General features: G+C 35.0%; 1 protein-coding gene and 2 long non-coding RNA genes across 8 annotated transcripts; 2 read left to right on the top strand and 1 right to left on the bottom strand.

Moving 5' to 3' along the window:
* Positions 1–11,427: 11,427 nt before the first annotated feature.
* On the top strand, positions 11,428–32,370 carry LOC107079428 (uncharacterized). Its single transcript, XR_001480386.1, has 3 exons — positions 11,428–11,504; positions 17,903–17,970; positions 32,231–32,370. It is a non-coding gene; the product is annotated as an uncharacterized lncRNA (long non-coding RNA).
* ntrk2a (neurotrophic tyrosine kinase, receptor, type 2a) lies at positions 20,623–111,666 on the bottom strand. Of its 6 annotated transcripts, none has more exons than XM_069187333.1 (19): positions 111,606–111,666; positions 110,088–110,644; positions 108,300–108,374; positions 108,140–108,211; positions 107,539–107,607; positions 107,120–107,268; positions 98,291–98,427; positions 97,139–97,274; positions 96,323–96,622; positions 90,277–90,306; positions 80,856–80,905; positions 80,431–80,530; positions 73,649–73,747; positions 54,239–54,427; positions 44,214–44,344; positions 41,307–41,479; positions 40,462–40,708; positions 26,365–26,523; positions 20,623–25,489 (listed from the first exon to the last, which is right to left on the bottom strand). In XM_069187333.1, exons 2-19 carry the CDS (start codon positions 110,291–110,293, stop codon positions 25,304–25,306), a joined length of 2,508 nt encoding a protein of 835 aa, XP_069043434.1. In that variant the 5' UTR covers positions 110,294–110,644; positions 111,606–111,666; the 3' UTR covers positions 20,623–25,303. The 6 variants fall into 6 exon arrangements, with proteins under 6 accessions (XP_069043434.1, XP_015219070.1, XP_069043435.1 ...); XM_015363584.2 differs by lacking the exon at positions 111,606–111,666 and adding an exon at positions 111,263–111,355; XM_069187334.1 differs by lacking the exon at positions 111,606–111,666 and having other exon boundaries at positions 80,856–80,902; positions 110,088–110,775.
* On the top strand, positions 32,539–48,311 carry LOC138237734 (uncharacterized). The gene is made up of 3 exons (XR_011189098.1): positions 32,539–32,860; positions 40,546–40,645; positions 48,219–48,311. It is a non-coding gene; the product is annotated as an uncharacterized lncRNA (long non-coding RNA).
* Positions 111,667–121,896: the final 10,230 nt, after the last annotated feature.

Below are 121,896 nucleotides of genomic sequence, written 5' to 3'. Positions count from 1 at the left end.
TGAATCCAGCATTTGTGTGATAAAAAAACATGAGAAACAAATCTGCGAAGCTGATTTTCATTTGTACTTTTATTTACTGTTTTTATGCTTATCTTTAATATCTTGAATTAGAGTTAGAGGAAAGTAGGGGTTTTCATAAGGGTTATAAGGAAAAATGTGACTACACAAAGCGTCTTTAGGCACGAGTCAAAATCCCTAATCCCCCCATAAATTGTGAGCTCACTGTACAGATATTTTTTAATTTTCTGAAAAACATTTTCCATTGTCAAACACCTTTACATTAAGCAATGCATTATGTATTTTCCAAGGATATCTTTCAGTTGTTCTAGTTGTTGATCTTCTCTCCCACACTTTCCTATTCGTAGTCCAGCCTCACTGCCTCCACTTCAGTCAGTTGTACTCCACGTCACTTTGAATCGTACATAGATAATCTTTGCTGTATTTGGGGAATGTGCTGTACCTTAATCCTTCCTTCATCTACTAGTCATTTTCTATTCATTCAGTTATCTACTGTACTTTATCTGGATATAAAATCATGTGCTGGAAATATGTTCTAAAGCCTCTAAATGCTGTGATGGAAAAGATTTTTTTGTCACAAAATATGCAGAGTTTTACATGTATCAGAATATTTATGTGTCGATATTATCACATTGCATTGTGACAGCTAGCTTTAATGAGAACTTTAAACAGGTGTAGGCTAGCTTTAATAGACACGTTTACTCCATTCATGTTTGTATTTCTACTGTACAAATGATTCCACCACCCTCACTTTCTTAGCTGGCTACTAGCACGAACAGCACAATGATCACTAAGCCTATATGGAAAGCTAAACATTCGTAAAACTTTTTACTCTTTACTTCACAATGCAAGAAGCCTGCAGGGGCTTGCAATGACCAAATTTAAAAATGTCATATTCCCGTTGGTTGGATTAGTAAACTCCATTCTGTTGAAAAATGTAGTTTCTTTACTTAACCAACAGATGTCACCTCGCACTTTTATTGTACTGTATAAAGGAAATACACTTCCCTCTGAATAACATCTGCAGATATTCACCTGTTCTGAAAGACTCTTGGCTTGCTCTAAACAAAACCTGTAATGAGATGATCTAAAATTACGTGACTTCTTTTCATTATGTCATTTTCAGCTGAAGATTTTAAATGAGAAAAATAGCCATATAATGGGAGTAAAAGCTATGAAGTGAAGCTGTAAAACAATCAACTGTGTTCTGACAGATGGTAATGATAAGTTTCCATGCATCTACACATTAATTCTTGGAATAATAGTAAATATATTATTTTTTTGGACTTTAACATTACAGTTCAATTGTTGACTTAATTAAATATACATATACACCTTTCAAAATGTATTCAGAATCAAACTAATAACAAACACTTATCAGCAATACTATTTTGCAAATACTCTAGAATTATTTTAAATATTTAATTCTTCTAACTTTTTTAATTTGGGTGAAAGAAATTTGATTTGAGTATGAGTACTCTCATACTCTTCCTGTATCAAGTCCAAAATCCTTAACACTATTTTGTTTTATTTATATATTTAACTCTGCGTTCCTATAATATTTCAAATTAGAAATATGGTAAATAGCTGGGGACCCCAATGCAACAGAACCTTTGGAATTTCAGGATTGTTTTTAGCTGCTGATTTTAGTCATTTACGATTGGTTTGGGTTGACACGGGGGACATTCCTGTATATGGAACAAAATCCATCACAAACAATTAACATTTTAAGTTTATGTACAGTATTATCCTATTTTGGAATAAAAAAAACTCTGTTGGATCCTTACATTCCAGCTTCCAGATTTTACTATTTTCACTATACATAATGCTGTCTCCCCCTGCTTTTCCTTTTACACATTGTTCCCTGTATCACCTGAAAATTCTAAACTTAGTTTTTTCTGTCAATAAACTTTTCTCTCCTGCTTTAACAACAGTGCTTTTAAAGTTACGTTAAGCGCTATAGTTAGAAATCAGAATTATAATGGAATAGTGAAGTTATATTCACTAGGCATTTCCACATTCTTGAATCCTCCAAAATTTAAGATTCTAAATTTTAAAAAATACTCAGGATAATACAATATAAATCAAATGAGATGGGATTTCAAAAGGATTCTTGGAAGTCGCTGTATGACCTTGAATTCAAGCCAGTTGTAAAGTAAGTTTTTTAGAAGGTGGTGTAACGAACAGTTCTTTCCGGACCCTATGCGGACGACACAATCCGACGAAGTGGGGGAACACTGGGGAAACGTCATGCAGGAAAACGGGGCTGAAGACAGGGGGGCGTGTCCAAGGTGCGCTGGTGCACGGGGGAGGTGTGGCCGAGGCGAACAATCCCAAAGAGTAATCCATAGAGTATCCAAAACACGAAGGTAAGTCCAAAACCAGGAGATCCATCAGAACAAGAATTAAAACCACGAAGGCCGGGTCGGAACCGGCGGACGGGGAACAGGAACGGGAACGGAGGTTAAAACCTTAACGGGACCAGGCGCTTCCTGGTCCCGGACTCGCACGATATGGAAATCAGATGCAGAGCCCGGAAGAGCGTCAGCGCCTGGCTTTTAAGGTGGGCAGGGAATGGGAAACAGGTGCAGAGAATGAAGTCTTGAGTGATAGGGCTGGAGCACCCTTAAGGAGGGGGAACTAATATCGTGACAGGTGGGATGTTTCTTCCAGATATCAAAGCACAATATGGCATGTGTCTACTGTTTGTCTCTCTGTACCCTTCTGTTTAAAACTAAGTGAGCATACAGTACTGAGCTCGTGAGCAGACCACAAGTCTACTGAGGCTTGGTACGTTATGTTGTCAAAGGTGCATCTGAGTTACAGCAACAAAAGAGAGTACTATTATAAAAGGCATGGTTATCCTCAGACAGTTTAGCTTTAAATGAAACAAACAGCACTAAAATAAAATTTGCACTACATCTTGCACTACAAAACAGGCCCCTGCAGCACTTTGACTCACATCCTCACTAAAAATAATAATCCTGAAAATGTAGCTTTACTGAGGTCTGAAACAAAATTAGAAGCCTGTTAAGTAATTAAGTAAGGTTTAGCACACATCTGGCCACTTGTGGTTTTTATTCCTATGCCAAGATCAGCAGGAATAGGGTAGCCTGTATTTGTTATAACAAACATGTTGTTAGGAACATCCGCTGCAATACTTCTGTAGTACTGTGGTGAGGGGGACTTTACACACACTTAAAGTCTACGCAAATATTAAAGGGCCATGAAATCCATGAACGCTACAGGCAATAAAAATATAAAACCCTGACTTCTGGAATAAACGTAGGAATCTAGATAATTTAATGCTAAACCGAATCCTTGCGGAGGAAGAGGAAATTGCAAATCAATGAACAAGAGTACTTCTGCTCAATGGAGGTGGCAACTTGCCACAAACCATGGGGTTTTGTAACAAGACTCTGTCATTCAAAAAAGTCCTTCTTAAGTCATGAAAGGAAAGGAAGGCTGCCAATGCAAAACAGGAACAGGATATTTGAAATCTGCTTCTTAAATCCATTAACGTCCCCCCAAAAAACACATTATGAGACCACATACATGTGTATATTTTTGATTGTTTTACATTATTTTCACAGAATCATTTCTAGCATTTTTCTAGCAGCATTTCTGAGGTTGATGTAAATGGGTTTTTTTTAGTTTTTCTTGATTAGAGCTTTAGTAATTGGCAGTTAATCCTGTGTCAATATCCATTTTTACTTGAATGGCCTTACTCTTGTAAACCTCTATTTGCATTTGACATTATAATCCCCTAATGCTAATGGCAGTGAATGTCCCCCTTTTGGTATCAGCAGAGATTCCAGATTCTCTTTTGTGTGCAGTTGTTTTCCTCTGTTCTGTTATCCTTTCTGGAGAATACAGCTTCCCCATCTACTAGCATTTCTTTTTGTTGTTATTTTGGCATGCTCCTCTATTTTACGTCATACTCTTTTTCCACCATTTGTCCTGGTTTTAGGGCTCTTTTCTTTTTTATTTTGAAGTCTCATTCATTCATCACTGCTCTTATTCATTCCTTCTGTCTGGTGTGTTCTAAAGTCCCTTCGTTCCTCATTTGTCATACTGTTAAGTAGATTAAAACATTTTAGGTAGCTAGCAGGAAGTTTCTTTCCTAAAGTTTTATATCTGTAATTGAAAGAGATCTTTACAAACTCTGAACACATTTACAAACTCTACATTCCTCATAAGCAGCTGGAATGGTACCCAAACAAACATCTGAAATGTCCTGTGACACACCAGCAATAGCAATTTCACAGCTGAACAGGACATTTTTTTTAAACACAGGGTTGACCTCACACTTGTAGATTGTGAAAAAGAGAGCAATAGCTAACTTAATACACATTTATGTCTACGTGAATTGCCACGGCTGAATTTTAAAAACCTATAAAAGCATCTGAGAAGAAACTGGAACGTTAAAATCAGGTTGATTTTTTCAATCATTTCTTAAGTGGGAAGTGAAGAGCACAGATATTTTCAAAAAAGTAGTAGGAAGATATATTTTCTCTGTGATAGGAAGATACATTTTCCAAATTTAGATCCAGCCCAAATATTTGGTTTTCATGATGCATTGACCGATGACACTATTTTAGTCTGGTTTAGTCAATTTGAAGAGAATGGAAATGTGCGGGATCTGTGGAAAATTACACTGGCCTTCCATCATTAGGCACTCCTCTCAAATCTGAAGAAGTATACTGTACAGTGTTGCTGGAGAGTCCTTTAAGAGCTAACCATTTATTACACTGTAGTTACACCTCGACTACAGTACAGTGAGAAAAACAATATGGTGATCCATATCATCTAGAGCTGGGGCAAACCAAGAATCATGATAAGAATCATTTTCTTTTTTCCTGCAAGGATACTAGAGTGTATTATAGAATTTGACCAGATGCAGGGGAATGTGATTGAAAAAGAGGAGCACATACTGATCAAGATTTGAAATAGCATGAAGATTTTCAATATTAGATAAATTATTAAAATATTGTAGAGTTTAAAGTGTTCCCAGTGGTATGCAATACTATGAAGAGAATAGATCAAACATTCTTTATGGAAGGAGGTTCATGTCATGTGTAGCTCTGTTTATTTTCAGAAAACGTACACCAGTGACCTATTCACAAGGGGAAGGGATCTAGTACCAAACTACAGCAGCAACACAAACCATCTCTCTCAGAACTGGATGAATGGAAGAGCACTGGCGGTAACAAGTGCAGAAGATGCAATATCATTAACGACAGCAAAATTAATCAATACTGTTTCATAACAACAGTTCATAAAGCAGTAAATCAAAATTTTTGCCTAATCCATATCTTAGTCACCCAGGGGCAGGGCTGAACTCTTACTCCAGGTTCCAAGCAGTGATGTCCAAGCCAAGTTCCCTGCAACTCTTTGCTACTGAGATCATTAAAACTGTGTGTAAGAGTCATATACTGTAAATAAACAAATATTTTACACAACACATACTGTATGTACTGTACATAGATAAGGGTGATCTCAGCTACCAGTATACATCAGGGTTAGGCACCAGAAAGTTGAGACGTGTAGGAAAACAAATATAGAAGAACAATGAAAATATGGACAGCTCAGGATCATCGTAAGTGCATAACCTTTTCCCATGCAATTTAAAGCAGCTTTTCCCATATTAATTAATTAATGGAATAGAATCGGGTTAAGGACCAGAAGTCAAGCTGAGTGTGTTTCACTTGTGTCTAACTAAACAGTGCTGAGGGTCCTGTTATCAGTCAAGAGAGGCTCCTAAATAATGCAATTTATAGCAAAACACTTTTATCAATATCTGTAAGGAATAATGTAATTAGCTTGAGAAGTGTTGGCAACATAGAGTTCAGACAAAGGTGTATGCATTTAATGTACCTACAGTATAACTCATAAAAAAAATAGAAACAGCATTATCCGTTCAACTGAACTTTCAAATTGTAGTCTTGTCAAAACTAATAAGCCATGTGTTTCTTCAATGTTGAAATTTTTTCCCCACACAATGTTCATGCATTTAAAGTTAGCATTTAAACCTTGATAAAGAGGTTAGATCAGCGAAATGGTTGTAAGAGCACAACTTTATTGCTGAGAAATAACAAATCCTGAGCAACAGCTTTGCCAACAAAAATAATAATTTTTAATATTACATTTTGCTCTTCACAGGTTTTTTTTTTCATTTCTGTAACAAAATAATTCACCAACCATTAAAGTTGCTAGACTTTGGTGCTTTGAATAATGATGTACAGTAAGTGCATGGACTTTTTATACCGAGTTCCTCAATTCATTAACAATGTGAACGTGGAACAATGCTGTATATAGCAGAGTGACTCATAATTCGGATAGTCTGTATTACACATCTGTTGTCCTGTAGGTATAGTAGTGTATTTATTGCAGCTGGCTCAGAGCAGTGTTAAACTTTTTACAGCATAATCTCAACACTCATTTATTCCCAGTGTTCTGCTAGAGAAAAATCAACTTTGCAGATTAAGATAAAACAAGAGAGGATACCATGTTTGTTTAGTCATAGTGCTCACCTATGGTGTATTTCTAACATAACATACAATGTATTTCTAACATAAAGGTGATGGTTGGGATGGTGCTGTTGCTGATGTGGTCAGATCATTATGATTTTATACTGTACTTTAAGAAATTTGGTATGATTTCACTTTTGGGGTCTTTTAGCAGGAGATGTAGAGGAGTTACCACTAATAGAGGGGGAGGGGAGGCTGTGGGGCAAGAGAAATGTTTTTGTTCTGTATTTGATTCATTATGTTCACAAAACAGGTGTTCATTCACGTTTTATGTGGTATTCTTGTCTTGGGTTTGAAGCTTAAGTGAATGAACGCACTTTGTGGCAGCCATGTGGTTCTTATTTTCAGTTATGCAAATATCACCATCTTCATTCAGGTCCTTTCCAAGAATATAATTGTACCCTTATGAGGTAGAGGGTCCCCAATGAATTCTAAGGTCATCTTGCCGAGATCTGATGAACCACGTTTTGCTCATAATGGATGTAAAATGAGCTAATTTGGGTTCATTGTGCAGTTCATCCCTGAATAAATTGAAAGACCTTATGCATTGTAATTGGTTTTCCCAAGGCCTCACCATCAACTAGCATCTTCTGCAGAGTAGGCTGAATTCTCTTTATTGCATATTTTAGAACCAAGCCCTAACACTGACCCTTGTCTTTTTAATTTGTTAAATTAATGTTAAATTTCATACACACCTGTCTAAATATCTATTTTTGTTTCTTGAAGTTTTATTTGAATTATTTCAGGATAGTTCACTTTGCAACAGCTACAAAACAATATGGTAGTGTTTCTTACCTTTCATACAGTACACGGACAAGTAGATAATTTCCATATCCGGTTTAAGCACACAGGACAGCACAGGATAGAATACCAATCCACCACAGAGTCACCTCCCAGCAAATGCTAATTCCCATTCATACAGGGGGGGGACTGGAGAAGCTGGAGTAGAGTACATGTACACTCATATTCCAGTATAACGATGTTTGGCATACGAATTTTTGCTAATCCGAACATGAAGAATTTGTACCTTGTGTTACAGTTCCAGCATCCCACCACCAGAGGGCACTCCAAACTCTAGGTCCTAATTCATCTGTGCAGCAGAGGCGCAGATCAAGCAGACTGCAGTAGCCAATCCCTGCTTGCCTCCCCTCCCCGAACGTATTTAAACCCTGCTCTTTGTTCAAATTGTGCTGAGTATTGTTTTCAACTCTTTGAGCTCTCGAGCTATCCTTTGCTGAATTCTTCCTGGACTCCTTGCCTTTTGGATTTTTGCCTGTTTCCTGACCTAGGTTTTTGGATTGTGTTTCTAGTGCTTGATTCTAAATTTGTCTTCTGGCTTTGGACTTTCACTCACCTTTTGACCCTGGCCTTGGTTCTCCCTTATTTACTGTCTAGGATTGTGTGACCTTGAACCTTGCATAGGGTCCATTCCTTGTTTTCTGAGCTGTGACCAGCTTAACACCTGGTAATTTGTTATAAGAATTCAATTTTGCTAATCTGAATTTTGAAGTTCGAAAGTGACCGATTTTGGCCGAGAACCTGAATTCACCACCACCGAACAGATGTTTGTTTCTGCACGTATGCAAGGCATTGTGGTTAAGGACACCTTGAGGCAGCACTGCTTTGTTTACAATCACAGAGATAATTTTCAAAGTGTTTTATTGTGTTTGTTTTGTAGTTGCTGTTCATTATGGGGTCTTAAGGAAGAGAAAATGATTCTTTAGCGTAAACAGTATGCACCTTGTCTGGCCGATCGCTTGGATAGCGATCTATTACAAAAGAATGAGAAATGTAAATATAATTAATTTTACAACAATAGTTGGCTTATTTGAGTAGAACTGAATTGTTCACTAAGCTTGCTATAATGGTATGTATGGTATTGTATGCTTAGGGTGGTTTTTGATTGAACTTGTCTTAGGTTCGGAACAGGGTTGAATTTTTCCCACAATCGATCTCGATTCGATTTATATCCGGGGTATGAGTGTATTCAATGGCAGAACAGTAGTTTCTTGGAGTAATGTACTGTACATGTGCTCAAGGCACAACAGAAGTGTCTTGACCAGGGACTTGACCCCACAACCTACCAATTTCTTGTGAGATCAGAGACTTTGTCCACTATGTTATGCTGTGTCCTAAATGGTTAATAAAATGAAAGAAAATGTTTGGATACTAAATGGAGTATCTCAAACCAAGCAGATTGTAGTCAAAATATCAATACAGCCCATTCTTGCAGTTGCATCACTGGGTACTGTCTGTTAGAAGTATTGGAGAGCTCAAAAACTGGGAAAATGTGTACAAAACATTGGAAAATAATTTGGAAAGAAGAAATTAACTGTATAGAAAATTTGAGAAATAGAACTTTGGAAGCTGTAGAACCAGAAACAACTAAAGTCTTTAAAATGCCATTGTTTTTATAAAAGTAGAACCTCGGTAAATGACATGTAACCTCAGGTGATGATGCTTTCGCTATCAAACCCAACTCACATTCTTATGAAAACAATTTGAAGTGTTCATGAAATTTTAACAAAAAATAAAAATAATCATTGGTGTACTTGCTGTAACGAACAGTTCTTTCCGGACCCTATGCGGACAACACAATCCGACGAAGTGGGGAAACGTCATGCAGGAATACGGGGCTGAAGACAGGGGGGCGTGTCCAAGGTGCGCTGGTGCACGGGGGAGGCGTGGCCGAGGCGAACAATCCAAAAGAGTAGTCCTTAGAGAATATCCAAAAACACACGAGAAAGTCCAAAACCAGGAGATCCATCAGAACAAGAAATTAAAAACACGAAGGCCGGGTCGGAACCGGCAGACCAGGAACAGGAACAGGAACAGGAACAGGAACAGGAACAGGAACAGGAACAGGAACAGGAACAGGAACTAAAACCTTAACGGGACCAGGCGCTTCCAGGTACCGGACTCGCACTATATGGAAATCAGATGCAGAGCCCGGATGAGCGTCAGCGCCTGGCTTTTAAGGTGGGCTGGGAATAGGGAGCAGGTGCATAGAATAAAGTCTTACGTGAAAGGGCTGGAGCACCCTTAAGGAGGGGGGGCTGTAATCGTGACACCATTTAAAGAATTTATAGATTCAGAATTGTGTTATGCTTAACTAAAAGTCTGTGTTTACTTGCCATATACAGGGTAAGTGATATAGACTATGAAGACCAGATCAAAGCATTTTTCCCTGCAACTCGGGGGTGCTCTTTTTTTGCTCACACTGTACTGACCCCTTTTCAAAAAGCAGACAACAAAGACAATCTTCATTTTATTTGTTTTAGTTATTAGTTATTTAGTATAATTTATTGTTATTAGTTATTCAAATTTAGTACATTTAGTACATTTTGGTTTAATACACATTTTAACTGCTTAGTCTGACAGAACAGTTCCAGTTACACAGAAAGATCTGTAGAAGTTTATTCAACTTCTAATGGACAATAATCAATAATATTATAACAAAAAGGAGAGCAATGGCAGGGTGGGTCACACTACTGCTTCACAGCTTTTGAATCCTAGTTTTGATTTAGGATAGGTTTAGACATTTAATTAGTTTCAGATGAAATGCAGTATTTGGAATAAACCTGCTAGCTCTAGTCTGTCAGTATCCTCATCCACAGCCTATCCATTACTGTAAGACTTAACACCAAAGACAGAATTACCTCATTTTTTAGGTAGTCAAGCACGCATAGCTCACCGCCAACACAACTGTAAAATCCATCATGTGAACAGGAAGCCTCATCATGTCTTTTTGAATACCAACACTCCTTGCTGTACAGCACTCTGTATTTGAATTTCTGAATGGATATTTAATGTTTTCCATTTCATACAGTTTGTTAATGAAGCAGTAGAGTCACCCCTGAACTCCATCCTGTTATTACCCCTTACATCATGTTACACCTAATAGACCCTAAAAAGCATGCTTCACTTGGTCTGCATGTACCTTTGAACTCCAGATGTGCGTTATTGCTCATTCCGCGTGTCTGTTTTAACCATATTTCAATGCACATGAAAAATTCACATCTTTCACACTCAGCAAAACCAGAGCTGCCCACAACTCACGTACACTAAATGGTAGAAATATTAGAGCTGCTCAGACACTTCTTTCTGTTTTCACCATATCCTGCCTTCTTAAACCATAGGCTAATTTAAATTGTGCTTATCCATTATTCCCCCTTTTCACCCACCTCCCCCACCCATTTGTCTCTTCTTCTATTATGGTAAACTGCCTACTGTAAATACAGCATCGACAGCTTTATTGCCCAAGATGCAAATAGTACCAAGCAGTCAGCCTTCGTGGTTTGTGTTTTTCTTAAGCACTTGAAAGGAAGAATATTCAGATGCATTTTGATGACAAAACCCTTCATTTCATAAATTGGAAAAAGTATTATTTGTAGTTGCCTTGTTCCTTTTTGGTTGGTTATTGAAGTAATAATTGGTTTGACGTAATTGGACGGAAGACAGGTACAACTAGGAAATCAGACCCTAGAATCAGTAACTGACTCTGCAGCTATAGTACAGGGGAAACCTGAGCCAACACTCAACAACCTCAATGAATAATCTACATTGTTAATCTTATCTCCAATCTTAATACTGTAGATATTAGTATACATCATACAATATTACCTACTATTATTGTATTACTGCAATAGCTGTTTGATTAGGGGTATATATCTGGATATATCTGGATACTGTTTATTTTTTCAAATAACTGCTTGATAAACATGATTCTGTTGTCATTTATAAAATAAAGAAACATGATTTTTGGTTACATCCATTAACGCAGCACATTCTCCAAGCTGAATTGCATCAAATAAATGTTGACATGGTAACGGAATGGAAAAGGAATCATTCTAAAAGGTTTTCTAATAAGCAGGAGAAGCTAGCATTCACTTAGTAGTATCAATAGAAACTGGCATCTGCTATTAATTTGCTTTCTTAGGTTGAGAGAGAAGCAAGGTAATTGAACACTTCAGGGTTTTCTGGGAACAAGCTGGATAAAGTGGCTCTTTGAATGTTTTTTTAACATTCAGTCCTTTGTCCATGAAAACAAAGAAAGGTTCCTGTTTTGTTTACTCTGGAATTTGACGAGTTAGGAATGAAGTGCTGCAACTTTGTTAATTGTTTCGAATCAGAATGAGCCCAAAGCAGACATATTGTTTGAGCTTCCTTTTACCACTTAACTATGAGCATCCTCCTTGGAATTAAATGTGTAGACCTGATAAGCAGCTGAACATTTTCCACCCAATTCAATGAAATCTGCTACAGAGTATAAAATGCATGTAGAATATTAAGTTAATAAATTAACATATCTAAGGGACTGTATGATCTTGAGCAGGGCATGTTACTAGGGTAAAAAACAGAAAATGAATTCTCGTAATGACGACACTTGCCCTATTGATATAAAATAAAGAATCAGACTGCTACAGTATGTTCTCAGAGAGTTATAAAATCCATATTGAACCTTTCTATGCCTTGTGCACATCCATTATGAAATAGTGTTCATATTTGGGTACCATAGTGAACTTTACATTTGTTTTTTGTGTGCCTTGTTCACAGATAAAACTAAGCAATACATTCTAGAAAATGGAATATTATCACTGAACACACTAATGCATAGCATAGCTAATGCATATAATCCATGGGTTTCAATGGATTTGTTGCCTTATGTGTTGCTTTATTTTACTCTGTGTATGGTTACTATATCAACACTAATATTAGCTCTGTTTGAGATGGTGATAACCTTATAAAGACACTCGTTTGGATATTACATTATTTTATGAGAAAGAAACCAACAAAAACATTCTTTAAATCAAGGTCACTATTTACAGTACGTAAGTTACAAAAGAAGTTAATTATAGAAGAATTTGTAGAATACCACAGAAGTTGAGGCTTACTGTTCAAGTAGCTGAGCCAGTTACTGTACTCTTTGGTACTGCTGGGTGTGCCCTGTAATCCATCCTTCACTGACAGGTGGTAAGGCAATATGTCAGGTTAGTATGTATCAAGCTGAGGTTGGGTAGACTCGACTTGAAACAGTGAGAGTATGGCAAGTCAACGATAAAACAGGGAATTAAGTGATTTCCAGCTGGCTGTGGTGGCTGCAGTGTTGTAATGAAGAAACTCCACCAATGTTAACCTCCTATGGGCAACATGGGGCTTGTAGTATGAACAGGGGCACAGGAAAGGAAAACTTTCACAATCCCCCATCTCCTCCAAGTTAGTAATGAGAACTTCAGCTGATTCACAGCTGTGATTTCTAATGGGGGGATGTATAAAAAAAATGTCACAATCCAATACCATAAATTAAAAAAAAAGCACACAAGTGAATAAAAACATAAATCCACAACTAGCTGCTGGACAAAATCAGAAATCTATAACTTTCTATTGAACAAGTAAAGAATGTAGATTAGGATGGTACAGTGGGTAAACACCTACTGTGATTTCATCATATTAACCATTAAATATTAATAACCAATTTGCTTTATGAATGTTATAAATGGCCTCAGACTTCCCAAAATCAATACACATTTGAATGCAATGTCTGCTCTGTCTGATAGCTTGCTGGAGACATTACAGTTTGGCTGATTGATGCGTGGAATATCCTCTTATAATGTTTTTAATGCAAATGCATTTTGTATTCCTAAACATGTGACCCTTGTGGGAACCATATAACAGGAAAGTGAAGGTTTTTCATAAAATGGGGATGTGAACAGTTGCTTTACTGACAACGTAAGTTGTTTTACAATTGAAATTCACTTCACTTCAATTCACTGTCAATAAATTATGAAAATTTAAAATGGCGTTTTCTCAAATTTAAAACTTTGTGATCATTATATCAAATAATATAAATGAACATTCATAACTATCACTTCAGAAAATATATACAGGCATGTAATTGTTAATAAGGCATTTGGCCATTCATTTATTATAATCTGATTGAACCAAATGGCTGTAGGTCCCAGAACACTTTGCGAGTACAAAAGGTTGATTTTCCTATCTTTAGGTACACATAAGTTATACAGTATGTATAGGATTAATAGTTTTTGAAAGAACAGCCATATTTCACAAAGCATTTGACCCTAACAGCTTGGATCAGATATCAGGGTAAAAATTGATTTTTTTTTGAAACAATTAGATGGCTGAAATCTTTTGCGATTCCACCCACTCACATCATGATTTTATTGTCCATTTTGTACAATACATTGCACAGAGCAAACTTAATTGCTTTCACTAGAGAAACAGTGTGAAACTCGGTAGTTGCATGAAACTGAGTTTATGAAATGGTTGCAGTTAAGGGGGGGGCTACCTTGGTTTCTGATCAGTACATAAATACTTTTAACTTGTGAGTTCCAAGAAGCAGGATAATTTGTTTAAACTCTGATTTTATTCCTGAAAATTCAAAAGATTGTTTTGTCAATTTTGTCAATTTGAAATTGACAAAATTAATTTCTGTTACTGCTATTAGAGAGGAAAGGCAATCCACATTTTCCTGTGAAATGGACACTGCAAGAGCAGAGTCCCACACTACCAAAAGCAGATTATGTATACATCTTGAAAAGTGACACTTATCTTACTGACAACACTGCAAGCTCACAGGCACCAAGTAAATCATGGGAGTCACTGCTGTACGGCAGTCGCTTTAACAAACTCACCTTAACCTGCTAACATTTTACCCATAAAGTGTATCCATTACTCATACCAGTCAAACCTCCAGTTGAGTACCTTCACTTTTGAGCCACTTGAAAGTACCCAGGTGTGTTAACTTTTAGCTTATTGGTTAGATTTGAGATGAGAAAAACTCCAAAGCTGGCTATAAGCAATGTAATGAAACTACCAGTTCAGAATTGTGTTTTACTTGGCTTCCTTTCTTTAAATTGCAAATTAACGCTGTCCAACTCCCCTATCTCCGTAGTGACATTTTCAATTCATACATCCAAGTCACAGCATAGTGCTTGTATACTGTACATTATCGCTATGGAATCATCCATCTGTGTTCTGATAGACACAGATGAAATTAAAGATTATTGTGGCAGTCATGTATTAAAATGGTATAGTAATATAAACAGAATGCATATGCATTGGGCAGATATTGTTTTAAATTACTGTGAAGACAATACAACCTTTAACTGGTTCATTTTTAACAAATGTAATGCTTCTTGAAATTAGAAATTCCTATCTTTTGTATCTCCTATGTCTCTTGTTACAACAAAGGGTTCATCTGAGCAAAAAAAGTAGTTGGGAGCTCAATTAAGCATCTTTCATACTTCATTGATATGCCCAATGTTCCACCCAGCTTTAACATTGTGTATTGTGCCTGTGGTGTTCAAGAACCTCTTGTTACCATGAGGACCAAATTAAATTCAAAAGCCCACAATAGATGTCTAGATGTGTAACTAGGTCACCACAGTATAAGGTGTTGTGCTGATATACACTATTTTGTCCCCCGATAACCACAGCCCTTTCTGAAATGCTTCTAGCATATTCATTTTGTTCTGTTTACATTCAACACAGTTGGAATATTTATTTTACCTTTTAGTGTAGTCCATTTAACAATCAAATCTTGTTTCCATTCCTCTTTGTCAAAGCACTGTCAAATTAATCTGATTGATCAAGTGTTGGTCTACATTTGAGAGCAGAAGGCACATCCCTTGATGATTCTTTTTTTTTTAATTGGTTGTACATGTATGGATAAAATGAAGATAAGATAACTTTATTTAGCCACATACAATTTCTTGTAATAGGAATTTGTCATTTAACAAACCCCAGCTTCTCTCTCCATGAGACACAGGCAGGGAGAGAGAAGCTTGGGGTCAGAGCACAGGGTCAGACATTTATACAGCACCCCTGGAGCAGTTGGGTTAAGGGCCTCACTCAGGGGCCCAAGGGAGTAGGATTCTTTTGCTAGCCATGGGATTTGAACCACCAACCTTCCAGCCACAGGCACAGAGCCTTAGCCACAGTGCCACCGCTCCACCTGAAGGAGGTGTGGGGGTATGGATTTCTGACTAAACTAGTGTGAAAATAGAAATACTTGTCTTAGTGTTTTAAAAACATACAACAACAAATGACCTACTGTACAGTTCCTATTGGTGAACATTGCTAACTTAAAAAGTCAATTTGCATCATGAACACTATGCAGCTGTACAGACTCAGAAGTTTCTTTATATACACTTACAAACTTCTGTCCTTATTAGAATTATTTCTGGAGCTTAAGTACTACAATTCAAAACAGATTAACACTTCCTGGCACCACATTTAAAATGTTTATCTGCTATGAATTACCAATATTAAGCAGTCACAAGGTGCAAAGACATTGTTTTTCTTCTGCTTATATACTGTATGTCCACTCCTGTGTCTGTAGACCACTTGTGTCATCAGGAAAGGTTAAGGAACCATTACCGCTTCAATTACAGTACCATAATCAAAATTAAACTCAGAGTATTAAGACTAAGTTTTAAATGTTTTGTCGCAGTAGTGATTAACATCTCTTTTCTGTCTGTTTTTATCCTAAAATTTAAGTACTTCCAAAATTAAAAAAGCACTGTTTTGCTACTAGTTTTAGATATTGCCATCCACAATACAGTATTATATATAAAATTAATATGATAATTCAATCACAGTGTGTTACGTCCCAGTGTGTGGTCCGTGTGTGTTTTGTTGCTCTGTTCCACACTTCCTGACCTTGATTGTTCTCTCCCCCATTGGTCCATCATTACATCATTGCTTCTGTGTGATGTCATCATCAATCAGTTTCTCAGCCATTCAGAGTGCAGCTTATTTAGTATATTAGTTGGAAGTTTTCTGAATTAAGGGACCTTTTGTTTGACTTCAGTCCTGCTTGGCTTTGGTTTCGTTTCACTTTGCTTCGCTTCGCTTCGCTTCGCTTAGTTAGTGTGTATTTGTACAGCTTCGGCTTTGTTATTTTGTTGGTTTGTGTTTGTCTCTTTGTACTTTCGCATGTTTGTGTGTTTATCCTTGTTTAGCCATTACCTTGCCCAGACATATTGTATCAGCCTCTGTGTTCTTTTGCACCCTGTTACTTGTGTCTACTCTCATTTTCCCTTTGGTATTTGTAGTTCACTTGTGTATTTGTGTGAACTTTTGTGTACAGGGTTAGTTTAGGTTGTTGGGTACATTCCACACATGTAGTTGATTTTTTGCATTAGTAACACTAGTTTAGTATGGGTGAGTGCCATTTGTCTTGCATGATTTTGGGTAGCTAGGGTGTTTGAAGACGCCGAAGACCGTGTGTTTCGGGTTTTCTTTTGTAGTTAGGTTAGCTTTCCCTCACTTTCTTAGCAAGCTCCATTTTGTTTGTTATTTTCTTTTCTTGGCACCACTCTAGTTCCTTTTCACTTTGTGTTATTGTGTCTTATTAAGTACAAGTCACTTATTCACCTTAAAATAATCACTTTTGCCTTAACCCTTGTTGACACGCTTCCTAGTCCCTCACCAGAACCCACCTGCATCCAGAAATTATCATAAAAGTTACACCCCTGTAGCCATAGACACTTGAGGTTGTAACAGTGACATAAATAAAAAAAAAGAGTGGTGAAACTATCTAAGACAGATGTGAGAACAGTTAAGGCCTGATTAGTAATAAATTCGTTTTTAGTAACAAGAATCATATTAAAGACTTTGTGTAGTTCTCAATTCATAAATGATCAAATTTGCTTGTTGTGTCTTTGATAATAATAGTTTTTGTATGGCAGTCACATATTTTCCAATCAATGAAATAGATTTTAAAACTGTTTTTGCTACTGTAACCTTAGAAATAGTGTATAGTACTGAAACGCTGCTCCCTGGCCTTGCTTTAAAATTTTAATACTGTATAACAGCTTTGGATGCTATGCCATTACTGGTCAGGCTCATTAAGTGGTCTTCTAGTGTCCATAGTGCTGCAGAAACAGCCTATGTAACTCTTTACTCTAATGTACTGATTTTTATTGGCATTTTCAGTATATCCCATGTTTTAGGATATTTCCAGAATGCCTAACAAAAAATTAATTTAACTTCTTTTGGAACTCTGGTTGCACACACTGTACATGCCCTGTTTATGGAGGGATTGTGATTTTAAAGGCATTCAGACATAATCCTACAGATGAGGGCTTCATATCATTGGTTCCTCAGCCAAGTAAAGATACCAAATGTCTGAACCTTAGGGTTAGGGTTAGGAAAGGGGAACAAAACTCTTTCTCCCAGATTTTCTCTAAGACGGGACCATCTGGAACAAGGAGGGCTGCACAACCGAAACCCTCCCAGTTTATTTTCTGATGTTCAGGCCTTGTGGAAAGATAGTATCAAGATTTTTGATCCGCTCCATTTCCTTTTTCTTTCTTTCTGTCTTTGACCAGTTGGGGTTGCTCTCCAGTCCCATGGCCTCCAGCTCTTCCAAACCGTGCTGTAGGAAATGTGCTACCAGGTGAGTGCTCCTTTCCAGCTGGCTCCGGATGGGTTAGGGTTTGGATTCTTGTGCCAGTCGGGTTCGGATGGAGTTACCTGTTTCCCCCACATAGGTCAACCTGCAATTTTTGCACTGGATGCGTTACAGCGTTATTGGTGGCGCCTTTTGCAACTGGAAGATTTTGTTGTTTTGGTTTATTGTTTTCTGTTTGAAGTGTTTGGCTCTTGGTGTACGTGATCTGCTTTGAACCGGTTTTAGCTTGCTTTTGGACTAAATAATCCTGAAGGTTTTTCTGTTTTCTCTTTGTTCACCATGACTTGTTTTTTTTTATTGATTTTCTTTAATTCTTGCAATCATCCTTCGTACTTTAAATTTTTTGGATTGTGGATGATCGGTGCTCATTTCATTAGTTGTAATCCATAATGTCTGTAGAGGAGGCCTTTCTCTAGTCAAGGTTTCCAGTGTCTAAGAAAGCTAAAGTCATCTTCTGCACACCAAGTCCTCATTCAGGTATTGTGCTGTTTATCTAGCCACATCATAAATCATGGGAATAGCCACATTGTGCAAGCAAGAAGAGTCATACTGGCCATGTAGGAACAACACTCCTTATTTGCCTATTAGTATGTGGATACAGCAGATGTACCTCATTTTAACCAAAGTCTAAATCAGTAAACTGGTACTAGAATAACTCATCAAGTGTAGAACGATTACAGGATTTTGCCAAATAACCCCTCTGGGCTCAGACCCGGATACTGTATATTGAGCCTTTTCTATTTTATTGATTAGTTTGTCTAATGTCTAGTTTGTCTGGTATGATTACTTTTTGCCACATCTTTCCAGTATTACTTAAATTAAATTACTTTGCTTTGTTGCAGACTTCATTCAGATTTGAGTTTTCCACAGTGACATATACAGTAGATCCCATTAGTGAAGCCAGAAATATTGTTGACACATGGATGTTTTCTCTCAACTCAGCAACTTACAGTATTTCCGTAGCTCTTTCACAGTTGTCGTTGTCTTAATGGTGACATCCCTAAACAGTTTCCTCCTTGCCCAGTTGCTCAGTTTGAAGGCAAAGCCTTATCTAGGCAGTCTCTTGGTGCCCTTCAACTTCTTACTGATTGAGTTCACCATGCTCAAAGGGAATTTTAGTAGTTTTAGTGAATAATTTTATACACTTCTCCCGATCTGTGCCATTATACAACTTTATACAACTTTAAACAACTTTAACCCCGAGTTTGTTAAAAGCTCCTTGGCTTTCAAGGCTAAAAGTCTTGGTCAAACTGAACTGCCTAACAACAGGACCTCACAGAGACAGGTGTATTTATTCTGAAATCACGAGAAACATTATTATTACATACAGGTAGGGTCCTCTATTTTGTACTTCATTAATGTAATATTGTGCACCTAACTTAACGTAGATTTGCCATAGCAGAGTGTTTCTGTACTTATGCAGTACTGACTCTTCCATTTTAATTTCACATTACTTATTTCTTTTTGTTTTTGGCTTTGAATTTTTGTGGTAGATTGGGTCTATAACCTGTATTAATTGCTACTTCAAACCGTCATGACTACAAGCTTTAAAGTAATTAAATTATAAAAAAGTATGCAAGGGATTGAATACTTTGCAAAGTGCTTCCCCAAGTTTGTTTTAAGACGAAAATCAGTTTGCTTATCTGTGTGATGTACTGTATGCTTATATTTGTATGGCTGATAAATACATGTAATCAACCTGTACATGGCAGGTAACATTCCTGTTGTCCCATGATGAATATGTGCTAGCCCAGTGTATAGGAAGTTGTGCAGATAGTTCATTGAAGCAATGTTCATTTAGCTCAGTTGTTAAACTTGAATCTTTAATGATAAATCTACTTTAAATGCAAACTCATAAAAGCAACATAATCTGCATGAATTGTAATTGATTTCCAAGCATTTTAAAGGAACTGTGTGCCCTTTTTGATAGAAGCACAACTGACAGCTGATGTAAACATTTTTAATAATACAGTTAATTTTAGAAACTAAAAATGAGTGTAATTTGTGCCAGTGAAAGGCATTGGTTTAGTGGTGTTGATGATTCCGGGTTATTGTGCCCCTGAATCTGCTCATTCAGTCACTAGTCACCTAGGATACAAAATTTGACTTATAATCGTAAACACAGATGGCTAGAAGAGTGGTTATGGTTGAATGGATCATTTAAATACTTCCTTCCTAATGAAATATTTTCTGCACTTTGTTGAAATGAACATCTTGAATGATCCTGAACATCCATTGATTTAGATCTCCCAGACTTAAAATACCCTTAAAAATGTAATTTTTGTTTGCATTCTTTGAGGCTACCTTGGGCTTATCTCAACACCTGCATGTCACATTTTACACTTCATGGAATTTAAAATTCACTCCAGTTTCAGGCACTTGTGTGATCATTGCATTGCACAGTAAGGTCTGGTCACAGGCGTTAACAGTACCTTTCAAAAATGGCAGTACTATCATTAATTCGTTTTTAGCATTTGTATGCAGATTCTGTTCAGAATCAGGAGAAAAATATAAATAAAATATGCAGACAAGGCTGTTGCTGCTAAACCATAATAAATTGCTAAACCACAATACAGTTCTTTAAACAAAGATTTTCATAGCAATGCGTTTAAAAGAGTTTGCTTTAGACACACAATCTATCGTAAGACATAACACTTTTATTAAATACACTGTATTACAAGAGACTTTTTTCCATTTCATTTTGAGAAGCTGGTCACATGGTACACAAATAATAATAATATACTGATATTCAGGCATTGGGTACAAATCAGCCAAGATGCAATGGATAGCTGGAGCAATGAATGCCTGTAACACACTGCAAAAAATCTACTAAAACGGTAGCACAAAGACATCACATATGTAAAGTACAGCATTTGTAACCTTCTATGTATGTAAATAGTAATGCCTTTTAGAATTGTTCTCATAAATAAAAAAAAAAGAATTAAAGAACACAATATACAGATACATTCAAAAGAAGAGATTGTTCTTTATGCCAAATCACAGTTTTTCATTTCAAAGAAAAGATTAAACAGAACCAGAGCTGGGGGCAAAACCCTTGCACTTCCAGCCTGTGATGCTTCTTCCAGTACGTAGTCTGTCGGATGAGACAATGCCTTGTGTTATGTCAGCAGGTTTCTTGTCACTGTTTTTAAATGCTACTTTAAAAATCTCATGGACACCTGGCAGATGAGCAAAACTGTACACACTGTAGGAACAAACAATATATTACAGAGTTTCAGTGTTCGTTAACATCAAGAGAATACAATACTGCTCCGCTCTCCAAATAAGGATAAAAAGAAAGGCCTGCCATTTTGTAGCGCACAGGAACTTTCGAATCTGGTAAATGCAATTTAAAAAGCTTGTTTTCTTCAATATAGTGCAAACTTACTTCTCTATAAATACTGAACTTGCCAAAGCATACAAGTGTTAGACATTTTATATAGTACTATTACGATTGTGCTGCATCAGATACAAGGGGATACATTTGTCTTTAATACACAACAAGGGCTTTTTTTAATCAGGCTGATGGTAAATGCAAAGACAGAACATTCAATAGATTGTATGAAATCATTTACAAACAACTGTTACCACTGATATTACTTTGGCCTAATAAGCATTGTGCTGGTTAAAGTTACCTCAAGATGCTCAGTAATAGCCTTATATATTGCCACTGGACCATGAGAATTTTTATCAGTTTTATTCATCTGCTGTCACACATTTTGCATTGCCTTTGACCTGTAACAGTGTGCTACGGACAGAATTTACTTTTAAGGCTTTAAGACCTGACACTTAACCCTCATCTCAGCCCTGGTCAACCAAAGTGCTAAATACTGATTAAAAAATATAATACATTACTCTGTCAGAATATTAGTGTCTTTAGCAATCTTATTTAATAATAATAATAAGAAGAAGAAGAAGAAGAAGAATATAAAAATCTCAAAGATGTAACAGTGTCCTCAAATGTTACCAGCTATTTGTCAATCTTTGCAATGTGTCCACCTGGTAAACATTTTATACATTTGAATACATTATATAATGATAAACCCTTGCTTTACCTGTGCTATAAAACAGGAGAAAAAAAATAAAATGTAAAAAAATCAGTAGTTTTCATGTAACAGGTATTCTTTTGGATACAGCATCTACTAAAAGATTAGATAGGAAAAATGAGCAAATTGAAATGCAAATTATTCATAAAATTGCAGATATGTATTTACATTTAGATTTAGCAGCAACTACTATACTGTATGTCGCTCTGCAATCACCAGCTGGGCTTGTCAAGTGTGTCACGAACAGCACTGCCCTCATCTATTCTGCGCTGAAGTAAGGATGTCTTACTATTCAGTGGCTGCCAGGGGTGTTGCAAGTACAGCACATTTTTACAAAAACAAAACAAAAAATGTATATATACAATTTAATTGCATATCTACAGACACACAATACATGATATAGTCTTACTACAAGGTCATTATGCCAGTAGAAACTCTACATTCTTGTCAATGCTTTTTGTCACCTTGAAGTGGAAGGGGATAGGAAGTGCAAACAAAGTGAAAGCTGAATATAAACTTTTCCTTGAAAATTGTCTAACAGCCCACTCTTAACTCATATGTAGCTGTGTGGTTCTTCCACGGTTCTTCTCTGTTTTATACCAATCTCAAAACCAGAGGAGGCACTTAGCCACACTGATGGAATTAATTTTCTTATTATCAAACAATGGTGTTATCCAGCATTCAGAAACAGTATAATTATATACAAGTACATCTGATTGAAGACATAATGAATACTCAAAAAATAATTGGCTGTTGATTGAACTAATTGAATTTTTGCTCTCTCTGTGTAGAGCTTTACCACGAGAGACAAGCAGGCCTCTCAGAAAAGTGTAAAGTTTCTGCTCGTTCAAAAAAGGGAAAATTTGCCCAAAAGACCTAATTCTAGAAAATACCTGGCTCCTAACATTATTGTTGCTGAAAGTTTCCTTATATTAGAAATTCTGGTGAAGTATAGGCATATTAAGAATGATAAGTATTTAGTATCTATTTTGTTAACTGGCAAATCTCCCCTTCCTGCATCATAATGTCTTACAAACATCCCATTCCCTTCAGCAAGTAATCGGTTTTAGTTTAAAAATAAAACATTTAATAATACCATAAATAACTGTCACGCTACATTAGTTATTGTACAGTGCAGGTCAAACAAAATAATGTCCAATTGTTAGCTTAGTTCAATGGACAGAACCCTGCTGATACCAGCTACCTAGCATTAAAAGATAAAAAATATAGCTAACTTTGAAGAAGCATGAAATCCACATACAATAAGCATATGGCACTACTGCACTGCATGGTAGTTGTGCAATGCTTGATGGATTTTCTATTCTGCTACTCAAAGCAACTCTACCTCCAGTATATTCTTTCTTTACCAATACTTTCAAAACGCTAAAGAGACATGTGCTTTTATTCAGTAAAAGTTGCACGGTATTTAAAATACTGAAATGCCTCATATTCATTGGCATCCACCCCTGGAATGAGTTTAATTATTGATTAATTATTTATAAATATATATAAAAGATAATTAATTATCTTTTGCTTGTTCACGCAATGAACTACAGTTTAAGAAAAATATAAAATGCTTCAGTGAAATAAATTAAGGGTGCTTACAAAGGAACTGTTGACACTATTAAAATAATGCATTACAATCTGGAAATCCAATGAAAAATGATTAAATAATACAGTGCAATAAGCAACAATTTTAAGCCATTCAAAAAGGAGAACAGAATGATGATCCTTCCCAGCATCATTTATTTTTCAAAGTCACATTGTTTTTCTGACATAGCTTATTTCCAAATTACTATCACAAACAGATTTCAGTGTTGGTTTTGAAATTTAAAAGTGTCTGAATGCTAGAGATTGATGTGGTAAAGAGCTAAACTTCACAACTACTACTATGCATTTTTTGCAGCAGTGGATTCATGCTCTGCATGTCAGGAAAATTACTGAAGGATTCTGAGAAAAGAAAACCATAGCAACTGAGGTGTGGTGTTAAAATCAGATTTCTATATGACATAGATCAAATGTTAATTATGAAAGTGATTTCTACATCCATAGGGAACAAAATATTTTTGCTCATAGAATTTAAAATATGAAATATCCAAATAGCAAATCAGAATTCACTATCTTCCTATCACATTTAAACAACATAAAGCCATTTATCCGCCATTATTATGACCTCCATTAGCTTTTCTTAATTAAATGTTAAACTATTATGGATAGCTTTGTCTTTAAATAGTAAGTTACCCAAGCAGTGACAAGAAAAAAGAATATTAGACTATAAAGACCATGCAAAATTTAATTTTGCACCATTAAATAAAGGGCAATAACTTTAAAAGATGCATTGCAACAAGCAGATTTTTGGATATTTTGTCAGGGCATTTACAAGTGCTGTATTATAGAATTCCCCTGCTTCCAGTGGCTGACCCAGAATTAAATTCTGTGCAGTAGTCCAAGCCTGTAGTTCAAAATGATTGTCAGGAAATTGTGGTCATTATTACAGACAAATGTAGTTCAGCCTCTAGTTCTGCTATTGTATACGTTTTTATTTGTTCTATGCTTTTTTGTAATATCACTGTTGTTTTCCCAAAAAGGAGAAGCTTTTTAAATGATACAATTATGCAAATACTCCCGAAGTCGTAAGACCCAAGTAGACGTTGCATATTTCCTGGGGATGTTCATCTACCAGAAAGCAACAGCAAACCTACAAAGTCCTAGACAGGGAATAAAGTAAAATTTTCCTTAAGATAACAAAATTGTTTCCTGCTTTCAACTTTGTACATAGTACTGTACCACAAAATGTCCTTTCATGAGTCAAAAAAGAAAAAGCCAAAGTTTAGATGAATCCCTATAATTGTTGGTATTTACAGCAGATTTTTATTGTCAGTTTTCCCTTTATTCATCCCAGTCGAAGGCAAGAATACGAGAAGGCAATTTTCATTACAGAGGGCGAATATGAGTGTCTTCAGAGGAAAAAAAAACACTCACAATCAGATATAAGGCCTTTTGTCTATGTAGAGTTATGATGAGGCAGAAGCAGGATCGATAAGAGAAAGTTAACACTGGTCAATAATGCGCCTGCACATGGGAGAATTTATGGAGGTTGCCCTTTGAAAAAGCTTCTCCTCGCCTTCTTCATTAACACCATCGGAGATAAGAGCTGGATTTCAGCTGCACTCACAACTATATCCCACACACACATGCCTGCATACACACATACATTTACATACACACCCAAAGTACTCCATACACACAGAGGGAGAGGCAGTGATGAGAGTCTAGCCCAGGATATCCAGGTATACAGGTGAGGCCTTTGCCAGGTTTAGAAGGAGGCTGTGGATCTCTTTGATGTTCAGCCTCATATGGGGCTCACGCTGCCAGCAGCCCAGCATAAGGTCATATACTTCTTTTGGGCAGGTTCGAGGACGCTGCAGGACACGGCCCTGAGTGATGCATTCAATCACCTGTATTTGAAGGGGAAAAAGTATAAGTATTTCCTCCCTGAATAACATAAAGCCAAAGGTATGCTCATCTTTACAAGTGATGCACTGTGATGCACAGAGCCTTTATTACAAGCAGGTCAACCTGAGCTGGTTATAACTCAAACAAACATAACAGACTTGCTTACACCTCTTTTGACAATCAAATCTGTCGGCACAACATTCTTTTTTTTTTCCATTCAATGCAATGGAATCTCATGGCAACAATGACTCATAGTTAAAGAAAAAATTAAATGACAATGAAAAACAAAATAACACAATATTGGAGGTATTATGTTTTCTATTTCCCTACTCAAAATCTGTCTTAAAGAATTATTTTAAGACACTGATATTTAATATTTAATAAGTAATTATTATCCAAAATTAAGGTAAATACAAAACATATAAAAGGCATCTTTGGTTGTTTTCACCTTATTTATTTTCCAGTATTTTAGGAGCCATAGGGATAAAGACATTTTTCTAAAATGCATTAGTGTTTAAGATGTGTTTTCCAAATACATTACCTGTACGATTTAGTGCAAGTGTCATAATTGTAGTGTCACAACTGCAGGTAGCTTTAGTATATGGCATTTTAATATTTGTGAAATTTGAAGAAACTCTATCCAAATTTTCTATCCCATCTTAAAGGAATGTGTGGAAATAATTATTCATCCAGGACATAGCCTCAAAAATGAACAACCTCTACCTAACATTTCTTAAAAACATACTCCAACTGTTTAGGACATCACATGACACAACCTATTTATTTGTGAGACCGGCAATGCAAGTTCATCAACTTGTTGTACTATTGTAATTGAGCAACACTATAACTTGTGGAAGTCTGTTACTTATGCACTAACCTCATTGTTAGAGAGTTGGTACCATGGTTGCTTGCCATATGTGAAAATCTCCCATAATACAACGCCAAGGCTCCACACATCACTCTCTGTAGTGAACTTCCTGTACATGATACTCTCAGGTGGCATCCAGCGGATAGGCAGCATTGTGTGACCTCCGACCTTTAAAAATAAACAAAAAGATTAAAGCATTTTGTCGTGTTTAATTGTTAAGGTACATCCCTTTAGAAACAACATTTTAATAACATTAGTAAATGATGATTGGATGAAGGAAAATTCTGACTGTGTCAATATTAAAAACTGGAATTTTTCCCTGTGTTTGGAAACTTGGGTATAAAGGGTAAACTACAAGGTTATTATCAGAGACTCATGGCAAATAATAGCACTGGCCTTTGACTATAAATGAGAGTGAGAGATACAAGGTAACTGCTTAAAAAATGACAGTAGATAATGACATCATCCCTAAGATCACAGTGATTAAAATCTCCTGGAACAGAGTGGAAGCTACTGTACTTATGAAACAAAAGCTTCAACTTCAACTGCTTTCTCCATAAAAAAAGCTAAGAACATGAAAATCAAGGAAAGAACTGAAATTAAATGCTATATTGTTAACAAAGCACATTAAATGGAAACAAGACATAAAAACTCAGTATAAATTAATGTTTACATGCATGATGATCCTGCTTGTTTCTTACTCATCCAAGCACTCCATCAAGATTTTATTTATGAAAGATGCTAGTGAATTGCATTTTATAATGTGGTATACAGCTATTTTGGTGAGTGTAATTTTGTGAATTACAATAAATTACAATAAAAGACAGGTAAAGAAAAAGCTCATTATATACTGATGAAAGAAGATTTATAATGTAACTCCATTTAGGAAGGTTAACCTTGGTTAATTTTCTTGATAATAAATCCTTTCCTAATAAACAACAAAATATATTAACATACTTCTATTATCTTTCAATTGACATAGTAGCCAGAACTACTGTCATGTTATAATTACTTCACATCAATCCATTAGAAAGCCACTAATTCTAGACTAGAGCTCACCTGGACTACACTTTGGACAGCACACATTCTTCAGCACGCATACACAAAAGCTTAGAGGAACTATAAAGAGAGACCAATTAACCTGTCTTTGGGAAGTAGGCAGAAACCAGAGTAAACAGAATTTTGTCTTATTCCAGAATCAGATTCAAGAGGTATGAGACATCAGCCCTAACCACCACGCCTCCCTGCTTTACAACAATCTGTGATAATTGCACAACGTGACACTATAGCCTTTATACCTTCACCACTGGAAAACCTAGCTGTTTGGCAGTTTATTTAAACCAAAATCCATCTGCCATTTGTAATTACTATGGTTTACACTAAGCAAATTGGTAATTTATCAAATGTACAGTACCTACGTCACATGGATGCTATCCTTGTCCCAATACTATAACTTTTGTTTTCTAAAATAGAATTAATTCATCATACTTCATCCCAAAACAGCTGCCACTTACTGAAGACTGAAAGCCAAAGAGAAAATGAGCACATTTTTTATAATTAGCTTTAAATATTGATGTTTCCATTTCAGGGTTTTTTGTTTGTTTTTTTTAACACACAGTTCATGAATAAAAGGTCAAGTGCATTTAAAAGATGATTAATTGTTACAAGATTCTGGTCTCATAAAATATTAAGACAGAGCTATTAGGCTTGCTTGTAATGCTCATGATTGTCAGGTATAAGCTGTTTCGTTGATTAAAAAATACCACATGCCCTTACTTCTCATGGGGATGTCTTATACCACAAATATTAATGTACTCTACCCACAATCTCACTTATCCTTACCCATAAAAAGTGAGAATTTCGTGGTATGACCTCTTGACTGTGACAAGCTACAAATGTTATCTCGATACTATTCATCATTGTAACAATCTTTGGGTTGACATCTGCATTGTGTAATAGCCCCTGTTGTGTACAGCTCATGCAGATGGAAGCTACCATATTTGTGTCTGTCTACCTACTTGCTACAGAAAAAGAATCCCTGTTCTATATTGTACTCTACTGCCCTCTGTTTCTATAGAAACAGTGGGTCTGTGAGGGGATAACAGAATTTGCATTTAAATGGCAGTTTAAAAATATGCTGTATTAGTTTTTGACACTGCATGTCTTAGAATCACAACATTTGATTATAGTTGATAAAAAAACAGACATTTTGGCAGGGGGGCATGTAGCGGTAGGCTCCCCCTTCGATCAATCCGGGGAATATTTCTAATGCTGAACTGATGCACCTGCTTTCTCCACTACCAGAAACCTTATTCGTGATAAGGTTAGCAACAAACTGCAGCCCTTCTCCGCTGTTGATTAAAGCACGCATGTGTTGTAATGGGTCTACTGGTCATTCCCTTCATCTTACAACTCAGCAACAAAATGCTAATTTTTCTGCAGCAGTATAACGGCAAGGCAGTAGAAAAAGTATTATATAATTTGCAAGAAACTCCAGTTACCCACGCAAACCAGTCTGTTTCACAGAGATTGCAGAACGAAAAAGCAGAATTTGCCCCAGTGAATCAGCTTCAGAAAGTGCTAATGAAACACTACCCACAAAATCTTTTCCAAAATACATTTTTTTTCTCTGCTTTGATTTTGAACTGAAATGTCATTTATTTACTTAATAAATAAGCTGGAGTAACCATGGGGATTCTTTTGTAACGTGTATTATTAAAGTCAAATAAATTACCTTCTATGATCAAGTCAAGAAAATGTGATAAGTAATATTAATTTCATGGAAGATGGAATCTGAAAAAAATATTATAAGGAATACCACAGTAAAATAACACATAATAAGAGCGCAGTAGGTTTTGACAAAATGGTGGTTCTTGTTGGAAACCACATTTGCCAGAATGACCTGAGAAAACTTGGTGAAAAAAATGATTGATCAGGTGACATTTAAAACCAGGAAGCTTTCAGTGGTTGGTCTACATGTAATATCTGGGGAAAACATCAATTCCTCCAGGTTGTGCTGCATCATAGGGAGGAAGGAAGGCAGCATTTGATGGACTGTGGAATTCGGGGTTGACGTTTTTTTTTTTAAATTAGTTTCAGAGAGAGTTTTTTGTTTCAAAGCAGGTAAGCATCTTATGGACTGGTTGTTTATAGAGAGGGCACTGAAGATACAGTATTTAGATAGAGCTCAAACAGGGGCTTAGAGATGTTTTTATGGTTTGTTTTGGAGTTTCCACACTCTGTAAAATGAAGACTAGTTTTTATATGGCTGTGTGTGCGTCTGTTTTCCCCGAGATCCTCCTTTTCCCAAGATCCTGCTACAGCACCCTATCCCTGGGTATGCCATAATATCTATTAAATTTGCTTGCCCTAAAAGTATTTCTGTGAAAGTAATTCCTCAAATTGTGTTATAGGACAATTATAAGATTAATCCCATGTTGGAAACAGCAACAAAAAGTAGAAAAAAATGAAAAAATTGAAAAGAGACCAATAACATTTACAACCCAGGTCATGAAATGCATTCTCTCTCTCTCTGGTTGCCACTGGTGCTAATAAACACAAAGCAGAGTAACAGCACAAGAACCAGGCCTCCTGGGATAGTAGGACACTCTCCAATGACCATCACAAGATAAGAATGAAGATAAGGACAATAGGATCCCATCTTATCTGAATGCACTTCCACAGCAGCCTGTTGCTCCCAGTATATCAGGAATAAAGTCAATTATCAAGTCAACAAATCCCATTATGGTTTAATCTTGATCAGAGTGACCGTAATGTCCTCAGTTCTGTAAAAATAAAATGGCCTGCACTTTGCAACAGTTTTTGTACATTGTTATTTAGTAGTTGGTTTGTAAATAACCAAAAATGGAATGCCAATGAAGGAATGACAATAATAATTACATTACTTGTCAATTAAGGTGTTTAATATGATGGTCTGCACTTTGGATCAAGAGCATTGAAGCTTGTTTATTTAAAAACGAAAGTATGCCAGTTTTTGTTAACACATTTTTGAAAGCTTAGTAAAAATTCATAGTTCTAAAGTCTATTCAATATACATTTTTACAATAACAATCTTTCACTGTGCAAGAAAATCAGTGGATCACTTCATCATCATCATCATCATCATGTTCTCTGCATTTATATTAAAGCAAACATTAATTACAACTATAAATGGTGCCTACTTTTTATGTTTAGCTCTTTGGTCGGCAACTGAGAATTATATTTTAATGTTACTGCATAACAGGCTTATGGTACTTAAATCATGTTTATATCCCTATTTGCTTTTCTTTTAGTAAAGATAGTCTCCCACAGTTGCCTAATGCCCATTATGTGCATTACATCACCTGCAATACAAAATTATGCACCAATTTAGAATAATGGCCTGAAACTGTGGCATGTCCATTTTACCCATTGCTATTGATTTTTCTGTTAATAATTTATTGTAACCCACATTCTAATATGCTGTATTAAATAGGATATTAGATCAAGGTAGAATCCACCTCATTTCAAACATAGCTACAAACAGATTTGAAACAGCTTGATTTTCTCTCTATATTTAACCTTACTTAAATGCAGTTGCTTATTGAATTTGTATTGTTGCTGGTGATGAGGATGCTGGATGCTGGTGTTAACACACTCTGATTTATCCATTAAACAAAAATTAGCTCATTTTAACACAGAAGCAAATCTAGTTAAATTGTTTTTTTATATATAGATTTATTAAGCATTATGGTGTTCCTGGGAAGTGGAAAAAATACCTCAGATTGCTGTATCATTCCTTTTGTTGCAAAAAGCCATGAAACACAGACTACTCTTGCGGAACACACTGCTACACAGCCATGGCACTGCATACTAATCGGAGCTCTTTAATGACTTTTTTTCTCTGAATCGTCTGATACATCCCTGCTCCTATAGCAGCCGAGGTTTGCTGCCATGGAAACCGGGCCTCCAAATGCGCAAAACCCCCATATCAACATTTACAGTGTATTCCACTGGTGAATTTCGTAGAGAAGGGAGGGTCGCAGGCTGGCAGGCTGCGTTTGGAGATAAAATATCCAATAACATTGCAATAGGAAATGAATTTGCTTTTAATTAAAATTAATAGCGTTAGAAAGGGACTGCCTTCTGCAAGTGTGCGGAAAGCAGGTTTAACCCATTAAGCAATGCGTCCTGCATTCCTAATTCCTAATCATTTAATTCCAATATTAACAATTTAGTTTAGAAGTTAGACACTGAACTAAAGATCCACATTTTCTCTTCAAAATTGTTGCAAATTTGACAATTTCTATTACATTTATGCAATTGAATAGTAAACATTCTGATTGTTCGATCAGTGTTTAGAAATAATATGTTCTACATAACTACCCTATTTTGTTATTCGCATGCATTAAAGTTTTAAATAAGAAATTCAAATAACAAAATTATTTTTTTTTCTTAAAGTTCGTAGCATTACTACTTTGATCAAATAAACGGTAATTAAACACACAAGTCATAAAAGTCTGCACTGCAAATTTATCTTTATATAAATAATCATGTTTAGGATAAAGCTTATGAATGAAATTGATGCCATTTTTCAAATTGGTGATTTTATCACACATCAAGCCTGAGGTACAGTATCAGTGCATTACAGCAGTTATTGTATGTTGTTTAGATCTTCCCACAAAGTTAGAAAGGTCATGAATTCAACCCCAAAAAAGTGGTGCTTAAGGGTTAAATCTTAACAAGTATTAGCCAGCTCAGAAAATGCATGTTATTCAGAGTAGAGTGTGCCAAACAGTAGGCGTTTGTGAAAGATTGAAGGGGAAAAATGAAAAAAATAATCTAGCAAAAAAAGCATAACCAAAACTGAAGTACCACATTTTTATTTCTCCTTTAGAATGACGTTAAACTGAAGAAGGCTGAGAATCTACACGAGCTATTTCCTGAAAGATGCCAAGGTATCAGTTTCCACAATGTGGAAGGGCAGCTTGTTCCAGACTCCCAAGACCATTTATGCAAAAAGTGTCTCTGTTTTCAGTTTTAAGTAAACTTCCCCATTGTTTCCATTTTAATCCCCTAGTTCGTATTTCACCATTGACTCTCAAGAAATTCACTGGTGTGACTTTGTCAGTGGCTTTGAGCATAGTGAGTATGTGTCTTGTGTTTAATTGGAGCAATATATTTCTTGTAAGCTGATTATCAAAACCGTACACCATACTAAATGAAATCTTTCTAGTACAGTGTGCAGTTTGAACATGTAAGAGCACAATCAGCCCAGACAAGATGGCAGCCTTTTCTGGAGACCACATTCCCCAGAAACCTCTGGGGGAATAAGATGTTGCTTTCAGTCATGTGACCTGTTACTGGAAGACAACTGGTCAGATGACAGTCTGAAGAAGCAGGAAGCGGAGTCTTTGTGCATCAATCCTGAGGACAGAGGGCAGATCCATTGCTAAGCAAGCTGCACCAGAAGGGGCAAGGGAAGGAAATCACAAACTGACTGAGCAAGTAGAACAGTAAAACAGCTGTGAGTTTTGTGAAACTGAATTTGTGAGTTTTTGAGAGAGTATTTTTTGGAAGTCCCAGAGAAAAACACAGGATAAAGTCTTGGTGAGAGACTTTGTTTTTTTGAAGCGTCATAGAGAGAGACTGTAGTGCTGTGAGTTTTGTTTTCATGCCAGTAAGAAGTTTACAGTAGCTGACCAGTCTGTAAGAAAAGGACTGTGTGAAGAAGCTCAAAAAGGAGCTTTGGCTTTGTTTTGGTATTTTGTTTTGACTGAAGCATTTTGATTTCCCTAACTTTTTTTTTACCTTATGCCTGTGTGTTGGTGTGTCTCTTGACCTGGATCCTCCCATTATGACACATCCAGCATGGTGTCACTCATACTGTTACATCTCTTAACTTCAGGTCTAAGATGTTAGTATAATTGAAGTCAATCTCACACAAGTCAGTCTCACACAGCTGTATCTAACCGTCTTCATCATTATAAAATGAGCTACATGTACCAAACTCAGCATTTAATGAACTGCCATTTGTATTCATCTGAAGCATCCCTCATCTGCCCTATCTCCACCTTGCAGCTATCCCTTGGTTCATTCACTCTGAATGCAGTTTTGAACCTAATCGTCCTATACCCAGGAGGTTACCTATTAACCAAGCAGGTTAAGCCAAAGTTTTCTCACCATATATTCCAAGCATTCCCAAAGCCTTCAATTCTTGGATGATGCTCTAGTCTCTAGTGCTCTAGTCTCTAGTGAAATCAATTTAAAAATCATTAGACTTAATTTTTCTAAATACATAAATGCTCGATCAATAAGTTTCTTTTGTTGCTCAGTACACAAATTAGGAAGGTCCTAATATTGATCCCTGTGGTACTTCTATTTTCAGCATCACTCCTTACCTGCACTCTCTTCTTCCTATATATTTACCAGCTTTATACCCAAATACATGCTTTACCTTGAAAGCCTCCCACCAGCAATTTAAGAACGTATCTTTTATTAGAACTTTTATCAAAGTCTTTTGAAAATCTAAATGTTTGTATCCTTTACTGCTTGTTCAAAAAACGAAACAAATTAGTTAAGCCCTAACCACAATTATGAGACTTTGTGATCTTTAATTTGCCTGCTTTAATTTGATCATTTCTGTCACAGAGGCACCTCACAATATCTTGTTTTCGGCAGCCTCCTCAATATTCTTTCCTCTTTTCTAGCAGAGCACTCTTACTCTGTAGTGTTCTGCTAAACTATCCTTCCTCTCTTCCCCCTTTAACATTTCTTACACTATCTGTCTGGATAAGGAAGCGAGAATATTCATAATAACTAAATCTAAAGGAGATCTTCCTTGTCCATTACTATATAAACGATAAACAGTATATGGGAATACATACAGTACATGGATATACTGTATACAGCCGCATACATGGGGAAATTGTGCCTGCAATCTACAAAAAAGAAGACAAGAGCTGTCTCAAGTGAAATCCTAATGTTTTCTGTGTAAGTCAGTCCAAGTCAGTCAAAGTAGGACACTCTATGAATATTTTGTAAATCAAATGGCAATAACAATTGTGATGTAAACATGTTTATGATCTTATTAATATTTTTCAATAAGATCTCATTTATCTTTCTCTGTGTTCTTTTATTCAAAATTAGATTGCCAAAAGGAATGCCACTCATTGTGGGAATGCCACCGCACTATATTCAGATGCTAAAAATAAGAGAAAGAAGCACAGTTGAGCATCTACCGCCCACACACCTCCCACCCAGTAACAGTGTGGCTGGAATCTTGTCCTTACTCATTGTAACTTGATTATACATTGCTCTCACCCTGCCCTCCTTTAGCAATGGTTGCCTAACAGGAATATATGAAGTAAACTACAGTTCAAAGGTTTATATCCTTAGTTAAAATGTTTTATGTAACACCTAAAGGTGGGTGAGACATACTGGATATTGCATGTAGGTTGTACAAGTCTTTTTTTCATCTGTGAACCTTGTTGTCTAAATCTAAGACTCATTCATTTGAATTGTAAATTCTAGGCTGTAGCGGCAATAAAATATTTACCGATAGCATTCTTTCCCAGTCACATATTCTAATTTTGATAATATTCCTACAAATAAAGAACATACAAACTTAAGCAACAATATAAATTAGAGGAGGTTATCGGCACCATTGTAGCTGTTTGTTTGTTAGGATCTTATTAATCCACAGATTTGGGCTTTTTCTTGAAGGAGGCCAAAATATTGGCTTTAACCAAATGTCTAGAAAACCTGTTCCATACCCCCACAACCCTTTAAGTAAAGAAGTGCCTCCTATTGTCAGTTTCAAATTTAATTCCATTCCAAGGTATTGCATTCAGATGAAGTGAATATGATTTGAAATATTTTGTTTATACACTATGTATTTTTAAAGAAAAAAAAATACTTGGGGAAAAAAGGTTTTGAAAGCCATTTGTACAGAGTGCCAACAGGATTTCATCTGGGAACAGTTGGAATGTCACAGTGTAACAATAATCCACAAACCTCTGAAAAACAAATTATGTAAAAGAAAGGTGTAGTTGTGGTCTCCCAGTATATCTGCATTTAACATTCACATACACTAAAGATTTAGCCAGCTCAAGCTATGTGCAGAATATCCCTTAAGGGCAAAAGGAATAGTACACCTTGTGTATTACAAAGGTTCAATTGAAGGGTGAAGAATGTTGTTTCTGGCATAGCAATAACATGCCACTCTCGAGTAAGAGCACCTGCTTTATGCTATTGGTATCCATTCCATGTACTGCAATGATTTGTACAGCATGTTTAAGAGCACTTAAATTAGCTTTGCTTATCACTTGAAAGGATCTATAATACTGGTCTGTATCATATTACTGCATTCAAATACTCCCAATGGCTAAACACAAAAGTCTGTCACTAATCCCAATAACTAGACTCTACAATGCATTCAATAAATATAAAGTATATACAATTTTTGTACATTCAGTGTTACATTTTGTACAATTGTGGATTTTACAGTTGCAGTAAAAGCTTTCCTATAGTTTGGTTTTACTAAATATAAGTCAATACAAAATTATCCTGTAATTATCCGGGAAAAATTCTGGTTCTATCTGGCTTGCATCCTCTGTCTCTGCCAAGAGAGAGCGCTCAGTTACTGTAAACATCCGGCATAGCGCAGACACAGTATCTCAGCTTGGGCTAGTTTTATCTCGGTATATTTACATCATGACCTGACCAGCAGGACAAGGAGAAAAATGTAAGCATGTTGCACTTTCAGTCAGAAGTTGTAGGCAGCATGGAGACTCGAGGAGGGTGAGAATGAGGATAACGTGATAAAGGAATTCAACATTGGCTCGTTGACAATCAGCAACATCATTCTGTAAGCTTTAGCGGTATTGATTATGTGATAACATACTTAAATCTTGCCTAACTGGCATATTTGCCTAACCAGCACTCCTCAGTCCCTAAGGATGTTGGATACTAAAGTTCTTACGATAATTTGATGAACAACATAAACAGTGCTGCTTGGACAAAGCTCAACGTAGAATAAAATATTTTGTCATTCAGAGACTCAGATTATGCTTTCTTATGCTAAAGTCATCAAACTGGACACCTGTGAAGAGAAATTGTCTTCCCTAGTGCTTAACTCAACATCTCACATGGCACATAAAGTGATATTTTATACATACAGCACATTAGCTGGGGGTTAACCATTACTATTGAATTCCATAAGAATTATACAGTACATCTTAGTCATATAGTGTTCTGTTTTAGTGTGCTATGGTGTACAAAATGAGTTTACATGCATTCTAAAGCCTGTATTTGAGATCCCTTATTTATAAAAAGGGCCCATTTCCCATTGTTGTAACTAGAGAATATTGAAGTTAGTCACTTGGACAACTAAACAGCACACAGGCTTTCTGCACCTGCCAAAACATTAGAGACAAATGTTTATCTAGTATCAGAAGGACATCAACAATACAACCCTGAAAAAAAAAAACATTTTTCTTAGGATCAGTTCCAGATTAATATTCCCTCATATGTAATTTTACGTGGTTTAGATAAGATAATCATGGAATGATTTTCAAATCCCTTTTTATGGTAATATAAATATAAATCTGATAGTGTAATTTACTATTTATCAATCTTGCGTGATATTTGACACATGGTAACAAATCTACTACATACTGTATGAAACTTCTATTTGAAAAAATCTATCATAAATCTGTGACAGTATAAGTTTTAAATACTAATGTCCGCAATATACAAATGGAAAGAAACAAAAGGAACTTAATACAACCCGGGAGTGCTTATTGTAAATACCATTCTCACTAGGGTTATATTGTTTGCATAAGCATAAGCATTTCAGAAAAAGCAACAACAAAATAATAAAAACACAGGTGATGTAAAAAAATGGCCTTGACTTGCTAATGTTGATAAGGAGTTTGCTGAAAAGAAAGGCAGTGTTTATACTTACTAAGATTACACGGAAATACCAAAATCAATTAAGCAAAGCTTCACTGAAAGGTAAATGTGACAGAAAAGCTGGCTAATCAACACAGATCATCTTTTTTACATTGTCATCAAGCATTATGATAAAGCTTGAAGCACAATGGAGGAGGCTGATGTGTGTACAGAGATGCTTTAAGTTTCGAAGTCAGTACATGTTATGTACATATAATGTCTGATAAAAAACAATACATTAAAACTACTTTTCTTTTGAGTCTTTCTGTATCCTTAGGGGTAATAAATCAGATGGCTTGCCAATTAGATGACAGAAAACCAAATCAAGAAAAAAAAAATCTGTTCCACTTCAAACAGCTGGATTTAGTTGTGGCTGTATCTTTTACACCTTCAGTTCCTACTCTAAAATGTTTTCCTCTTCAGACACCTTGATAAACTGTGGTAAGCAACATTGCAAAATGTCTCACAACAAAAACAAAAGGCACATTTTTATCACAACCTTTTATTGACAGGGATAGTGAAAATTGGCTATGACTTGTTGGACAAAGGGGAAAACATCAACCAACCACTAGGCCCATGGTCTTCTGGGATTTGTAGTTTCACTTCTGCACCCCATCTCCTCTAAGGAACTACAAATTACTAATAGCAGGTTATGAGTAGTACACACTTTTCAACATCCTGAACCTACAATACACCCCTTCTACTATCCTACCCCACATCTTCACACATACTGTATACAGGTACTATAAATGGGTAAAACCTTGAATATACTTAAACATAAAAAACTACACAAATCACTAAAATTACTCAACAATGCTTTATCAAATTAAAACATTTTTGTTTATGTAAGAAACCAAGGCTCCTACTCTTTATACTTTTAACACTTAAGATAAACATCTTCAGACAAAATAAGATATAAAAAAAACAATAAGCACCATCAACTGATCTACTGACATTCACAAGTTCTAAGGAACCCAGTCCTTCCTCTTTACTGTAACTAGTCTAAAACTGGTGATTCACAGGAGTGTTGTTTCAAGGGGGGAAAAAAGTGGGACATATGTACTTTTGTACAAAAGCTTTTGAGGAAAAATCAGTGGCACATTATATAAAGCAGCAGAAATATAAAAAGGAACACCTGTACTGAATTCTCCACTTAAGGTTTTGCAAAGTTTATTTGCGTAATGTGTCAATAGTGCTTTGGCCAAATGCAAATGAAAGGGGCACAGGAAAAACACTACAGAGAAAACGTAATTGATATGCAGCAATTAAATGAAATTCAAACAAAAGAGTTTTAATTTAAAGAAGAGAAAAGGTTAAAAGCTCCAGCAAAAGAAAAAACACCCAAACAGATATTTTAAAGCATTTGTTCTCGTTCAAACTTAAGAAATGAAAAAAAAAGCATTTACCTGATTTCTATAAACTGTTAATCAACCTGCATTCAGTATATTTTCACAGATACAGTAAATAAACAAGAAACAAATGTGTTTATCTTTTTATTAAATCTGAATTAGGATGGAAAGATAAACCCGCTTAAAAGGAAGTGTTGTATTGATTGGATCTTTGCAGAATGTCAGCAGAGCAGTTTGGAGTGAGAAACAACTAATTACCTGTCAGTCATTTGCTTCTAGATAGAGGTAGGCGGCAGTGCTGTGAAAAACCATTATAATTTAATCGCGTCTTTGGGTAGATACAGGTGTGCTTGGAAAGATATTACCATTTCATTATGTTTTAGCATTCACACCACAACAACACAAGGTGACCAACTAGTTGTATTTATGGCTCTTTGTAATCTGTATCGTACTTTACAAATGCATTCCAGTTCTTTCTCTCTCTGTCTCATCCATCCATGCATTATCTAACCACTTTATCGATTACAGGGTCACGGGGGACACTGAGCCTGTATAGGAAAGCGAGGAACAAGGCAACATACATCCTGGTCGAGACACCAGTCCGTCGCAATGCCCTGAATAAAACTGAACTTTTTAAAATAAAATCCAAAGAAATGAAAAAAATATATAAATTCTCCACACACACTCACACCATGGCCACTGATATTTTTTGGGACTGTGGGAGGAAACAGGTAGGCCCTGAGAAAACCCATATGAACATATTGAGAACATACAAAGTCAGCACAGATAGCACCCCATCTGGAATTGAACCCAGAGTCCAGCACTGCAAGGCAGGAATGCTAATCACTGCACCACTGTGTCACCTGCTCTCTCTCATTTGATCTTTATTTTATAAAAACAAAAAAAAATATCATCACGTGCGACTTTCTCAACATACTGTATCTCTACAGATTATTTGAAAGACACAGTATCACATAATATACTGTAGCAGTGTACTGTAGTTTTTCTAATTTCTGAGTCAAATGCGGTAAAATAAACACTTTGCTGAACACACCTTCCAGGTGTGTTACTGTATCACAAAAACTTACCCAAACAAAAAAGCCCTACGTTAATGGTACATAACACAGAAATACAAATTACAACAAAGTTAGTACCATAATTATTGAGCAAAATTTTTGCTTCTGATAAACTAACATCAATAACCCTGAGAATCACAACGACATTAATTACAAAAAAGTTCATGCTACCAGATCTAAGGTAGAATTCTAAAGAATAAATTGGTTAATGAAGTAGAATGTATGGTTTACGAGTGTTAACCTCTGGATTTTTCTTTTCTAAACCATAGGCAAAGTCTATGAATTCAGTGTTTTTTCACAGAAATTCCACTATTCTATAGAAAAAGATACTATTGATTCCCTAATGTGTACAGACACATACTGTACATACAGCATCAATGCAAAGAACTATGAGAAATTTTGGTCCCATGTCTTTAGACCTCTGTTTCTATCAAATAAGGTAAGGCTGTGAAAAGGGATGTTAAAATCTCTACATACTGTAAATAAATATACCATTAAAAACCTTTTGTGTTTGTGTGCGTAATAAAGGATTTCAAAACATAGTGACTTCAATGCACTAGTCCATTTTTGTTTGTATTGAAATATATCTGAAACAGCTTTTGAAGGATGGTTATGAAAAAAAACAACTTTGACTAACAAGTTTAATTAAGACAACACTCGGTAAATGAAAGCATGCATTACTACATTGTGCATTTTTGCCTAACCCGGCTTTACGATTCATTAAATACAAAAGACTGGGACACACTTACACTTACCCGGTAGTAGTCAGTGCTGTACACATCCCTCGACATTCCAAAGTCCCCAATCTTCACTAGCAGGTTTTCTCCCACCAGGCAGTTCCTAGTGGCAAGGTCCCGGTGGACAAAATGTTGGGAAGCCAGGTACACCATTCCTGCTGCGATCTGTTGGGCAATGTGCAGCATCTGAGACTGGGTGAGTTCTATTGGACGGTTATTTTGCCCATCTGCCATTAATACTGCATCAGGACCATGAGACCTGCAGAAAAGACAAGAATAACATCAAAATAAGTTGACATGTACAGACAGATTCCAATTTAAACTGATGAAGGTGGAACTGTAATAAATGCAGATGCATGAGTTTTAATTTTGAGCCTATAGTTGACCAGAGGTTCCCAACCAGGTGTGGGTGAAGTGAGACTACAATGTATCACTCTGTATATTATTTACAGCTGCATAACTTTAAAATAAGGAGCACTATCAACAATTTAATCATGTTTTGCTGCTTAGGGATATTCATTACTGAACAAAAAACCCTATATATACTGTACAGCCTCCTTATGAATGGAAGCATTGTTTATAAAATATTCAGCTTATCTTTTTTTCTAGTCTTCTGTCTGCTTCTTATATTTTGTCAGTCACTGAAAATCATACTTTTTGCAGAGTTAACTTACACTGTCTTTAAAAAAGGAAATAAAAAGAGGTGACTGGTTTAGCATAGCTTGCCAACGACACAATCATTGTTGTGAAATGCTCTTAGTAACCTTTTGTCACTTTAGCACATACTGTATTTCATCACTACCTTTAGAAGTGTATAACAGAACACATCAACCGGGCACTGTTGTGAAATGCTATACCTGAGGAATTTATTCAGATCTCCATGCTTCATGTACTCAAAGACCATGATGAGCGGATCTCCCTCCACACAGACGCCATAGAATTTCACAATGTGCTCATGCTGTAGGTTAGTCAGCAGCTCTGCTTCCCGATGGAAGTCCTTTCGGGCATTGTCACTGGCTTCTTTCAGTGTCTAGAAGAATAATGTATAAATAAGACACTCTGATAATAATTATTTTCTGTCCTGCTGAAAGTATTCTGATATTCTCAAAATTTAGTATGCGTCTAATAATCTGTAATGGTCAGTGCTGTTTCTCTGTGGAGTCACTTTCAAAATACCAAATGTTGTCTCCAGACTATTCCTGTAATTTTCTGCTTCTCATCATCAGATAAACCCAACACCCTCTATATGTTCCATTTTTCCCCAAAGTACTGGTCACAAACAAATTTTGTCAATCATCGGGATGGGATTATTTTCTAAAATAAAGAAATCTTCTAAAAATAAATAGTCTAGAAAACTAATAAAGCACACCCACCACCAATATGTTGTCCCTCCTCATTAGTAAAGCTAATGTAACTCTGACAATTCTGAAACAAGCAGTAGCTTACCCTTATTTGCCAAAATCAGGGACCTCAAAGCACTTGTAAGAGCTCCCTAGCTCAACCAAGATTTGGATTTGCAAATGTGAACTTGGGTGAAAAATATCACTAATGGAATGCATTATTTCAAATATCCCGTAAAACAAAATTAAACCCAAATCTCCAGAAACTTCCTTAATGGTCATCTCATCAGATAATCAAACTCCTTTCCTCCCTATTAAGTGCCTTCAGGAATCTGCAGTTCCTTTGGAGATACAGTATTTCAGTGCAATGAGCTTTCCTCTCTTTATATTGCATTGTTGTTCAGGAATCAAATTCCCTATGTCTTGCTCTGAGAAAGCATAACGGTAGTACACTGTATATAGTTTTCTCCGTAGGCACCTGCATTGCTTTAGTTATTATACCATCTGTGATAAATAAATATTATTGAGGTCTTATATGCCTATCAAAATCAAACTCCACCTAGATACTTTTGTGGCAATTTTAAATATGGTTTATTCATAATCCATTTTTAAATAAATAATTTGATAAATAGAAACACTTCTTCTCGTGTAATCCAACACTTTTCAGGTTCTATTTTTTTAAAGTGTAAGACAGCTGCTGGCTTGAGTTACAGATACTGGCGTCATTCCCTCATGATTTAATGGAAAATTGAAAAATGCTGACTTTGCAAATGTAAAGAATCTGAAGGAAAAATGCTTAGGTTAGTCTGGAAAACAAGACATTTTTAATTCATTTGTATGAAGCACTTCTTATCCACTATGGGGAATGTTTAGATATCATATAAAATATAGAGTGAAAGTGAAAACCATTTTAACAAATAATGTGTTACCTACACATGAAACATGTGACATACTGTAGGACTAATTTAATATAATTTCTGATTTTCCAGTATGGCAATTCTCCTACAAGGTCATCTTGGTCAATTCTATATGATCTCAGGAGAATCAGAAATGTGCATTCTGGAAATCTACTGTATGATTAAATAAAAGTCTGATTTTACGTTTTGTTCCCTATCTAAAGTTGGAAATAATAGATCTATGTCATTAAAATGCATCACATTTCCACTACTGCTGTAGGATTCTTTCAGAATCCCAAAATTTAAATACATAATCAAAAAAGAATACTGTTGCCCTTCACTTCTGAGTCTTTCCTTAATGTGAAACTTTTTAAAAGCTTATATAATCTCCATTTTGAATATTATTTGTAGTTGACTCCCAGTTGTCTCTAGATGTATTTTAGCCATAGATCTAAACACTTGGATTAATTCAATCCTGTGCTTCTGAAATGTGGTACAGTATATCTTAAATATCAGGTTACATTTTTGATACTGTAACATTTACAGTGGGTGTATGTTTGCATAGTTCAGGTGGGTAGCTGTGTCAGGATGTGTAGGCTGTAAAGTAACAAGTAAAGGTTTATTCCATGCTGAAAAGAGAAGAAAGAAAACACAATGTTTCAGCTGTGGAGCCTTCTTTGGATGAGCCAAAATGTTGTATTTTCTTTCTTCTCTTTTCAGCATAAAATAAACTTATTGCTTGTTCATTTGTATGTTTTCATATACTTTAATACTGTATTTTGTGTAACATAAATTAAATGGGTATTTGTTTTTAAAACAACATAGTCATGTTGTCATAGCAGACAGCCTTATCCACGGAGACTTAACATTATATTATGCATTTATTTTATTAGAAACCATGTACAACTTTAAAAGGATTGCCTACAAATAAACATTTTAATAAAATTAGTCTTTTAACAGTTACATGTATTTGCAACTTGCAAATGGAAAGAACTGGGCTTATAATGATAAATATATCTATTTTATATCTCTGATATATATCTCTGATATAAAATATAGAGATTTAAAATTTTATATCTCTGATATAAAAAAGTGTTAAACCTTGATCACAAGAATATGGGTGCACAATATACATGTAAAGTCCAGAGTCACCTTGTATTGATACTAGGGCAGATTACGGCACTTATCGATCATTCAAGTGTATCAAGACCGCATGTCATAGAGGAGGGTAAGAGAAAGAGCTACCAATCTGCCATTACATGTATTTTTAATGAAAGTTATGTATTTAATGATATCACATTTCATGATAATCATGGAAAATTTGGCCCTTTAAACTTGTCATATCAGTAAGAATGTCGTCTGTGCTTTCAATCGCTTGCACTGAGATCACATAGCATGCTCTCATGACATTCCATTAGCCTCCAGCCAGCCACAAGCAATATATGTACAGGACTCTTAAATTTGATTTATCATAAAGCTCCTGCAGACCCATCTCTGAATTAATAATGGAAATTCTATAGTCGAATACCTTGACAGCCACGAGGATCTTTTCTTGATCAGGACAGAGGTTATAGCATTCTGCCAGGAATACTTTGCCAAATGCTCCTTCTCCCAGCTCCCTCTTCAGGACAATGTTGTGACGTTTGATGTGTTGTACAACTGTGGAACAGGGAACAATAGTATTATTAGGATCGCCTTTTCTTCGTCATCTTACAGTCTTCAACCAAAAACACTTACTGTATATTATATTTCCAACAATGACCACAAAAATTATATCCTGAAATGTTCTTTATGTTAGGGCTTATGAAGTTAGATTTGGTTTTAATGTGTGCAACGTTAGCATTTTGTGTTTCTGCTTCTTTGCATTCCTCTCATCTTTTTATTTCATAACTTGCAAATAACACAAGACAAAAGGTGACACAATCTAGTGATCCACAGCCATCACAAGCTATACCTGTGACTTGATTTATCACTCTGTTTCTAGCGTCAAAGCATTTGCAATATTCTCTGTTAATTACATACCTAGTGTAAGCTAAAATTAAAAGTAGTTGAATCCCTTTGCAGCATCCTCTTTAATTCCCAAGTTAATTTTCGAATCAAGCATATAATTTGTATAGTGCATTTAACAAGATAAAGGTTAGACATCAGAGACAATATGCTTCCCTCGTTACCACCGTAGTATACTGTACATACTGTAGGTGAATTACCAATCCTGTGTTAAGTCATATTTATGAAAACAGAAGGCACAAAACAGAAGAGTGTTATGAATATAAAATCTTCAAAGAGTGGATTTGTTTCTATGTGAATAAAATTTGTCTGCACAAGATCATTGCTTCATTGACTTTATAAAACTTAAAAAGACATGAAAGTGTTTTTAGAACATTATATCTGATCTGTTATCATTATCTCCCTTTATATAGATAATTTATAGATTTAAAACGCCTTCTGATTTTCACAGCAAATTGCAGCAGGACACAATGATGGAGTTTCTTTATTTAATTTTAGTAAAGATACTCACACAGAGCCTACAGACTTTGGAATTGATCTGTGAAGACGAAATGAGTAAATTGGGAAAGACACACTCTGCACAGCAGATTATGTTCAGCAAAAGAGGCAGATGTGATCAATAGCAGTAGTAATATATTTAAGGAAATGGATATTTTAACTGACTCTGTTATGTTATGCCATTACAGTAGAACTCTGCAGCACAGAAGATGAAATTTAGTATTAAAGATTGATTTATGATGAGCAATCGTATCTTCTTTGTTCCTCTCAGTACACAAAGAGAACTCAGTGCATAAAACAACTTATTTTAAATGATTTGGAAAGGTTCTGTTAATTGTATGAATGAAGTTCACTTGTTGTTTTTATATCTGAAGTAACTGTAATATTGCATCAAGTATATTTCTGTGTGGGATGTGCACTCTAATTTTTACAAGTCAAATTGTTCTCTGCTTACCAGTTTATTGTAGTGGCCTTCGGTGGCAAGAGATTTGCTTAGAGAACAGTAATGTATGATTAGGGTGAAAATTATTTTAGTCAACGACTGAATCTAATAACAACACCACCATACCATCGCTGCATCTAATTTACAACATAGGTTGTGCAAAGTCTAAAACATATTTGATAAAAAGCTGAAAACAATGTAGTGAAAAGATAGCAATAACAGAAAAAAAAGACCAATGTTTCGACTGTGTCTCCTTCCTTTTCTTTTCAGCATGGAATAAACCTTTACCTGTTCCTTCACAGCCTATGCATGCTGAGGCAGCTACCTACTTGAACTACATTAAGTAAACAAACATCTTTTTACTCTTAACTTGTATCCTAATTTTATCAAATTGCCAAGCACATTTTCTTTCAATTACATCTTCTCTACTTCAACTGCTTTAGTTTCATCACTCAATCCACCCATCAATCAAGAAATAGATCAACATATTCCACAGCAGATTTTGAATTGATGCTATTCTACTGTACTTCATGGTTCAGTCTAGAAATCACGATTAAGCATTCTTTAAAAAGAATCTTATATCTGGGTATCTGGGCTGTTTGTCTTGTTTTGTCTTGTTTGTCTTGTCTTACCTGATTCTGAGAATATTTATTAAATACAATTCAAACCAAGTTACGAATATACCACACAACCCAACATGTTTTATTATTAATAATTTAAGAAGATATGGAAAACATGCCTTGTTGTTATTAATAACGTTTTCCAAAGAATAAAAAATTCCAATTGTTAATTTTTAAAAAAAAATTTCCAATTGTTAATTTTCTCGATTCCCCCTACAATTGCTCATTGCCACAGGCTCTACTCAAACACTCTTTCCCTAATTTCACACTAGTGAGAAAATTGCCATTGGACACACTGCAGAGTAAGTGTCAACTGGAAGAGTGAGGTTTCTCTCATAGACAACATTGCAGATTCCAGAGACTATGGGTGTGAGATGAGCTAAACACCCTTGTCGATTCAAGGCTGACTAGGATCAGGAAGAAAATGGGCTCTGAAAGTATACATATGACGGTTGGGAAAAGTTAACAAAGATGTATTCTCTTAATTTCTTAGCTTAATTTATACATTCCATCTCAAGTATTGGCAGGTTTTTTTTTAATTCTTTAAAATTAAAAAAAATAAAATAGCCCAAATGCTTATGAAAAAGGAAGAGGCTTTACTGTTCACAGAGTCTGAAAGAGACTCTAATTAATACCTTTTATAGTAAAACACTATAACGTTTTATGCAATGTCTGTGTCAAAAAAGGAAAATAAATAATCTACTAGGCAGACTACCAAAAGAAAAGAAAACATTCATATCAAAACAAACTGTTAATAAAATGCACAGATAAAGATAGACAAGAAAAGGATAACTGAAAAGATATACCATTTTTTAATGTGGTCTCTGTTAAGATGTAAGAATAAGGCTAAATTTATTCTATGTAACTACTGTATACTAGTCTTGAAGTATCCTTGAAAAAATCTTTTAAACACAGCATTTAACCATGACTTTGTTGTCATAAGATAGAAGGAAAAAAATGCAAATTGTAATAATAGCATTTTTTTAACTCGACTGCAAACAGCTATGTGGGTGGTCTTTGAAAGACAAGAGAAAACACTCCAAAATTGTGTTTATATGCTGCTGAATACAGCCCTTCATTTTTCAGTACTGGTTAATCCTATGGTTAGTCCTATGTTGCCTTGGACATCTCTCATACTGTATATACTGTAAATTATATGACCAGGTGAATCAAAATCATGGCATCCTTTATGTCAGGAAAACTCACATGTCACTTTTATGATCTATATTTTCATGTGCCACACGTATTAAAGAGGGAACAATACAAGAAACAACAGTTATTCAAAAAAAGCAAATACATTATAATTGGGTGTATGGTGTAAGAAGCACACTCTCCACATCATACAGAGTACATATACTGTAGAATGAATTGCATGTTTGCCAAGACAATTCCAAATATTTCAATTATTATGTAAGACATATATGCTAATCAAGCCGAACTGTAGAGCAAGTAACAAGAAAATGCATCTTTAACAGGCCCCTGTACATTTTTCTTTAATACTCCAGTTAATTCTCTGTTGCTATGGAAACTAGCACGTTCGTGGATTTCCATTCTGTGCTGACAAATGACAGAATACACTCTTGAGTTTAATCAAGCTAGATTATAACTTTTAGGAAACTGTGTTGTATTTCAGTGAAGTCTATCGAGAAACAATAATACAGTACATACAAAATACAATCACTGCCAAGACAGTACATTTTATCACATAAGCCTATGAAAATGGCATGCATCCATTAAATTATCCATGTTGTAAATTTTCAAATTGTGCTGGCTACTTAAAGACAGCAAAACACACTGGGGAGCATCATTCTGCTCCTGAAGTGAAAATTAATGGACTGCATCATATGGAAAGTTGTTGCAAAACAGGTTTCTAAGTTAAAGTAATTTATTTTTGGTAAATGATTAACATGGGTTTTATGTATTGGGTGACATTATTGTCTAGTTTATTTATTGTTTCTTTTTACAGCTTGGCAGACCCACTGAAGTTAGCAACCCTGACCTGGGTCAACACAACAGGTGCCTTAGCACAAGGGTGAAAGGACAATTAAACTGCAATAAATAAATGTAAGAGACTAATTGTTTCTTTTTCTGTGTAGCAGTGATGTACTGTAGTATAGTACCACTTGTGAGTGTATCAACACTATTTTTAGCCATAAGTTACCGTTTCACAACACCATTTTACTGTACATTGTGAGCACATTAGCAGCACACCACAAAAATATCTGTAAAAAGTGTTAAAATCTTAAACTAATAATACATCTTCTAACAAAATCAATCTCTCAAATGTTCTTATTGATTTCATCCCCTCCCAAAAGACTTGTGCAATTTGGTAATTATGACATTAATAGAGTGCCACTAGGTCTGGGCCTTCCATTTATATTATTTACAGGGGCAATAAACTCCAGTTTAAAGGCACAGAAGTCATATCAACAGCTAGCATGGAGTCAGAGTTCCAATGCTCAGCAGACATGACCTGTAATTTCCTTAATTACGGTCAGAGATCCTGGTCAGCACTAAATGCTGCAGAGACCTTTTGAAGCCACTCTGGCAAACTAAATTAAGAAGCTGTCACAGCAAAATATATAACAGACATATATTATGAGACAGTGGTTATTCTACTTCAAATTTGAAGTTATGTGCTAAAATGTCATTTAAATACATTATGCTCTTTTCAAAATGGTACATAAAATATTCTTTATATCTGGATCTTTCTAGTACATTTTAAGCTTTCTGAGGGTCAGTATTTGCTATAGAGAACAAATCAACTCAAAAATAGCCTGCCTTAAATTTGAGATCCAGTGCATTAATTTATCACGTATTTGCATGGAACACCATAAAATGCATAACGACTGCAATTGTAAGCCCAAACATAATTTGAAAGTCTTTACCACTGAAAATATTTTCTATCATCTCTTAAAAATGAATCTTAGAAAAAATCCTACAATTCTAAATAGATGTGAAAATGGCATCCCACGAAAAAGCTCCAAACTACTTCTTTCATTCTCGCAAAGAGATATTCTTAAAGATATATATATAGTGTAGAAAGAGAATTAAAAACTGAAATTTAAAAGAAACATAATTAAGAACTTCATGGGATATATCCTAAAATATATCAAGGAGCTAGGCTAAAGAGGTACTTGCATGTTAACAGCACAAAACTATACACGCAATGGCTATAGAAAGTCACACCCTGAATTGAAAATCTGTGGACTAGCGAAGGTTGTAGTCCATCAATGATGTCCTCACAATATAACTGAGCTTGAACAGTTGTGTAAGGAGGAATGGGCAAACACTGCCAAGAAGTACTGTATGTCTGTAATTCAAGCAATATGTGCTTCCAGCAAGTACTAACTCAGGGGTGTGTACACTTATCCAACCCATTTTTCTAAGTTTGTACTTGTAATTACTTTTCAGAAAGTACACTCATTTGTTTTCTCTTGAATGTTATGTGTTATATTGTGTAAATAATAGGTAAAATACATTTTAATTTAATGAGTCTTGATATCAGGTTGTTACAAACAAAAAAATGTTAGATTGGAAAGGGTGTGTAGAATTTCTGTAGGCACTGTACAATATTTAATTGGAAAGAGGATGTGAACAAAAACTCTAAAAATATTTCTGAATATGAGAGTGATATGAAGAAATCTACCAATGCCAGGAATATAGTATATTTTACTTTATGACTTGACATATTCCCAACATCCCTGGCTCGTCACTGAAGAAACAGGTTCCATGCTTGTTGCTGAATTTAAATAATATAACATTTATTTCAGTAATTAAAAGAAGAAAATAAATCAGAAGAAATTAATTAAGCAATTACATTGGAAATAAATAAATGAATGATATTATGGAGAGTACAAAATGTTGGTAATATTACTTGGCACATTTTTCAAACTTAAAAGACTTGAAAAACTACAAAACAAATTAAAAATTGTTCTTCCAAGTTTCACTACCAAATATATTAAATGGAAACCAAAGATTTTTTCAGGCAAGTTGTTCAAATTCAGTTTTAGTCTGATTATCAGTAATAAAACCATCTAGATATTGTAGAAATGCTCTTCCAGAGAATCATGAAAAGCACCAGAAAAATAATGAGGTGGAGAAAAGTGTTAATTAAAAAAAGAACTTACTACAGTTCCTGAAATGTAAGAATAGACCATCTGTTTTGTAGAGATTGTATGCTGAGTGGAAATTTGTTAAGAATCATTTACTTATAAGCAAACGCACCACAAAATGACAGGACTATCATATGGAACCAAATCAATTACAAATTATAAAGGACTTTGTTCACCCAGTTTGGAATCACCAATTATTTCTGTATATGTCGTGGCTTTCTAGGATCACTAGGGAGTTAGCATCAGCTTCTCCTGCTCAGGAGAGAATGAGACTTGCAGTAATGCTCCTCCAGTACACCCACCTGCAGAGACATTCACCATGATCCACAGCAGCTGACAGGAAGGTTAACAGAGACTGGAGGAGCAGAGCAGCCATCACTGATGTCACTGTAAGCCTGCACTTGCCCAGAACTTTCAATTGTTTGTCACAGTCCAGCTCAATCCTCGTTCTGTCTGTTGTGTACAACTCTTTAAACTGAACTGGCTACTGACATGACCCATACGCAAACTCATAATAAACTCTGGATTACAGACCTTAACCTATAAAAAGAGCAAACATCAGACAGTTTAGAAAATGTAGAATTAATGACAGCCATACTCCTGTGTGCATGCACAATGGCCATTGTATTTGAATGGTTTTGGAAAGGTAAGCTGTACAAGTAATGAAGCAACACGGGAAAAAAAGTGTTTAAATGTAATGCTAATTTGTTTTAAACTTGGGTTTGTAATCATAGTGTTAAAAAATTACAAACCTTAAATTAATACTTACCACAAGAATTCCACGGAACTGACACATCAACAGCTTTTTTTTATTTTAAAACATTCCAAAAAACTAATCAAGTCCAGGTGCAATATTTATAATATCTTGCCTGACGTCCTTCAGGCATTTGTCATGTACAGCCTACACACATTCTTTTATAAACTTTATTTTGTTTTCTTTGTACGATGCTGCAGTATTTCCAGTTTCAAATGACAGTTTTATGTACAGGTGAGCCACCTGACTCCACAACAATGTCACGAATGTTAGGTTAAATCAGTTTCAGTCAGATAGAATACTTTGGATAAAAGCTGCCCATTCTGGTGTTACTGTAGTATCTGAAAACTACAGATAAATGAGATATTTACTTTTATTGAGATGATATAGAAACAGCAATGAGGAGCAGAAACCCTACTCTACCACCCTCAATATCTACCCATAACCATTTACTCTAGAAAGGTTATATCTACATTAAGAATGAGAATTGGTAAATACTTTTGTGTCACATTGCAAAACGTATCGTCAATCTATTGATTAAATTAAAACACTTAAATCCCCAAATCATAGTATATGAGGCTGGGATACGTCTGGAAGGGAACTTAATCTATCAGGTCACATGTACTCTATATGCACACAGGGACAATTTAGAATCACAAATCAAGCTAACCAGTATGTCTCTGGTGGGGAGAAACAGGGCAACTAGAGAAAACTCATGCAGATACAGGGAAAATATACAAACACCGCACAGGAGCTGCTCTAGTTCAGTATCAAACTCAAGAACTGTGAGACAGCAGGTTTTATATAACATGTATATCCACTGATGTCTTGCATCCATTGGTGTTTATTCAGAAACTGAGTTTTAAATGTTCACATATAATAAATACTTAACACATTAACACAGTGAACATTTATACAATTTTTCTCTGATTACAGATATTTTAGCCTTGTGGATTTACATTGTTTTCCTATTGGCTTAAGTCTGGATCTCCTTGTGAAATCAATTAAAATGTTTAAAATTTGAAAACAATTCCCACATATTCATATTTATATTCAGCATGGGCTTGAATTGCACTTTTGCCCCCCAAAAAGCAAATAAAAGCTATGTACATTTAAAAAAAAAAATCTGCTGAACATTTTTAACCTTGTTCCTAAGGTAAGTGAAAGAATGATGTTGACACCTCTAGAAGCTAAACAAGACAAGGCATGTTACAAAGGATGAAACATCCCAGTGTTGATGATGAGCAGTCACAATTTAATTGGGTGAGAGGGGAAAATATTTTCAAAACAAGTTTAAGGTTAAATACTCAAGACTCCTTTTGCTCTCCAGATTCATGCACACATCTAAAAAATGCTATCAGGAAGACACAAGGCTCTCAAAGCGAAACGCCTAGGGTTTAATATACAGAATGAAGAACCTTCAACATTGACTTTAATTTGAATGAGAAAGACAAAACCATTTATTTGTCAATAATATCACTAAAAACAACTGTTAATATCTCATTTTAGTATTGAGATTAATTCGTTTTTTAAAATTTGTTATTCAGTTTATTAATTTACACAAATATTATTAAAGGCCACCAACAAGTAATACTTTCAGACATCCGAGAAGAGTTATCCTTTCCTACGGGTGGGAAAAACAGATTGCATCAGCACCTTTCAAAGCAGTAAAGCAATGACTGTTATGTCTAAGAAAAATAACCAACAGCCTTTGAAATGAATGTCGAATGAAGCCATGGAGAACATGCTGTCAACAGGGCTTAAGTTTTTGTAACACTGGTGATTACCAGATTAGCCGTAAAGGAAAGCAGAGAAATCTGACCTGAGAAACTGAAAGCTCTGAAGAAAAGCAATTGCTGGCCTTTAAAAAAAAACAGAAGTTTAAAAGGGTGTGAAAGGAAAGTAGACTATAAGGCACAATGTGCAAAACGGTTACAGTTTAATTCCATGGTAACCGTTAATATAGCAAATGGGGAAAAACATTCATATTCAGTTATTTAAACTGAAAACAGTTTTTTTAATGTAGTCTTGATCTGTACTGTTTATGAGTGTGATATAAAGAAAAGTCTTCAAATACAAAATAATTACGTTAACAGATTTTTTCTTGCCACAATAGAACACAATTGTCACAATAGAACTATCAAATATGGTCCCTCCTGCACCTACATTTCAGTTATATGTTGTTTTCAAATCAAAATATTTTATATAACAATATTGTATTAACTGTACACCTAGTGAATGTACTGGAATCTAAATGTTTAATGTTTAACAGCCTAGCAGCTTTTTCTCAAGCATGATGAATTCTGATGTGGTTATAGTTCATGCGCAGCTTATGTCTGAATATAATCATACATGTCTAGAGAGGGAAAATTGAAAGTCGTTTTCAAAATGACTCAGGTACAGTGTGTTCTTTATTGGCATTTGAAAGAGGCAGCAATCAGAATACGTACTGTTTTGAACGGCTTTTCTTACTGTAAATCTTTAACTGCTCTGATAGACTGATCAGAGTAATCAAGACCTGGGGTCTGAAAAGAAATAATAAAAAGTGCCACTCATTCTACCTAGCTCAGGAACACAAGGCTTAGCAGACATTCCAATGTCATCACTATGGCAGTAGCAGTAAAGTTACTATGGTAACAGTCATGCAAGAGTAAGTGAAGTACCTAATATGGTGCCTGGGAACTCTCAGGAAAAATACCAGGTATTGAAGATATGGAGTCAACAGCAGCAGCAACGACAACAACAATAATAAACATTTTATTGTATATATACTGTAGTGTCTTTAAAAGCAATCATCTTAAAGTGCATAGTTATGTCTCCTTAAGCTCCTGCCATACCTAATCTTCACTAATGAAATTCTAGTAAGAGTTCCACATGTTCTTGGGCATCCCCTGTAAATAAATATAGTGAAGTAGAAGAAATGTCAATCCATCTATGGGGAGCTTTGCAAAGCCTCAATTAAAAGTCTTACCAGTGCCGAAGAGTTGAAATCTAAATTGCTGGCATGCGGCATACCACAAACCCTCAACACAACTGCTCAGCTCAGTAGAAGATCAGTATCAGGAGTGTACATTGACTTTAGGTGAGGAGAAGCACACATGAAAAACTCATACTCACAGGTATCAGACTTGAGTAAACTGCTGGTGCTCCTGAAATACTGAGGATTTTCGATCACGGGAATCTTCGTCATTCCAATGATGACAGCATCAGGACCGATCTCTGAAGAAGAGGGAGTGTTGCTGCCATTTGACACGTGATGAAGGGGACTTGCAGAGTCATCGTCATTGCTGATCACAGAAGAAGGCCCTGAAACAGAGACAAATGGGCCTCTGACTCATCGTTTATCCAGCCGTATTTCGGACCAAATGCTCATTGTGATTTACAGTATCCCATAAACAAAACAGTGTCTGCATTGACTGGGTCTTTGCATTCTAACTGAGCATACATAGCTGAAGGAGAAAAGAAAGCTAAATACGTTTGAAACTAAACAGGTACCTTAAAAAAAGTGATATTGAAATATGGTGTGTTATTGGTATTAGTTTTCCAGATCATTTTAATTGTAGTTATATCTTCCCTAAAAACACCAACCATAATCTTGGACCCCCTTTATGGAAGTTATCGAATGGATATACATAAACATAAAATGTTTGTCTAATAATAATAATAATAATAAATCACCATGTTCATCTCATCATAATGATAGATTTAGGCTCTCTGGAATAATATGAATACTGTATATAGTAGTATTTAGTAGTACGTGTGTGTTGAAAAGAATACATACAGTAAAAAAGAAAACCGTGTCCTGTTTGCCTTTTCAGCAAGACTCACGAGAGACAATTCAGTGTTATATAATCAGCTACAGGCTATTCAGTTTATGCTCTGTTTTCACCAGTTCAAAGACAGAAAAGTTCCCTTGAAGTGTCCAAAAATAAATCACAGCACGGAAGTCAATGCAAGCAGTGATATAGTGCAATATACAGTAAATTTAGGAGATTTAAGAATGCATACATTCTAAAAGAAGCCAAAAGGCTAGATTAATGGAAATGGCTCAAAAATAACATCATAAACTGACAATTACAGTAAGTCTTTGCATGAGAAAGTCAGTGCACAAACTATGTCATTCAAAACCTTATACAAGAACTATTACTTTCTACCTCCTTTCTTTCATCCAGTGTCAAAATGCTCATAAAATGCATGCACTGTATCTCAACTCTTTTACATATCCTGAAACATTTATTTTTTGGAAAACTCTGCAGTTATAATGATGATCCATTAACAAGGTTTTAATCTGACATTTTCCAACTGTGAAATGTGTTGCTCATTAAGACTGACTATAAATATGGTATCTGCAAAATCAGTTTAAATGTTTTTTCAGAAATGTGCTTATTGCCAAATTTCCATAAAGTTAATGTGAGAATTGAGTACTGAAGTAAATGACTTAGAGATTACTAAAAAATGTAGGTTTTGTAAATTGGAAAAGCACATTTTTATTCTGTGTCCATAAGTATTTTTGTAGATTTTGCTCTACATTTTCTCCCACTGTTGCTTTAATGAACATTTTAAGATAATATTTTAACTATTGTTGACCATCCTTTACTCAGAGAGATCAATTTCATTATGCACATGAATTTTCTGCAATAAGCAAAGTAAGAATAGCAATAAACAAATCGTCTTATTTGGTCTTACTGTTACTGTTAAATACATAATACACAACAGTATTTTACTGTGACATTTATGCCATCACCTATTTAAGTACAGTATTTTGGTCTGATTGAATATTTGGTGAGTTAAACTCATAATTGTTCAGAAAAACTCAATAATTGTGAATGTCTTCTGAGGCTCACATTCCAACAATAAAGAAATTCTGCCGTCAATACTTTGTCAAAAAATCTCTTAAAATATGTATTTGCTTTACAAAAAATAATGCAAAGGAAACTGAAAATAAAGAGAAAACCTTAATGTAATGACCCTGAATAAACATTTGGCACTGGTAATGAATAGAACTACCTTATGTTTAAGAATTTTCCATTCAATTTTTCATCCAACAGTACAGTATGTATCCAACAAAGTCACAGACCACAAGGTCTAAGATCTGCATGTTCTGTGGTATTCCCTCACCATACACAAATGGATTGCAAATGAAAATTGAAATAAACACAATCAGAAATGTCCCGGCTTTAATGTAATAAAAAATCATGCTGAAGTAAGATCAATTTAAAGAATTATGTAAACAGCACTGTGAAACCATAAACATTTCTAAATGATGGTAAACTGTATTTGTAGATTGTTTTCCTTTCAGTAGCTGCCTGCACAGAAAATATTAGTCAGAATTACAGAAAATGTGATGTAGATGAGACCCAGCTGTTGCTCCTGCCTGTTCTGACTAGAGCTTCAGAGATTGAAACTTTCAATCCCTGTACATTTAATTTGCAAATTGTATTTTAATTTTACTTTAGGAAGTGAGATCCTGTTGTAAAGATTTCAACATGTAGCTATCCTGTTTCTTTACACTTACAACACACAGCCTGCTGTGAATCTAGTCTGAAGAGCTTTGGAACAATGACATGAACAATCCAAATCACATTACATGCACTGCACTATTATTTAGAGAGCAATATCAAAATATTAATAAATTATTAATCAACAGTACAGTATATGCAATATGTTAATATAAACATAGTACAATCTTATCAATACAACAACAGTGCCCTAGTTTGTTTTGTTTTATCCCCATTGTAGATAGTGTTTTTGATCCTTTCACTGATATTTTGAGCGTGCAGGGTTTGGACAGCAGTGCTGGCACCTTGTAGCCCGATCTTGTCAGATTTTTTAAACTATGCAAAGCTAGACCTGGTCACTATTGGCGTGGAGCCTCCATGGGAAGCCATGGTGTTGCTTAAAGGGGTGCTGGTGATCCAGTAGGTGTTGCTCTTCCCTCAGGAGCACAATTTTCAAAACCAGCACCAGCCTTTGGATGAGACGTTAAACTTATTTCTTGACTGCTTGAAAGGGAGGGGGAGTTAATCTCAGTTTCTTGGCTAAATTCCATTTTGTACAATCTGCCCTGCCCCCCTTAATTCAAATTAGTGAAGTAATTTTCTAGGTTGTGTACTGGGGCCCCATAACAGTGGTGAATGAACTGGGTCCCTCTTACATGTAAACCACATAAATGCAAAATTATTTAAACACGTTTTAGTGAATGTGTAAATTGTCATCTTACATAGTAGAACATACAGTATTTGAAAATGAAATTCCACTCTACTGTAGTTTCCAATGTAGTAATTATTGAAGCTTAGTGACATGCTGTGTTTTATAAACTGCTTTATTTTCATTTGACCAGTACACATAGCATCTTCTGCTTCTCTTCTCATAACACATAACCCATTACTTAACAGATCTTGTGTTAATAAATACTGTATATGAAAATACGTTAAATGTATCAAATATTACAGGAAGCTACACCTGGATTGCATTATCAAGCATTAATGGAAATTGAGCACTGATGGTAATGTTTATTGATAGCTATGAACTGGTGTTCATCTTAAAAAAACTTGACCCACTATGCCTTCCCTCTTTGGTTTGGTCAAGGCCAGGGATAATTAAATCACAAGGGAGTCAGCAGCACAGTCACAAGCAACAGCTGTGTGTGTGGATCAAGGTAGCATCATAATCTGCTTTTAAAGACCGTTTTATATAGCTTATATACTGTATGGTTCAACAATGCAGCAAATGAGAATTCCTAATTAAGAATCCATGAAACAGTAAAGATACAAGCATTCTGCTAACCTCAGTAAAATATATTTTGACAGAAATATCATGCCCTTTTTTTAGAGAAAACCTCTTGTATGAATTCCACAAAGATGTACAGTACAAACGCAAAATTATTGACTTGCTTGTTCACACAGTATAAGATAGTAAAAACAATGATCATATTTGCTAATAGTGTGAAAAAAGTAATACCTTAATCTCCATTCCTGGCAATCTGCTGGTTTAAGCTCTCAATACAACTTTTAAGTCTGTTAAGTAATTCAGCTTTCACAACATAGTATGGAAATTATGTAACTTAATAGATGGTTAAAGCCTTGTGTGAAATAGTAATTACAGGGATTTGATTCATTGCACAGGTACAGTAGATGCTTACAGACAAGATACTGTGGAATTTTCTCCATGAGACACTTAACCATCATAGGACTCTGATATTAGTATTTTAAAGAGTGCCTTATGTAGTCTGCCCCTTTGATTAAGTGGGGTCATCTAATTGCGTCTTATAGTCATATTGAAAGGGGGTAATGGCCTCTGTCATATTATATTGATTTTCATCTTTATTTCAGATAAGACAGGAAAGAACTGAAGATTAGTAATTGTACTCTAATTTTAGTTTCAAGATACATATATTTTGTTTTCAGCAGTGTAAAATAAAAGATACAGTATTTTATTCACAAAACATGTGCTTATATTTAAATGTTGTATTTATGAACTAATAGATAATAGATTAAATAACAGATACAGTACATATTTGATTAATTAGAAAATAGGATTTGGTTATTAATGTTACACTCAACATTAAGATAATAGAATTAACCAAAATGTTTTAATTATGCAATAAAAAACACCCAATATATAACTTTCAGCATTCAATTAACTAAAAGTCAATACAAATGAATACTTTTTATGGCAATTATAATTTGTTTCTTGCTTACCATATCAGTAGGCTTGCCAAAAAAATTATCAGAGCACTTTATTCCCTCTTAAAAATACTTTCCTTCATTTCACCTTTTAGAATGACTCAAAACTTATTTTGATATCAGAAATAAAAAAATGCTCTGCAGAGTTTATTTAACTGGTGCTTTTTGAAGACTGTTTTATAAACCTGCTTGTACCATTCCATATTTCCACTGTTGGCAGTTATGTTCTTCAACAGCCAGTCAGCAGGGATGGCAGGTGCAGAGCTCTACTGCTGGATTTCATTGCCAGCAATTACAATGACTCTTACTGTATATCCTTAAATCTCAATATCCTTAAAATCCCATTTCAAATTCACTGAATGATAATAATTTCCCTTTTTTTTACTTTAGAGCATTTTAAACATCTTATGGTTTCCTTTTAAATCAATAATTAGCAAAAATTTTAATTCGTAAGTAGTAATAATTGTCAATAATTAGTTAATATGTGAACACATAATTAATTAATGAAGAACAAAATGAAGTTTATAACTAAAGCTTGAGAGGGATGAAGTTCAATCAACCTCAGCTGTCAGTAATTTGTAATCACTCTTGACGTCATTTCCTCAAATAAACTATTATAAATACTGTATGTACTGTCCTCCTGTCCCTCACATGCGGTACAACGTTTTGCATTTCGACCTCTCCAACTGATTCTTGGTCACTCCCCAGTCTGCATGTCCTGTGGACAAGTGGGTTAAGCCAAATTTTATTGTGAACTAAAACACTCGATAAACCTTTCAATAAGTTTAAATTCTTTGGTGCTGTTATTCCTACTGAATAATACATTAATTCTCTCTCTCTACTGTATATATAATTTGTTTTAGGAGATATACAATTGTATAAATCTCTGTACAAACTTATAATTCTCAAATGAACCTGCAAAGACTATAGGTAAAACATATTTCCTGAATGTGTATTCATGGTTTGGCAATGCTGACTCGATATTTTATTTGTATTTTATTGAACAGCTGAACGATTTACTGAGAGATGCCGAAATTCTCCAAGAGCCACTTCACTCTACTCATGGCGCACTATGTTCTGCATTCCTCTGACTCTTCCAAGAATGGAAGAGGGTATGAAATTCAGAAATAAAGACATAAAAAAAACAGTAATGCTATGGACCTGAAACTGAGTAAAGAAAATGCTTTTAAATTCACAGCAACTTAGAGTCTATCCTAGAAGCACTAGAAGCAGAGGCTGCAAAGACAAATCATGCTACTGATAGGATTCCAGTCTATTGCAAAGTTTACATACGCAGAGACAATTTGGAGACACAGAGTAACCGAACCACCGTATAATTTGGAGATGAGAGGAAACTGCAGTCCCTTGTAAAAAACCCACATGAACGCTAACTTAATTGCCATAGTACTATATTTTAATATTACATAATAATATCAAATTTTAAGATAAATTCATACAATGATAACATTGTAACACAATATGTTGAAACATTAAATGAGATGCATTTTTACCAACATTTCATTTTTACTCACCTTAATCAGTGATTCTTTTCGTGACTTGTAGAAAAGTGTGAAACATCTGTACATGCTGTAAATACAGATACTAACCTTTTCAACCTTGCTACAGTGCTTCTTAATTTCTTTTTTTCTATATAGACCAGAACTAATCAGGCTACTGGTAGCAACATGTTGATCATCTGTAATCAATTCCAACTGATCCTTTCACATAAACAGCCAGATTTGCATTTTCCTTATTGTAAAAGTGCCTCACCCTGCCCCATGATCAGTAACATAGCCGTTTAATATTTTAAACACTGCAGACAATTTAAGGTAAGAAAGGATGTGAACTATTGATTTTGTTTAGAATAACAAATTAGTGTTGACCATTAAAGAGGGCACTCCAATAAGCAACATGAAGAAAATAGAATACCCAACCTGTCACAGGATTTCAATTATGTAAGCAATATTTACAGCCTAACCCAAGCGTGTAAGCGAATTGGCAAGACAATGTAAGCCTTTTGGAGTTGCATTCATTATAATGTTATTACTTTCATTTAAAAAATATAGTTTTGTTTAAAATTACAGAGCATAGCTTGGAGTGGTTCCATCTTCAGATTTATAGAATTCAAAATACTTTATTCATCCCCAGGAGGGCAAGTAAAGCAATATATCTTATTGTCTTCTTGTCTCCATACTCTGGGTGTGAAATTAATTAAGAAAGTATTTTTTTTAATTGAAGAAGCATTTTTTTTAATTAACAAGCAATTTGCTTATTAATGTCATGGACCTGCCTATCTTTTTGAGACATGACACAGTGACAGCTCTGTCCTGCATGTAGCACTGACCTTTTAACCCTCAGCACACCGTTATAATCACATTAATGGTACTGATACTAACCTGTGAATGCTAACTTGAATATATTAATATTGTTGGTGAGATGCACCAATTCGAGTACTAAGAGTAATGCATGTTTTCAAATTGATGATAATCGTAACAACATCCCAAGATAGTTTCGGAATGGTTTTCATATGGAATTGCTACTCACTTCCCCAGAGTAACGCTCCACATTCCTTTCCTCCAACCCCACATTAATTAGCAACCTGCCATTATTGCAAGCAATTTCATTCATTAAACTCTAATTACTTAGAGTTAGGAAAATCCTGGAACTGCTGCATAAATTCTAGCTGTAAAACTGCCCACAAGAGCAGCATTTGATAGACACATTTACGCCAGCAGCAGTCTGCGCACCATGACCTGTACATGGTTTGATGACAAATTTATTGGTGATCATTACTGGCAATCAAACATACCACAGATTTGACACAAACTGTAGAGGCAGTGCTATACAGTACCTTTGATCACCACAGGTTGATGAGCTAAAATAGAAAACAATATGCCAAAAATAACCACTTCCCACTATTATCACATCATAGTTTCTAGTGTATATATTTGTTGTGTATGTGAACTATAAAAAGCTATAAATTACTGAGAATCATGTATGTCAAGGACTAACAATCTCAAGAGAAGAAAAAACTTTTTTCATTCAATTATCAATTAATTTGAAATTATTTCTCCAAAAATGACTAATGTCATGGTTCGGAAATCAGTTCTGATGCTCCTAAGCAGGAGTTTTAGATAATCTGAATGCTAAAACATAGATTTATATATACCGCTTGAACCAACAGTACATAATTAGTGGTTCTGTTTCTTTAAGACTCTACATAGGGCTCTTCAATTGTTTCTTTCTCACAGTAGGTTAAAAGGAAGCTGACACACTATTAATCGATCACACTGCCCTTTCAGAAGCACACTGTGAAGCTCATGGACTCCAGTACCTGCATCAATCTGTCTTTTACTTCTGGAGGAAAAATATTTTACCACAATGTTAACAGGAAGTCAGGTTTACACAAAGTCCTGCTCATCATTTATGTGATAATACTTACAGTATGTAATCTGCACAAAAGATAAGATCAGTACTGGATGCATATACTGTACACACCTTAATTACTTAATTACTGTAGCTGTTGTTTTCAAACATTCACATTGCAAATCCATAATTTCATTAGTGTAGTTCTGTAATACTGTGTAACAATGTAGAACACATTTAATAAGGCATAGGGTTGGTTAGAAATTAAATGAGAAAAAATATCTAATAAATTCTAGTCATATTGATTGCATCACTATATTAGATTCAGGTATAGCAATGGCACTGGTCTTATCAAAGTTGTGTATGAGGTATATAGTCTGCTCACTCTGGAGTTACGGTATACTGGATATAATGCAGCAGTGTAGCTTGGTTCGCACGTGCAAATGTGTGCTAATAACTCACACACACTTAACTCACACATCTCTCCAATAAACTGGTAAAGATATTTAACCATTTATATGGCTTTTAAGAACCCTCTATCCATGTAGGTTTGCCTTTGCTGCCCTGTAACAATACATTGTATACAGTAGAAACAACGTAAAAATATTTTTCACTTTCCATTTTATTTGAACGGAAAAAAAATCAAGTGATTTTCAGATAATTGCTGCACCTTCAAGCAGAGCCACTGTCTATTCCCTAATTTTGTGACTGTCCAATCTAACAGCCCATCACACTACACGCAATAACAAGAACAGGGAAAAATATATGCGACAATAGGAACTCTTTACAATACAAGCCAAGGAATGGCTTTGCAAATAAATATAATATCTGCCATTAATCACATAACAGAGTGAAATAAGAGTGGGTATTTTATTCTCAAAAAACAGCATTGTTAACCAAACATTAATCGCTATGAAGCCCAATGTGCTTTTAAGAGGATCAAGGAAATTAATACCATACAAATAAAGGAATCACATCCATTGAGCGAAGAACATATTCCTACAGCAGCAGATTTGATATTTTACATTTGTAACATGTTTAGACATCACAAATATGCTAAACACAAAGAGAATTTTTAAACACACACACCCATAACATACTGCAACAGAGACATACAAAAAAAATAGATGTTTTTTTATAGACATGTTTTATTAGTTTCGAAGAAAAATGTTTACAAATCTTTGCGGCAATTACTTTTACATATGGGTATAAAAATATAGAGCTAAACAGCATTTGCCAAGAATGTTACACAGTAGAAAACTGTGGAAAAGTTCATCCCATTTTTGCTCATTAGAATAAAGTTAAACATTCAGTGTTAAAATAAACAGTTCCTGGTGCTAATGATTTCACGGTTAAATATTTGAGTTAGGTTAATTTATTTTTCAATAATCTTATGTTTTTAATTGTGTTTTGTAATAATATTTGAATTATGTCAGTAAATATATATAGGACAGTTTGCATTGTAAGGCATTTGGATCTGAAGGTGCAAACTACAGTATTGATTAAACCCATAACTGCTAGACACAATAAAGCCCTCAAAAATTACTTTTTAAATGTTGCCTAAAATAAGTAAAGGAGTGTATTCTTTTTGAACAAATCTCTCTACAACATCATTCTGCAGGCTTCCCTTTTTAAAAAGAAAGGGCCAGAAAGATTTGGTTAAGGGCTATACATTATACTTTATATAAATTACATTAGAACTATAAATTCTTATTTTAGAATACAATCAATTACAAAACTCTGATTTATTACATTTTAGAGGAAAACCTTAAACTGTCTCATTTTTTTTGTGTCATAAAGTACCTAATATCTTTCAATGATCTGGTTGTTTCATTGATTTGCCTCTTGATATGGGCTCTACAGTATGTACACCTTTGTTGATGTTATCCACATACATTTCCTATGATTTACTGTACGTTTTACACTTACACAAATGACTAAATTATCTAATTACATTTTATAAGAGAAGAATCATGGTACTGAAACAAAAAAATATGTAAACATATATTAAAATAATAATAATGATTCCTCTTTACTTCAGACAGTAGGAAACTACAACATTTAGTAAACCATGATTCCAGCTGAAATTAGTTAAAGCTAGTTTAAAGATGTAAGTATTCAATTGAATTAGTTTTGAACCTATACACACACAAATAACTGCGGTATACTGTATATTTTTCTTAGACACATCATAAGGACAACTTTCTTAACTGAAACTACAGTTGCAAATGCAGTCTGTTGTTAGAATTATGAAACACAAAACAATATCTCTTAATATGACGGGACTACAGAAAATCAAATTTCATTATTTACAAGTCTCAAGTGATATACAAATTAATTTCAATATTAAAATAATCTACTGTTTAATTATTTTTCTCTTTTTGTCTATTTTCAAACAAGTAATTATATTATTTTTCAGTAAAAAGACTCATATTTATGCAGTTTGCGTTCTTGGGTTTTATTGTAATGACCAGTAATCCTGCATCTCAGGCTACTGTCAACTGCTATAAATTCATATTTTAAAAAATATAACTGTAGGGAGTATTGAAATACTACAAAAAAGGAGAAATAAATGTTTCTTATTTGAAATTTCTAATGTTCAAGAAGTAAGCTATTATTTGGCTTCCTGAAAGTATAACAATGTATTTAATAGTAGTAGCTTAGAGACAGAGCAAAACAGCATAAAGTGAATTAATCTTTTTCAGATTCAAATCCAAAAGCAATATTTAATTTATTAGGTCATATATCATTAGGTTTTAGACAATTTTTTTTATATGTTGTTCCCTTGGTCCAAAGCTCAACATAAAGAAAAGAAAATTGCTTAATACAGTACATCATAAGACAAAAGACAGTGACGTAATTATACTGTAAGTACACAAATGCGTATTCACAGATCCAGCTGTTAAATGATGATGGTTGTATCTGTACACTCTTGTACCCTAGGAAATATCTTCTCTTAACCAGCATACACAATTCATGATTTACAGCTTTTGTTAATATAGGCACTGTGAATGTTAAAATGGATATGCTTGCATGTGACATTTCACATTATTATTCAAAGAGCCTTCGTCTTCAGTTACTCATCATTTAAAAGGGTAGTATATAAATTCATTTAAGAAGCAAAACTAGTTTGGTGCATCCTGGAATTAACACATTTAACTGGTCCTTTGTTTGCAGGAAAACACAGAAATGACAGAAATATGAAATCAGGAACTTTTCTTTTTTTTCTTTTCCAGCCATAATGGCCAACCACAAAAATGGGCAACTCGGTTAACACCTTATTAAAGTAAAATTTGCTTTGTTAAGTAATTTGCTTGTAAACATCCTTTTTAGAGAGCCCTAAGCATCCTCATTTCTTTGATTCTGCACAAAATGCACTAGCCAAATGTTGCTACTTTGTGATTTATGAGACCACATCCACTGAGGTGCTCCCAACAGGAGTTTTTTATGTTTCCACAGATGCTACACTTTACACAGAGTCAGAACCTCAGTGAAACACAAACTAGACAACATTACTGGAATCAATGTTTTTAAAACTGAGAACAGGAGGCACTTATTTGCCCCAAAGGTTGTGGGCGTGTGAAACAAGGTACCTAGTCATATTGCTGAACGACGCCAGGGTATCATCTTCAAGAAACAGCTGGATGACATTCTTGGATCAATTCGCCTTTAACTACCAAATGGTCCCCTCTCCTTCATAAGCTTTATTACTGTATGTCCCATTTGTTCTTACGTTATGTTACAGTAAATACTGTTACACACTACAGCCATCTTTACACTGGTTAGGAAACTGCACTGAGAAGAATGATCTTTGTTTTGAAGTATACAGTGATTAGACAATGACCATTACAAATGATAGTACAACTTATTTTATGTTCCAGTTTTGTTTCATACTCTTCAATTAATGCTAACAAAAATTAAAGATGAAAAAAAACGAGGAAGGAAAAAGAAGAGAAGAATAAATGCAATTTAAAGATTTTGATTTTGGTATATTAATCTCTATTATCTTAATCCCCATTTTCAGTCCAGACCAGAGCCTCAAAATGATTCTGCCTGCTTTTCCTGTCCCACCTGAGTTGTCACCCATGTGGATTAAGAAAATGGCATTATCACTCTGAAGCACATTTAAAACCAGAACATTTTTTCATGAAATCACAAAGAAATTGACTAAGCTACATACAATTTTTTCCTTAGAACTACATATAGATGTTTGCCTAATATTTGAAGTTGCTCTAATTGTAGCCCATTATGAATTTTGTGATTATTACTGTGGTGGGAGATACTGGCCTCCCATCTTAATATGAATAATATGGATAATTTAAAACTGGTATTTGTTACAATTAACTTACAGTATAGTTACTGACTTTGCAGCATGTAACACAACAGACACAAAGGGCCTACCTTTAGATAGATAGAGATAAGACTTTATTGATCCCGAAGGGATTGAGAAAGAGAAATAGCATGGTCAAGTAAACTGTCCAGTTTTTTCCCCAACATGCATTTGTAATTAACTATTTCACAGACATACTTTATCCATAGTAAAATGCATTAAACATGTCATTAGTTTTTGGAATTCTTCCTCTGCATACTAAGGGTTACCTTTCTATCAGGAGTCTCTTACTGCTGCTGTTTCTCAAACAACAGCTGTAGCTCTGATGCCACCAACACTGTTTCTCTATTCAGTCTGCAGTATCCACCTCTCACATATCCTAGCCTTGGCCTAGCAATTGTCTGGGACCGAGAAAAAAAGCTGAGAAGCAAGCATTAACAACTCTGTTACTTGAAAAAAAACAACCCTAGCAGGCACAGCAGAATCAAATGTATCCTTTTGAAATGTTTTGCCGGTTGTCTGTAACAAAGCCAGTTTGCAGAAGAGTTCTCACCTGATCAAATCACCACATTTCACCCTTACTGAAACAAATTGGCTTCAGTAGAAAAGAGTGAAATATGTAATATGACATACAGATAATTATATAATGAATGAATAAAAAATGCTTTTGATTTTACATACTACCCCAGTTAAACGTTTTCATTAAAATATTGATTAATGCCACTGAGTATCAGAAGAACTGTAGGCCCTTTTTATTGTGCAAAATAAAAAAGATAAAAAAAAATATTAATTCAAAATGACACACAAATACAATACACATGACCAACATTTAAAACAGCACGTCCTCTCTCTAGTGTGCAGCTTACAGTTCCAACCACCCAGTGCATTAGGGCCCTCTCATTGTTTATTTCATCAAACCATCCACTGGAGTGTTATGAAACAAAACAAAACCTAAAAGAGACACAGACAGAACATAAATGAACAAATAAATGAAATAAGGATTTGCAGGTAAAATAATATTTCAAAATAAGGAAGGGTGAAATGAAACATGAAATCATTTTTTTGTGTCAAAATATAAAACAAGTGCCTCTCCCCTCTGCTTTTTAAAATTGTCTAAGCACATCTAAACACATGAGTCCTACTAATTACTTTTTAAAGTATGCACTCAATTAAAGAGCAGCACATACAGATTATCTCACAGCTGGGTGTACCCATAGTCTTGTCCAACATAAACATAAAACAGATTGTGCCTTTTTAATTTACTGCTGAGGCATGCAGTACATTTAATTAAATGAAATGTCCTTACCTCAAGATCTAATGTACATAAACCTGGCAATTCTTTATTGCTTCTGTTATTACTTTGTCACCACTATATTTCTTTTTTAACACTTTATTAGCTTAAACAGAAATCTGCAGGAAGCAAATCCTCTAACGTCTGTGTAGAATAATCATTCAGTTTATCTAATCAAATTGTTTATGTCATTACTCTACTGTACTTTACTTTTTTCCATCAATTACCAAATCTGATTTTTTTATTTTCATTAAGAATCTAAATAACATACATCTTACGGTGCTTCAGCTGTAAACATGATTTCTCTATCTATTCTGTAGGGTAACTATCTGAATCATGAATATAAGTACAATTATATTATATATTATAGTATAATACATGAGTACAATTCAAGGGCACCTAATTAGCTTGTTTTCCATTTCACTGTTGGTCAAATATTTTTCTTTTCCATTACTGGTCTACTAAAATAACTTTCTGTAAATTCAGTGGATTTCATAGGTTTAACTGATCATTTTTGTTAAAAGCTATCAGGTTACATTCATAGCCCAGTGTACACCACTGCCACTATTGGAGTTTTCCATTTAAAAACATTGGTCGCCTCAATACTGGTATCTGGAGAACCTCTTTAAGTCTCTTTAAAGTCTGTTTAAACTGTAATCTACTAAAAATATTGTAATTATGACGAATGAAATAAAAAATTAACCATAGAGTAAAGCACCAAAGCAGAAGCAATGTGGCCCACAAAGATTGAGAATTGGACTGAGACCAGGTCTCTTGAATGTCTGGTCACATTTTGCGTTATGATTGACATGTAAAATGGAGTGCCTGATACCTTTATACACAACATTAAAGTGAAGATGCCAATACAGTAAAATGATCTGAATGTATAGCATTGCAGAAACACTAGTATTAAAAAATATATGCATGTCATATAGCTTGCTCACACTTTGTAATGAACGACACACCTTTTATAAGAACTTGACACCAGCAGCTCATACTAGCTGCACAATGTATTGGCACTAATAAATGATTAGGGCAACCATGTTGCCTCAGCCTTTGACTTTGAGATTGGAAATTAATATGTGTTGTCATGTACTGTTATCCAAAAAGGGACACATGGCTCTATCTAAAAAAAGGGACAAGTAGAGGTTAATTCAGTGCTGAGGAGTAATCATTCCAGTATGGAATGATCAGCTGCCAGTTTCTTTACTGGTGGCACAATGATGTATCTACATCTATGGAAATAATAACCAAACTGAGAGAGGAATACTTTCAATGTTTTTTTTTCTAGGATTGTTTTGTCAGCATACAGTATTACAGTTACTTTAATAAAGTAATTCAAATTCAACAAACTGTTTTCTTTGCATTCTGTTTTATGTGAGTCCGTCATCAAATGTTTTTTCCAGACACATACAGGTATAACACAGAAAATGTATGTGTCTTCGTTCTTGTACCATTTGCTGCAAAATGCTGAATAAAAAAATGTGCTGAGCATTCAAAGCATTCATGGCACTAGAGAACTATCCTTCAAAAAATCTGAAAAAATGGTAAGTGATTAAGTCATTAATTAGGTGAATGAAAGATAAAGACATTTCATGTTTTCAGTAATGTCACGTCAAATTCATAAAATTGTTTCACTTTATACCTTCAACCCCTGTGACAATGGTACAATCTTTCACGATACGTAAGCATAAAAAATGTGTTTAAGGATATCAAGTGCATATTGTATTGTGGTATGTTCCATTTGATATAAACAATAACTGAAAATTAACTGTCACAGCAGGAGTATTAACACTATGTAAGAAACTAAATAAATAAATGAGTATTGTTTATTTTTTATTTCTTCCAAAATTTACAATGAGCACGGTAGTTCTGGATGACATGCCAACAAAAACACAAAAGATTTTCATCTGATTTCATTTACACAACATCCTTGTTAAAATATTTCAGCAAGTTTAGAGTTGAAAACTCTGCTCCATAAAACTTTAACATCAACATTAGAAAGTAACAAATGTGTGTCTCTATGCATTGTGAAGCTGCAAGGGGCATTATCCTCAAAGAACTGTGGTTTCCCTGAAGCATAATCCATTTTTTTTACTTTTTTGTAAAAAAGAACACTACTCAAAAACTGTGTTAGCCAATGTGTCCTGTTTCTATGTAAATCTACTACTGAATTGGTAAAGTGAGTCTATTGGAAAGTGCAAGGTGAGAGAAGGCAACTCTACTGATGATGCTACAGGACTGCTTCAGAAATGGTGCAAACTTAGGACTGGTAGAGGAATTTGAATAGTTGAAGACTTAGGACCAGAGAAGCAACTGATCTGAGAAACAAACGCTGTTGTGGCCAACGGTCCATGAGTGTGGAGAAGATCTGTTTGTTTATTTTAGAAAACAGTGTTTCAAGCATACCGAGTCAGAGTAGTTGTCCTGTATTTTAGACTGGGAAACTCAAAGGCACTTAGGAGCCTAGGTTCAAGCTAGGTTAATTTAGTTTCAGGTATTTATAAAACAACAAAACACCATCTGTGTGTCAGAACCTTCACAGCTTATATTTCCCAAGGTATCACAACATATACACCTAAAGGTGTACACAGTTATGGAGCCACCAAGAGAAACAGAAAAGACAAAAATCAGTATCGAATTTTAACTTTTATAAAACCTCATTTGGGTCCTCAAAAGAAAAGTTAATCTAAGCTTGGTTTTCCTTGCTTTTTATGCGTAGTTTTGTTTTGCAGGCTTGTTCTCAATAACGCTAAAAGGAAGATTAGTCTGGTTATGTGTTCACAGCCATTAATATGTTAAAAATAAATCCTTCAACCAAGTAGCCTTCATGTGAGTTGTGTTTATTTAATGTTATTTTAAACACCGTTTTCTGCTTCTCCTGCATTTGTAAAAGAAGAACTACAAACCTTAAGGTTTATATTATATTAAGGTTTTTAGTTGCTTTTCTTCACTCACATTGTTTCTAAAACTAAAAATGTTATTATTTTTTCATTCAGTCCATAACTGTCTATTAGTTAGTTGCCTTTTTGAGCTTCATGGTCTAATGTCTATTTTATGCCGTTTTGATACTTTAAAACCTCACTCCTTTGGTCCTCTCAGAGTTCAGTGAGAAGTACCTGTTTTTTTAAGCTACTGTTTAATCATAAAACAGGTGGCAGTATCAATGACTTTCTTAAAATGCTTCTGCTTTAAACAGCAAATAATGTTCTTCCACAATGATTTATACTGTGTATTCTCCTTTAATGAACAGCTGTGAAATTTGACTGAGTCTATTACTGTAACTCTCACAGTTGTTTTGCATTTTCTTTTTTAGCCACTTTTATATTATCCACTACTTGTTCTGTATCTATGATTGTGACACTATGACCTAAACCATCAACATTTGCCATTTATTTCAAATATTCCTGGTTTTTAGTTGCTTCCTTCACACTCTGTTTTAGCTTTTAGTATCTCTTCATGGTATTGTTTATTTATTGTATTTATTGTTCACCTGTATAGGTTTAATTGCTGATATTTGCACGTTATTAGATAAAGCACTCTTCATTAGTTCTGGTTTATCTGAGACTGGCGAATTAATTTGTTTTAATGCACATTGCTACCTATGCATGATGAATGTGTTATAATACAGTTTGAACTGTTTTCATATTAAGAGAATTTGTGTCCACTTTATTTTGAAAGCCTTTTCTGTTTCAGTCTGTTATGTTTTGTTTTCAATTTTGTTCTCACTTTCTGCCAGGTCACTGGTGATCTTATTAAGAGAGAAACTTTTCTTCTTTATTGTTCAACTGTCTTTGTCATTGTGAAGATTCTAAAGGGCAGGACCTATCACTCTGGTTCAGTGCATTTGAAGCTTAATTGCTACAGAGTTTAAATTAAAAAAAAGAAAAATTGACATCTACGTCAATCCCCTTTTCTTTAATCCTCATTCAGTTTTGAATACTTTACTAAATGGTTGTGGTGTATTATTTAACTTTGGGGAGCATGACATTTTTAGTCTTTATACTGTAGCTTATTTATCATCTCCTTTACTCTTTTAAAAAATACTCAGAATGTCACGATATTAGTCCCCCCTCCTTAAGGGTGCTCCAGCCCTTTCACTTAAGACTTCATTCTCTGCACCTGTTTCCCATTCCCTGCCCACCTTAAAAGCCAGGCGCTGACGCTCTTCCGTGCTCTACATCTGATTTCCATATCGTGCGAGTCCGGGACCTGGAAGCGCCTGGTCCCGTTAAGGTTTTAACCTCCGTTCCCGTTCCCTGTCCGCCGGTTCCGACCCGGCCTTCGTGGTTTTTAACTCTTGCTCTGATGGATCTCCTGGTTTTGGACTTACCCTTGTGTTTTGGATACTCTAAGGATTACTCTCTCGGATTGTTCGCCTCGGCCACACCTCCCCCGTCCACCAGCGCACCTTGGACACGCCCCCCTGTATTCAGCCCCGTTTTCCTGCATGACTTTTCCCTAGTGTTTCCCCACTCCGTCGGAATGTGTCGTCCACATAGGGTCCGGAAAGAACTGTTCGTTACACATAACATGTAGATTTTCACATGGTCCTCTTACTTCAGTTAATTACATTGTTTCAGGTATTCTGAAAGCTGTCTGCAGCCTTCGGACTGAGAGGAAAATGTGTGCTCCATTAGAAAGGGTAATGGTTTCCTAAGCACAACTGAAGTACACTGTCAACAACATTGTATTAACTGATATATTTCACTTGTAAAGCATTGTCGTAAAAGCTCCTTTAATTTCAACTGTGTACACAAATGCATATCTTTATTCTAATGTCAACATGATATTTGCATTCCACTCCATTTTTCAGTGTCTTTCAAACATAGACTTGTGATCTGAAAAAACCCTTGGTTCCCAAAGACACCCATCGTGATTCACATTTCTATCTGTGCTGTTAATGATGCTCAAAACCATGGCAACAGCATGCTGTAATCAGAGAAAAATTCTTTTTGTCTATTTTTTTGACTGAACAGACTAGCAGCATCAGCTTTATTGACAGCCTGCTGCAGCTTTTTTATATACAGTATATACTGATCACTAAATTGGCTTATACCTGCCCTTGACAAGAAAGATAATGCTCCTTTGTATGGTTTGCCAGTATCTTTTAATATTTTTACTAATTTCTGGAAATTGTTGTCAATCACTATTACAATTACTATTACTTTGGTAAATATATAGTATATAATGCTCAGCTTTAACTCTCTGTTGTCTAAGTGCACTGTTTTTGCATGGCTAAAGTAAATAAGCACTGTGGGATATTATGAGTATACTGTGGCATGTGAACTTCAAAAACCTAAATTGTCTTTATGTATTCATTCATTACTTGTTCTGTATTTTACTCTGATTTAAAATTTGGAATTGTATACCAGAATATTGATAGTTACAGTATTGACAAAAGTCATGAAGGTGAACCAAGTGAGACACCTTGGCCACAGAGAAAGTATCAATGACTGGGTTTTATAAGTGAAAGTACAGTATATGATAATTTGAACATGAGAAGCAATTCACTCAGAATTAAACTTTTCAATATGTATCATGATATATTTTCATTTCCCCATTCCTTGTTAAAATACTATATGTACATCTTATAAGACTACACAAAATCACAACAATTATACACAAAGAATAAATTGTACCATTGTCAAATATAAGGACATCAACACTATAACTAATGTTAGTAGTAGTGCATTATATTAGTTTATTAGTTTTAGTAGAGTACATTGTACCATAGTATACTTATTAGTAATTGTGCTGTTAGTCTAATTTAAATTTATTAATTCTTATTGCATTATATCTAACAGGAACAATACCTTTTTGGTAGCATTTGTGAAAGGATGCACCACACGCACCTTGTACTAATCCATTATCCCTGTGGCTTCCACAAGAATGTTCAATAGACATTTCCTCCTCGCAGGGCTGCAGTGCTTTATCAGTTTCTATATTGATTTCTGTTGAACAAGGACAAACTGAAACATAAGCTCCATTGCTTAAAAAAGTTTTATGTTATCCACACAGAATCATTGCTCTGTGTTATTCTATAGCATGCTATACAAATGAGCCATGTTTGCATTTTTTTCTACTATTAAGAGACCAAAGTTACCTATTAACCCTTCATTTCTCAGTCCTCCTTCACAAAAATACAATTACCAGTTTTACAAAATACCCTCTTTTATGCATATTTTAAAAATGTCAGAAATGGAAAAATTGCTTAATAATGTGCTGCATGGAATATCTTACTGAAAATCATTATTGAAATGGTCATTGAATGCATGACGTTTTATAAGACTCCACTTTAAAAGTGCATGGTTACATTAACATAGGCTGCCCAGACAACAACGAATAAACCTGATAACATCAAGCCCAAATTAAAATACTGGTTTCTTCTTATTGTTATTATTGAAAATTTTAAACTGTTTATCTTCTAGATAACAAAGGCCTTTGCAATTCTTTCAGGATACTTGCTTTTTATGTTTAGGTGCTTAACTAGATTATTTCCCTTTAGGAATTTCAACAGACCTAAAGGTTGTTCCATTTTGAAGTGTATCAGTTGTTTAAATGTTGCTGAGAAAATAGAGCAGATTCCCTTTGAAATGGATGCCCCTTACCCTAACCCTTATCACCCTGAAACACAGAAAGACCAACAGGAAGTTACCTGTATAAAAGAGATATTGTTGCTCTCAGTCCAAAGAAGAGTGGGACAGCCTTACAGGAATGTCCTTCACTGACAGGCTAAAAGAACTGAGTTATTATAGTTTTGAACAGAGGAGACTTGATTACGGTATTTAGAATCCTCTGAAGTACTTTCAATATGAAAAACATTACTAAGAATTTAATAATACATTAATTACATTACATTTATCTTATAGTTTATTCTGCGTTTGAAACTACATATTCAAATAATGCATTTGGATAGCAGTCATGCTTTGAAAAGTCATGGTTGATTCTATCCCTAGACAATATTTTAATTCTGCTGAAATATATCCCAGTCTGTCACACTTTTCATCAAGATGGGTTATAAAATGCACTATTGGGATTTTATAATTTCAGTTTTAGTCATTTCAATTGGGAGTTTCAGATGCATACCTACTAGGATTGCTATGTAGTCTAGAAAGATATTCCTGACTGTTCTTAGCTGTATGCTTACATTGTACTGTAGTATACTGCTGAAAACACAATGATTTCATTATTTTTTCTAAATTTACAAACCCAAAATACCTTGAAATGTGAATCAATACTGGTTCAATACTGGTATTTGAATGCATTCGTTTTTTTTTCTGACTCTTAACCTTTTCAAAACTTCCATAAACATTTCTTCTATGCACAGATCTGATAATTACTGTATAACAATATATAATAATAAACCTAGTTTTTACCATTTGTAAAACTCTATGGTCAATTCATTCATTCATTTTCTAATCCTTATCCAGTACAGAGTCACAGGAAAGCTGTAGCCTTTCCCAGCAAACAAAAGGGGACAAAACTTGGTGAGATGCCAATCTGTTAAAGGGCACACACACTCACACCTGGGGCAAGTTTTCTCAGTAGTCTTTAACCTAGCAGTAGGTCTTTGCACTGTGGAAGGGAACCAAAGCACATGGAGGAAACCCATGCAAACATGGGAAAAACATACAAACTCTATATAGATAGCACCCCAGGTCCAGAATTGAACTCAGAGCCCCAGTGCTGTGAGGCTGCAATACTAACTGCTGTGCCTCAATGCAGCACCAAAATGATAAGTCTTTGTAGTGAAAAATAATAAACAATCTAAAATTAGGTAAAACAAATTTATGATACAGCTGGAGCCAACCACAGACCTGAAGATAAAATCAAACTGTCCTACCTGTTTGTCTAGATAAAGAGTCCGGAATCAGTTATCAGTTCTGAAGAAAATACACTTACACAATACAAGTATGCGCACAAGAACAAAGGATGCTCTGTTACCTAAACTGTTTCTTTATTGCTGAAGCCTGGGGAATGATTTGTGCAGGTGTTCAGGGGTGTGTTCAGAGCACTCACGTTACATGAAAAGCACTCAGAGGGCGGACTATTCATTATTTCATTACCGATTGTCACTAGATTCTCACTCAAAATGGTTAACGACCGAGTAGCACTAGAACAGGGAGATTCCAAAGCAGTTGCCCATTGCAGATGACTGCCCAGCTTGATGTACAAGCTTGTGTTTCCTTGAAACTAATTTATTCCTCTCATGGAAAATACCCATCATGACAAAGAAAACCTAACATGTCTTTCTATTATTACATTATGTTCATAAATGGCAAATTAACATTTGTTTTTTTCCATCCACTACAGGAGGCAGCTTTTGTGATTTAACTTACTACAACCTATAAATTAACAAACAGAACATATGTTACAAATATGTACATACAATGCATTTTTTAAATGTATATAGTTAATTCTATCACTTGTGTGTTCTGTAAATCTCTCTTTGTTCACAATAAACAACAATAAAATCATCTGTGCTCACACAGTGTACATGAAGTCTGTTTAACACTGGCTTTAACATATGTTCCTTGCAGGAGTTTGGTATTTCCAGAATGAGAAAAAAAGATGATTAGCCACCTCTTATGCATTGATGATCTTCTTCTGATGATTTCAGCACAGGCGATAACCTTTTTTCTGACTATGACTAAGACCCAATCAAATATTTCAGTAATGTGTGCTTCCAGTAAGTCTCAGAGAAGTCAAAGCTAGTAAGCAAGATGCTATTCATTTAATTACATTCTAAGAGCCTTGTAGAACAAAATGTGCCTGTTACTCAAAAACACGTCACAGATTTGATGAAGTATTAAAAAGGAATTCAAGCACAGTCCTCTTCCTATGATAATGCAAGGTTAAGTGAAATAAGATGTTAACCTAAGACTAACTACTTAGATGTCAATGACTGGTAAGTTAGAACTGATTCAGAGTAGTCATTTACAACTGATGCAGAAAGAAAGGCAAACACATGGAAGAGCAACTGGTAATATCACATCTTTGCTAAATAAAACCTAGTTAAGTTTTAATTTTGCCAGTCACTAATTTAAAATAATGTTTTTGCTTTTTTCCCTTTTTTGAATGTTGAAATTTATATGCATATGAGACCTCACACATATCATTCAAAACATAACTGAACAAAGCTGATACCTTCATACTACATACAATAGTTCTTCATATTATGAAGCACAGATATAATACTAATGAATAATATCTCCTAAAAGTTAAAATAATTCTAAATAATTTCTCCTTTGGAATAATAACACCTCAAATGTTTTGAAAGTTTGTGGCAAAATATTTGAAAATTGCATTCTCTTAGAAAAAAACTCTTTATAAGACACAGACAGCAAATGAAATGCAAAGGAGGGTGCTGTGAGAGTGGTTTGCAATATCAAACTACATAACTTTAAGAACCTACTTAGAATGAGAGAGGTCAAGATGTGTTTTCTGCCTTAAAATAACAGTCAGAAAACACTTTGACCACTCGGATCTCTTTATAAGAACTCTGTTTCTTTGTATAGCTGTACACCACTTCTTTAAAATTCTAGAAAATCATTCTTGATTTTCTCTTCCTCAGCTGTACAAAATACCATTTTGATAAAATCTAAGCTTGAATGACTGAAAAAGGATGCCTACTCCACACAAAAACAAGGAACCATTAAAACAGTAAGCTACTGCAGTCATCCAAAACAGACCACTTTGGATGCTTTCCTTCCTAAGTAAGGGAATCTCTCATCTTCACAAAAGGCAATGACTGTTTCCTTTCCAAGGAAAAGCCATCCAAACCATTACCCATGTTAAGTACTAAAGTGCTCTCTAAGATACTGAGGGACATGTGGAGACGTTTGTGACCTTGAAAGTGATTTATTGATCAGCCAGCACTCATTTGAACACAGGGAAAACTGAAACCTGTCCTCCTGAATCATTAATAAGGATGCTTCTATTGCACTCCTGTGTACCTCCTTTGCCCTCTGAACGGACCTAAGCCCACACACCCTAACGTTACTAATGCAAAAAAGCAGGCCTCATTCTCTCACATATTGTTAAATTATTGTCTGAAAAATGTTAAACAGATTCATAATGGATACAAATGGTAGGACAAATTAAAAAAGTACAACTGCCTCAAAACCAAAAACTGAAGCTTGGAGACAGAGAACTAGGAATGCCCCCAAAATCTAATATTTTAAGAAAAAATTATGTTTGACCTACAGCCTTCAAGAGCAAATGCATATTGATTTAAAGTGAAGTAAGTTGCACTGTTAAAAATAGAAAAGATTCCAAAGTTTACATAGATTTTTTTTAACAGAGATGCCGTGTTCAAATAATTTAGCACACCATTCTCCCTGTAAGTAAATTAAGAAGGAATAAATCCACTAGTTCAAGGTGAAAATTCTTAGTGCTGGTGAAATCTAATCCAGATTGCTTTACACAGCCACAACAAAAAGAGTGCTTGGCTCTAATAGGATTGTGGGCTTCTGCTGATAGAATTGATAAGTAGCCTGTATAGACATGCATTTAAAAATAGAACAGATGTCCTACTAAAATCTTAGTTTTCACTTATATATTTAGCAAAGCCAATCTGTTAACTTTACATCAACAAAAAAAATTCTGAAAATCAATCAGGGATGACAGTGTTAGCCTGATAAATATCTTAAGAAAACAACACCTAACCACATTGTAAATGCACATTTAAATTATAACCATATATGTATTACAGTACATAACCATTTTAAAGCAAGCAATAAAACATTCAATTTGATTTTTATTTATGTCTAGAGCTTAAGGTTCACATATTCTCTGTGGCAAAAAGTTTCTGTTTCTAGATTAATAGTAAATATAAAGGGCTTAAATATAATATCAAAATCTGGAAAATTCGAATCGATTCATATCCATGGAAAGTTACATAAACTAATGAGGACCATAAAAAGAGACTTAAATACATTAAATAAATGTATGGTATAGGTACTATTTTATCAGTGCAAAACAAAACCAATGCATCCTGTATTTAATTCTTTAGGAGTTGTTCATATTAGTAATTTATACATATTTAAAGACAGACAATATAGGCAATACCATATTATACTAGCAGAGCTAATTTAGCAGAAAAACAAGCTCTATAACATTTTCACTTGACAAATAACAGAACAAGAAAGTATCTCTCTTTTTGTACAGTTTAATTATTTAAAACTACAGCCATCAGCACGAGCCTTTATATAATGAAGTGGCTTTGGATAAGAAATCAATGGAATTCTATAATTATATCTTTGGTCTTATACATTACCAGGTTAATGAGTGGCCTCATGTAAAACCAAAATATTAAAATATGTTTGCTTCCCATGAACAAACAATTTTGTATCCATCATAAAAACCCAGCCTCTGCTATGTACTGTGCATCAAATTTCATCATAAGATCACATCTGCATACTCAATGGAATCATCTTTAATATACTTGTAATATTTTATTACATAGAAGGTAAAAATAGTGATAACGTGGAGAATAAACATCTATTACAATGAGTGAGGACAAACACTGGAAAACGTAAAGTGAACTTTATCTTAAAAGGCTGTTAATTTCCTTATTATTGGTAGTTCTGAAAGAGGTACTGAAATCCTTACTACTGTACATACAATACGCCCTTTAAAAATAAGCCATTTTGAAAAAGATACTGTAAATATTATGCTCCCTATCATAAAAGGTTTCAAAAGAGTTTTAAAATTCTTAAAATTTTTCCCCTAATCACATATAAATAGAAAATGAATCAGTCACAACAATCACTGAATCCAGATGCAAAACTAGTATTTAAAAAATTAAGTATTATATACACAAGACCTAAGATAATGTGCAAAATTAAGTAATTCTGGTCCCTAGTGTGCATATTAAATCTACAACCAGCAGCAACTCACAGCATAACTCCAAATATGCCTGGAACCATACAGACTGGTGTGTTTAAGGTCATGAACTTCACTGTGACATTGCATGATCTCTAAATCTATGAATGTTATTTTTCCTCTTTGTCAGTAAACTAAAACAGATATCCACATAAACAATGTTCACAGTTTAGCTGGACATGTAAATAACTAAAAGACACAAGGGACAGTTTAGAACTGTTCATAAATATCACAAAATATAGAACTTCAGCAGGGTTATACCCAGAATTATCATAGTGCTGGAACTGGAACATGTGCGGCTCACAGACAAATATGGCTTCCCCGGTTTTCTGACACCAAGCGACTTCACAGCACCATATTTCATTCAACTGACGATGAACAATATTTGCTAAAGTACATAAACCTTTATCAAGATGCCACCAAGTAATTCACAGTTTTTCTGAGTGTATTCATAGCAGCCTGTGGACTTGAAGTAAATGTCACTGACTACCAAGGTACTAAATTTCACCTCCAGAACACAGAAGTACTACATTGTAATTCCAAAAGGTGTATTTATAATTGTGCCTTCATAGTTTAGATACCATGTTAGGAAAAATAAAAAGTCAGTTGCAAGAATCAAATAATCCCCTTTTTATGTAAAAAACTATGATCTATCAGGTACACTCAGCTCATTTTCTAAAGCTTGCCCATTTTAAAATCTAAGCTTTGAAGAAAACCCAACATCAAAGAGTTTAGAAAATTGGCCTACCCTTGATCCCGAATTTGGAGTTCCTTCCGAATTTAAGGATGATCAACATCAGTACAAATCCTGTGAAGGCTACTGCTGCAATTCCCACTACAACATACACCTGAAAAAAAAACATTAAAGATATGAGCACTTTAATTCTTCTCTCTTTTAATTCTTCTCTCTCTTCCACACACATTGATGAAATTCTAAAACTTCAATGCGAAAAAGCTGAAAGAATTGCCTTTCATGTAAAACAAATGTAATGAAATGGCTGTGGTAATGTATCACATATACACATTTTAATAATAGTTTTTAAAAACTAGAAACTCTTGAGGTGTACAGTATATAAAGGAAGGTGTTTACATGGATGGATGGGATCTGTAAATTGTAATGGATGTTCAACCATTATTATTATTATTAATATTAAAATTAAAACTTATACTTACAGCAACACTATCCTCATTTACTTCTGAATCCATTGGCGTGGTATAATCTACTTAGAAAAACAACATGAAAAGGCATGGTTATTTTTCCAACACAGAAAAAAATGTTTTCAACATCATAGTTTAAGATACCTTTGGAATCCTTCTCTGGAAAGTTATAATTATATTGTGAAACTTGTGACTAGTCTTTAAAGCTGAACACAACAAGGACATGCATGAGTTCTTTGCAGTTATGCAGCAGAAAACGGTTATTATTTCAGAGTGGAACAAGACATGTTCCAATTTGAATTTCAGTATCGCAGCCAGGTCTTAATTAATGCAATATATAGAGATTAAACGAATTAAAGGTTTACTTTTGTGGCAGAAAGAAATGTAGTTTGCCTTTGAGAACTAGGCTAACAGAACCCTCCCTCTTGTGACAAGGAATGAGCCAAGGAGCTGCTGCGAGAGTGAAGATGGGGTGGAAGGAGCAGTGTGAGAAAGAAGCACAAAGGGGGTGCTCAGCAGGCAGATATTTATGAGTATAAAGGCAGGGGTGGAGTGCATTGGAATTTGCCTTCTTCCCAAACTTCTGTCTAAAAACACCATAGGCCATGTTTTGACTCAAGAAGGCACATCTGTATCCTGCTTACACTGTCATCCCTTTTTTATTTTTTTTTCTCGTGTCAGGTATAATCCTGGGCATCATGTTTTGTTGTTGTAATTTCACGACTTTGTAATGAGAACTCGAAAACTTCTATGATGTTTCTCCTTATCTTTAAATTGTTCAAAGGGGGGTTTCCTTCTAAAACTTCCACCTAATGAAATCAAGAATGAAAGAGGAGATAAGTAAGAGACATGCAAGGTAAAATCTATTCCATAGATTTCCTCTGTGATTTATTTTCAGAAAAAGCAATTATAAAAATAATAAATATTTGTAACTATCCATAATTAAATTACTAATCACAGATGGAACCAGACAATATGTGTCATTAAACTTTTCAAGAGACATTTGTGAGCTTAAAGAAGCTCTACACGTGCTTAATTTCATCTAAAGAATGTGAAATCTTCTCCCTTTCTAGAGGACAATGGTAACAGCTGCCCTGCTGGCAATTATTAGTTTAAAATTATGTGGTTAATTTTTGGAAGAATGAGGGGATAAATGTATTTTAGTCAAATATAAAGAAGTTATTAAATTTGTTCTCTACACTGCACATAATAGTCCATTTTTACTAGTGATCCTGATCTAAGACTCTTAAGTCAAACGTAGATCTGGCATGCTGCAAACTTCACTTTGAAGTGCTCTCCTAAAGCCTAAAAGCAGGGCACTAGGGTCCTATAATCTCTCTTACTAGGAAACTAGGAAAGGTCAACATGATACATCATGGTCTGATAAATGAATACAGCATTTGATTTTATATAACAAACCGTAATATTTGAGCACATTTTTCAACTTCAGCATTCTGATATTTTTTTATGATTCAGCTACATGGGCTGAAACTTTATTAGCCTCTACAGTAATTGCACATTACAAGCCCATCACTTGATGACCAATTTCCATTGGCTAGAGCCAACAGACAGCTGTTAACACACACTCAATTTCTAATTTGAGAGCTGAATTATTTAATTTAATTAGGTCTGGTGGAACCAAAAAGCAACCAATAAGTACACTTCCATTCTCAAGGTTCAGAGACAATTTTCAAAAGCCTTTTGGGTTGAATTGGGGAGAGAATATGTATGGATCCGAACATTTTCAGAAATGGATAAACACCAAAATCACCAGAGTCCAACCACTCTTGAACTAAGAACAGGTAGTTCAATATTTATATACTGTATGAGCAATATGCTTCATGGTGGTTTCTTAAAGGCGTCTTTCTGTCCAAAGGTCATTTGTGATTAAGAAAAGAGTTTGTAATGTACAATATGACTGGCAAACAGGTGAAATGATATGATTTGGTTCAGGCAAAATCTGATGTTGCACTAAGCCCTATTCCCTTTACAGTATTTTTAGCCTTTGGGCAAAATAGTACCTCTCTATGAGATTATATTGTGTCCACTGTGCTATTTACTTAGTTGATTATCCATCCATTTTCTAACAGCTTCTTTAAATTTAGGGTCATGTCGGAAGCAGAGCCTATCCTGGCAAGCAATGGGCGTAAGGCAGGGTACAGCCTGGAAGGGAGGCCAGTCCACCACAGGACAGACAGACAGACAGACAGACAGACAGACAGACAGACAGAAACACAGACACTTACGTCATGGCCAATTTTCCCAGAAGCCAATTAATCTACTAGTATGCCTTCTGACTTTGTGGGGAGACCAGGGCACTCAGAGGAAACCCACATGAACACAGGGAGAACATACAAACTCCATGGAGATAGCAACCCAGGTCCAAAACTGAACACATACCTGTATCCCCAGTGCTGCAAGGCAGTAATGCTAACCACTGTTTCACCTTACCACCCTAGAATATTATATACACCATTATATGATTAAACACCAAAGTACTGCACCACAAACTAGAATAGAAACAAAAGAGGAAAAAGAACTGATTTACAGCAAACTGCCAGTATGTACAAAGGAAAAAGGATGACATCATTCAGACCACTGTCCATACTATTTCATTCTTATAGTCTTATGTTTCATTCTTATTCTTACCAGTGTCCCTAACTGTTCCTTTAATGCAAAAATGTTAAAAAATGAAAACATATCAGTGATATCTTCAAAACACATTCACATTTTGTCTTCAAACACAAATAATTAGTTCATCTCAAAGTTGTATAACTTTCCTGGACTAGCTTCCATGTAATTTCTGTCACAAAATGCTTTATTATATCACACAAAAACAGAAGCATTCGATCATCTTAAATCAAAGTTAGCAAGCTTTTCATCTTGCATTTACTCATGTGCTAAGAACACTTGGGAATTATAAAAAAAAAATACGCAGAAAAAATGGGCATTGTTTGGATGAAGGATGTGACTGATGGTGCATAATGGCTGCTTTTCATTGGTGGAAGACTGGGTCATACTCCTTCTGGATGAAAAGCACTATAATGCATGGATATTAATTATTAATTAATTGGCTATCCATGTAAAAACAAGGCAGTTTTTTTTGTGGGGGGGAGTTATTCCAAAACATTGCAAAACAGGTACTATAAACACAAAATAACCTTTGCTTATGTTAAACTATATTAGCTATTAATGCGCGAGAAATGGCTAGAAATGTTTCCCTTTTTCATCAAATCATCCCACCATCTATTATTTTTAATTGACAGCCTCCTGAGAAAAGTCTGCAAGATTTTTTAAAAAGAGGTCCCAGACTGTGACTAACAAAACTAGAACTTTTTGTACAAAGTAAAATGATTCTATCTTTTAGGTTTGCATCAGGATCACCACAGTTAAACAAAAGCGTGTACTTGATTTACTCCTGTCATAGATTCAGCACTGTGACAAATAACATTGCTGACCCCTGCTGTAGTACAGTAGAGCTGTAGTGTAGAATTGAGATCATATATCTATGTCATCTGACAATCCATTACTGACAGCTATGTTGTTTAATATGTAGTATCTCACAATGATTTTATACATCTGTTTAATGTCTGTATTGTAGAGCTACACTTACTGTACATATTTCTGTCATTTTACCACTAGAATTCAGTAGCTTGCATTTTTTTAAGGGATTCTGTCATTTTTATGTGGCAAAGACCCTCAAAGAATTGACTGATATCTGTCAGAATTATGACACGTAATTATTTGTACTTAGCACTCTGCTTTGCCTAAACACACTCACACATCATCAGTTCAATGTGAATGAGGTTTTGCCATCTCTAACTCAATTTACACCCTGGTTAATTGGATGGTACAGAATAGATCACTCACATTTCCCAAGTAACTCAAGTACTACTATTGTATAAAACAGGCTCCTTACAAATTTGCTCTATTATTTTTATATAAAATATATTATTTCAACCTGACATCACTAGCGTTTAGATGCCAAAAGGAAAACTGCCTCAACACCTGTAAGTTCTAATATGTCTGTCAATACCAACGAGTCATCAAGTCCTATGTAAGTAGGAAAAAATTCTCATTGTTAGATTTGGATTCGTTTGCACAAGCCTTAGGCATTCTCAAACCATAACAAAAAAGCTAATTCATTTGTAAGCAGCTCAGCAAGGGACAAAAAATAAACAACAGCTCAGCACACTATTTCTGTAGTATGAATATTATCAACCTATTGACAGAAGGTGTTCAGATGTTCCCCTACAAGACCAGGTTTCATACTAAATAATCAAGTAATATTTATTGAATTTCTCACAGCTCTCAGCAGAGTGGTTCCTGAGAACTTGGTAGGTTGAATGCATTTTCTTCTCAAGATACCTAAGGGTCTTTGTAACTGCTTGGGCCACAGTGCATCTACAGGAGCTCTTCAACAAGTCAGGAGCCATCTAAAGCTGTTGCCAGTTTGATTATTGAGACTCAAGAGCAACACACTTGTTGTGAACCACCCCACTTGTTCGATTTGTTGGACTTAACAAGTGGTTTGTAAATGTTGCTGGATTTGTATACGTGCCTGAAATGCCTAAGAAGGCTGATGTTGCTGAGCAACAATTGTTCATTATCTATTGTGTAACAATTCTACATGGCAACAACATGTGACATGATGAATAGCTATTGAGGAGTGTAAATTCTAACTTTAAAAAAAAAGATTTTGTAGACACTTTTGAAGACAAAATGGGCTTAAAAATTACTTCAGAATGTTTTATTTTCCACATTATAATATGGACATTATAATCATTATCAATTATCCTTCTTATTTTATTTCCATAAACTGACTTTCCAAATAACCCAACCTAAAACAAAATCAGTATTAGGTATTAAAACACTCCACACCCTTCTATTTTTTTTTTTCAAATTAACATCTGAATTCTGCATGCATTTTAGCCTTTTGATGGCAGCTGCCTGTGTTCTGGGATTTTCAAATATAGAAAGCTACTGTACCATCATGTATTGTGGTAGAAAGATTGGCGCTCACATACTGTACAATCTCCATGCAGAGATGGCACCCCAGGTCCAGAATAGAACCCAGGTCCCCAGTGCTACAAGGCAGCCATGCTGATCACTGCACCACCATACCACCCTAGCTGAATGGTCCAAAACTCTGATCTAATTTGCGCCTAAGGGATCTTCCTTTATTATGCAGAACGGGAATTAATTGACACAAGACCTCTAATGAGGTATCTCATTAGAGCAGGTTTACTTTCTTGGCTCTCAGTAAACTACTCGTATAGAAAAGGCATAGTTAAATAACCAAAAGAACAGTCATAAAGCAAAATACATCCTATGGGATTGCAAAAAAAACCTTTGTTGGCCCTGAAAATATTTTGGGTGTGCAGAACACACTGCATCACAGAATCACTGGGATCTTTATAGAAATTAACACACCTGTAATTACATGAAAAGTTTAAGGGGAAAAAAAGACATAACAGAATTGCAAGCAATTTATGGTGCCTCCGGCATATGCACTCACATAGTACATACTGTACAGTATATATTTATAAAAAGTGCATATAAACACATTTTGACAAGTTAGCTCTGATCCCTGATTTTGGGAATTGGGGTCAAATTTTCTCTGCTCATTTCCTGATGTTAATAATTTGTTGGAAAAATGCCTAGAGGAAAATGCCATGACTCAGTATGTCGAACAATGAATGTATTTCACTAAGTATCAGGACAGAAACCAGATATACTTTTGACTAAGCATGCAGAAACATTTTATACAATATATGCTAGGTAAGATCGGGTAGTCCGCATGTCTGAATGGTTGAATAATGATTGACTGAACTGGTCAGGAGAGTTAAAGCTTTTTTGGGGGGAGGGGGATTTCTGATTGCTAATTATACTTTATGCACAAACGTAACGCCTGAGGGGAAATAATACCAAGAGAATATCAGAGTTAAATGAAATTATGAGGGTTAGGGATGTATGTTAAAACAACTGCATTTGTTGATTAGATTGACATAAAGTGCATGCTTTCTATGAAAAAGTCTTGAATAGTACAGTACATCCTAAAGTACATGTCTTCTTTATGAAATGCTATTTAAAAGGAATGCTTATACTATATAATGCTAAGCTACTTTGAACTGGATGATACCATTTTGATACTCTTCTAGTTAAATCAATACCTATGACAACCTACCATTGTAACATCCATTACAATGGATTCTAGTTAAATCCAAATTGTGAACAGGCTTTCTACAAGCTCACAGTCATGAAGCTGAAGTACAGTAGTTATGCAAGTAGCAAAACTAACTCATTCAGCAGCAGAGCACATCAATAATGGAGAAGTGCACGCTCTCTCTTTATAAAAAATAAAATCACATACATAGAGTAACAAAATAACAGTGTTTCAAATAAAAGCCATCTCCCAAGTCAACATCTAGCACCTAATTTTGACAATGTCAGTGATTTGCACCCTTTATATTGATTTATCAGAATCTGCACTTGATACGTTTCCTTCATTTAATTAAGACATTTCTAAAAGTTTTAGCAGAGAATTGTTTAGCCAAGCAAATTTCTAGCAGATAAATGTTTTATCTACTAAAAGAATGTTAAGAATATTCTGTGTGTGGCGCAACCTCTGTTTTTTCAATCTGTATCAAAGCAGGATTTTATTCAAATTAGTGCTTTAAAATCAGAGCTTACAGGTAATTGATCTTTAATCACTCAGCTTATCAGGATTACATAATATGTCCATACTCCCAAACTCTTTAATAAAGTATTATTTCTCTGTTGCCATACACAAGCTTTACTGACAAAATAACACATTACACAATAGAAATACCTCTAGTTATATAAGCTTAGCTTGTGCTGTCCAATGTTTATTATTCTATCTTCATCTACACAGGCTGTATATGAAATTTATCCATTCTCTCTATTTATAAATCACATTGCATTGAAGAATATCTGGTGCATAAAATGAATTAAGACATGGGCATTCCTTGTGATATTATATTTTTTAAAAGCACAAGAATCTAGGGAATTATTATGACCTACTCATAAGGACATTTTGGTAACTATTATTAGGTGTAGCATAACAGTCTTGAATATGCTCTGTCTTCAGAGTAACGTAGATAAAACCTACAGTATATTCAGCAGCACAACATGCAATTTCAAAACACGGATGTATTGATATTTGTTGTACTGTCTGACATTTTCCTTTTGATTTATTTTTGGAAATTAAGATGGAAATTGTCCCAGAAGAAGCACTGCAAAGAATGATAAAGTTCAGATATGATTAAAGGAAATCAAAGAAAGTGCTGAGTATCACAATATGTCTAATACCAATGTAAGCACATTGGGGGAGGTTACATTATCCCTTTTATTTAGACTCTTAAAAAAGTATTACCAAAACCTTGTATTGAATTCTCCTAAATTGTTGAAGTTGAGATGAAATTTGGTATGGACTTACTGATGAATGTCCTACATATTTTTAAATGGTTTAGGAATTAGGAAGGATAAATGGTTGCTAATTTTGCATATTAAAAATGTCATGTAAGATAATTCATTCATTTATGTGTGGTATTCAGATGCTAGTTTGTATCTGGTTCAATTATCTGCAGACTTAAAAGTTCAACACAGGACAGCATGGGGGTTACAGTGGTTAGCACATTGAATCCTGGGTTCAATTTCACACCTGGGGTGCTATCTTCATTGAGTTTGTATGCTCTCCTTGTTTTTGAGTGGGTTTCCTTTGGGTGTTCCGGATTCTTCCCACAGACCAAAAATGTCCAAGTACAGTAGGTTAATTAGGTTTCTGGCAAAATTAGCCCTAGGAGTGATGCATGTTTGCATTTGTGTCTGTGTGTCTGTCCGTGATGGACTGGCGTCCCATCCAAGTTTTACCCTGCCTTGAGCCAGTTACTTGCTGAAATAGGTCTCCCAGCTCCCCCACAACCCTCATTGGAAGAAGCGGATAGAAAATAGATGGATGGAAGTTCAATATAAACTGTAGCCATGTGTGTTGTACATAGATGTCAACATGTTTGCCTTTTTTTTCTTGCTACAATATAAAACGTACTATTTTTGTTAAATCCAATTTTGTTTCTCCTCATTGAGACTCAACACACTATTTGATGGGGAGGTTTTTCATACTTGGCAAGAGAGGCCTGGCAAAATATTAGTTTCTGTAGCTTCTAACTGATTACACAATATGACCATGGAGGAAAAGATGGTACAAGGTAAAAATATTTTTCATAATATTTTATGTCCATTTGGCTCAATACAGAAATTTAAACATTCTTTACTTTCGGCTTCCATTGCCAGTTTACCACTAACAAAGCACACATAAGAATAAGGGGAGCAGGTCTGGATGACATTTCCTTGGTTTCCTGGGCTCAATTCTGGATTGTCACCTTCTGTGAGGACTTTGCGTGTTCTCCCACATGTTCATATGGGGTTTCTATGAGTGCTCCACTTTCCTTCCACTTTCTAAAAACAGGCTGACTAGGTAAACTGCCATATATAAAACTACCTGTGTGTTATGTGTGCTCGATAAAAGGACTATGTCCTATCAAGGGTGTTGTCCCAGCTTGCGTTATGCACATCTACTGTAGAATAGGCTCCAGACAGGAACTCCACAACCTTTACTACCATGGAATAAACAGTTTTCTGATAACTAATGGAAAGACAAAGAAACAAATATGATACGATCTACAGTATGCAGACCCTGAGTTACATTTAGTTAAGCAAATGGATAACACAATTTGGTATATTCCTTTTCTTTGAAAATAAAAATGCCTTTGGCAGGGTTTGTGGACGTAGATCCCAAGGTGCTAACACCTCCACACTTGAAGTACTTATCAAAGATGGCACTATTGTTGAAGATTTGAAGCAGGCAATTTAATTTAAATTAAAACAATGACCCCAGAACCTCCATATTTTAGTAAAGAGAACATGCTGTATATGATACAGATAATTCACAGTAATAAAATGTCAGTTTGCAATTTTCTCAAAACTTGAAGAGACACCTTCAGCACCATGGAGAGAGTCTATTCTGCTTTGTAAGCAGAACCTCATATGGTTAAGCCTAGTTGCTTCAAAAAAAATTCCACCTACTCTAGTTTTTCAGCCCAAAACAAACCTGAGTTTCAATAATGATCAGGGAAAACGGAAAATTATGCATTTCGCTACCAAAAAAACTTGACATCTGCTGCAGGTACTGAAATAAACAAATTGTATTGTAAAAAATAAAACTTTTTTCTAATAGAATTATTAGAAAGCATGACATGACAGTTTTAATTAACTGGTTTTCAGTGTCTTTGGGTAAGGGAGTTATTTGCTCATTTTCATTTTCCTTTTTTATAAAACTTTAAAGGTTTACTTTTTTCTAAACCAAGTGCCTTGGTTACTCTATTAGCTAAATACAAGTATTAAAAAAGAAACCTACCATAGTAAACAGGATCTGTACTAGATTCCCCTGTAAAAAAAGTAAAAAAGCATTGTTTAATATGGTTTCACAACATAAAAGTGCAAGAAAATACTCTCACAAATAAACACAAACAATAAATATATCACACACAACCCGACATTTTCAATTTGTTTGAACTGTCATAGTTAGAAATCCTAAGCAGACTACTAGCTTTTTCTTCTTTTAAATATCTGTATCGTGAATCAATTTGAAGAAATAAACAATCATTTGTCACTTATTTAACTCGTAATGTCATCATTGTGTTCAAACCAGTCTTATTGTAAGTTACAAGTGTAAATCATATCCTCACAAGAATCAATTCAACCTAGTTTTTTGCCTCCATAAAACTAGTACTTATGGGCACAATCACAGCCATAATTTGTTTTATTTTGTTAGGGACATTAAAATAATCTTGGGACACATTTAATAAAACTTATTTCACTTAGTCTGTACCATACAATTTCACTCTAAGACAAATAAAATATCTCATTTTTATTCTAGCCTAACTTTTATTCTATTGCAGCTTAATTTTTCCACCTAGCCCGGTCAATGTTGGTATGATTTACTCATTCTTAACACAAAGATATTGTCTTTACGTCTAGTATTATCCACTTACATAATGACTCCTTTATTATTCTTACTTACTGGATGAAACCCAGCTTTTACTATTACTCATCCTAACCTACTGTATAATTAAGATTAAGAAAAAAATAATATTCATCCTTTTCATCTTTCAATGCTCTAGTGAAGTTAGTGAGGTTAAGGTGCATTCCTGATAGGATGTTAGTCAAGTAATAAGGGAATTGTTTGCAGTTGTGATAGATAACCTCTTAATTTTTCATTTTTGTTCTTCAAATCTAATTTTTATTATAATACAACGGAAGAGTTTAAAACTAATTATAAAAATAATCACCAGAAGTTTAAAAAGAAAACATAAAGCTGTTATATTTAAATATCTACTTTGTACCTAATGCAACATTACCGTAGTTTACTACAGAAAATCACCTGTTCACCAACATCTGTATTCACACAAGATTCTCACTAAAATAGAATAGCCATCAGTACAAGTATTACTTCTGCAATTAAGTTTGAGAAAATATACCAAAGAAATATTTTAGATAACTGCATAATAAGAAAAAAACAAAACCAAAAAGAAAAAATCATCCTAGAGCTACTAAACACAAAACAAATGTGATCAATGAAGAATAAGAAAGAAAGAGTTTGGGTCTTCCTGTCTGGAAGAAGAGAAAGGAAAAATGAGGCCAATAAACTTTCAAAGTTAGTGCCTTGAAATGACAGTTACAGACTAAAAAACAATATATGAAAATACTGTAGTAAAATTCCCAAGGAAACCATTCTGTTAAAATCATCACGTCTGGAATGTTAACCCACAATAACACACTGAGAGACCAGCTGTTGCAATATCCATTAGCATTTTGAACTAAAAACCAAAATGCATTAACTGAATGTTCTCACTACACTATCCACAACTGAACAGAGTTGATTACAACAACAATAAATCCCAGACTGCATGAACCATTGATGTGAATACATTGTAGTAGGTCTGTCAAATTCCAATTCCATACCCATAAGGGTAGCATATTAAAGTTCCAATGGAATGGAATTCCAACTTTATAAGGGTAGCACATTAAACCTTGGCATAACTCTACCGGCAGAGGTATTGACAACCTGATTGTATAGTCAAGGCTGACAAGACCCCCCCTCACATGTGAAGAATGAAATGGAGCTGATGTAAGGGTGATGACATACTGAAGGTAGGGGAGTGAGAAAAGTTGGGACCAAAATGTGTTCAGGAAGTGAGATATTTACACATAGAATAGCAGAAGTGGCTGAGATCAGATTCTGACCTCCTCTCGAAACTTCTGTTTATAAGTTATATTTTAGTCATTGATTCAAAGTTTAATTACTGTAACGAGACAATGGAATTTGTAGATCAAGGCTCACAAGACCCCCCAAAGTTATTCAATGACCAGAGCTTGTTGTGTACAAACTTCCGGTTGATTGGACAGTAGTTTCAGAGGACCACTAAGGGCTCCAAAAGATGCTGCACCAATCCATGAGTAATCTGAAGCCAACAGCTCTGTGTCTGGCTTTAGTTAGCGCAATGTGGAAGTTACAGTATGTAGGACCCAGGAGTGAGAAACTACTTCCTGATGCTTGTCGGTAAACTGATAGAATGGCGAAAAAGTGAAGGGATTAATGAGTAATGGTAGATTTGAGTTTGAAATGTTCTGCCTTGTCTGGTCCATCAGTCCTCCATGGAAGCACATTTAAAACTGAGAAGAGGAGGCACTTCTTTGCCAAAAGGTTGTGGGTGTGTGAAACAAGTTATCCAGCCATGTTGCTTAATGCAGATATCTGGCTTCTTCAAAGAAACGGCTCCATGAGATCCTTGGTTCAATAAGTTACTACCAAACAGGCCAAACTGGCCAAATGCCCTCCTCTAATTTATAGCCTGCCTTCTCTTCTCTTTTTCTGAAGGACTTCTTGTTTGGCCTTTGTTCAGTGATACTGTATTTATCGTTGGGGTAAAGTAAGGACAAGAAAGAATTTGAATACTGCAAATTTCATTTTGGGTCAGGCCTTAAATGAAAAAAAAAGTTGGACTTTTTAAAGACCCAAAAGAATAAAAGTTATAGCAAGCTTTATAGTGGTGATTTGTTCACTGCTTGGTGTCGAGTCTACATTCATTAAACTGATTCACAAGTTGGATATTTCTCAAAGTCTTTGGAAAAACTGCACACAAGGGTGCATGCAAGGCAAGATATTTAAAGGCTACAGAGCAGAAGTGGGAGACATTAGAATCTGACCTCCTCCCGAACTTCTGTTCACACATTCCAGAAGTACAGAATCCATACTTTTCACAACAGTGCAAGAAAACCCAAAGTAAAACATATCTTCCAAACAGAGTTTGAAGCCAAAGTCTTAGGTCCAGAAAAGAAAATAACTGAGAAACCAGTAGACATGATCATACATAATATTTGTAGACCTTACATTCCAATTTACAACACTGGCATAATGACAAACTGGCACAAGATGAAGTCTCAGTTTGTGCAGCCTGCAATAATAATACCACAATACTCGCAACCAGCATATTTCAGTTTCAACTGACATTTACTGTAACTTATTTTACACTTAGAAATTTTCAGTTTGAGCATCCAGGTTTTGTGTAAAATATTAAGCTTCAAAAATGTGTATGGCATCAGTTTGTAATTTCACAAAATGAGACACCATAGGAAGAGTCTTAATATTTTTGCAAGGTACTGTAGTAAGGCCAAAGAAAAGTGAAAGAATTTTCCATAAATGCATTTACTTCTGACTCCACCTGGACAAGCTTTAATTTTTTATTTCTTTAGAGGATTAATTTAATTAACTTAATTTTTTCTTTCATTAGAGAGGCCTGCTTTTGCATTATAAACTTCCTTTGAACTGCATGCCTGACATATAGAAAATGTCACAATTCATAGTGTTAAAGAAAAAAACAAAAAGAGAGAAGAAAAAATGGAAAGAATGAAGAATGCTAATGTCAATAAATAAATCTGAAAGCAGACTTAAATACTGTAAGTATGCTACCAATATGTTCTCCAATGAATTACTTAAAATAAGCCAACATCAGCAACAACCTGTGTAACATACACAACAGCAGGTTTTCTAATGTGGAGCAGCCTAGACATCATAAACAATTTTGATTTTCCCTGTCCTTAAATTAGTCTAATTTCAGACAATCTATTTTTTCACACCTCTCCTTCTCCATAGACCAAACACATAAAAACATAATAAAAAGCAAAGTTACAAAAACACAATGTTAGAAAAACGAGAAAGGAATAAGAATGAAAAAGAAGCTCCTAGAGCTATCTGCAATAGGAAAATTCAAAAGAAATATGATCAATGAATTTGTTGTTGCTTTTTCTTCATTGATCATATTTCTTTTCTAGGAGCTTCTTTTTCATTTGCTGTCTAAAAAACTATTGGAGAATGCTAGCCAATCACCATTACCACAACTGCATGAACCCTGTTCTTTAACAAATATTAAAAACCTAGAAAAAAAGACAATATAAAGTGAAGGCAGACTAGACCATCTGGACTAAAACATTAATTAAAAAACACCCAACAATAAGATTCTGAAGGAAACAAGAAACTGTACCTGCTGGGTATTATCTCTGAACACCCTACACTTTCATTTGCAACATAAAATATTGACTTCTTGGACAAATACCTTGGAGAGGTAACAGCAGAAGACTGTTAAGAAATAAGTTACAGAATCTGAAGCCAAATCCAAAAATTCAGACAATAAAAATCTGCTACTACAGGGAAACGTGTTAAAATGGCCATTCACAAATTTAACAAAAACATTGACCATGAGTTGAAAGCAGTAGCGTAGAAATGCTGAGTAAAAATGACAAACTTAAGCCTGTTTTTGAAGATGACAGCAACAATTATGGCATCGGAGAACCACACATGTGATCACATTAAGAGGTGAAACACCATATTGGAGATGTTACATTAGTGAACTCTTTTTGCCACATTGGTTCATCTGAAGCCTGTAGTGGAGTGCATTCAGTATATAACCACTACCTAAATCTCTTAAAGAACCAATTTATGTGTACATCATGATACAGAAACAAAGCATGTCTCTGTTCTGCTAACACAGTTCCTCTCATAATGGAATTGTAAAAAGATGGTATGTGGAAGCTGAAACCTCCTATGGAAAAGGAGTCATTTGATAGCACTGCAGTAGTCTTCAAGTACTTGGATGGCAAAATTCAATGCCCCATGCAAAAAATGAAGCAGGTGCTGACACTGCTTCTCCAGTTATGTACTACAGGTTAACTGCAAAAGGAATTGAACATAAAAATACACTTATACCCACATGCTCCGAAACCATGACATTTCAGCTAATGAAATTAGTTGTTTTCAATCTTTTTTGTATACTAATTTTGCAGGACCCAAATTAGCTGATGGGAGTATAAACTTTCTTTTCCTAAATGTTTCCTTTCATAGCTGACATCAAGCCATTCCTGCAGGATGAGACCAGGAGAAGCTTCATACTAAATCATGTCCTTTCACTGTTCAACCTTGGCCCAGGCAATTCTGAGGAAATGGATCTTCCTCAGGTCAAAAAGAGGCAAGAAGCTAAAGTAAAAGCACACGGAACATATATAGGATTCAGGTATTAGCTGAATGCAAATTTGACCTCTTTGCTGGTGTTGCTACACAAAAGTGTAAATATGAATATGACATTGAAAAGAAATAAAAAGAAATCATTAACAATTATTGATTCTGTGTCAATGGCTATGTTTATATGCAAGTCTCAAAGTCCCAAATTTACAATCAATTCTTGTGCAAAAGTGACACAGTGGTGAGGTAACAAGATAACATTGCTGTACAGAGTACAGATTTATGAAAAATCGTTCGTATTAACAATGCTATTTCTAGAGCATTTCTGTACTTGATACAATAACAGAGAGTTAGAACACCTCTTTGGCTCTAAATTCAAATTCACTGAGGCCCTTGGGAGTGTGGACTGTCTTGCAAATAGCTACTTAATCAGAATGGTTACCAATCATTACTGCATCTCTTTCCATCTGTGACCTCAGTGCGTCCTGTGTCACCTTGCATTATGAGACTATGCATAGCAGTGGAGCACCGAGTCCCTCACTATAGTACTCTACAGCACATCTGTGAGCTTTTTGTTGTCTTGGGTCTGTTATAGCTCTCAACCAGTGGGATACACTTTCAACTTTGAGAAAAAAAACTCTGGACTCATCTCTATAGCCCTGGCTATTACTCATAGATACTAGTGTATTCATGAAATTATCTGATGGTTACAATTACCCAAGAAAGTTGCCAAAAAAAGTACCACTTTCCATTATTTATTTTAGAGAAACTGTCACAGTTATGAGATTTTATTAGTGTGTATAAATTCTATTTACTGATTTGGATTTGGATAAAATGTCTTTTTCATTTTTACCCATATAACAAAAAAAACTTTCTATCTACTTACCATCAAATGGGTCCTGCATAAACTGAGCATACACAGTACTGCTGTCATTGCCATACTCATTCTTGGCTAATAAGGTGTACTGTCCGTTGTTTAGGTGAGTTGGGCTGTCTAGTTGTAGGCATCCATGGTGTTCACTATCCAGAGTCTCATGAATCATTGTCTTGATGAAATCTGTCTCTTGTAAAACAGCTCCTTCATAGAACCAGTGCAGTGTAGGCTTTGGGTTTCCTCTCACACTGAAGGGAATGCACCAGTGATGGTCTGACATGGCTTGGGCTAAGAGCGTTATTTTTGGTGCAACTGAAAAGATTAGGGAAATTTTAAAAATCATTTGTTATCACCATAACAACTCACTCAAAATAATTGTAGTTTTGTGGGTAATAATCATTCTAATGACTCTAAGCAAGATAAAACCACTAAAGCTCCGTCTTCCACTTATTATAATTAACAGTAGCATTAATAGTAAGTATTTGTAAAACTAGTAACATACAAAAGTTTTTTTTTAAAATTTTGTTTTAGAATCTGTTTCTAAAAAAAATGTAAGAAGAATAAGAAGTTTCAATTTCATAATTTTGAAAAAAGAAGACTCAATTGTCATTTCCAGTGAAACAAAGACAAAATTATGGTTTTACAACAGTTACTTTTGATTTCTAATTACAATGCATGTTGTAATTTTAGATATACTAATAAATTAATAAAAACATTTATATTGCCATTATCATTTTAAGTTGTGCTTAAACTAGGGATTTACTAGATAATCATTAATTGGGAAAGACAAAGAAAAAAATGACCAAATACAAAATATTGTTGACTTACAGAGAATATTTAGAACAGCAGAAAGTTCACTTCCCCAAACAATGTTTTCTGCACTGCATGGAATCTTTTTACCATTATCATGTGATGAAATGTTTGTCAGCTTAAGTATCGAACGTTGCGCTGAGGTATTTACCATCTAGGGGAAAAATAAATAATTATTTCAATCCATATATCCCTGTACATGTTTTTATATATATATATGATTACACATAAATATGTAACTGGCTTAACACAACATTTCAGAAACAGGATATAGAATAAGATAAACATGATGAACTAAAAAAGGCTTTTGTTTGAGAAATGGAAAGGATCAAATTTATATTGCACAGCATTTTACAGGAAAAAAATAAATCATCAATTTAAATTCTAATTTCTGAGCTCGTATTTATTATCTCTAACTATTTTAAGAAAATGTTGGGACTGTTGGAAAACAGTTGCCAAGGGATTTAACCTGAGAATACAACCATGTATACTTTTAGAATGAACATGCAAGAAGAAAAATGCCATTTAAGAATCATTTTCTTATATGGCTCATAATTAGGCACAAGGCAAAATTGTGTCATCTGAATTATGCCATGGTATTTATAATTCTATTGAGGAATTGCACTGTCATTGTGGTCAGCCATTTTTGATGATAGTCTATGAGTTATCTCTGTTAATTGTGGAATTTGCACTCTCCTATGACAGCAAATTCTGATTTGTACAAAACCTGTGATTTAACACATGGAATATCGTATGTAGGTCACACCTAAGAGTGATTCTTTCTATTCATATCTTCTCTTCCTTTCATCTGCTGTATTTATAAACAGTTGAGTTGAATTTTTTATCTTCAGGGAGTCCAATGAAATTAACCTAATTTAATCACAGGACAGTAAATATAACGTGAAAGAATACTAATATGTAGTATTCATATGTTTTAAGAAATTCATATTCTGTATATACAGTATAAATAGTATATCTCTAGATAGTATATACTGTATTCTTCTCTAAATGCCTCAGTAAAGTGGCTCACTGTATATCACAAAAAAGAAATAATTTAATGAATGCAATGAATAAATAATAATGAACACAAAGCTATTTTTTGTTGAAAGTGAAAAACTGGAAATCATGCAGTTTCCTTTATTATTTAAACAGTTTTCTTAGGTCTCTTACCTCATAACTGGAAACTAAATGGTCAGTATTCCATTCCAGAAGAGGAGTAGGAGACCCAGTAGCACTGCACTCAAGTATAACATTCTTTCCTTCATGTATGGTGACATTCGAGAGACTAATATCCACTTTAGGCAAGACTGTTTAAAAAAGGTCAGAAAGAAGACAATACAACATATGAACATTTCTGAATACATCACATTCCAGTCATTGACTAACACACTATAAAACTTACCTTTTATTCTATAAGATCATGCATATTGAGCTAATTTAAATTTAAAATATGAATGAAATAACTTTACACATTTGATTACTGAAATATTACAAAATAGTATCTAAAGGAGAAACACAATCCTGCATGGTTAATAAGCAAACTAACATTCTCAACAACTAAAGATATTTAAACATTAACAGTTCAGTGCCAATTAAGTCAATAATTGGAACAAACTGAATGAAACCAGTATACTCTCTGGGTCTACATGAACAGGGATGAGTATGAGCAATCTTAAGTACTTGTGAACTTTTTAAATACTGGATCCACATTTTACTATCACTTCTTAATCTAATCAAGACCCCTTTCAAAATCTGAGAGCAAATAATATGTTTATGTTATAACAAAACCGAACTACTTTCTTCACATGCACTTTACTGGACGTATAAGTATAACTTTCCTAGAGCATCTTATGTGCCTTTAAAAAAGAACATGTTATAATAAATAATTGCCCATTGTTTTTTCATTGATCACCCACAATTTTGGAATTGTCAAAAGAGTTGCAGATCATGGTGATGATCCTACATCCACAGAAGGAGAATAAGGATAGATCGACAGATTGTTTCAACCCACCCACTCATTAAACTATTTATCTTTTGACATACTAGAAGATCCACAGCATCCTGTAGCTTCAGTGTCAAATGGACAGTGTCACAAGCCTGCAGAAACCTGAGTAAATGCAGAGATTGCTGTTTTTCTGTGGACCAAGAGAATTAAACCCAATTCTAACACCAGCAGCACTGAGCCAGTTATAAAAAAAAAATGATTTTTAACAAAGCCCAGAAACATGTTATCTTAAACTAGCAAATTCTGGTATCCATATACTGTACGATATAGTAATACAGAATTATATTACAGTATAGTACGTATAGCAGTATACCAAAGGTGCTTCTAATGCAGGCCTTTTCAAGGTGCACTCTGTGGCAGTGGAATTTGGCAAATACACCAATGAGACCTTGGCAGTGGCAAATTCCAACGGATAGTGACAGGACTCGCTGAAGGGAGATTGGTGGCAGGTGTGCTAGCTGTTTTCAAGGACTGATTACATGTTCTCTGGCACAAAACTGTAGCATTAATGGTTGTGATAGTGTGGAACAAGCTACCCAATCAAGCTAAAGCCAATACCCTGACTTCTTTTAGTAACAGCTGGATGAGATACTCAGATCAATCATCGGCTAACTACCAAAAAGGCTAGATGGGCCTGTGTGCCTTCTCTTTTGTTAGTAACCTTCATAATAATGTTATATTCATTCATCTTGTTGGGTGTGTATTAATGTTGTTTAATATTGTTCCCTATGGTCCCGAGTATTTTTTTTTGCCAAATGCCAAATACTCCACAATACCCATTTTTCACTATGCAGATTAAATATTGTATATTAAAATCTATTCATATTGGGAAGAGACACAAAACCACAGCTCTAAATTGTTAATTGTTCAATCAAGTCATGAAACACACAGATAAAAAACAGAGTTTTACTCAAATACAGTTAAAACTATAACAGAATCAAGTAAATCAGATATTGTACAAATTCACCTATAAATTTATACAGCAGGAGAAAATATTTAAGCACCACAAATTGACAAGGTTTTTCTCATGCCTTTATCATGTCTTCCTTTCCCGGACTGCATGTGAATTATGTTAAATTTTCAGGAAATACAGCTACCATTGTAATTTGTTTTATACTTAGAAATGTTCTGTTGTCATTTTTCTCCATAAAAGTGCACTTCACATACTACAACAGGCATACATTAATCCTGCTCACAGCTTTTACTGCATATCATCTGTGCCTTGGAATCAATTTTGCATAATTATATTACCATAATGAGATGTTTGCTATGAATGCTAAAATAAGCTTATGACTTTCATTTTACCTATGCTTATGGCTAGGTTTTAGTTTAAATATTAAAAGTATTGCTGTATTCCAGTCCTTACTTTTGGACAATACTCACAAAGTGGAAAAAATTATTTTAAAATTGCATCTGGAAACAGTCTGATAGTAATTTTGGTGATTCATCGATTTACATTTCTAGAAACATAAATGTCTAAACTTTCATTGTAAGCATGCAGTGAATTTCATCCAGAAAGGCTCATGGATAATTTCTGACCACTTTTTGTAATGAAAGTCTTTTAGGATATTTGACATTCAAATGATTATGGAAGAACAAAAAAAAAATACCACCATGTATCTGTTTCAGTATGTAAATTCTTTGAGTGGCTTAGATACTGTAAATAGAGAGCACATTTTGATCTCTATTAATTTTCTCCTGTTCCACTTAATGAAGTATATTGACTTCCATTAATGAACTTCACAGTAAGCAAATAAATATATTAGAAAATATTGCATTTCAGCTACAAACCATCTCTCCTTATACTTTATTTTAAGAATGATCTTCAATCCCAACCTATCAACAGCAACTAGGGCACCTCAGTGTATTCAGCACAGTTAACAGATCCTTTCAACAGACCGATAATAACAACAATCCAAAAAACGTATGCCACCAGTTTCAAAACAAACCAAATGGAGCACAAAAGGTCAAATTCAGTTAAAACATGTGAAAAGTAGTAAAAACAAGTTTACTGACTTATTGAGTCACTTTAGACTTTTCCATTTAGACTTACAATATTTATTTGACACAGTCAGTCTTATGAAAAAAAGAAATTATAGCTTTTACAATCATAGAGATTAACACTAAATAGTTTAATACAGCATTATTTTTACATTTTTTATTGTTTATTTTTGTGATTTATAATTTGTTAATTAAAAGTAAAGATGCTGAACTCAGTTCATTTTTTCATTACATAAGCCCACCTGAATGGTGTTTTAATATGCAAATAGAAAACACTTCACTGTGCCAGACGCCTAAGTACACAATCCAAAATAAAAAAGTATTGTGAGGATGTCAGATGTGAAACAAGCATATAATAGAGTAGTTTTTCGTTTGTCATGATTCTGTCATTTGAGCTACTTGTTATGTCATTGTAGAGATTTATATACAATTAAACAAATTTGCAGCCTGATAAAGTAAACAAACGTAAATCAAAGTAAGTCTCAGTTGCAGAGAATGACAGAAAAAATGTTTTAACAATTCATTATTCATCTTTAACTCCATAGACTCCTCTAAAAGAAACACTTCCATATCTATAATAATGATGTTTCTGCACTTGATATAATGATAACAAAAGCTTTCTAAGACAGTGAAAGTGTGATACATTAGCCTTAAAAACTTAAATTAGTACTAGAGAGACATTCTGCAACTGGCCTTCATTAATAAGCATAATTTATTGTCTTACATCCAAAGCAAGGTCTTCAGATTTTATAAGTTATATGTATCTTGCAGTGAGGCATGCACACAATATGACAGGATTTCAAATAAGAAGGTCAATAGTAATACATTTCAAGGTTCAACCATGAAGACCAAGGAGATTTCAAAACTCAAAAGATAAAGTTAGAGAAAGGCACAGATCATGAGAAAGATATAAAAAATATGAGACACTGAATATCTCTTTGAGAATACTGAAATTAATCATTTAAGAAGTGGACAGTGGTTTATACCAACCAAACACTGCCTAGATCAGGATGTCCCTCCAAAATGAGCAGTCGGTCAAGGCGGAAACTGGTTAGGAATGCCTCTCTGAGGTTAAACAATGATTTTGACAGAGTTACAGAGTTCAATGACTGAGATTGGAGAAAATGACCATGAATCACAGCTGGTTTCTGTAGCAAAATGGCTAGAAGGAAGCCATTACTGAAAAAACATCATCTTAAAATCTTCATGTAATTTGCAACAAAGCATTTAAGTGATACTGCAAACATGTTTCAAAAGGTTTTATAGTCAGCTGAGACAAAATTAAAACTTTTGGTCTAAATGAAAAGCATTCAAAGCATTACTGGTGCAAATCCAAAACAGGCTATCACCCATTTATCACCATCCATAATGTCAAGAATGTTCATAACAACATTATGTTATGAGACTACATCTCATCAGCACCGACTGGGAAGCTTCTTATGATGGAGAGTGAAATGGATGGAAGTACAGCTAACTCTTAGATGAAAATCTACTCCAGTCAGCTAAAAACCTAAAATTGGACCAAAACTACCTTGTACCACTTGTGGACTGAAGTGGCCTAGCTAAAATCCTCACTAGAATCTAATAGAAAATTGCTGGTATGACTTAAAAATTGGTTTTCATCAATGATCCCCAACTATATTTGAAAAGGCTTGAGCAAATTTCCAAAAAGGAATGGGTGAACACTGCACCATCCTTGTGTGCAAAGCCGGTAGATGTTTATCGAAAAAGATTTGGCTATAATTACTCTCAAAGGTACAGGCCATGACTAAAAGTGTTTAGTTTGAGCATCTAAGATTGCCTTAAAAATATTCACTTTAAAAATGTGCATACATGATTTAAAATTCCACAAAAAAGACATGATTGAAGAACCTTGAATACTTTGACAAGGCACTGTATAATCCTTACATCTCTGCATTAGAGATATCAACATCAGAGAAACATAAATCTTTGTTGCTATAAACACTGGTTATAAACACTCTCTTGATGAGATATAATATTATAATCATTTCCTATTGAGGAAATCTCACATAAAGAGTCAAGTCCCATAGACAATAACAACAAGATACTTTGAAGATGGGCCAAGACATACCATAGCTCTTCTCATATATTTTTATAATGGTGTTGCTGAGAATACAGGTACAGTATGTGTATTTAGTGTACTCCCACTGTTCTGTATTATACTGATTTACACATTCATTTTAATTCAGAACACTCAGACAATGGTTAACTACCTTCCAATGAAACTGGGACTCACCTTCTATTCAGTCTGTTAGTGCTCCATTGGCACCCTAGTAATACAAAGCCTCATTAATCTTTTTTAATATAAGGTGTTAGAGGATTCCGTTTCCAAACTATCAGGATTCCCAATTATTGCTGTAGCAAAATAGAAGGTCCTTTTAATTTTATAACCAATTATCAATTGATTATTATTATGAGACTACAAAGACCGACTCTTGAGTTGACCAGAGAAGTCCTGATTGGTTTGATCTGAGATACTTCTATTCGCTTAATAACTTGTGACCATATGCTGTATGGTTGCATGGATAAAGCCAGAAGACATCTCTGAACAGGTAAGACACAAAGGATTAACAGAGACAGTATGGTAGTTTTATAATGCTATACAAAATGTAAAACCTTAAAACTCCTCTAGATGAATTAAATCAAGAAAGTATAAAAAATCTATGTTCCCTCTCACAAACAAATCTTCCAGAGGTCACTCAATACAGGAGTATTGCTGTTTAGTGCTCAACCATAAAAGGGAGAGAGAATTAAACCAAATTGACACGAATGAACATTATTCAGTGTATTCAGTGATGAGTGTAGAGTACACATGAAATGAAATATTAACACTATAGTATGGAATAGTTATATATAATTGGGAATATATTGTAACATTTGGCTTATGTAATAACAAAAGTGATATTTACATTTTAGAAAGAGGAGAGACCAAAATAATCCCTGGCTTTAAGGAATACAATACATAAATAGCTTCATCATCATCACCACTTTCATCAACTACTTATCCATTTCAGGGTCATGCTGGCCTGGAGCCTATCCATTGGGTGCATGACAGAATCCACCTAGGATGTGATGCCTGTCCATCACAGGGCAGACACACAGACACGCACACACATTCACACCAGGGCCAGATTTACAGATGTCATTTAACCTACCAGTTTGTCTTAGGACTGTGGAAGGAAATCTGGAGAAAAACCACACAAACGCCGGAACAACATGCTGATAGAACCCCAGAAATTAAGACAGGACAGACAGGACATAAGGAAATTCATTTTACTGGAACAAACTACCCAGCAAAGTTAATGAAGCAGATTCTAAAGAAATGGCAGAACAAAACAGGATCAATAAGTCACGGGCATTTAAAATATCATGATGGGTCAAATGGTTAACCTTTCTTATGTTATATTGTCTGCCAAGACCTGACCAGACACTGCTGGCGATCATAAAAATAAAAATGAAAAGGTGTTGGGAATCAGAATGTTCCCTGTATTTTTTATTTGTTAAACATCCAACAAAATGTTCTGGCTTGCTCTTTTGTTGTTTTTACTTAGATTGCATTTAATGTGATATAAAACAATTACAACAAAATCTAAAGACACAGATGGAGAACAAATGATGTAAGTAAGCAATCCAAATGTATACATTGAATTTTTTACCGGTGTAGAACAAAGTACACCACAACACTTCCTGCTACTATACTTTTCAACTGTTTCTGGGACAATAGTAGAATATCATGACAAATAAAAATGTAAAGGGATGCACCTAAAGTGAATTAAAGTGAGGGACAAAGACAACAATTTAGGGCAATGTTTCAAACTTATTTACACTATTAAACCTATATCTCTGCAAAACACAGTTATATACTGGGTAGGAAATCACAGATACAGGCCATATATTCTCATTTTAAATGCAAGAATATTCTGTTAACAACAGATAATCTTTCACATTCACACAGACTTTAGAATAAGATGCAGAAGTCATGTTCTAAAGTTACACCAAGAAAGATTTGTGCAATGTGGGCAGAAATACTCAGCACTCCTAGAAACACAGTAAGATCAAATATTCTGAAATATAATAATAGGTTAAACAAAGATCCTAACCATATCTGGCTGAGCATATAAAATATCACCTAAAAGCAGAAATATAAAGTGGCAATCAAAACCCCTTACTCAGATCATCAAGGTCATAGAAAATGCATTAGTAGAATCTGTAACAAATAAGACAAGAATGCAAAAATGCATAGTCTCATTGGACATGCTGTAGATACAGTTGCAAAATTATTTTTCAATTAAAATACTAATATTGACAAAATAACACAATACTAAGAACATACACTGTAGGGTGACACAATGAACTTCAAACTTACTAGGTTCTTAGACCAAGCATCATGGGGTTTTATTAAACAAAAAACTATACTGTATTTCCCACTCATGGATGAAAACTCATTTGGAATCAAAGATGAGAAGCCTCAATTTACAGCAGTGTGAGATGGCTTTTCACATCGAGAAAGCGAGACATATGAAAGCAGTTTTAAAATGTTAACATGTTCTTTTCCAGTACATCAGAATTGAATTTGTTCGTGATTTTCTGAGAGCGAATTAAAAAAAAATTAAAGCTGAAAATTTGGTGAAAGGCAGAATACACATGAAAAGTGTGACATTATTTTTCATTTTAGTTGAATTCTGTTTGTACAATACTAAGGTAAAGTGATAGCTCCATTGAAGCAAATGCTTTTTTTTATTAAATGTAGTATGCAGCTACACCCCTGACTGAAATAATTCATATTATTGATCACAAAATAATGTAACACAGTTTCATATTTCAGTGTGACAGCAATCTGCAACCACATAGTCAACTCCAATCTTTTCAAAGACGACAAGGATCAAAGTGCTGGTATAGTCATTACTAAAGCCTAACCTAAACCCTACAGAAATATTATGGGTGTGTCTAAAGAAAGGCACAAATCTGAATACAGGTCAACTGTACTAAAGAATCAAACAAAGGAAATCTCTTTATATACTCACTTCTGATGTGCCAGGTCCTTGTTTTCCAGCCAAGCCCTTATTTTATTTCCAATCTGCTTTAATTTTAAAAAATCTACCACATGTGTTTAAGATACATCATGTGATTTTTTTAAATGAAAGTATATTGAAAATAAAATTATGGCATGGTTGGAAAAAAGGAACGTGTGTTTTTCCTTGAATTTAATACAGTATAAGAATTTGACTAAACCGTTATTAATCTGCATGCTTCTTATTTTGCACACTGTTGGTTTAATAATTATTTCCAAACTGGGTACCAAAGTTCATTTAGAACCAAAAAGTCAAGGCCTACAACTATTCTCTATAGCTTCTGTAAAGCCTAGTGAGACAGATAAAGCTCTTTAAATGAATACTATAATTTCAATATAGTCCAGGGTTGGCAAAGAAACCCTTAATGAAAGGTAAACAGATCTAAATTACACAATGGGAAGGATCATCATTGGATGATAAAAAACTAGAAACATTTACTTCAAAGGCAAAAGAGTGATGTCTTACTTGTTAACATATTAAGCTTTTTCTGAACACAACTGCAATCAAGTTCCTTTTGCTTCTGAAGCAGAGGAAATGTGTTTGACCAGATAATGCATCTTAATGAAATGCCATCACTGTGAATACAGAACCTGAATGCATTATCATTAACTCCAGTGGGCGAAGGAAGAATGCCAGACCCAGAACTTTACCATTACCCTTCATCCACGTAAAACATATTAAATGCTAAACGTCGTGTTATTTTTCAGTTATTTTTCAAAAGTTATCTTTAATAATTGAACTATCATCCCACCACTTGTTATTTCACAACAAGCCCTTCAACAGTTTTTTTTTTTAATGAAAATACATGTTTTTATATATAGTACACCAAATTGCATGGTTAAATAAATCATGTGCATTTTATTCGGGGGTTAATTTTAATAATAGTAAAATTGAAATTACCGCACTCTGGAAGAGACAGTTTGGAGAGTGGCTTATTTCTATTTTTGTCATCCCAGCACACTATCTCTTGGCTCTCTGTTTCATCTCCCAGCCATAGCTTGATCCACAAGTTACCACATGAGCACTGCAAAGGATTGCCTGAAAGGATACTAAATGGCAGGGTTTTCACATTAAAGTGCTATTTTGATAGACAGTTCTAAAAAGACAAGAAAATAAAGGAAATCCGTGGCAAAGTTTATTTTTACTGGGTAAAACTACTTTATTCTGTATTTTATTCAATTATCTTGAATTTACAAAAAAACATATTTTTGCTTGTGTCACACAAAAAGGATTCATATCAGCCTTTCCTAAGGTAAAAGCATGCATATTTTATCAAACAATCCCATAGACAGATATTTTGCTTTATCACAAATACTTACAAACTTGTCAAGTTTAAATGCCGGAAGGTCCTCCAAGACAATGATGACAGCCTGTTGTCTTTTAGATTCCTGCAATTCAATCAATCCACAAATAAACACCTTCATAGCACAAAACACGCAGTGAGTAAACCTAGCAGACAAGGCCTATTAGTACATCAGCCAACGCTAGGATTTGGCTCTTATTTGAGAAGACACCATGCTCAGTTTCAAATTGTGCTGCACACAGAATTGTATTTATAGTTCTTGACCGGTTATAAAATCACAATACATCTGAACACTGTCACTGAGATATACTGTAGATATAAAGAACCTGCTGCAATGTAAAATGTCTGAATCATTTTGTGGCAAAAAGAAAAATACAATATTTTTAGCACACTCCCCTTTGTCAAGACATTTTAAAATTAATCACTTGAAATCCAAATGAACACCAAAGTATGTGTACATGACTGAAAAAGAAAACTAGGTTTTCATGTTGTACACTAGATGTTAGTAATTTATTAAAATAATTAAAAATGTGTATATAACATTAAGTTTTTTTTTTCATTTATCCATAAACTGAAATGAAAGTACTCAACTTACAACTTACAAAACCATTACTTACAGATATTGTAGCTTCACATTGTTCTGAAAGGCCAAACGGGATATATAAGTCAATCCCGAGTTTGTCACAGTTCTGTTGACAATGAAAACAAAATGATTATTGTTGTTGTCGACTGTTGTCATAAGTATTATCATTGCTGTTTTTAATATCTGATACTTACAAATTCCTGAGGCTCTTATAGAACTTCACATCATTATCGGTGATGGCATGTAAATTACTTTGATTTGCAATGTATCTGTTAAAAGACATTAAAATAATGTTACAAAAAATTAATTTGCCTTTTACACAGTTAATAATATAATGTGCATAACTTAAAATAATGGCCTTACATGTTCACTAACCATTCTTGAATATTTTTGTCATTTCCAAAAACTATTAAAGAATCCCTTTGCTCATTGTGTGTTGTGCTTTTATAAAAAAGAGGGCCCTTTAAGATATTTTATCAATTAATTTATGTTAAGTCCAGTTATTGCTTTTTAGCAATTCCTTATATAATCGCTTCTGTAAAACGCCTCTATAAAGTGGGCTACATGCTTTAGTCATTTTGTATGCCTTAGTAAAGGCCTTAAAATATTTTGATGAAAACAGCTGGCGAGGTGAATTTTTTTTTATCGATTAATTGATCTAGTCTCTTAAATTCAAAGTTGGATCGATCTAACAGTTGTGTGTCAATTAACGCTTTTCTTGATGCACTGGTGGTTTCCCCATAGTTATATCACAGTGTTTGAAGACTTTATATCGCAGCAAATTATACAGTCTAAGAACCTAAATAACTAGTATAAAATAAGGCTACACTAAATGCGCTCTATCGTCTGTTTGAAAGAAATCTACCTTGTACAACAAATAAGAAAAAAATAGTTTCAGGTACCTAAGGGGCTTGATGTTAAGTCTTTAGCAAAAAAGACACTTCGCGGATTAATGTGTAGCGAATTATACGACTCTGCTTCCTTTAAATTTCAATGGCCACATTTATGTTTAGGGCCTTTTTTATCTCAGCAGTCTATCTTTTCAATAATAAGATAGTTATAAAAAAGGAAGAATAACAGTCTTATAATTTCACACCACAGCTGATGTATAATAGCTATGCTTCTGCATAACCTAGCTGACCAATAAAAAGTCAATTTATCGTATCTAAAACTAAAGGTGAGCCAAGAACTAAATTCGTTTGCTGTAGGGAGTGATTCTAATATGCCGCGTCTTTGCTCGGATTTTGCTAGGGTTGCGTTCCTTTACAGTCTATCAATCCTCTTATTACGGGAATGCAAAACTGGCTGATAGCAGCAGCAGCCTAAGCCGTTCCACATTTCAGCACCTTTCCAATGAAAAAATGACATACATCCTATTGAAAGTCGTTTTCGCAAATACGTGTTTCTTGTTCCACACACGTTGTCTAGTGTCGGGTATTGGGTCCATTTTAGTTAAATAATTATACCACGGCCACTGTTTGAACATACATATAAGCGTGTAGTTCAACTGATGCTGCCCTTTAATGGCTCATACAGTACAGTACAGTGTACATCGCATTTACCACTGACAATCCTTTAAGATCTACATAAACCTAACATATACAGTAATCCATTTACTTCCAGTGTATTTGTGTGAACAGAATTGGCCACTTTACAAGTTTATTTTAAAAGCACTCTGAAAACAATCTGCCGGAGCTTCCTTTTGATACATTCCTTCAATCTTTCTGCTCATCCTTTCCACACATGTCCTCCAGTGATTTTATTTTCTTTAACACTAGCCCGCTGTAACAGATGAGCCGATAAGTCAACCTTGCACGATGCTGCTTGAATGAAACTTAATTCTGGCTTTGCTCACCGCACATTGCAACGCGTTTCGTCTTAATGTTTTTTTTTCATTTTCGTTTCGTTATGATTTTTGTAGTACAACTGGACACATTATTCCAATCCTGAACGTATCCATCTCTCATGTGGATGATACTCACATTTCAGTAATGTTTTCCATTTCTATATCGGTGTTTAATACAGGGAAAGCCTTGATTCCCCATTCTTGATCGATACTGGTACATGAAATTCTTGAGGTGCTGCATGTACAAACTGCAGGACAAGCGGCGCTAAACCTCCAAAGCCCCAGCAAAATCCAACAAAATCCCAAACGAGCCATTACACGCCACTTCCAAGAGGAGATCATAGTGGATCCCTCGTTGCCCTTTCCAGATTTGGTTAAATGATCCTTCCTTATAAACCTGTCGGCGATCTTGTCAGAAACAAAGGCGAAAAACCATGAGATAATCCTTTCGGTAAGAGGTGAGGTTGTGATCGAATTGTCTTTTCTCTCTCCGCAGTAAGAGAGTCATACAATATTAAATGTAAAGGCTTTAAAGTGTGCCAAGGTTTCCTTCCCCCCTCTCTCCTTTTCGTTCGGTGTCTTCACTCTCCAAGGAGATTTGGGTTGGCTGGTTGATCGCAGTGGTGCAAAACACCACAGAAAAAATGATGCTGTTGCTGCTGCTGCTGCTGCTGCTCCGTTTCTGCTGCAGGGCTGGAGGAAAAAAAAAAACAGGCAGAGATGATCCACGCAGGCTGAAGCGAGCGTGTGGTGCTGTAGTGAAAGAGCGAGTAAGTGCGTGATGAGGACAAGGCAAGGAGGTACCGAGTACCAGCAGTCGTATATCGATAATTACCACACGCGATAAACCTACAACAGCCGCTCGTTGTAATTACGAGCCTGATATCAGAAATGATTTTCGCTGCGATTTTCCAGGAGCAAAAGGTTATTGCTAGAACAGAACAAAATAAATCCTATATAGACAAAACTGGAGACTGGCTTTGCATGGCATGAAACATGTTAATCATTTAGAATACCATTATATTAAAACATGGTGAGACAACCTACACCGGAATATAAATTTCGAAAGGAGATTGACATTCGAGAAAATCAGATTAAAAAAAATGTTTGAATTTAATCAAAGGCACACCTTCATATTACCTGATGAGGCTGCAGTGATATACTGTACCTCAGAACAAGCAAGCGGTAAAAGCTTCCAAGTGTGTTTAATTTACAGTCTGATTAAAGATATGATTTGTACTGTACCTATAAAATGTGAGGTAGGAAATGTATGGATACCAAAATAATGCTATAGAAAATGTTTAACAATACCTATTGCCAGTCACTAAATCCAGCATTACCAAATATCGGATGAGAGTCAATGTGCCGCGTTGTTTCACACACACACACATAGGCACTCACTCACGTAGTGTATTCCAATAGCTGTGAATGTGACGTGATATTTGACGCAAATATGAGATTCTGAGAGAATCTCAGAAATCAGAAATACGCCAAAATGCCTACTGTAAAATGCTTGAAGTGATTCCAAATATTTTGCTTTTATCTTTACAATTTTGAAACTAAACATGTACACGCAAGCATAGTGTCTGTATTTAGCGCAAAAAAAGTGAAGTACGCTTCGAGGTTTCTAAATGTGTGTTAGTGGCAATATCACCTGTTAAAAAACAATCAGCAGCAAACAGCCGTTGAAAACACTAATACTGTATATCCGCAGCAATTACACTGGACCAGCATCGCTTCTGTATAAATTATTATTTATACAGGAAATACATTGCATAAAGAATTGAGAAATTACAGGATAATGCTCAGAGTTCAAGGAGGCAGAAACGCAATAAAACCCTGTCTCCAGCGTCACAAGACACCTAGTCGTGTCTGTCAAAACTTTCGCCTGCAGTGTAATTCCGTGTTTTTGTCACGTAATGTCACCAAATGGGAATTTCCCATTTTCCTAGCACGAAGTCACGATGTTCTCCTCACGGATTTACCGCAGCATAAACACACCTCACACATTCTTCATAATAGTCTATATTTGATATGATTACATGTAATAGATCGTATTTACACAAATAGTATCTGCATTATATGTAATTCAACCCCTTTAGGTTACTAAAAGAGTTCTGTCGCGCTATCTATTATCAAAATTCTAAATTTGTCTAATTTAAATATGTATAATGTATGTATAAATAACAATGTGTATATACAGTATATATGACTAAATGCTTCACTTTAAGGGACAAGCTGTATTCTACTGTATAACCTTCAGGGTACAGAGATTTGTTCGTCGTTTGCCGATAAGAAACTTGTAAAGCGAGCTTTTATTTTCCACCCACACAACGATAATAAAGAGCACCTGTTGTTAACCGTGGTAATTGTGGGATCGTGGTTGCCGAAAGGTGAAGACAATGTGTTTTCTGGGAATACGCCGATTCATTTGGCTCCAGACATTGTACCGCAGTAATTCAGCAGAGTGATAGGCACATTTTAAATGGCTGCCCTGACACCTAGCGAGACTTTAGAAAATCTGCACATGTGAATAATACACAATCCCTTGACCTAGCTGCGCCCTTGCGTCTTCAGAGGCTTATTGTATTTATTACATACAGGTCATGATGAATAAGCATTTGTGTATACTGTACATAGTATGAACTTTAATGTATTATGTGTTGGTATTGGACTGCAGACATTCTGAAATGGTTCCCAAGAATGGCAATACCCACTAAGTCTCCAGCAAGGAGGATAAAGATCCAAAGAGCACAAATCTGAGAAGGAACTGTACGGAGGCAAGGGATGAAGAGTATTGATGATACACAGTATAGTTGTGAATCATAAGAAAAAACGGTAAAATGTCCAAAAATATGCCATCATCAGCATTTTGAAGGCTCATACTGAGAATTCAGGCAACGTCAAGTCAGCTGCAGTTCTGTACAGCCCAACAAGTGGAACTACTGTATGTGATTTACATAATGGAAAGGTATTAAAAAACACCTCTACACATATTTCCTTGGCAAAACCACTCTTTTTTAAATGCAATTGTTACAAGATTGTGTTTTTCCCAGTATGAAACAGACAGAAGGCATTCAAGGTTATGCATGACTTTGAAATTAGAACTTGTTCATGTACAGGAAACCAAGAGTAGCAAATACAGTAGGTAGCTGTGTCCGCATGTGTAGGCTGAAAAGGAACAGATAAAGGTTTATTTCATTCAGAAAAGAGATGAAAAGAAACACAACCTTTCAGCTGTGGAGCTGCTAATGTGGTCCAATTTAGCCAAAAATGTATTGGAAAAAAAAGGTGCGCACACATACACACACCGTATTCCAAAGAAACTTTAAAGAAAATAAAATATGAAATCTGAAAACAAGCCATTCCTTATTGATGACAAAATTCTTACTGGCACTTTCAAAGTTTTTGTAACTTGTTTGGGATTATGAATGTTGTTCCTTGAAGCAACAAAAAAGCTTGTTTGGACTAGCTTGATAATTAATGTGGGCTGTAATTATTGACTGAAACACTGAAAGGCAAAAAGATTATTCCTATTGACATTATTCTTGAATTCTTCATCTGTGAATGATCTCATCTGATTTTATTTAAATTATTTTGCTTGCAACTCAAACAATAAAGTTCAAAAGGATCAATGAGGTTTTAGTGCAGGCAGTGCTTTCCAACTGTGATGTTTGTAGAGTCTTTGCACAAACTGTTACTAGATAGAGTTATGATTGTTACAAGATAAGTAATCAGAAATGACAAAACCTACAGTCTAATGCAATGAACAAAAGCTATAACTACAGGTTATCCTTCAAAACTACAAAATAATATTTCAATACAGCATTAAACACATTATCTGCCTGTTTTTACAGAATACATGCATATTAACAATATTTTCTATGACAAGCTCCAGATGAGCACTTCTGCCTCCTAGATAGCACTAAATTAAATTTGTACACATGACAGTCATTACACTGGTAAAATGAATACATTGGCCAGTGTTGGCATACCACAGGACCAGTAAACAATCCAACCTGATCCCATCCAGAGTATCCAGTATTGAAGTTTGAAACAGACCAGCCCTTTATCCATTTCCCAGCCGAGCCAGATAACTAGCTAACTACGTTTTGAATTTCAAATTCAAGCTCTCATCCTGCCACTGTAGCTGCCCATCAATCTGTCTGCTCATCAGTCCATCGTGGAAGTAGATGCTCTCCTTTGACTGCTATCTTATACATACTTCTTATACAAATATTCTGCACTCCTTAAATGACTTTGGGTAGAGAGGCAAAAGATTTCAAAATTAACTAAATTAATAACAATCACATTTCAACGTTTCAAAACAGATATGACTTTCACTGGATGTTTATAATTGTTCTCCAACTACCTTTTCAACTGAAGTCTATGTATGCAAGGAAAAAATACTTGACCATTCTCTTAACATTGATATTTTTTCTTGATAAGTACATCTTAAAAGACTCAGACAATTCGCAAGGAAAATTGACATGCAGCTGTAATTGAAAAATGGCCCAGTGTCTAATAGGCGCATATTTAGCATTGATTCACTTAGGGAATCTTCTCCCTGTTTTATTGTGTCTAAGAATATTTCAAGGTTTGCAAAATCAGCAAGTCTGCCCATATAAGATTAATGTAGAGAGCTGGATAATGTGCTTCACTCAATAATTTTGTGTTTATCTAATTATATTAAATATAATTAAATCAATATTATAAGGGCCTTGTTTGTTCTTAGTAGTAATTCAGACATTCAAAAACAATCTTTTTTTTCACTCCCCCCAAAATATCCCACTGAATCAACTTTTTGAGAACTATTGGATAATTGTACATTACTTGAGACCTGGCATTTGTTCCACAATGTATTTTACCTAAGCAAATTGAAGGTAAAACAATTGACATGTACTTGAATCACCAAAGGCTGTTTGTTCTGGTTCAACCTTTATGTCTTATGTTTTCTCCTTACAGTAGGCTAAAATCCTTCCAGACAAAATCTGTTCTTTTCAAGTTTACATCTAGTCTGCACTCCTTTTAACCTACATTTAATACAATTTGAAATTTTGCATTTTATTAGATAGTTAAATAGTTAAGTTAAATTTGCATTTTATCATATATAATCTCTTTATATTTGAATGTTTTAATTCAGAGCATTAAAAGACGTCTAACCTTATGATTATTGTTCTGATCAGTAGCTCTGGTTGGGTGTCCAAAGTGTGTTACCATGTTTATGCTTAATCAAACTGACTGCTTCTGAATCCCTCTCTTCTAAGCAGTAATCTGCAGTAAAGGCTCTGACAGTACAGGAGATGATGAGACAGAGTTGCTAACAGATGGCTATTTCAAGGTGATGTATAACAAGTGAAAGCACAGACATTACAGTATAAACTGTGTAATAAACTAGGCCCTATTATTAATCCAAATACTGTAGGGAATTCCCAGTGAAGAGATATGTGGATTACTCCTGCACTGGGATTGCAGGAGTAGGTAGGTGTCGAGGCAGGCGAACAATCCGGTATGTCAGGCGAGTTCGTGGTCAAAAGGAGAAAGGTGGTTCGAAATCCAAGAAGTACAAATAGTGGCAAACAATCCAAAACGAGAGGCGAGGTCCAAAGTCAAAAGGCAAAAGGGAAGTCCAGAATCCAGAAGAGTGTGAGGTACAGAATAAATGCCAGGTAGAGCTCTCAAAGAGTAGACTCAATACGGAGCAGCAAGAAGTGGGTCTGAATGGCTAAAATACTGCAGCTGGCCGCACGGTAGGGCTTCCGGTACTGAGTTAACACGTGCAGCGGCACTTGTAAGTATCGCCCTGCTGCTGACACTGGTTAGCTCTCTTGGGGGCTGGTCTGGGCAGGCTGGTGGTCGTGACAAATACCAATGACATGGTCTGATACTTACAAAGCCTGAATTTCTAATGTAGTATCAGGGCTATATGAAGGGATTTATTAGCTTAGGGTGCACTAATGCTTTTTCTCAACATAGGCCACTCTAACTCCAGTTCCTCCGTAAAAGATTTTGTATAGCAAGGCCAGCTCATGTAAAAACCTCCCCAAGTGTACAGTACCGTTCAAAAATCTTTACAGATATGCCAGGGAGAAAATAAAATATATAGCAATGCTCATTCTTTATTATCGGACAAATATGTGTATCCATGAACAGATAACTGCTTCCTCGGTTTAAAGCTAGTTTTACCTCGCACATATATATAAAACACTCCTTCACAATGTGAGCGTGAGAGACAAAACTGTTGAATGTGAGAGCGTTTTGTGTGTGTTTGTGAGAGGTAAAATGGAGAGTGTGATAACATTTAATGTGTATGTGAGAGGTGAATTATGACCCAATGTAGGTGGTCCGTCTAAATGGCACAATGTGATTGGCTGCGAAAATGTAACAACAAGCTGTCTCGTTTTCTGCTGCACTCCAAGATAAAGGAAAGAAATCAACCCAAACTCTAAGAAGCACTAAGACAATCTGTAGCTTTAATTAATAACATCTGAGCCACACCAGAAGCAATAGCTTCATTGTCATCAGCTACGACGCCCGCCATTAGTGTTCTTCTGTCTGTTCTTGCTTCTGGTATGTCCCTATCTGTTTTGTACAAATATGAGGATAGATTAACCTACTTGAGTAATTAGTTATTCTATAACTTAAATTGCTCATTCATGGATCCATTTAGATGTTTTTGTCTTCTTTGTTCATCATTTAGTCATACTCAATTTGTCAGGCAGTCTTATAACCATGATTATTTGTGCCAATGTTCCCAGAGAAGATGATTACAAAAAATCCAGTTTTATCATTTCAGATACAATGTCTGTCAAAATTATAAGAAAGAAAATAATGTTTTGTTGAACATAATACTCCAGGTTCCTGAAGAACCCTAATCCAATAGGTTACCATGAATATATCAATTTCTCATATTTGCCTTGTAATATGAGTAAAACTTATGCACCTTGTACTTTTCTTCATGTTTCTGGAACAATCCTGCTTCAGCAGCATTATTGAAACATGTAGCTAGCATAATATCTGTTTTATCAGAGTTGAGACCTGATCTCTGTTAATTTGTATCAAGATGACCACTCGCTGAGTGGTTTTAAAGTAATGCAACACAAAATATATTGGTGGGTTTAACAGCAGCTAAGGGAAATCATACTTAAGCTCTGGACTGAACCTCTTATGGCCACATAACATTGCTGGCTAATTGTGTTTTGGGACATGTTTCAAAATGAACTGTCGAGTGCTAGATTAAAAGGTGCAGGTTTACATATACGGTATTAAAAGGATAGTCTCCACTTTTCTGGTCAAGTGACTATAAGAGTAAGTTATTGTTAAAGAATAATATTTGTTTTATTTATTTGCTATATTTGTGTATAAACATATATATATATAGTTATTTTTTTCAACAACAACAGACGATCTCCAAATAAAAAAAGAACTTTAGATCTTTTCTTTAAAAAAATCCATGGAGGAATGTCATTGGGATTGATAAAGCAGGTGATTTATTGAGTTTAGGAATATACAGATCACTTAGAGCCAAAATGTGAGTGCTCTTAAGACCTCAAGAACCTGTCAATGATGATGATCTGGACTAAACTGTTTCCTTTAACGTTCTTCAAACTAGATACAGCTAAATGCACTTGAGTTCAACAACCTTTTTCCTGAGTTGCCTTCACTGAAGAAGAGGAGGTCATGGTGCATGTTCCCCACTGGCTTCTAAGTTCCTTGCCTGATGTTTTCTAAGGAATACTTTTTGACCTGTTGTGCAGCACAGATTCATTTTCTTTGTGTGTTTGATGGTTCAGTAGTGCAAATGTTTGGAAACACCTGGGTTTTCTTAGCCGGATTCACTTCCCCTTTGTTTGATGAATCCTCTGACACATCACACTTTCCAACCAGATGATCTAAGTTTGGTCTCTATAGAAAATATCAGTGGACCAAGGCAAGTTTTACCCAAGATGCTAGTATTCCCCCTGTCTGCTTTAAACAAACAAAAGCCACTGTTTTACTTAATTGTGGAAAACCTAAGTGAGGAAGGATCACGTCTGACTTTAATGCAGCATGTAATCTATATCATAAATTATTTTAATCTTACTAGTTATACTGCAAATGTTCTCAGATGATGAAATATCAGTATAAGAACAGTATAAGAGAATAAATCAAGCCCTCATTTAATTTTTTTCTTAGATCTTGGATTTTGGTTTCTTAAGTGTTTCGGCATATTTGAAAAGCTGCACTTGCACATCTTTTAATAGGTAATAAAGATTAATGGTTCTTTCCATACAGAACTTTGACCATGTTATTGCGCCGTCTTTAAAAGTGTGACCTCAGACCTAACAATATCCTTGCTAATGCTTTTAATAATTTGCACAACATGACCAGGGATATGAAGTACTTTTTAATGGCACATTAGTTGTACTAATAAAATCAACAAGAAAAAACAGCATAAATCAAAGTTGTGACCATTTAATATCTGGTGCCTTCTTTTCACAGAACCAAAATACATTGTAGTGACGTAAACAGACTTATAAGATGCACATAAGTCCTTACGTGAGTTAGCCTCTTAGTATAGTTGATCTATTATTCATAGAAGCCTCCCAGCATCTTCACTATTGTCTTCCTATATTTGCCATAGTTAGGCTACATTTAAATGTAATTGCTCATAAAATTTTTAGCCAAAAGAAAACTTCTAAATAATGTATATGTTGAGTTATTTTTCAATGCACATCTTCATTCATTAAAGATGGGGCACAGATATCCAAAGAAAGTAAAGTACATATATTAAGTGCTTTTGCTTCATAATAATAGTGTTTAAATTTTAATTTTAAATATAATTATTTTATTTTTTTAATATTTTATGGTAAATAGTCCTTCTTTTTGAAGAATAATTGTAACAAAGTGAGAACTTGTTCACCCTAAATATAATATACTGTATGAGTTTTGTTATTATTGCATTATATATCCTTTGCTGTAGAAGATGAGTACTGGAAGGTGTTAATAGATCTAGAAAAAGTAACTGCTAGAATGATCTAGAATTGATCTAGACTATTTCTTAGCAAGAGCAATACTTCTATCCATCCATTTTCTAATGGCTTTATCTAATACATGTTCACAGGGGAACTGGAACCTATCCTGGCAAGCAACAGGTGCAAGGGCAAAGTGCAGAGCTCAATCAATGCTATTTGTAATTTAAAACTTAGTATACACTTTGAAAAGCTAGGTAGCCAATCTTAACATAAAAATACAAATGGACTAACTTTATTGACATCTTCATATTTTGAACATTTAACCAGGTAGTGCCATCATACAGAATCACATGATATACAATAAACAACTAGTTGTCACAAAATAAAGCTTCATACTTTTCCCACTTTACTTGTTACTGTTTATTTTGAGGTTATTTAATTTTTTCATTTTCACACAATATTTTGGGGTATACAGTAACTTCTCTAAAGGTCTATAATAAGCATTCCAGTTGACAACCCACTGTATCTACCATTTTAATCAACTACAATGTAAAACTTATGTAACACTTATTATTTGTTCTTTAAAACGTGTCCACTGATACACTGACATAATTTGCTGGTGTTATTCCTCAACTGTTAACTGTAAACAAAGACCTTATTTGATGTGTAAGAAGTCTTATTGAAAAAGCAATCTGTATGGATCATTTTTATTTGCCATATGTAAACTTATTTAAACCTAGTCTGACCAATGTTAAATTTAATAAAATGGGTCTAAAAGGCAGAAGACATACCAGAAATGAAAAATGAATGAATATTAATTATTTAAAAGAAAAATATCGTACTTCTATTTGCTGGTTTTGAGAAAAATAAAAAAATAAGCTTTCTGCCTTTGAATGACTGATATGGTAAAGAATGGGGGTGGCACAGTGTTCAGTTCCAGATCTCGGGAGCCATCTGCATGGAATTCGTATGTTCTCCCCATGTTCGCATGAGATTTCACCAAGGGCTCCCCCAGTGCAACAACACACTGGACACTTAATTGGCTTCTAGGACAACTGGCCCTAAGTGTGAGTGTGTACATATCTCTGTTTGTGTCTGTACAGTATGTGCCCTGTAATGGACCAGTGTCCTGTAGGCTCCAGTTCCCCGTGACCTTAAATAGGATGAAACTGCTAGAAGATGGATGGACATGGTAAAGAGAGAGGCCTTTCGAATGATAACCCTTCAACATGAAAGAAATGCTACTTGCTCTTTTATTTAAATGGTATATCAAAATTGCAAAGGACAGTTTTATTTTTTATTGTTAATGGTCCTTTATTAATTCACCTACAGATGTGATTTGGAGAAAATAGTCTGGAAACTTAAGAGCATTTTTAAAAGTAACAGATTAAAAAACAGAAATACAAATGCATAACTACTAAACATTTTAGATAGGTATAAACCTAAAAGTACAGCAGAATTATGATGTTCATTTTTTAATACTGCTGACTGTGTATGGTTACCTGTTGCTAAGCAGTGGACCTGCCTGAAAAAGTTGCCATCTGAAGCCTATGAAAGATGTGTGTAACCTTGATACATCTGTTTTGTGCCTGTTTTGATCCATCTCCATCATTACATGAGGAGATCCTGTTGTGTCCTATCATTGACGTTACATATGGAATTATAACATCTCAGAAGTGCAGAAAGTGTTAATATGACATCTGAAGCAGTTTGCTACAGCTTGTTTGGAAGTTCCAGCATGGCAGGTCTCAACCTGAATGAGGTGACTGGCTAGAAGGATCTGGGTAACGGGAGTCGGTTCAGATTCCCGTGTAGTGCGTATTTAGGACCTATGCAAACTCTATGCAGACGGTAAAATCCAGAAGAGACTGGAGAAGGGCAACAGGGAAATACAACAGGATCAGGACGAGATGACTGACAGGGGGGCATGACGGCAGTGTTCCGGTGCTCGGGGGGCGTGGCGCAGGCGAACAAATCCAAAACTATCCAGAAGGGGAAACCAGGAACCAGTCCAAAAGTCCATAGCCGAGAGATCCATCCAAACAAAGACAGGGACGGGGATGAGGAATCAGGGACGAGGAAGTTAAAAACATAACGGAGCCGGGTGCTCCAAGCCTCGGACCCAGATGGAAGACCTGCCCTCGGGCTACCTGCAAGCCTGGAGAATAGGCAAGCCTTGTGGCACCCATTTTCCAATACTGAGTGCAGAGCTTTAGAGGCACAGGGAACACCTACACACGGAACAAAGCCATATCGCATATGGCCATATCGCAGGCGGGACTTGAAATTCAATAAATCCAGGAGCTTTTTTCATAGCAACATAAATTTATATTAAGTGAATCATAAAAATAACGTTAATTTTGAGGGACAAGCAAAGACCGTCCATTACAGGATAGACAGGACACATACGAGTACATGACGGGACAGACACGCATGCTTCTCGCCGGCTGCCCACGGCCCGTCTGCCTGTATTGCAGTGACTCAGGGGGCAGTCAGTGCCAGGCAGGCTGGGAGTGTACACGTTGCGAAAGTGTTAACACACTGTGTTTTACGAACTGTGGGATGAAGTCAAGCAATTCATGGAGGTGAAGGAAAACCTGTCAGGGAACTCAATGATAGCAAGTGGCTGTTTGATCGACTGGGCTCCAGTCTGACCGATGCAAACCTGGAAAAGCAGTTGTGAGTAGCAACATCATCAATACCAGCTAACATCACACGCCTCACCAAAGAGAGGCAGTTCCAGCCATCACATTAGGGGTGAATTAATTTAATGTTTGACCAAATATAGCAGGCTAATTTTTAAATTGATAATTTTGTATGGCCCGCGAATGATGTTATAAATATCCAAATGGCCCTTGGCAGAAAAAAGGTTCCCCACCCCTGCTCTAGGGTGTTGTTTTCTTGTTATCACAACTTATATTACTATCAGCATTGTATGTTTAAATATAGCATCTGTCACAAACACATTTTAAATGCATTTTTAAATACATT

Source organism: Lepisosteus oculatus, chromosome 3 (assembly GCF_040954835.1).
Source record: "Lepisosteus oculatus isolate fLepOcu1 chromosome 3, fLepOcu1.hap2, whole genome shotgun sequence".
In the NCBI taxonomy this organism is placed as follows: domain Eukaryota; kingdom Metazoa; phylum Chordata; class Actinopteri; order Semionotiformes; family Lepisosteidae; genus Lepisosteus; species Lepisosteus oculatus.
The sequence above is the reverse complement of the archived record's forward strand: the minus strand, read 5'-3'. Positions and strand labels throughout refer to the sequence as shown.

Coding starts and splice junctions, on each gene's coding strand:
- ntrk2a (XM_069187333.1), bottom strand. CDS start 110,293: ATGATCTCCTCTTGGAAGTGGCGTGTAATGGCTCGTTTGGGATTTTGT. Junction 96,623..97,138: donor TGCTGTTCTAAATATTCTCT/GTAAGTCAACAA, acceptor TAATCTTTTCAG/TTGCACCAAAAATAACGCTC. Junction 25,490..26,364: donor ACCAACTCTCTAACAATGAG/GTTAGTGCATAA, acceptor CTTCAAATACAG/GTGATTGAATGCATCACTCA.